Consider the following 109,406-nt stretch of genomic DNA (forward strand, 5'->3'; position numbering starts at 1 on the left):
TTAAATGTAGGCACAAGTACACTTTGTCGGGGGTCGAGCTATTATGGATTTCTCTTTCATTTTCTGGTTCATTCTACACACGACTGCTTGGCCAGTCCTTCTGCATCACACTGTGCTGTATCAGGTGGAATTACGGAAATCTTCCTTCCCTGGAAGATTTTTTTTTTCCTCATTTGTATTGCCACTGTATTTGTGTATTTTAAAATGTGTAAATAAATTAATAAGTACTTGTTAGTTGTCTTTTCCCTCTTTCTTTTTACCACATGAAAATCTAATGGTTTCCACTTCAAATGCCATTACAAATATTACAAACCATCAACTTTTAAAGGAGAAGTCCAATTTCAGAGCAACGATTTACAGATAATGAACATGTCTTTCTTTCTTTCTTTCTTTCTTCAGTTGTATTGAAATTGTTTTTTGAGGAAAACATTTCAGGATTTTTGTCCATACAGTGGACTGATATGGTGCTCCGAGTTTGAACTTCCAAATGTAGTTTTAAATGTGGCTTCAAACAATCCCAGATGCGGTTGTAAATTATCCCAGCTGAGCAAGAAGGGTCTTATCTAGCGAAACAAGTTATTTTCATTTAAAAATATATCATTTAAATACTTAATGTCAAATGCTTGTCTTGCTCTCCCTGAACTCTGGTTCAAGACAGTTAGGGTATGTCGTGTATATTGTATATTGTATTTTCTCACTCAACTTCAAAAATCATTTCAAAATCATCCTACATCGCTGCAGAAGTTCCGACCCAGTGTTTGCGAAGTGAACATACAAAGATCATCAAACACCCTTAACCAATAAGGTAAAACAGCGATGTAGGGTGATTTTGAAGTTGAGGGAGACCATGAGATGGGAGTTTTTCAACATACCTGAACTTCCATGAACCGGAACAAAAAGGTCGGGAAGCGCAAGACAAGAAGAGTGTTTGACATTAGAAAGTATATCAATTGTATTATTTTTATGAAAATAACTGATCATTCATTTAAACTGCATTTTGGAAGTTCAAACTCAGGGCACCATATCAGTCCATTATATGGAGAAAAATCCTGAAATATTTTCCTCAAAAAACATAATTACTTTACGACTGAAGAAAGACATGAACATCTTGGCAAGGGGGTGAGTACATTATCTGTAAATTGTTGTTCTGGAAGTGGACTTCTCCTTTAACCATTCAACCATTAAAAAATGGTTTCCTGTAGTATGTTTTGTGACATTCCATTAGGATTTAGCGGTTTTAACAAACCACCAATAGAAGTCAACCAATTACCAGTAGAGTGTTTGCACTTGCGTCACGCTTTGGTCGGTTACCCGGATGCGCAGCCATTCTGGCGATACTCTGATGTAAACGACAGCATGGATTGCATCATCAGTGTGCTACTGAATACATTGTTCTGCTATTTTATGCTGTCTAAACCACAGAAAGAAAAAAAAATATGTAGAAGCTGCTAAATCATATAGAGAACAACTTAGTAAGCAGGAAAGGGTGCAATATTTTGACAAACTAAAGTTAATAGGTGGTAATGATTACGTACAAGCAGTTTTAATTAAGATATTAGCCTAAATTTCACCTACCTGACTGGAAATGAGAACAAACATGAATGTTGTCAAGATTCTTGCCCTGGAAATCCTAGTTCAGTTTGGCCAACCACAAACGCCTTTTGTTCCTCAGACAGTTGTTTGCACTCTTCTCCTTGATTTGTTATAACTTTTGGCAGTTTATAGTACTCCAAATGTTTTTCCCGGTCCGACCAATTAGTAGGCCTACAGCCCAAAGCATGACAATAATTGACCATTTTCAGCAGCAATTATCAGCTAAATTGGAAAGCTCCATTCGGTTCAGTGGCCTTGTTTATGTTAAGTCCCGCCAATATGGCTGATTGATGATGTGTCGTGAAAACACTCTATAGGCACCATTACAGTTTCCATTAAAAACAGTACAATTCCCATTACAACCAGTAAAACAACTACAAATTCTGTGATGGTTTCTATTGTTTTTATTTGTTTTGTTTTTACAGCAGGGAGATATGGTTCATCCAAAAATTTAAATCCTATCAATTACTCATACTTAAACGTTCCAAACCCATAAGTTTGTTCTAGATCTTAATCCGGTTAGACGCCTAATGAATGAGGTTGTGAGGGAAGCCACACACATATAAAGCTCCTAAATTGCTTCTTTTTTTTTTTTTTGTACAACTCAGCTTTCAAAGCTGGTTTATGGAGTAGTTTTATCCTTATCCTCGTTTTCATTTGTCGAAAATTAAATAGGGCAATTCCTGAAACACAAATATATTTTAAATGAAACATACCATTTATTTTTGACGTAAGAGCAGGCCCGGCCATTTTTAAGTTTAATATACATAGCTTCCGGTGTCATTGGCTTCCAGGTTTTTAGCTGTACAAAACGGCTCGTTTTGCTGCTTGATATTACAAACTTGTGTTTCTTACCCTATTATTTTAATGTATTGTCTTAATAAAAAATAAACACATTGGGTTGTGGCACAAACTATTTCTTTTCTTTCCTTTTCTTCTCGTTCTTTCCTTACTGCGGCTAACGAACCGGAAGTCTCACACTTTTACACAAAACAACTTGAGCATTGAAAAATAAGAATGTCAACTTTGGCGCTTCAAAATGGTAATTATAATCTATATTAAGTAGTTATTATGAATGGAAACGGGTTAAGTATTCTGAAGAAAAACAATGGCTTTATATAATGAACATTTAATTCAGGTTTCTTTAACAAAAATATTGTTAAGCGCACAGAGCTCATCAAAACTGGAAGCTTTTAAAGGGGTCATAAACTGAGAAATCAAAATTCCCTTGAACATTTGACATATTAAGAGGTCATTGTATTACAAAAACATCCTGTAAGTTTCAAACTCAAAAAGTTTCTCGTTACTCTATAAACAACTTGTATTGAGGCCAATCTATCAAAATGAGGTTGTGGAATGTTCCACTTTGTCACATAATCTTGTGGATGAACGTCGAAAGCCTTATGAATTTGGAACGACATAAGGGTGAGTAAATGACAATTTCCATCTCTGGGTGAATGAGTGCAAGTGCACTTCATTTAATGACTGATAGATGGCACTATTTGAATACATTTTTGTCAAAATAAGACAATTGTGTTGTATATTCAACATTTATTGCGCAGTTTTGGTTTTGTTTTTTAGGTCATTATCACATTATACATTCAATGTTTAATGTAAGTAATTCAAAAAATTTCCCAGCCTGACTCAAGATAGGCACAATGGAAGGGCAGTGTGACTGATTCTGGGGTTACTGAGTTTAAATTTCTCATAGCTGCACTTATAATAGATATATTAATGCACAAATCTTTGACGTGGCGAGTAGTTTAACCAGAAGTACAGCTGTCTCCTCCTGATGCTGGTATAAAATTAAAACTAATGCCACCAGGCAGTGCTGTCAAATCTTATTTCTATCCCAGAGAAACAATGGGACATGCTGCATGCTTTTCTGTCATCATTGTTTCCTAAAAAAAACCCCAGCAGTTTCACCACAATATCAGTCAAGCTTAAGCACTTGTCATTTGGCCTCTAATTTGGTTTTACATTTGGTGCATTTAAATTATATGAATTATTTGTTAAGATAAAACTTGTTAAACATTCAGAGTAGAACAAAAATAGGTAAATGCAAAAATATTGCCGAAGGATTCTTCATATGAAGTCATAAATGCAGAGATACCGGCTCTCTACTTTACTATGCTATGACGATCTCAGCATAATGGTAAAAAGTTAAAAGTCTTAGTTGAGAAACACATGACAGTGACAAAAAAGTAATTCACAGTACAACTAATACTAATACAGTTATATTCCACTAACATAAAAAATTACTCGTCGCCTTAGAATTCTAAGGTTCTATCTGCATTCTGAGCACTTTTGAGATTTTGAGCTTTAAAGTTTTTCCATTCCATAGTCTTCTGTTGATAGAACCCTTTTGTTTTCTTAAAAAAAGGCCCAAGATGTACACATCTTACAGCTTAGAAACATCACGTCAATAAGTTGTCACCGAATAAGAACATGTGAATAACTCAATTATGACAAAAATGTCAGATAGAACCTTACAATTCTGTGACGACATACCGAAGAATATAAGTTAAAGTAGGGCAGTGGGTGGCAGGTGTCAATCCAGCAGGATTACAGTAGCTTTCTATGGGGAGTGTTCTACTGAAGAATATTAAAGTACTAATCTTTATGCAAGAAATCATGGCACTTTCAAAAGTCTACTAAAGCAATTGAACCACACTGCTCACAACACACAAAACAAAGCGTTTTACATACTGCATGAGGTCTATAAATATGGACACATACTACACAGAACAGAAAGTGCATTTTGTGTGAGAAGTGTAAACTTCAGATATCTGATGTCTCTGCTGATATCTATGAATATGATCTGACCATTTCAGTTCCTGTCTGCTTTACTTGTGTAATGTGATGTTTATTTTGCACTTCGTTACAGATGCTGTAACAACAATAAACTTTTCAGACTAGGCATGCCTTCCCTTTCTACATCTCTAGGCTTAACCCTGGTAAACAAAACCAAAATCAGCATCTGTATCTTTGAAGCTTCCTCCAGCGATAAAAAGCCATCTTATTTCCTTTTAAGGCGTTTGACTGTGTAAGTCAAAATCGAACACCTCTCCAAACCCATGAAAACCGCTCTTGCAAGTTTACCCAACATGCTCTCTTGTGGAATATATATTGCTGCTTTATACATTCAGTGTGATTGACAGGAGCAAAGTGCCTTGAATGCTTTGTGATTGGCTGAAAAAGTGTCTATATCAGAGCACGCTATGGGCCCACTGAACAGCATGTTAAATCGGGCCCCTGGAATCATTTTTATGGAAAGTACTGCATTATGTTACGTTGTGTTAGTTTTTGTCACGTGAGCTGGCCTATCTTATTTATTTTGTATTAACAAAAATGTAAAAGTTATATTTTTGGCAACAGTAAAGCCTCTGCCTCTGCACTTCACTCCCATTTTCTCATGCGTAGGATCATTTTCTGCATACAACTCCATGACATAAATCACTTACACCTAGGTAATGTTGGTTTAAGTCACAGAAATGTCTGTGGTTTTGAGCCACAGATGTATTAATGGCAACCCCAGATATTAAGGCTTGTATGGCTTAATATAACTTAATGATGTCTCTTACTGACATATGTAGTAAAAATTATTTTGATGATGTGAAATGGTTGCACTCTGTGAGCTACTGGTGCTACCTGATACAGAACTTGGAAAAACTCTGAAAAATGTGGCGTCATGACAAGCGTCAACATGTTTATATCCTGTCTGGATGGCATCTAGCATTTCTTGTCTCTGCCATTTGTAAGCTCATTCAATAGCTGTGGTCTACTAAAAGCCTCAAAGTCATCATTGCTTAACAAAGACTTGGGTCTTTAGGAAGTTTTATTCGTCCACAGGCATCTTCACATTCTTTTCTCCTCTTCTTATCGCTAGGAAAGCATTGAAGACTTGCTTCTCTTGTTGCCCTTTGACTGAAAATTACAACTAAAAGCCGCACAATGTGGCACTGTATCTTTATCTCATCATAATTGTGTTGTGGTAAAAATAGCAACAGGTACTGTCAGTAGCTCACAGAGTGCAACCATTTGACGGCATCAAAATAATGGCACCCACCCCATAATCTAAAATATGTATAAAATGATGTGGATTTTTTAAATAACAATTTTTTCATGGGTTTTCTACTGCATATTTCAGTAAGAGACATGATTTATGTTATATTAAGCCGTACAAGTCTTAATACCTGGGGTTCTCTTTAAGAGTGGCCTGTCTAAATCTCTCTTTGGCAGTGCAAATGTGATTTTTAACAGTGTGAGTGCAGTGTAGGTCTCTATTATTGATTAAATATTCATCTGTGAGAAGGTAGCACACACATTAGGACATCACGTCAGACTACACAGTGACACACATTAACACTGCAGATCTCCTTAGGCTTTGTGTCTTTCTGACCTCTTCTTAAGCAGAAACGTCCATCAGAGGTTGCTTTCTGGACTACTGGGGATACTCTTATTCTGCTCATCTTTATCTTTAAGAAATATATCCACTTCTTTTGGACCCTGCGTAACATTTTCATCTCTCAAGTCACCTGAATCCTTCAGCTTCTCTGAGTTTCCATTAGACTTGTGTGGCTCCTCTATGGGTGGCGTACTGGAGTGATTCTTTGCCTCCACTGGCTCTCCATTCTCTGTTGCAGTCTCTGGTGGCTCAGGCTTCTTCTTTATGAACAGTAAGTTGCATATGGCCAGCACTAATGCTGACAGCACGACTTCAGTCCCAGCCAGCAGGAAAACAAACATGTAATTCTTAGTGGAGTCCAAAAGGCGCCCTTGACAAAATGAGCACAAGTATTTCAGGAACATTCAAAGATTCTTAATAGATTACAGTAGAACGTTCATTTGCAGTAGAATTTTTTTTTGTAACATTATAAATGTCTTTACTGACACTTTACATCAATTTAAAGGGGTCATGACATGAGAAATCAAATTTGCCTTGATCTTTTGGCATATGCTATAAGAGGTCTTTGTACCATTAAAACATCCTTCAAGTTTCATAGCTTAAAACCTCCTCCTCATTATAAATAAGGCATTTATTTAATGAAGTTCCAAAAATGGCTTGTTTGGATCTGACATCACCCGAGCACAAACATTTGCATAAACACCGCCTCCAGAGCAAGACATCAACGAATAGTCATCTTCTTACCATAGGCCCCGCCCACTGGTGTTCAGTCACTTAATTGCTGACACACTGAATGCGAGTGTTGCGTCGCATCAAAAGCAAATAGAAGTTGCAATCACTGCCGCTATCTTGTCTACACTGGATACAGATGCGTGTTCATTTCTGACACAGTCCACAAGCTTGAGTCTGTTGTCATTAAGACAAATGGAGTTATGGAGTTAAGTCAATCATAACAGTGGCCAATTAATGACAAGCCTTAAAGGACCCGCCCCTTAAAACAGGTAGTTTTTTTGTGCAAAACACTTCATTAACATTAAAAAATCCATGTCATGACCCCTTTCATGCTTTGTTGCTGATTAAAAGTATTAATTTATTTCTAAATACAACATATTATCAACATTTTGGCTTTTGCTTTTAGTTTAAAACAGTATGTAAACACTCACCAGCAGATGGAGGCCCAACCAGCACAGCAATGGCTTCAAGCAGGAGAACTAAACCAATGGCGCTTGAGAACTTCTCTGTACCCACAACAGCCATGAGAACCTCGAACTGCAAGGCTCCCACCATGCCATAAGAGATGCCGAAGAAGATGCAGAACACCACCAGAGAGGTGTAGTCTTTAGACAGAGATCCCACCAGATCTGTGGTGCCATTGAATATGAGAGCGAAACTGAAGAGGTAGACGCAGCGAGGGCGAACCCACTGGAGTCCCGCGATGATGCCACACGTGGGCCGTGCGAAAATGTCAATGAAGCCCAGGATGCTAAGCAGGAGGGCGGATTTCGTGTCTTCGTTTCCCAACTCTTTGGCATAGCTCACCACAAACACTGGAGGCACAAACAAACCGAGCACCATAATGGAGGCAGCGACTGTATAAATGACAAAGCCCGGGTCTCTGAAAACGCTGAAGTCCAGCAGCTTGGACTTGGGCTTTGCTTTCTTGTTACCGTCATCCGGCGTGTTTTCAGTTGCAGGGGTCTCTGGCTTCTTTGGCGGGACCAAAGGCCTCATTAAAGCCCCACAGGCGCAGCAATTCAGAAGCATCCCTCCCAAGATGAGAAAGCCCCCTCTCCAGCCATAGTAATACTGAAGGACTTGCCCCAAAGGGGACAGACAGCACAGAGCCACTGGACTTCCAGCTGCGGCCAGGCCGTTAGCCAGCGGCCGCTTCTCACTGAAATATTGATTCAGCATAATAAGTGATGGCTGGAAGTTCAGAGCCAATCCAAGACCTGGAATCAGAAAATATAAATGTTTACACGTCCCTGGATAGACATCAATCCTTCGGTAAACAGTAAATGATGGCTAAAGTACCTGTAATGACTCCTGTAGACAAGTAAATATGGATGATGCTTGTGGAAAATGATGCCAAGACCATTCCCAATGATGCAAAGAGGCCACCCACCAACATCACTGGGCGACATCCAAATCGATTCACTAAAATGCTGCATAAAGGTCCTGCGAAGAGTAATTATACATATAACGAAACGATTTAAATCCAGTTTAAACTAATTAGAAGACATTAAAGATAGTTCTCCCAAAATTAAAATTCAGTCATTAATTACTCACCCTCCTGTCGTTACAAACCAGTTCATCTTCAGAACACAAATTAAGATATTTTTGATGAAATCCGAGACCTTTCTGGCCCTGAATAGACAGCAACGCAATTACCACGTTCAAGGCTCAGAAAGTTTTTTTGTGCACAAAAGTATTCTTATAGCTTCATAAAATTATGGTTGAACCACTCATGTCACATGGACTATTTGTCGATGTTCTTGATACCTTTCTGGACCTTGAACATGGAATGACCGTCAGAAAGCTCTTGAATTTCATCAAAAGTATCTTAATTTGTGTTCTGAAGATGAACGAAGGTCTTACACTCTTAAAAATAAAGGTTCTAAAAGGGTGTTTTTGTAGTGATGCCATATAAGAAGAACCATTTTTGGTTCCCCAAAGAACCTTTCAGTGAACAGTTCTTAAAAGAACAATTTTGAAGAACATTTGAAAAATCTAAAGAAACTTTTTTCAACTATAAAGAACCTTTTCTGCATTTTAAAGGTTCCATGGATGTTCAAGGTTCTTCATGGAACCATCGATGCCAATAAAGAACCTTTATTTTTAAGAGTGTACAGGTTTGGAACAGCATGAGGGTGAGTAATTAATGACAGAATTTTCATTTTTGGGTGAACTTACTATCCCTTGAAAGGGATTTTTACTCAAAAATGAAAATTCTGTCATCACCAGTGCTGATTGGGACCCCATTGACATTTGTTACAAGGACAAAAACAGTTCAGACATTCTGTTCCCATGAAGAAAGAATGTAATTCAAATTTGAAACATTGATGTCAGAATGTTCATTTTTGATTAGTGGTGAACATACCAGTGCCATAAAGCATAGCCAACAGGATGGAGGAGATCCAGGCTGTGTCACTGTACCCCACGTCAAACTCTCTAATCAGCTCCTTGAAGAAAACACTGACAGCCTTGGGAAAGGCGTAGGAGAAACCTGTGATGATGAAGCAACCGAAGAGCACAGCCCAACCCCAGCCACCATCAGGGGCCTTCACTCCACTACTGCCGTCATCCAGAGCCACTCCACCCATGATGCTCTACCTGTCTGTGGAGAGATGAGACACATACATCTTCTCAGTTGTAGTATGCAAGTCAATTATAATGCTTTTAGGACCTTAAAGAGATAGTCCACCCAAAAATAGAATTATGTAATTAATTATTCACCCTCATGTCGTTCCAAACCCGTAAGATCAACCTTCGTTCATCTTCAAAACACAAATGAAATTTTTGATGAAATCCGAGAGCTTTCTGACCCTGCATAGACAGTGACGCAACTACCACACTCGAGGCCCAGAAAGGTACATCAACATCAATAAAAACAGTCCATGTGACATCAGTGGTTCAACCTTAATTTTAGGATACTACAAGAATATTTTTTGTGCACAAAAAAAAACAGAAATAACAACTTTATTCAACAATTTCTTCTTTTCCGTTTCAGTCTTCGACACCCGTTCATGAAATTACAGTGCATGCGTGTGAAACTGCTGACGCAGGAAAGACAGATGACAGAATTTTCATTTTTGGGTGAACTAACCCTTTAATACCAGGCATCACATTTAGTCAAAGGCATTCAGTTGGAGGGCAACAATGGGAGCTTTGATAAAAAGTTGCGTGGGTCTCACGGCATGGTTAATAAAATAACCAGGTTATATTTGCACACCAAAATCATAATGATGTGCTTCACTGTAATAAAAAATCACCGATGCAAAAATCTTAATTTTGGCCCTAAAACAGGCTTTATTTTCTTCTGAGACTCAACCTACGACAGAAGGAGAATTTAAGAATTTAGAGAATGTTACTAAGCCTGTGACTTTTTATCACATTTTATAATTGTCTTAAATACAAATAATAAAAAATATAAAATATATAATTAAAAATGTTTTCTAGTTTGTATTCCTTTGATGAGTGGTACAAGTCTGAGAAACTTTGTATAATTGTATATTTACAGTTTGTTATCTATCGATCTATCTATCTATCAGTGTATCTGTCTGTCTATCCACCTATTATATAGCTAATGCCACATTTTCACAGCTTTATTGTTGACTAATAGTACAGTATTTAGTAACGGGATGGACGCTATGTTTACCATGGTACATTTTAAGAAGGAAATGGTCAATTTTGGGGAAATGCACAAGTCAGCACATATACTGTTCTTCCAAAATATACCCTATTCAGCTCATTTGAGCTCACATTAAATTGTACCTAACCGCCATTTCGTAACGCGTACAACTGTTTCGACGTCCTGTCAGACGCGCAATATCCGCACTTTTACGCATTTCGACGCGTTTTAAAACAAGCATCTAATAATTCAATCTGATTAATCTAGTATAACACTGTTATTCTTAATATTGGCTGCTTGTTCACAATGTCAGAGTGTTCCGTAGGCTCTTCCGTATTTCCGAGTCACCTGTTACATTAGTATGTGGGGAATACACGGTAAGGGATGCTGCAGGGATGCGGGACAGGCTCATGCGCAGTCAACATTTTTCAATGTGATGCAAGGTTATTTATTTAAGTTCACGAATAGCCACTTTATCATGTGTCATGCACGGTGTCTATATCTAAGAGCATTTTTGTGATTAGAGGCTTTTTGTGCAACTAATGTCAGTTATTAATAATCAACAATACTGTGCAGATTTAAATTCATAGCTAGTACAACTCAACTTTATTACATCAAATTGACATTTAGACTCGGTCCTACAAGATCTGTGCAAATATTTATCTTCTTCTGGAGAGGCTAATTAGCGGCAATTTGGCACTATAAGATGTGTATCCAAATCCCCTAATTGCCATAATATGTTTCCGCGATATAAACTAACTGTAAATGATACTTACTGAAAATATGATGCTCTGCAGAAATTTCAGTTCTGTTCACCGGAACAGGCTTCCAGCAGCACGTATGACATTATAGACGCAAGTAAGAAAGAGAAACCCGACTAGCTGACTCTGTGGACTGGGTCCTAAAGTCTGCTGCTCACATCGTGTTGTCACGTTCACCTGCCTGCATGTGACGTCAGCATTTCTTTCCGTCTCTGTGGGACTGGGTAAAAATAACCCGGCCAGTTCTAAGGTAAAGTGAGTTGTGAAATATTAAAGTTGCAGAACTGGAAACAGTCCTGTGGATGGGAACTGGTGATTTTTAAGTGGAATGTATTCCAAATACGCCAAATATGTGTGAAAAAGTGCATACTGGATTTTCTGGATGAGCTTAAACATGCATATCTGTCTCAAATAACTGAAGAGGTCATATGCCGAGTCAAATTCATATGAGTAGTAACGTGTAAACGATCAGGCATCGCTGTCTTGAAAAATCAGGCCTGGCTCGAAACGACTTTTCACACACGCACATGTTCTTCTTTAATTTTTATGTCAGAATAGAGCATTTATGGTCTCTAAATGCTCCATTGTATGTTTTCACTGCAGAATATTGCAATTTGTTTTGAGCTTTCTGCCAGGAACTAAACTGGCTAATAACCTGCAGGGCATCAGAGGATTGGTCAGTGCTATGGTGTAACACAATCATTTAATTACAGACACATGTGGGTCATGGATACATTAAGCCCAACACATCCATAGTGGCTGTCATGGCTTGACAGGCTTGAGTAAACCATGCAAAGCTGTTCAATGCATATTTGGCATATTCCACCAGAGTTTACATGGAAATATTTCCAGGATAAATATGTCTAAAATATATAATGGCTTTGAATCACGGTGTAAACAAGCTCAGTTACTTGTTATAGAAGCATAACAATGCAAAGGGAAAAAGGAAAAGAATGACAGGAAATGATGGGGATGACTTGACATGTTCAAGCCAAGTTCCTGTAAGTGAGGTAACCTACATGTTGGCAGTTTCTCTTTTTGAATGCTTGTAGAATGTTTGCGTAAGTTGGCTCAACTAAATCTATACATGTGAGTGCATATGCATTCAACATGTTGCTAAATCATTAGATTGGTGGTGAAATTGCTTTTACTATCATTGATTTATACATACTAGGATAAGTGAAAAACAATGTAAATGTTATCTGTGCTCATGAAGCACAGATGGGTTAGAACGGATGCTGACTGCATTAAAAGCTGCATCTCAGTCTCTGTTAATTGAAATAAAATCTTCCAGATTTCCACAGCATCCATAGTAGCGCTTCCACCTATTAAAAGCACCGATTCAGACTGCAAGCCCACATGACTACTGAAAGAAGAAAAAAACAGAAGAGAATCATTGTGCCAGAAACAAATGGATGATCATTCTACACAAAGACAATGGATATGAGAGGTGTTCTAGAGACATTATGAATGGGGACAAAAAAGACAAAGAGTGTGAATTATTTATAAATTCACATATTGTAGCTCCTCTCTAATTCAGATTTGGTTATTTGAATACTTTTTCTGGAAACTGGAGGCCTCATGTAACACTACCACAAATGATCCTGAAGAAAAACATTATGAATCCATTCCAGTCAACATGTGAGATCATGCATTGATCACAGCAACATCACATCGTTCTCATACTGTTATACTCATAGTGTGAGTAATATGTGAGCTCATTGTGAATTCAAAATGTTGAGCAGGTTGAGAGGACGCAGTTCAAATATCGGTCGCCGTTTCTCACGTGGATACTTAAGGATTTGTTAGCAAACTGTTTGTGTAATCACATTGGCTATAGGAAATTTAAAGTTAAAAGCAGTAGCTGTTAGCAATTGATTGCACTGACATTGCTCTCTGTATTTCAGTATGTGTCTTTTCTTCAGTCGCAAAGAAATAAAATTTTTAAGGACAACATTCCAGGATTTTTCTCATATAGTGGACTTTAAGGGGGATCAGCGGCTTGAAGGTCCAAATTGCAGTTTCAATGCAGCTTCGAAGGTCTCTACACAACCCCATCCAAGGAATAAGGGTATTATATAGTGAAACAATCTGTCATTTAAAAAAAAAAGTATATACTTTTTAACCACAAATTGTTATCTTGCACTAGTTCTGCGATGAGCATCTTTACGCATTATGTAATCATTGTTGGAAAGGTCACGAGCAGTTAGTTCTTCGAATTTTCTCCTCAATTTTCTCCTCCAACTTCAATATCATCCGACATCTTTATTTTACCCTTTTTTTTTTTTTTTTTTGTAAAGAGCGTTTGACTTTCTTTGGACATTCGCTTCCACCTGCGACATGTGTGACCTTTTCAATGTGATTATGTTGAAAAATTAGGTTAAAACGTATATACTTTTTTTATTTTTGTAAAAAATGGTTTCACTAGATAAGACCCTTATTCCTCAGCTGGGATCGTGTAGAGCCCTTTGAAGCTGCATTGAAACTGCAATTTGGACCTTCAACCCATTGATCCCCACTGAAGTCCACTATATGGAGAAAAATCCTGGAATGTTTTCCTCAAAAACCTTCATTTCTTTTCGCCTGAAGACAGAAATACATGAACATCTTTGATTACATAGGGGTGAGTATATTATCAGGAAATGTTCATTTTGGAAGTAAACTAATCCTTTAAGTCACCAAAACAACACCCGAATCCGAAAACATCCATCAAATAGAAATATCTGTGTGAAATGCCAACACCAGGCTTAAAATAATACAAAATAAACAAGGAAACTGAATTTTTGAAATGCTTAATGGAAATAAAATATGAATTCTACATGATTTTTTTGATATAACTGACCAATATTAAAGAAATTTTAGATCATAGTGAACTCACACTAAATTAACAGAATGAGAGTTAAACACAATGATATCACATTGTGACCATACGGTAAACTCATTGTCAGATCACTGTAAGATCAATTTTTTAGCTGGAATATGTAGTGACTGTTCACCAAGGCTCACGCCAGTATTCTCAGTCATGGCTGAATAATATGTAGGTAATTGGTTAATTATTTCTTACATTTTTTCCATGAATCACAGTTATGCTCATTGTCTTGTTCATTGTACTTTTGAGCCTCAAATGATTTTTCCAGGCTTTACTGGGTACAACATGTTCTGTGTATCTTTTCAATGGCAGTGCATGTCAGATGACTTTATGTCTTGCATTAATCAACTCATGAGTGCTTAAGATAAACATTAAATATGTTTATATATATTTTAAAACAGGTACTTCAATTAAAAAAATATATTCTAGCCTCTGTAGGCGTTCATTTTAAAGGTCTACTCTACTGCCCTCTAGTGAAGCTTTAGAGCAGAATCTTCACGCAGGATGACGTACTGCCACTCATTCAGCCAATCAGCGCACAGGCGGAAGCTGGCTGTTTTGTTTTCTTTCTTTTTTTAATAATGTTTTTTATTATTATTAACAAATTAGCAGGTTTAAAAACACACCCCATAGTATAAAAGGAAAACATAATCACATGGATCAAATAGCTGCTTATTCTTCCAGCTTCTCACTACTAACTAGAAATTTCGGTTTCATCTGGAAGCTGGTTATCCTTTGACCTTTTGCAAATGGGAAGTGTTTCTACAAAGGTGAAAGTTAACATGACATCCCGCAAACGAAAGAGGGACGGAACTGCAAACAAAATCCCTAAAAACGAGGGGATAAGGTAACTTTGCCATGACTGATATATTTTCATAATCATGTCTGCACATCATGTGAATCAAAGCAGCTTTTTTATTTCCAGTATAACTTAAATGTTCAATGTGATGGTTGTTTGTTCAGCTCGGAGTCTTGCCTCAATCAGCCGAGCGATCAAAGTGTTCATGAAGTCATATCTTACGAGGCATCTAAGTTGTCAGGTAACGTTACTGATCATATATGCTGCTTAATAATATTTTTAATATGAGGTTCCATTTGTGCCAAAATGAACCGACTGCTTTGTGTTACACATTTGTTCTCTACAGTCATTTTCTACTTGTTCAGATAAATTAGTATATGTTTAAATGTTTATGTCGTATTGTTCTGTCTTTATTACTGTCTTTACTGATGTTTTTTGTCTGTCGTCTTTACTGTTCTGTTCTGTCATCATTGCTGTCGTGGTTACTGAGAGCGCGATAAAATTCGTTTTAAGGGACCGTCTGCAAATTCCCAAACATAAACGAAATCAAATCGTTCATTCAAATGAATAGTTTATACAAGGTTATAGTGATATACAATACTCAGTTTTTTTATTGACAAATCAGTTAATTTACCTAGATATTATTTTCAAATTCCGGTTGCTATAGTAGGCTACATTATTAGTGATAGTTGCCAGTACTTAATAACTTAATAAATGTACAGTACAGTGTAATTTTAAGAAAAATGGTTTTTTTTTTACATTGTAAATGTTGTAGTACATTACTAGGGACCAGACTGACTTTCAGGTGAGATTTTGCCAGTATCTCAATTTTTAATTTTTACAAGTACAGTACACTATTATTTTTATAAAATTCACCAAAATGTACTATATCTATAGATAGATAGATATGTAGTCACGTTTTAAAAGTTGTGGTACATTACTTTTTAAAAAATAATTGTGCACTACATGTATGAAGAGAAGTACTGCCAAAATTTCACGTGTAATATAGGTCGGTCTGGTGACCAGTAATGTACTACAACCTTTGAAATGTGAAAAATAAAATAAAATAAAATAAAAATAAAATTAAAATAAATTTGGTTAAGTAAAGTAATCTTTCAAAAAAAAATAAAACTTTAGGTGATGCACAGATTTTTTTTTTTTCTTAAAAAAAAAAAAAAAAAAACTTTACTGTACACATATGAAGGGATGTATTGTCAAAATTTCACTTGTAGTAAGTCAGCCTGGTGAATAATAATGTACTGCAGTCTTTGACATAAAAAAAAAACACTTTTGGTGTAGTACAGTAATTTTTCTTAAAATGATACTGTACTGTACATTTATTAAGTGATCTATTGGCAAAATATCACTATGAATATAGCTTACTAGAACAACTGGAATTTGAAAATAACATCTGGGTGATTTACTGCTTTTCCCCTAAAATAATTGAGTACTGTACACATATAAAGTGAAATATTGGCAAAAATACGTATGTTAAGTCAGTCTGACAACTAGGCCATTTACTGTAACCTTGTAAAAATGATTTATTTGAATGAACAATTTGATTTTATGTTTTTGCACTGTGAGTAGAATTTGCAGACGGTCCCTTAAGCAAGGGTGAATATGAGTGAACATGGAACTTGAAACTAACTTTACTAACCTTTCAGTAAGTGCGTCAGAACAGGAAGACAGTAAGGGCGACATAGTATGAAATAAACGTCATCAACATATACTAATTTATCTGAACAAGTAGGCAATGACTGTAGACAGGACAAATGTGTAGTACAAAGCAAAAGCCGTCGGTTTATTTTTGGCACAAATGGAACCTCATATTTTTTTAGGATTATTGTCTCTTTTAAAAAAAAAATTTTGTTTATGTGATTTAACAGCAAACCATTATGATCCTGACACAACTGAGCCCATCAGCTGCAGTCTTAAGTCTCTTGAAGATTTGTTGTCATGGAAACGGATGGAAGCAAGTCCTTTTAATGTGGCCACGGTGCCTTTGGCTAGCAGGTATCCTCCACTGCACAGCTCCCCTGGACGGACATTGGTGTCCCATGACATGATGGGTGGCTACCTGGACGACAGGTACAACTCAGAGTTTAACTGATTTTCAACCATTTTAATAGTTGTTTGGCCAGTATCTTCAGTATCTTCATTTTCCTGTCTTTTCTGTTGAGGTTCATTCAAGGTGCAGAGGTGGAGACGCCATATGCCTTCTATCACTGGGAGTATATTGACATCTTCAACTACTTCAGTCATCATATGGTTACCATTCCTCCTGCGGTTTGGACGAATGCAGCACATAAGCATGGAGTGCTCTCTATCGGTGAGTCTCTTCTGCTTTTGTGCTGCACAGAAGAATATCTTGAGAGTGAATAAATAATGACAGAAGTTTCATGTTTGGTTAAGTATCCTTGTAGTTAACCACAGCACCTCTATACATAAGTGAAACGGAATGGCTGTATTAAAATAGTTGTGTTTCTCCTCTAAGGCACGTTCATCACTGAGTGGACAGATGGAGCGAAGACATGTGAGGCCTTCCTGAAGGATGAGGAGAGCTACCGCACAGCTGCTGATAAGTTGGTTCAGATTTCCCACTGCTATGGCTTTGACGGCTGGCTCATTAACATAGAAAATGCGCTGAGTGTGAGTAACCAAGGGCGTATCTGATTAGAAGGCTGCATATGTGGACACTATTTGTGTTACTTTACCCCAAATGTTACTCACTCCTCAGGAGACTGCGGTGAAGAACACTGGACCCTTTCTGCGCTACCTCACAGACCAGATGCATGAGCGCGTTCCAGGCAGTGTGGTGATCTGGTATGACAGCGTACTGAAAAACGGCAAGCTCAGTTGGCAGAACGAACTCAATGATGACAACAGGCAAGTGATTTTCTTGAGGGATTATGAAGAGGCGGATTCAGCTCTGTGAGATTTATATGACAGATTTTATGCAACTTATGCCATCAGCTTCCTTTTGTTATCCTATCAGAATGTTTTTTGATGCCTGTGATGGAATATTCACTAACTACAACTGGACAGAGCAGAGCCTGGAGTGGATGAAGTCCTACTCTGCTGCTAAGGACCGCTTTGTTGACATCTATGTTGGTGTCGATGTGTTTGCAAGGGGGAAGGTGGTTGGAGGGAAATTTGAGACCAACAAGGTTAGTGAAGTTTTAGTTAGAGAATATGTTAAATATTTATGTATATATGAGTGCTGACATTCAAAAGTCTGAATGTACAATAAAATAGTAATATTGTAGGGTTATCAAAAGGTACCGGGTTCGATACTTTTGGTACTGAAAATTTAAAAATGTCCATTTCGCGTTCACGTTTGAGCGCTGTTGAGCCGATTTTTAAACCTCGCTGATTGGCCATAGTGTTCACACTCTCAACAGACATGACTGTGATTGGCTCAACAGCGCTCAAATGTGAGCGGGAAATGGACGTTTTTAAAATCTCAGTAAAGTACAGAACCCGGTACCTTTTGACAACCGTATAATTATTGTAAATATTATTACAGTTTAAAAAACTGGTTTCTTTTGTAATACATTTCAAAATGGTTATTCATGTCATTGGCAAAGCTAAATTTTCAGCATCATTACTCCAATCTTCGGTGTCACATGATCTTTCAGAAATTATTTTTCTGAAAATGATTTCTAAATGATTTACTGCTCAAGAAACATTTGTTATTATCAATGATGAAAACAATATTTTTGTGGAAACTGCGATATACTTTTTCATTTTCATAAATGTGTCTTTACTGATATTTTGCTACATTTTTTTTGGTTTCCTTATTAGGCTCTGAAGCTGATTCGGAATTATGGATTTTCAACAGCCATCTTTGCTCCTGGTTGGGTGTATGAATGTCACGAAAAAGCAGATTTCCGCCAAAACCAGGACAAGTAAGCACTTTAGAACACTTTATTTAAAGGAGACCTGTTATGCCCCTTTGTGCAAGATGTAATATAAGTCTCAGGTGTCCCCTGAATGTGTCTGTAAAGTTTTAGCTCAAAATAATCCACAGATCACTTTTTTTTTTCACTTTTTTTTTCCATGCATGTCTCTTTAAATGCAAATGAGCTGCTGCTCCCCGCCCACTTTTCCAGAACAAGGCTGTGCCTTTACAGTTTGTACCTCAGATACTCTGCTAAAAAACATCTGTTTGGTTTTGATTATCACGTCTTTCGAACTGAAATAATGCATTTTAAAGCCATTTTATTTAAACTTGTGATATATGGTTTTTTGAGCGCACAAAGAAAGTGGCTGTCACACAGCATGTGAGTACCAAACTAAGTTGTGTTTCATGTCTTATTGCGCTTAAACTGTCAAATACACACAAGTTCATGTTAAAGACACACAGGAGTTACAAAAACAGTCGGTTATGTCTGTTAAGGTAAACAGCTGGAAAGAAATCGCATGTTTATATTCGATCTGTGTGGCAGCAGTGTAATATACAGTGAATAAATCAGAAAATCCACTGCTCTCTTGTCTCCTCTGAGGCTGGGACTCTAAATAGTGTTCTGTGCTCATCTGTACAGCCAAAGACTGAACAGTTAGCATGCTTTATTCGAACTTTCACCTTGGCATTATAACTGGTACAACGTTGTCACTTTTGAAAACACAATGGTGGCGGCCTGGATGAAAAAATGTGCAGATTAAGGGGAAGTGATATTACAGTAAGATCCCATTCCTGCATCACAAGGGGAGTGAAATCTAAGCAGCTCCCTTTTTACGTGCAGAAAAAGGTTTACCTAAACAAAGTTACTGGGTTGGTAGATGCACTGGGGACCCGATTATAGCACGGAAACATGGAAAAAGTCGGATTTTTATGATGTCATCTTTAAACTGATCATAGTTCGCTCACTGTTTTGCAGTAGGAAATATTTGGAAACACACACGCACAAGAAAACATCTTAGTCACCAATGTGTATTCTAACAACTCTTTTTAGGTTTTGGAGTTTGCTGTCTGATTTCCTTTATATCCACCGGCCCTCGTCCAGCCTTCCATTTATCTCCTCATTCTGTCAGGGCTTTGGGAAGAGCATTTACTGGAGGGGACAGGTACATTGCACACAATCACAGTCTCTCTAAGATTCACTTTAACCTTTCTGTGACTTATCATAAGACATCTGGCATACACAAATATTCATCTCAAGTTGGCAAAAAAGCCCAATAAAATAAAATGTTTTCTTGGATTCTTTTTGCATTATTTTTAGGCCCTACACCCTTAGCAGTCTTAGTTATCGCTTATTTTGTTTGTTGAATATTCATAAAAACTTAGATGCCAGAGTTACAGTTACAGGGATTTTTAATGTATCTGTATCATTCCACATTGGATATTTAATGGTTCATGCCTAATTTTACAATTCGATTACAGTTGCCTTGATCCAACAGTCAGTTACAGTTTAAAACTTAAAAATGTAATGTTAAATGAAATATTTAGAAAATGTTTAGTATTGTATTTCATAATGTTGTTATGCCTAAATTCACTTGTAGCATTTAAGACCATCAATTTTTAGTTCATTTATTTAGACAAACTAGTATAAAATCTGATGCATCCCTAGTAATTTCTTAGTTTTTATCTGATGTACTGTAGGTGGAGATGAAGAGAAGCTGGTTTAATCTGCATGCTCAGGAGATCCAGCCTCTGTACCTCTCTGAGAATTTGAACAATGACGGCTGGCTGAGAACCCGCGGCTGCTCAGAAGATGTTTGGAATGGAGGCAGCTCTCTGATAGTGGAGGGCATGATTCCATCTGGACTTTCTGAAGTCTGTGCAAGGTACTAGAGGTTTTGTTTTTCACTCGAGTACAAAAAAAAAACCTTCCATCACACATTTTCTTTCTACCCCTTTGTAGGATATTTTCTGTCCATGTTCCATTGGACACCAGGACTTTTTGTTTCTTTTGTCTACAAGCCGCCTGTGGGGGTGAAGATATCCTTGGAGCTCAAAACAATAGATGGACCTCTGTGCACATTTGAGGGGATGGAGGAAATAGAATGTGAGTGATCTTTCAGGCCTTGTTATTTAGATGTGTATCATTTAGAAGTCTCAGTCTGAAGCTGTCATGTTTAAAATGTGTATCTAATCTGCATAATCTGCTGTGTGTTTAGCTAAGAGTGTCTTTCCAGAAATGTTAGCAGAGGATAACCAGTTGGTGGAGCAGTTTGCAAGAAATTGTGGCCGGTGGACTTTGGATGGCTGGAATTCCAGGTAAGAGTCTAAAATGTAGCTAACCCCTGATTAAAAGTCTAAATATACTGTTGAAGTCAGAAGTTTACATACACCTTGCAGAATCTGCAAAATGTGAATTATTTGACCAAAAGAAGAGGGATCATACGAAATGCATGTTATTTGAGTCCCTTGTTTGTCCTTAACAGTTAAACTGCCTGCTGTTCTTCAGAAAAATCCTTCAGGTCCCACAAATGATCCCACAACTGTGGATCATTCAGGTAACAACACAGTATTAAGAATCAAATGTATGCAAACTTTTGAACTGAGTCATTTTTATAAATTCAACTATTATTTTCTCTTGTGGTGTATATATAAACGTCTTTTATGTGAAATATCTTATTCAGGTCAGTACTAAATAAAATCTAAAATGCATTTTGTATGATCCCTCTTATTTTGGTCAAATAATTCACATTTTGGAGATTCTACAAGGTGTATGTAAACTTTTGACCTCAACTGTATTTGGTCCTACCAAAGATCTGAAATCACTAATGAAACTCAATGTGGTTCTATGCATAGATGCTTCCTGTTGAAAATGACTGGCTGCTCATTGCGAGAAGTGTGTATTCGTGTTTCCCGTGAAAGTGGCGACGAAAACGTTTCCTTTAACTGCAGGATTGGTGAGATTATGGTGAGATACACATGTACATTGCAAATTTCTTTTGTGTGAATGTATGAAAAATTGATTTACTAAAGACCACTTTTAACAGTGCTATTAAATAAGTATTTTTAAAGATTGACTTTACAGTGAGCGTTATATGACAGCAAAGGTAGTCTGATATCAGTAAATTAAAAAACTAAAATATTATTATAACTTAAAATTTATGTACAATTTAGTTTGTACTTTTAATGTGGAATTGTCTTTACTGTTACTTTTGAGGAATGCAGCCTTGCTAAAAAAAGGATTGATTAATTGGTTGTGTACATATGAAGCTGGTAGTGGCTAAATAGTCTGTTTTTATGCACAGCTGTTGGATGCAGAGAGTCTTCAAGCACCCGTGCAGTCTGTTGAAGGCATCTGCGTGAATGATGTAGTGTGGCACACGGGTGCTTTGAACGGAGACGGACACACGCTCAAGGTACTTTTGAATGCCACCTTAAGCTGGCAATACCCCGGCCAGCAGGTTCGCCATTTCCTGATTCACTGGAGGCATCTCCGTGGCCCTGACCCTCGGATTCCCCCTGGACCTTTGACTTTGATCGGCCGGTCTTACTCCACCCTGTACCGTGTGGTGGAGCTGGAGGTGCCTGCTGCTCCGGCTCTCATAGAGCTGGTGGTGGAGCCTGTGAGCAGAGAGGGATTCAGAGTACCTGAGGCCCAGTGGGGCCGACGCACTCTTAGCTACAGCGCAAGTTAATGTGAAATGCTATTGATAAAATGCCTCGATACTCTATTGCTTACATGCTATTTTTATAGTATAAACAAATCTTTCTTCTATTTGATGCATGAGATATATATATATATATATATATATATATATTGATGGCAAGTTGGTGCTAAATCTGTATTTTGTATTTTGTAAACGACTGAATACTTAAAGAGAGAGTTCACCCAAAAATAAAGATTCTGACATAAATTACTCACCCTCATGTCGTTCCAAATCCGTAAGACCTTCATTCATCTTCAGAACACAAATTAAGATATTTTTGATGAAATCCGAGAGCTTTCTGACCCTGCATAGACAACAACACAACTGACACGTTCAAAGCCTAGAAAATTAGTAAGGCCCAACAGTTAAAATAGTCCATGTGACATCAGTGGTTCAACCGTAATTTTAACATGGAAGAGAAGAAATATAGTTGAATAGTCATTAGTTTAGTTTTCTTTACGCAGAAAAATTATTCTTGTAGCTTTCTAACATTACGGTTGAACCACTGATGTCACATGGACTGTTTTAACTGTTGGGCCTTGAACGTGGTAGTTGTGTTGCTGTCTATGGGTCAGAATGTTCTCTGAATTCATCAAAAATATCTTAATTTGTGTTCTGAAGATGAACAAAGGTCTTATGGGTTTGGATCAACGTGAGGGTGAGTAATTAATGACAGAATTTTCAGTGTTGGGTGAACTATCCCTTAAACCGAAGCAGCAGCAAGTGTGTAAAATTGAATTTGCACTATATCCGATATATATCCCTTATTATAATAAATGCAATTTTAAATACTACTGTGCATTTTAAACACTCGTGTGAGAGGAACAGAGTGCTTTAACATTTATTCAGAAATGGCATACAAACCTCATGAAAATAATCATGTAACTCTTTCAAAATTGCAATTTTATTTTAACCAAAGTCTTTTCATGATATACCCTTGTTTATGCATTTGTGTGAAAGCAAAAAAGAAAATCATACTAGTTTTGTTTCTTCTTGACTTGCAGATGCATTATTTGCATTGTAAATAAATGGGAATGTGACATGACTTTAAAGTCAGTTCTCTCTTAGCACATGTAGATTTCCGGCACCAGTTCATACTGTATAAAAAAAGTATGACTTTATTGCTTGCAGGCATTCAAATTTACAAATTTTACAAGACATTGGCATTAAAAAAAAAAAAAAAAGACATTAAGATTACATTAAGATCTTAACTAAACGATAAAAAAAGTGTCAGATTTTGGTAAAATTTGAGTGTTGATTGTCTAAAAGTTGTTAGGAAGCCATTCCAGTTTGTATCTGAATAAGATCCATCACTCCTGCCGAGTCACCATCTTCAACATCCGCAGGGCCATCGGCCCCTGGTCAGATGGGATCTGTGATGTAATGGATAGAGATGGTCACACACACTCGTGAAGACTAAAAATAAATACCTAAAAATGTATTTTCCCTTCAGTAAAAAATGAAGCTAAATTACCAGCTTCTGCAGTAATAAAACTCAATGCAACAAAACTGAATATTCGATTTTACAAACATTAAAATGACTTAAAAAAATATATATATTGTGTACCATATGTCCAGCTTTGAGGATCCAGTAAAAGGCAAAGTTCTTGTAGGTCTTATAGAAAGCACCAGTCAGGCTCTTGATTTGTGGGTCCTCCAGTGCTGTCCATTTCATTTTGTTGAAGTACTGTAATCCTTCCCATTTCAGCTGTTTCACCCACAACTCCTGACCTGCTCACAAACACAAATCAGTTATCACTGCAGTGCAGAAACACTATCCTGACAACACCCAATCATAATGGTCTTCCTAAATATCAAACTGATGGGTAAAATGGATCATAAAAAGCTTATTGACTTACAAACACCATCTATTAACATCCAACCCGTGTGATCTGATTGCAAGTGGTCAGCTGTGGCACATTACCAATCACATCTGGCATTAAAAGCCACTGCGTATGATCACTTGTGATTAGATTTAATGGACACAATGGTCTCTGGTTTCATGACTACATAAATCAGTGTATAGCAAATAAACAGTCTTTATTTAGTTGTATTAGTTCTGGCACAACAGATGATAAAGGGTGTGTGTATGTGTAAATGGTCCAAACGCTAGTCTAAAATGTATTGGTCAAAGATTAGTTCAATTCCAGAACAATAAAAAAAAAATTCCTGATAATTTACTCACCCCCATCTCATCCAAGATGTTCATGTCTTTCTTTCTTCAGTTGAAAAGAAATGAAGGTTTTTGAGGAAAACATTCCAGGATTTTTCTCCATATAGTGGACTTAAGTGGGGATCAACAGGTTAAAGGTCCAAATTGCAGTTTCAGTGCAGCTTCAAAGGGCTCTAGATGATCCCAGCAGAAGAATAAGGATCTTATCTAGTGAAACAAGTCATTCTCTAAAAACATACCAAAAAAAAAACTTCCGTCTACGTGACGCATGTATGATTATGTAATGCGTGAGATCAAGCTAGCACGAGACAGGCATTTGTGGTTAAAAAGTACATAAATTGTACTTTTTTTTTTTAAAAGAAAATTACCAATCGTTTTGCTAGATAAGACCCTTATTCCTCAGCTGGGATTGTGTAGAGCCCTTTGTAGCTGCACTAAAACTGCAATTTGAACCTTTAACCTGTTGGGTCCCTTTGAAGTCCACTATATGGAGAAAAATCCTGGAATGTTTTCCTCAAAAACCTTCATTTCTTTTAAACTACAGAAAGAAAGACATGAACATCTTGGATGACATAGGGGTGAGTAAATTGTCAATTGCCATTCTGAAATGTTTCCTAATCATTGACGTCCTCACCCACTGTATCCACAATGAGATCCAACTGGCCATTGTAGATGGTAACATTGACCCCTGCAGCCAAAAGCTGATCTACAATGTCCACCACAGGCTTCATGAAATCTCCTGCCATGCTGACAAACACTGACTCAGCTTGTCCTGAAGAAACAGGAGAACATCTGTAAGAACCATAATTTTTTACACAAATACCCTGTAAATCATAAAAAGAATAATTACCTCCCCATGTGACATTCTTTGGTATGACACCTAGCTTCTGTCTGATTGGCCCGTTCATCAACTCTGATAGGGACTGACGGTGCAAAGGGCGAATGTGGCGACGCTTCAGTGAGGCTGTAAAAAACAAGACAAAATGATGATCAAAACGTTTTATCTACGTAACAAAGAAAGTGAATTTGTGCATGTTGAGTTTCCTCACCGAGATATCCATTGGTTTGACCTGAAGTGCTCTTCACCATGTCATCAGAGTTTTGAGTGAGGATATTATAGAAGTTGACTCCATTTGTGTTCTGTAACAAATGAAACACACAATTTATTAGACCTAATTTCTTTAACTAAATAATGTATATAGAGCTCTACTTGAATTTATTCTTAAGCTACAGCTGCTTGACTCACCTGTTCCACCACATTCTCTGTGATGGACCACAAGTCAGTGGCTTTTTGGTACTGGCCCTGTTTCACTGCCTCCTGCACGTCATTTGCTGCTTTAGACACCTCATTCAGTCCATTGTCATCCAACAGAGACTATAAACCACAAGACAGACAATCATGCAATCATGACTTGATTGCATTATGAATATAATGCAATCATGCTTAATCTCTCTAAAAAGATGAAGGTGTTATGATGAATTACTCACTGTGCTGTAAAGATAAGGACCCCAAGTCATGACTGAGTCTGCATAAAAAAGAAAAAGCAATCAGATGTGTTGATAAAGTAGTGCATTACACCTGGTTTATGCAGTCATGTGAGTCAGGACTCACATGATGAATGTGCATAATGATCAGTAAGCCAAAATACAGTTGAGGTCAAAAATTTGCATACACCCTGCAGAATGTACAAAGATGTTTATCAAAATAGGAGGGATCATTCAAAATGCATGTTATTTTTTTTTTTATTTAGTACTGACCTGAATGAGATATAGCACATAAAAGATGTTTACTTACAGTCCACAAGAGAAAATAATAGAAGAATTTATAAAAATGACCCAGATTAAAAGTTTACACACGCTTGATTCTTAATACTCTGTTGTTACTTGAATGATCCACAGCTGTATTTTTTTTAGTGACAGTTGTTCATGAGTCCCTTGTTTGTCCTGAACAGTTAAAATGCCTGCTGTTCTTCAGAAAAAATCCTTCAGGTCCCACAAATTCTTTGGTTTTTAGCATTTTTGTGTATTTGAACCCTTTCCAACAATGACTGTATGATTTTGAGATCCATCTTTTTACACTGAGAACAACTGAGGGACTCACATGTAACTGTTACAGAAGGTTCAAACACTCACTGATGCTCCAGAAGGAAAATGATGCATTAAGAGCTGGGTGTGAAAACTTTTGAACACAATGAAGATTTGTACATTTTTCTTATTTTGCCTAAATAGTACTGCCCTTCAGAAGCTACAGAACATACTTACATGTTCCCCAGAGGACAAAATAAATCAAATTTACCCTGATCTTCAAATTCCAAAAGTTTTCACCCCTGACTCTTAATGCATCGTTTTTCCTTCTGGAGCATCAGTGAACCTTCTGTAATAGTTGCATATGAGTCCCTCAGTTGTCCTCAGTGTGAAAAGATGGATCTCAAAAATCATACAGTTAGTCTCAGTTTGAACAGGGTGCATGTAAACTTTTGACTTCAACTGTACATGGCTGTACACAACCAGACTAAATTTGACAGGCTTTTTACAGACCTATAGGAGAGATCCAGGAGTCTCCCAAAGCCACCCCAGCAAAGTTGCATTTGATTGAACCAGCTTGAACTGCCTAAAGAGAGAGGAAATAAACATTTAGTGCAGAATAAAACGAGTTTGAGGTGTGGTCTGTAAATTTAGTTAAAAAAAAAAAAAAAACGGCAAACTTGTGAAATTAGTAATCTAATCTGATGCTGGATTTACTTTTGCAGAAGTAGGCGCTATTGTGACTCTTCCTCTTTTAGATGAAATCAGCAAGCGCATGACTTTAAGTAATTTTATGACCGTCTTGTGTGTGGGTGTAGCTACAAAATTTCCTCAAATGAGGCCTAAAGTGAAAACAGTTATATCAATACCTTTGTGAGTTCGAGGGAAATAGCTGCTGCCATTTTGCCTCCGTAGGATTCAGAAAATATATAGAAGGGAATACTCTGTTGGGGAGAAATGTTAAGATACTATGACAAATGTGAAAAGTTTATTAAGTTCAGTATGGTGGGTATTTTTGTTTTGCATACTTGAAACTCTGTCTTTCGAGAGAAAAAGCTCTTGAGGAGGACCATCATGTCTGATGCCACCGTCGCAACGTCCTTGGCGAGGGCATCATCATTGTCTGTGTAACTGTATCCGGTGCCCACTGGGTTATCCACAAATAGCACACTGGCAGCACTCACCTGCATAGACACATATTTTTGGATGAATAATATATTATTTATAAATTCCATTTTTTTTTTTTTTTTTTTTTTGAAATTGTATACAAACAGAAACAATGAATCTAAAACAGCCAATAAAATACTCCAGATTTCCCAGAATAAACTTTTCAATCAATACTGCAGATGTGAAAGTCAAGAAAATATTGCTTTACATACCCAAGAGGTTTCTCTTGGCTTAAGGTCTCTATCAAGTGGTCCAATTTCCTCAAAATTGCCAAAACCACAGCTAGATCCCCCAGGACCTCCCTAAATAAACAGGAGCATGAGCAACCTTAGACTTGCTTCAAAAAATAAGAAGGAAAAACAGAAGAAGGTATAACAGCATGTGAATTCTTCCAGTGAAGACAAAAGCTTCCAGTGTGATCTAACCTGCAGCCACATAACCAGAGGTAGATTTTCATAACTGCCGCTGGAGCTATTGGCATAGTACAGCCACCAGAACATATGAGCTCCATCACGGACATCCACATATGCCCATGACTCTTTGGCTTGAACTGGCACACAACTACCTGTGATAATAAGAACAACAAAAGTTACATTACATTCATTCAAGTTTGAAGACTGCACATCTACTGTAAATATAAATGAAGCAGAGAAGCAGCCGAGAAATGTAAATAATTGAACAATTCTTGTTCTAAATCTTATCCTTTTAAAAGATTTATGATGTTTGAGGAAGAAATGTTTAGGGGAAAACAGGAATACAATTCATATTGCCATTTCTGGTACAATCTAGAGTATAACCGAACAAATTACAGTTCGTATTGCTCCAAGTTTTTACTTTCAGATACACTACCAGTCAAAACTTTTTGAACAGTAAGATTTTTAATGTTTTTTAAAGACGTCTCTTCTGCTCACCAAGCCTGCATTTATTTGATCCAAAGTACAACAAAAACAGTAAATATTTTATTTTATTTTTTACTATTTGTTATTTGAATATATTTTACTTTAATACTTTTACTTTATATATTTTTTACTTTTATAAATTTACTTTATTCCTGTGATTTCAAAGCTGAATTTTAGCATCACTACTCCAGTCACATGATCCTAATATTCTGATTTGATGCTCAAAAAACATTTTCATTATTATCATTATGAAAACAGCAGAGTATTTTTTCAGGTTTCTTTAATTAATAAAAAGTTAAGAAGAACAGCATTTATCTAAAATGTAAATCTTTTGTAACATTATGAAGTCTTTATCATCATTTTTGATTTAAAGCATCCTTGCTAAATAAAAGTATTAATTTCTTTTGCTATATATATATATATATATACACTGACTACAAGTTTTTGAATGGTATATAATGTTACAAAAGCTTATTTCAGATAAATGCTGATCTTTCTATTCATCAAAGAAGCCTGAAAAAATGTACTCAAATGTTTTAAATACTGATAATAATAATAATAATAATAAATGTTTCTTGAACAGCAAATCAGCATATCAGAATGATTTCTGAAGGATCATGTGACTGGAGTAATGATGCTGAAAATGTAGCTTTGAAATCACAGGAATAAATTACATTTTAAAATATTTTCAAATACAAATCAGTTATTTTAAACAGTAACAACATTTTAAAATTTTACTGTTTTTGCTGTACTTTGGGTCAAATAAATGCAGGCTTGGTCATTTCTTTAAAAACATTAAAAATCTTGATTGGCAGTGTAGTTTCCAAATACATTTTAATGTCAATGTTAAATTGTTCAAACATAGGCATTATTTAATTCCATTTGATTTTTTGAATATAATAACGCCCCACTGATATGTATTTATTTCATAAAAAAAAAAAAAAAAAAAAAACTAGGCTAACTCATACGAGTCATCGTTCTGTCACACAAAATATTTAAACAAGTGAATGCATGTTCGAAATCCCTCAAGATGAACCTAAATAGAGGAAAATCATTCGGTTTCTTCATTATTTGAACTCTTAAGCCTACGTATTTAATCTACGTATAACAATGCAAATGAAACAACGGACACTATCTTTCGCTTTCGCTTTGTAGTATCTAAAGTTACAAAACATTTCAGTATCTCCTCATGTTGCATTCACACTTCCTAAGACCAATAACTATAAGAAGTATGACTAAGCCTGAAAAGACACAAGTAATTCCTACAAATTTCCAAAGGGTAACATTCAGCACATAAATATTTCATACCTTTATAAAAGCTCACAGCAAACAGCAGCACAGCCAGCATGACAGTCCACGAGTGCGCCATTATCATCGATCTCAAGCTCTCAAACAGGCTGCCACATGGGCTGTGTTTGGACCCACCAGCGGCTATAAGTACTCAAACCCAATCCTCTGGACAATGTGATGTAAGGAACAGTATCATATGACTTCAGTCAGCTGACGAACAGGGAAATAAACTGCAGTTTCCCCCTCTTCCACACCAATAGAGAGCAGCAGAGTGTGTGACAGCGTGACTGAAGCCGCCGTTTAAAACAGTGAGCGCCTCCATCATCCTCATTGACAATACTGCTCAGGCATGGCCACCTCCAGTCTCAATTCAATCAGGGTTAGATTGTACTTTGATTACCCTCCTCCTGCGACACCTGAGTGTCGGATGTGTTGGTTGCTGGTGGACTTAAACAAATGCCGAGTTGTCGCAGATCTTTCCAGCATCATAAAGCAAAAGTTTGGCTACAGCCGTAAGACTATTTTAGACTTGTTTATTGAGGATTGCTACCTGCCTTCCACAGAGAGTATTTATATAGTACGCGATAATGACAGTATAAGGTAAGAACTATATTTGTAATAATATGGTGAACGTTTTTGCTAGTTTAAATGTGACCCTGAACCACAAAACCAGTCATAAGGGTCAATTTTTTAAAATTGAGATTTATACTTCTGAAAGGTATAACAGCTGAATAAATAAGCTTTCCATTAACGTATGGTTTGTTAGGATAGGACAATATTTGGCTGAGAGACAACTATTTGAAAATCTGAAATCTGATCAAAGTATTGAGAAAATCGCCTTTAAACTTGTTCAAATTAAGTTCTTAGAAATGCATATTACTAATCAAGTTTTGATATATTTACAGTAGGAAATTTACAAAATATCTTCATTAAACATGATCTTTACTAAATACCCTAATGATTTTTGTCATAAAAGAAAAATTGATCATTTTGACCCATGCAATGTATTTTTTGGCTATTGCTACAAATATACCCGTGCTACTTAAGACTGGTTTTGTGGTCCAGGGTCACAAATAACCTTTATTTATTTATCATGGCAGGGTGAAGGTGTCCAGTCCTGTTTATATCAATGGGGCAGAAGCTCAACAGAACTCTGAAACAAACTCAAAGACCAAAAAAAGAGAAAGAGAGGATGAGACGCAGATCTGTGAAGGTGTAAGTAAAAAAAATAAGCATGAAGATCAGATCAATGGCTCTGCACCTGCAGAAGATGCCAAAAAGAAGAAGAAAAAGAAGAAGAAAGAGGTGAAAGAGTCAGCCGCCAAACCTGCCACTCCTCAAAAGAACACTGAAACCCCCTCTTCTACTAAAAACAACAGAAAAAGCGTTTCTGCTGTTTCTTCTAGTGATAAAACGACTCGTGCAAAGACTCAGCAACCAGTGTCAAGTTCTTCAGACAGCAGTGAGGATGAGTCTCACAATAAGGCCCCTCTACCAAAACCCAAACCCAAGCAGAATGGCACTGCCAAAAAGCCACGGAGAGAAAGCACATCGTCAGATTCATCATCTTCGGATGACACCGAGAAACCTAAAAGGAACGTTCCTGTACAGCCACTTCCTGTTACACCTAAACTATCTAGCATAACCTCAAAACTACAGACACCGCAACGTAGAGACAGCTCCACGGATTCCTCTTCCTCCTCATCGTCGTCACCCAGCCAGGTCAAACCTACAGCTAAGAAATCACAAGTAGCGACTCAGCCCTCCTCAAGCACTCAAAGTTCAATTCAGTCTGTCTCATCTTCTGTGTCTAAAAAGCCCCAGGATAAGGAAGGGAGCTCAGACTCTGATGCCAGTGAAATTGAGCTTGTGATTAAGAAACCAAACCTGCAAGGAATGGGGTTGAAAATTGCTGGTGTTAGTGAGGCGGCAGGCAGGGACAGAGGAAACACAAGAGGTCAGGAGAGAGGCAGAGGTCGAGGTGCAAACCGAGGCAGTGGGAGAGGAGGTTTTGGTAGGGCTAAAGGAACACCGTGGAAACAAGACTTTCATTACAACTATGAAAATGGCGAAAGGCAGAAACAGAATGATTCCCTGACTAATGAAAGTTTTATTCTGCAGGTAAGTTGAATGTGAAGATCTGGTTTATAAGAAGAAGCTGCTGTTTCACAAATGGTGTTTAAAGATAGGGTTTTCAACCTGGTATGTGTAGATAAGATATATAAATCATAAACAATTTTATTTTAAAACTTTATTAATATTTGTTTGCTTATCAGGTCATTATAGAATGATAATCAGTGTTGTTTACATAAAAAGCTAGATTTTCTCAGTAAAAAGTTTTTGTAAATATACAGTTGAGGTCAAAAGTTTACATACACCTTGCAGAATCTGCAAAATGTTAATTATTTTACCATGTTATTTTTGTTTTTTAGTACTGACCTGTATAAGATATTTCACATAAAATATGTTTACATGTAGTCCACAAGAGAAAATAATAGTTGAGTTTATAAAAATGACCCCCATTCAAAAGTTTACATCCCGTTGATTCTTAATACTGTGTTGTTACCTGAATGATCCACAGCTGTTTTGTTTTTTTTTAGTGATGAGTCCCTTGTTTGTCCTGAACAGTTAAACTGCCTGCTGTTCTTCAGAAAAATCCTTTGGATTTTCAGCATTTTTGTGTATTTGAACCCTTTCCAACAATTACTATGATTTTGAGATCCATCTTTTCACACTGAGAAGAACTGAGGGACTCATGCAACTTAAGAAGGACATACGATGCATTAAGAGCCGGGGGTGAAAACTTTTTGAATTTGAAGATCAGGGTAAATTTCATTTATATTGTCTTCTGGGAACATGTAAGTAGAGTCTGAAGGGCAGTACTAAATGAAAAAATATGATATTTAGGCAAAATAAGAAAAATGTACACATCTTCATTCTGTTCAAAAGTTTTCACCCCCAGGCTCTTAATGCTTCGTTTTTCTTTCTGGAGCATCAGTGAGTGTTTGAAACTTCTATAATAGTTGCACATGAGTCCTTCAGTTGTCCTCAGTGTGAAAAGATGGATCTCAAAATCATACAGTCATTGTTGGAAAGGGTTCAAATACACAAAATTGCTGAAAAACCAAAGAATTTGTGGGACCTGAAGGATTTTTCTGAAGAACAGTGGGCAGTTTAACTGTTCAAGACAAACAAGGGACTCATAAACAACTATCACAAAACAAAACAAAACAAAAAAAAACCCACACAGCTGTGGATCATTCAGGTAACAACAGTTTTAAGAATCAAGTGTATGTAAACTTTTGAACTGAGTCATTTTTATAAATTCAACTATTATTTTCTCTTGTGGATTACATGTAAACGTCTTTTATATGAAACATCTTATTCAGGTCAGTAAAAATAACAAGCATTTTGTATGATCACTCTTATTTTAGTAAAATAAGTAACATTTAGCAGATTCTGCAAGGTGTATGTAAACTTTTGACCTCAACTGTACAGTATTTATTAATATAATAAACATTTCTATAAAAATGGTACATAAAGGTTGAAAACCCTTCCTCTTGATAAAGATTTCATGATTTCATTTTTTTTTTAAGTACTTTAATCACTAACCATACAGTTCATGTTGTGTGTTGTTGTAGAATCCACCTGAAATTGCTCCCAAACGGGACTACACAGCTTTACCCTTGCTTGCAGCTCCCCCTGCAGTGGGCCAAAAAATTGCATTCAAGGTACAATGTAATATTATGAATGCTAAAACTTCAGATTTAATATATTTTCCTAGGTTCAGTGACCACATTTAGGTTGTCTGTGATGAGTATTTCATAATTCTTTTCTGTCTTAAAGCTTTTGGAGCTGACTGAGAACTACACACCAGAGGTGTCTGATTATAAAGTAAGCCATTATGCTATTTGTTTTTATTTTTTTTATAATGTAAATTGTGTTGTGTGTGATGTAAATTAACAGTTTGCGGTTGTTATTTAGGAAGGGAAGATTATTGCATTCAATCCTCAAACAAAAATGATGGAGCTTGAAATGCTTTCTCGACCTCAAGGTATTGCCAAACCTTTTTTTTTTTTTTTAAATTACTGCCACTGTTTCAGTTATATAAATTTGACGCCTGGAGGTTCGCAGCTGCTTTATTACACACTAGATTGCACTCTACCTTCTGCAGCAATACTTTATTTTATGATGTGTCTTTTAGCTCCAGCTGAACCTGGCAAGTTTGACCTGGTATATCAGAACCCTGATGGATCAGAGAGAGTGGAGTATGCTGTCACACATGGATCACAGGTACTGAATGTTCTCTTAAAGACGTAGTCATCCATTAAATTAAATTTTTTTAAAAATCTAGTCACCCTCAGGTCATTCAAGATGTATTTTGTTTTGTTTGCGTTTGTTTCTTCATTCCATGGAGTAGATTTGGAGAACTTTTTTACTTGCTCACCAATGTATCCTCCGCAGTGAATGGGTGCTGTCAGAATGAGAGTCCAAACAGCTGATAAAATCATCACAATAATCAACACGATTCCAGTACATCAATTCATATTTTCCAAAGAAATAAGCTGTGTGTTTGCAAGAAACAAATCCATCATTAAGACATTTTAAACTTCAAACTGCTGCTTCAGGCTAAAATATGAGTTCTCCATTTATAATATTGTGTCTCCAGTGAAAACATTGTCTCTTCTGAATCAGGAGAGAAATATGCATAGATCAATTATGGTTTACAAGCGAAATTTGTTTTTTCAAAACAAATATGTTGATGGATTTGGATGTGAGAGGACAATAGGGGGTAGACGTTTTTTTTTTTCTTTTTTCTAGTGTCATTATAGTGATGGTTATAATGATGGTTTTGTTTAATACACACACATTTGTTTAAGACGGCACCCATTCACTGCAGAGGATCCATTGGTGAGCAAGTGATGTAAAGCTACATTTCTCCAAATCTCTTCCGATGAAGAAACAAACACATTTACATATTGGGTGAACTGGGAGTGAGTACATTTTCTGCACATTTTTTTTGTTCCTTTAAATGTTACATTATACAACACATCAAGTTTACACCTACATTACATGGATTTTAGAATGGTAGAATTCATAACCTGATTTATCTATTTCTTAAAACAGTTTTAATATGGATTGGAAATACAAATGAACTGCTCAGGGGTCCTACTAAAGAAATGCAAATGTACATGGTGTCAAGTGAATATTTGTTTATTATGAGTTATATAAAACATACACTTACAAAATTATATTTGGACATTACCTTTATTGGTGGGGAGATGTTTTAGATATCAGCAAGATGGGTATTTATATGGATAAAAACTGCTTAAGAAGAGTGTTTGTGACATCATTTGGATAAAAATTGTGAGTAATTAGTACCACAATGTATTATTTCTCAGACTCCTCTCTGTTTTAAAGATCGTTAGATTAAGGATCGTAATTACAACACTTGCTGGGGAAACACATTTGACACAAATTTTGAAGGGATGTAGAAGTGCGTAGTCCATGTTTAACACATGCAGTGTCCTGACACTGCTGTTGTGAGCACTGTTTGGCAACGTTCTAAACCCTCTTTTGTAGTTTGGATTGTAGCCCCATCCCCCAATCCCACACAAATGTTGCTTTCTGATTATCCCTTTTAATTGTTGAAGTGAATAAGGGCAGTTCTTTGTACAAGTGTATGCTGTGGTAGGCTAAAACAAGCCTTTCTTTGATGTCTTTCCTGCAGCTGACTGAGCGTTGGGATTCTCTTTTGGAGCCCCGGCTCATTGTGGAGAATGTTGGATGATGGTCATACAAAGCATGTTACCTGAGCCAGACCTATACGGACAAGCTTGTTATTTTAAAATGCTGTTTTGTTGAAACGGCTAATTTCAGTGAAATTGTTTTAATTTTTAATTTTATTCTCAATGTCAGTTAAATAAATAATTTTTCTTTTTTATATGGGAGTAGAGGTGATTTATTATCAGTGTCTGTTTGTTCATTTAGTGTAAATAGCCAACATTGTTGGCGTAGGGTGTTTTTACTTACTGTGGAGAGATGTTTAGGTTTTAGTACGAATCACGTAATTCTTTTTACACATTGTGTAATTATCACCTGTCACAATTTGCACTTGTAAACAATTTCATGGAACAGATTTGGGGAAATTTACCATTACATTACTGGGTCATTCTATGAAAATTTCCATTTTTCTGTCTGTAGCCTTTACAGAAATATTACACTTGAAAAACACATTAGGGTTGCAGTTTCTTTATGTTTTAAAATTAAACAATGTTATTTGAACAATTACACCTCCTTGAGTCATCAATATGGCAATATTTGTTTTTTAATTGATTATATCGAATTCTAAGCACCACAAAACTGCTTGTCCCTACAGCCATGTACAGATGGAAAGTGCTTTATTTTAAGGTCAAAAAGAGTTTTTTTTTTTTTTTTTTTTTTTTTTTTTTCTACCATTTAAAATATAATAAAGTATTAGTAACCATCAAATATACTCTATGATGTAAATGGCATAAAAAAAAGATGCTCAATAAATAAGGCAAAAAATATATATATAATGAAAGTAGTGGTCCCCTGGAGTTGTCACTGATGCTACAGTTTAACAAAAATTGTTTATTTTGAAATTAAAATCACACTGATGACATCATTTGACTTCCTTCATATTTCCTGAAGATCCATGAAGAAAGGCTCATGTTAAGTTCACTGGCTCTTTTCAGCTCTTTTCAAAAGTTTCTCATTTATCTCTTATTTCAAATGAAGCTTTTAGTTGAACTCCCTGGTGTGACTTGCGTTATTGTTAGGGAATTAAATTAAAGAATACAAAAGTATTAAACTACTTAATTTAGTGTACCATGATTGACAACATGTGGTTTGATACTTTGCAGCAGCCATTTTGTAAAATGCATTTTTTTTTAAAATTGTCACTGGTGTTACCTTCCTTATGGGTGAATAGATGCACAAAAAGAAAAATTAAAAATATTATTAATTAAGCTGTTATTTGTCTTTTCGGAAAGTCAAAATGTAATCTAATAATGTGGTCTAAGATTAGAAAAAGAAATAAATTATAAGACTTCCCATACCAAAAGTGGACATTTCTGTAGAATGACCCAACTAGCTTACCATTGGATCCTCTGCAGTGGATGGGTGCTGTCAGAATGAGCCTCTAAACAGCGGATGAAAACATTGCAATAATCCACACAATTCCAGTAGATCAATTAATATTTTCTTATTTTTGTCCTATCCACCTTATTCTTCAATGCGGGAAGTAGCCACTATAGTGAAATAACGAGAACATGCAGTAAATGGTAAAACGGTTTGCACTACAAACCAGTGTGTTCATAATTAAGAAAATACCTAAAATTATATGGTAAGGCACACCAGTTTGCAATATCAAGCAGTAAAACCATTTTGTACAGCTAAAAATAGCTAGACATGGATGAGACCAGAAGTCAGACACATAAAATTGACAAAAGTTGTACTGTTTGCACTATTGTTGTTTCTCTAGCACAGGGGTACCCAGATTCAGTCCTGGAAGGCTGGTGTCCTGCACATTTTAGCTCCAACTTGTTTAACTCCAAAAGTTTTTAGTATGCCTAGTAAGAACTTGATTAGCTGGTTCAAGTGCGTCTAATTGGGGTTGGAGCTAAACTCTGCAGGACACCAGCCCTCCAGGACCAAGTTTGTGCACCCCTGCTATAGCAAAGTAAAAAAGAGAATAAAGCATGTGCTTTTACCTTGTCAAAGAAGCATGTTGAAGTTGAGTACATAACTATCCACCTTTTTCTTCCTGTAAGAGTGGGTGCGGTCATTTGTAAATTTTATGGGTCTGACTTCCGGTCTCGTCCTCCAGCTATTTTTAGCTGTACAAAACAGCTTGTTTTGTTGCTTGATATTGCAAATTGGTGTGTCTTACCAAGTTATTTTAATGTATTATTTTAATTACGAACACACTGGTTTGTGAACAGTTTTACCGTTTGCTGCATGTTGTTATTCTTAACATTACCTATAGCCAGTCCCGACACCAGGATCTCACAAACATCAGTGTGTTTTTAACAAATGTTTTTTTTTTGCTAGTAATTAATTTAAATGTCTGAAACATTAGTTTTATGTGGCTGAAAACACTGAATCGTTGTGATATAGGCTAAAAGCACTGAGGACACAAAAGCACGTTAAAATTTAGCAGTTAAAATATAAGTACACCTGTGATTGTCTGCATCGAATGATTAAAATCAACAAGTTTTGGGGGGCTGGAGTGGGTCAAATAGAATCTGAGGTGGTACAAATCAGATCAGAGCGGTACCCCTCGGTTGAAATCGCATTCAATTTAGCTTTTCGCGTTTAAAATTGTATTCCAGAGGTGAAGGGGTCATTTCTTCAGATCATTGCAGGGGGCCTGGGGCCGGGCCTGCCTATAGCGACTATGAACCGGAAGTTTTGCCCATTGGCTTAGCCTATTTCTGCTTGGAAAAATAAGGTGGCTAGTAACAGGTGGATAGATGTCAACATCCTTGATAGGTAAGCAAGTTTTCATACACAGAAATGGAGGTCGAGTAATTATAATATAGGCTAATAAGAACAATATTCTGAACTGGTGTATGAACTGGTGTTCATTCAGCAGTTCTGACACCCTGAACAAGAGAACAGGGATCACATAGGTGATAATTTACTCACTGTATCTTTTGTTTTAAAACTGCGTTGATTCGGGATCAGCCCAAAATGATGTCAGTATAACTTAATTCAATCCAATTTGAGTTGCGTTGACACTTATGTCAGTTGCGTGAACCAATCAAAGCGAGCTAAAGGCACCCGCATCATCCGTGACGTCAAACTTAACCTAGCGCTCATTCCGGAGCGCGCAAAACCCCTCCGCAGGGGCCGATGGTTCCTTCCAGCCGAGCTGAAGTGATGCTGCTGATGTCAGAGCACTGAGTGCTGAGGCTGAGCTCCGCGCGAGCTGAGATGATGGCGAGTGCGCTCACGGCAGCCCAGTCTCTCTAAGACAGAGCATTTAACAGCGCCTCGTCATTACGATGGACGGCAATGTCTTCCCCGACCAAGAACAGCTTTTGGTGTTCCTGAAAAAGCTCAAAGAAGTGTTCGACGTGTGCGACGAGGATGCAGACGGATATATTCGGGTTGAGCACTTCGTGGACCTCGGTCTACAGTTCGGCCAAGGAGATGAAGTAAGAACCTCTCTTGATATAATCACCCACTCATTTCCTTAATTCTGGCATGTTTGTCTTTTAATTCTGCAGAGCACTTCTGTACCTTACACCTTACAGTCTCTAGGATTAATTACATAATACACTTTCTACAAATTTGTGCAAACAGGTTGGTTTAAAAACATATCTTATTTTTTGTTATTAGTGCCCGATGTTTATGCTGCTGGCTACTTAAGGGCTACTGGCAGTTTAATAATTGCACTTTCATCAAGTAACCAAGACAACTGTCTCCTCACTCTCCTTCATCAACTGTGATGTCATCAGGCATCACTTACAGATTCAACAATTCATGTTTTCTGCAGATTTAACAGAAAAATATTCCAGGAACCAGGAATGTATCACGTAGTTGGCTTAATGTTCATGAAACGCAAAACATATCCTTAACATAAAGGTAAAAGTCATGTAACATTGCATACTGGTATGTTGCAAAATTAATTCATGCACTTGTGTAAACAAGGCCAGGGCGAATTCATATAATTTCTGAATGCCATTCCAGCATTTCAGATAATATAGGAATGTTCTGTAGTAATATAGAAGGTTTTCATGATTTTCTTGTTTAAAAATAAGGATTACTAAAAGAAGGTTTTCACAGCTGTGCCGTAGAAGAACCATTTTTAGAACCTTTTTAGAATGTTTAAATAACCTGAAGAACTTTCAATGCTAATAAAGAACCTTGATTTTTATTATTATTTGTTCAGAGAAAACTTGATGGTCTAACCCAAATGTGTTAATGAAGACACTGTGATATTTGACTTCAAAGTCATACGGGATACGTGAAAAACTAGATTAAAATGCTAATTTATTTGATTTTGTTAATCAAAATAACCGTTGGTTGGATTTTTTTTTTTTTTTTTTTAACTGATCATGGCGTTAGGTATGCTCTATCTGGTTTTCTTGCATTTTTAGCTTTGGTGGTTCAGCTGTGTAGTTCAACGTGTGCTTCTTGATGGGCTGCCAATAAATGCTTTTGTCTGGAAATCTGTCTAATGAAGAGTCTCCTCAGAGTGACTAGTCAATATCCACTACCCTGTGTGAGTGTTGCTCCTTCTGGATATCTTTTTGGTTGAAAGTGCATTTTATTGCATTCACTCAGAAGCTGTCTTATAACAAAATGTAGCATGTTTCTGTGGACATTTTAATTAAAACAGTCATGAGCTGCTTTTTTAATTATTTTGTACTAGTCCACTTATAATGTTATCAAGATTTTTACATCAAAAACCATCATAAATTAGGAGTTATAAGCTATTTTCTGTCCTTGCTTTGACCCCCCTCATCAAAACGCTCTGTTTGAATAGGCGTGGTGGATTGTAGAATCGTAATCACCCATTACCATGTTTGGCTAACAGTTGTGTATGTTTGACAGCCTACATACTTCATAGATGGACACATAAATACTCAGTACATATCAAACGATCTGTAACAACAGACAAAGCAATAGTGACCACATAATAAAAACAGTTACTCGCACTTGTGTGGTGCGACATTACTGTCGGATCCAATATAGTCGGCGCAGCATTGTCTTTTAATTTCAGTCTTTCTGAAAATCCCGCACTGAATTGTGCCTTGCTTGTAAACGAATCCGTGGTAAAATGAAGAGAACAAAGGACCAAGTTCTTACAAATGCGGCCTGGAACTTCATTAAAAATAAACTTCATCCATTTCTAATGTTGGGATCAGAAGGAAGGCAATGCAAAGACTGTTTTTTCACAACTTTGCGTTGTACCGCATCTTCTTGTGTTCGGAGCCATGCTTATCAATTGATTTCTGCGTAGACCTGCATTCGTGTCTCGTTATTTACGCTACATGTGTGAATCAGTGGGTGGAGCTAAACAGGAGGCAGTGCTTATCCACAGTATTACGACATAAAGTGGCACATTCCACAACCTGTCGTTTTGGCACATTTGCTTCTATAGACCAATTATAGGTTTGTAAACATTCGGAATGCGCGTGCATCATGGTTGCAGTAAACCCCGGAGAGATAGCCTTTACAGCTAGAGAATTACATGAATACAGTACAAAAGAGTTACATTTAAAAAGATTATAGATTATATTGATTAGATGTAATTTTCAAAATGTTCTTTGCATGTTACGAGAGCTTGTCACCCAGCGATAAGCACTGTTCATCGAAATTGATGTTAGATAGTGGGATAGTCTTACAGATGTGAAACAGGATTTTTTTTGTGGGCGGAGCCTATCTTGCAATCTGACTGCAACATGGAACTTTTGCATTATTGGCACGCTATTGTCCTATTTAATACTGTGAAGTTGCTTTGACACAACCTGTTTTGTTAAAAAGCGCTGTATAAATAAACGTGATATCTAGTGACAGGAAATGAAAGTGGCAGTCTATTGAGCCTTGGAATAAAAGTTAAATAAATACGTAAACGGTAAATTTGATTTTATAGATCAAAATTCTGACTTTATTCTTGCAATTCTGAGATTATATCTCACAATTCTAATAAGGAAAAATAAGGAGTTTATATCCAACCCTTCTGGCTTTTTTCCCCTCAGAATTGACAAACTCATTATTTTTGAGTTAAATCGAGTTATAAAGTCAGAATTAGGACATATAAACTTGCATTTATTTATCTCAGAATTCTGAGATAAATAAATGTTATGTAAATATGTTAATAGTAATAGATTTAAATCAATTTTTATGCTTTAACTGTAGGGCTAATACTATACGTCCCCTGTGAACAGCATATGTGAATATTATGTAGACCTATTGTTTAAATCAAATTTATGCTTTAAAAGTAGAGTAATCATATTAGTTTTCATCCATAGTATGTACGTTTAAACGTCTGCGTTTGGCTTCAAATGGTGTCTTTGACGACAGGATTCTATAAATATTATTTGCATTCTGATTTTGACATCAAAAGGCACAAAAATAGTTTTTTTCTCTTATTCCATGGATTTTACCCGTTTACCTACACTTGTTACCAGTGTTTTTCTTCATCAGCTGTGTGCGCACAGCTGCAAGTGACATAACTGTGATGTCTACTCCAAATTGGACTATATAAGCTGTTTTTAGACTAACAAGAAAGTTTTAAGTTCTGAAACATACAGGATGTTTTTACAGTACAATGACCTCTTATATGTCAAAAGATCAAGGGAATTATGGTTTCTCAGTTCGTGACCCCTTTAAGCATAAATGTATTAAAAGGATTAGTTCACTTCCAGAACAAAATTTACAGATAATATATTCACCCTGTTGTCATCCAAGATGTTCATGCCTTTCTTTCTGCAGTCGTAAAGAAATTATGTTGTTGTTTTTTTTGAGGAAAGCATTTCAGGAATTATCTCCATATAGTGGACTTCAATGGTGCCCGAGAGTTTGAATGTCCAAAATGCAGTTTCATTGGAGCTTCAAAAGGCTTGTAAACGATCCCAGCTGAGGAAGAAAGGTCTTATCTAGTGAAATGATCTGTCACTTTCTAAAAAAATACAAAATAAAAATGTATATACTGCATTTTGGACATTCAAACTTGTGGGCACCATTGAAGTCCACTATATGGAGATAATTCCTGAAATGTTTTCTTCAAATAATTTCTGAAGAAAGAAATTCAATTCAAGTTTATTTGTATAGTGATTTTCACAATACATATCGTTGCAAAGCAGCTTTACAGAAGATTAAAGTTTCTACAATATATTTAGTAGCTTACTAGTGGTGACTATGTCAAGTTGACGTACATCAAACGGACAATGAACATTATTAACAGTAATGAATTATATGTTGCAATCGAACGCAGAAGGCAGGCATGAACATCTTGGATGACAACAGGGTGAGTACATTATCTGTAAATTTTTGTTCTGAAAGTGGACTTCTCCTTTAATGAAAGCAGTAGAACTATTAAATTGACAACATAATAACATGATTGACTCCCATAAAGACTTAAAAACGTGTCGTTGCTTTCCCTCTCTCATGGTGACCGTTGAGCTGATCTGTCAGTTCAGCTTATCTGCTCCGGAGAACTGCCTGTATTTAGAGCGTGACCAAAACAAACAACATAATGACAGGAATCACAGGTGCTTTGGCTAATCCTCATTATCTTTTTCTCATTTACAGAGACGCTTATTCTTCTGCCCAATTGGGCTAGACTGTGTTTATCAGTAGGCCTTTTTTAGTAGCTCATCATGTTTTCTTTTTAATACGAATCACGCAGGAGAAGCTGGACCCCTGAATGTGCTTTCTCATGTCATTAGGCTGGTATGAAGGCACAGTACAAACAGCAGAAATGACGGCTGTAAAAACGTTCGTTTCCTGTCACCATGGTAATCCACATTTAACAATCTGAGGATGCTGAAGAGGCCTTTCTTTTCAGTTAAAGCAGGGTGGTGTTTAAGATAAGGACGTAGTGCAGGTTGTAAAAAGATCTTTTTGAGATTGACTTGAGATTTTAGTGCTCTCGGTTGACTGTATCAGAAGTATTTTATCTCCATGACACAAATTATAGTCATTTTTTTCCGCATTGTGTGCTGCTCAACCATGTGCAGCTGTTCTAGCTTTCTGTTTTATGCAGCTGATTAGGATGTTTAATTGGCTTCCTTTACACATTCAATTTAATCCATAATGAATTGTGGTGCCTCAAGGCTCTTTGACATTTAAAATGAGTCTCTATAGTCTCAGTGGACGGAAGTAATGAAAACAAAATGAGCAACCTGCCTTAGTTTGCCTGCTTGTTTTTTAGGAAGTCTTGATGTTGTGCACGGCTTATTTGGCTATAGGTTCACATACTGTGCATTTGGATTATTAATGTGATTATTAAGAACACAGATTATCTATTGTTTGATTGCAGGAAATTAACCCCATGCCAACTCGCAGTGTGTTTTTACACTGCGTCGTGTGACTGTTTTGCTTGCTAAACATGGTGAGCAGTATGCAGGAGTCAGCAGTGGTGACAAATGGGTGATTTTATCTGATTGATAGTGGGCACAAAGGGGAAGGACTCAGTAAAACTTGTCCTTTTAAACCTTAGAGTTTTAAAACAAACCAAAATTTTCACTGCTGCAGAGGACAAACACACCATTTTTAGCTGTATGTAATCACCTCTTAATGACTTGTGCATTATAATATGAAAATGTGCCAACTGACCCTTCGCAAACAGCTTGATTGACAGGTGGTCTGACCAATCATAATGCAGAATTTGAAATTTTGTCTGACAAACAAATCAGACAGGAGACTAGATTAACTTCGGTGGACCTAAACTTGAAAAATTGTGTTTATTGATGTCTTTCCATGGTTCAAATAAAATACGTTATGATGTTTATTCATGTTTTTTTTCATGCTTTAAGTAAAGAAGAAAAGATGATTGGTTTACGTGTGGATTGATCTAATAAGGCAATACAGCGATCTATCATGACAGAAAATGGTATTTATTGTTTGAATGTCTTAAATTACAACTAGTGCTGTCAAACAATTAATCACAATTAATTGCATACAAAATAAAAGTTTGAGTTTGCCTAATATATATATGTGTGTGTACTGTGTGTAATTATTATGTATATATAAATACACACAAATTAATGTATATATTTAAGAGAAATATTATATTTATGTACAAAATATTTTTATTTAGATATAATATAAATTCTATAAAAAATATAATAAATACATATACTTGTAAAGATTTCATATGTACATGAATGTGCTTGTATTTATATATGCATAATAATTACACACATATATTAGGCAAACTCAAACTTTTATTTTGTATGCGATTAGTCATGATTAATCATTTGCCAGCCCTATTTACAACATTTCAAAGCTGAGACCTTGTTTCATACCTGAAGTAACGTGGCTTGTTGTCAGTTTCATCTTTGTTCCATGATGTATTTTTCACTGTGTGAGAACATGGTGTGTAGTGTGTGAGCGGCATTGTTTGTCGAATGTAGCAACAGTAACTAAGGAGGGTGGGTTTTTGCGAAGGGTCAGTTATATTATAATTATTGTTTTAAACATTAGTTTAAAACACTCTTCGACATTGTTTAATGTTTTGTAAAGGGTTTACTGTATTTGTTATGTACATGATGTTTTATAGTGGTTTTGTATGGTATTTTTTTGGTGTTGACCAATTATCGGCGCGATATTAAGAATTTTTATGGTTATTGGTCATTTTAAAAACCGATTTGCTAATAAAATAATTTAAAAGCATGTAAAGAAAGTTTTTGTCAGAGCCATTGTTATTCTTAATTTTGACATTAATTTTCACTTTTACACCAGACATATATATCGGTTCAAAATATCGGTTATCGGTCTACTTGATCTGTTATAATCAGTATCAGCATCAGCCCTGAAAAACACACATCAGTCGACCCCTAGTTATTTTTAATGTTATTTTTGTATGTTGCTGAATGATTTTGATAATTGATGTTTTTTCTGTTATTAATGTGCACTACTGTTTGGGGTTGGTAAGATGCACACCAAACGGCGTACACCAGAGATGGCAAATTATGGATTATAGATTAATTACTGATCAGGTGATTGGCTTTCAGTTTGGACTTATTTTTTGTTGTTTATATATATATGTGACCCTGTCTGTGAAATCCAGTTTAAAGTCTCAAAATCTAATTAAGAGATGACAAGCATCAAAATTTGATTTTAACCATTAATTTCACTATGATTTCAATCTCTGACACAGCCTTACTCAGTCAATAATAAAGATATCAAGGTTAGATTTTCACAGAATGTTTTTTATCTTATAAAGGATGATTTTATGTAGAGAACAGTAAATCACAAAACTCAGCCAGTTTTCACAGCCAGGGTCACATATTCACTTCTGTTCAAAAGTTTGGGGTTGGTAAGATTTTTGGAAAATATTTTGAATAAAGTCTCTTATGCTCACCAAGGCTGCATTTATTTGATCACAAATACAGTAATATTGTGAAATAATGTTACAATTCAAAATAACTGCTATCTATTTTAACATAATTTAGAAAGAAATGTATTCCTGTGATGCAAAGCTAAATTATCAGCATCATTTCTCCAGGTTTCAGTGTCACATGATCTTTCAGAAATCCTTCTAATATGCTGATTTGCTGTTCAAGAAACAGCTCTTATTTCTTTGTATTAACATTTTTGTGAAAATTCTATGTTTTTTTTTTAAATAGAAATCTTTATTTTAGCAGTTTAATCTTTAATAGAAGACCTTTCTAATTTCTTACTGTCTCTTTTTGTTAATTTAATGTGTCTTTGCTGTATAAAAATATTCCTGTAAAAATATCTTACTGGCCCCAAAATTTTGAACGGTAGTGTGCATTATTATTATTATTTTTAATATTATTAATTTTTTTTACACTTTACAACAAGGTGTCATTAGTTAACATTCGTTAATGTATTAACTAATATGAACAAACAATGAATACATTTATTACACTATTTATTAATATTTGTTAATGTTAGTTAATAAAAAATACAGTTTTACAGTTTATTTTTATTTCATGTTAGTTCACAGTGCATACTAATGTTAACAAACACAACTTGTGATTTTAATGATGCATTAGTTAATGCTGAAATTAACATTAAGATTAATAAATGCTGTAGAAGTATTGTTTGTTCTTGTACTCTAATGTAGTTAACTAATGAACCTTATTGCAAAGTGTCCCCCCGATTTTTTTTGTATGTATGTCTATTTAACTAGATTGATCACAATAGAAAACAACGGAATATTTCAAAGAAAAATAACCCTGAAAAAAGCGCAATGAACAAAATGGCTATAAAAGCAGTGTTTTTATCATTAGTCAGAAGCACATGTTTTTGTGCCAGGTTGTACCAGTTGCAGTGATACAGTTGAGTGCTTTGTGCAGAAGGAAGTGATGTAACAGCATGAGTGTGTGAGTGTGAGATACAGTCACAGATGACTGGTCTCCCTGCGTGGTGCTAGTCACAGATTCTGACTCACAGTCGAAAGGAACACTTCATGATATCAGAGTGTTTGTGAAGACCGTGTCTTCGTTTTGGCAGGACGTCTCGCCAATCCCTCCTCAATTTTTGATCTCTAATCCACTATTTACATTTGTGCCAGAGCCATCTCTAGATGTCATCACCTTCCATCCATCCCATCTTCCATTTTCATTCGCTATTATCTCATACCCTTTCCTTTTGCGGGTCACCTTCCTATCCATCCTCCATCTAGTCTTCATCTTCATTCCTTATTCCTCCCTCTTGTCTCTCTCCCCTCCCCTTCTCCATCTCCTCCTCCAGTCTGTTTCCTGATGCTGTATGAGGTTGCTGTGATTGGTATGCGTGAAGAGCACGAGGATGTTTTAGTGCAGAACGTGTGGTGAACATGTGTTCCTCTGCTCTCCATCCCCTCCCACAGGCTGCACTAGGGTGGCCTTGAAGAGCGGTTGCTAATATCGAGCCCTTGATGCAACACTCATTAACAACAGCACCGCTTCACAGGGACCCTGACACAACACACAGTGACAAGATGTGAGGGTCAACAGCATATGAGCTTTCATTTAATTTTTCACAAATGTTATATGAGCTTTCTAGGATGAAATGTAGCAGTGAAATGAATGCAGAATTGGAAACAAAAATGGTGGTTAATGCATTGTGTATGCAGACTGACTGTGAGTATGAAGATTGATGAAAGACTCTTGCTTGATAAGTGAGTTCAGAGATACAAAGAGTTAGTAATCAGCCTGCAGATATTCCGGACGTGGTGTGCATTTTTTATTTCTGCTGATGTAACCAGTTTTTGGCTATGTAAACTTAACGCATCTGCTCTAAGGGACTCATATGCAACTATAACAGAAGGTTCAAATGCTCATTGATGCTTCAAACATGATTCAAACATGATGCATTAAGAGCATTACATTTAAACATCAGGGTAAATTGAAATTATTTTGTCTTCTGGGAAACGTATAAGTATCTTCTGTAGCTTTTGAAGGGCAATACTAAATGAAAAAATATGATATTTAGGCAAAATAAGAAAAATGTACACACATTCATTCTGTTCAAAAGTTTTCACCCCCAGCTCTTAGTGCATTGTTTTTCCTTCTGGAGCATCAGTGAACATTTGAACCTTCTGTAATAGTTGAATATGAGTCCCTCAGTTGTTCTCAGTGTTAAAAGATGGATCTCAAAATCATACAGTCGTTGTTGGAAAGGGTTAAAATACACAAAAATGCTGAAAAACCAAAGAATTTGTGGGACCTGATCGATTTTTCTGAAGGACAGCAGGCAGTTTAACTATCACTAAACAAAAACACACAACTGTGGATCATTCAGGTAACAACACAGTATTAAGAACCAAGTGTATGCAAACCTTTGAACAGGGTCATTTTTATAAATTAAACTATTATTTTCTCTTGTGGACTATATGTAAATGTCTTTTATGTGAAATATCTTATTCAGGTCAGTACTAAATAAAAAATAACATGCATTTTGTATGCTCCGTCTTATTTTGGTCAAATAATTCAGATTTTGCAGATCCTGCAAGGTGTATGTAAACTTTTGACTTCAACTGTATATGTAAACTGTATTATTCTGTATGTTTCTCTGAATTTTTTCCTCTCTCTCTGCCTGAGCTGAGGTAGAGGCGACATTTGGGACAAGTGATTTATTTAGCTCACATGTGTTCTTCTTTTCCTGGTGTGTGCATGCACCATCACAGAGATGCATCACCTGATTTCATGGCTGCTGTGTTTCAGCTCTCTGTCCTACTGCTAATGCACTAAACGCCCCTGTTTCTGTGGCAGTGTGGTGAATCATTCCAGCAGGTTATGAGAGGAGAGCTGCAAGACGGAGCGGTTGTCAAGAACACTTCTTCTCTTCTTGGAAGAGAATATATTTAGAAAGGAGTGACGTTGTCAAGGAGCTGTGTGTGAAGTGGGAATCACAGTTATGATGATTTCTCTGTTACCATGGATTGTTTTCTCATAAACTCTTATAAACATGTCTGGCAGTCCTTAAGGCCAACCTTCCCACAGGAAAGAAAAATTACTAATGAGATCTCCTTAATAACTCCTTAAGTTGTTTCTTAGAGATGTGAGTGAGGTCCAAGGGAGGTGAAAAAGACTTAATAGGAATAGTTCACCCTCATACTCAGTTACTTCATTAAATAGACTATTTTAACAATGTCCTTGCTACCTTTCTGGGCCTTGAATGTGTCAGTTGCGTTACTGTCTATGCAGGGTCAGAAAGCTCTTGGATTTCATCAAAAATATCTTAATTTGTGTTCCAAAAATGAACGAAGGTCTTACAGGTTTGGAACAACATGAGGGTGAATAATTGATGACAGAATTTTAATTTTTGGGTGAACTGTCCCTTTAAATATCCTAAGCCTTGAAAAAGCAACCTCTGAGCAATACAGTATTCACTGTTATAAGAAAAACAGATACAGCTATGCTTGACCAAGGTGTTTGAAGGCAAATCTTTGAATCGAGTTAAGTAAGCGGGAATGTCAGGATCAATCTTTTTCATTTGGACCGCTGTCCATCACAAAGACTTGCTGACAGCGATGACACGTCCTGACAGCAGCTGTTCTAGTGCTTCACCTGTGGGAGGTGAAGCTGACCACTGATAATACACACATCCTCTCATTTATTTATAGTACCATACTGAACATGTGATCATCCTTCTCATCAAGGTGACTTTGTGATTGCTGTTCTCACAACTGTCCTTTTTTTTTCAGGTAAAGAAGTTTGCCAAGTACTTGGATCCCAACGCTCATGGCAGAATTAACTTCAAAGATTTCTGTCATGGAGTGTTTGCAATCAAAGGTAAGAGGACCAGCGTTGCCAAGTCTGCATTTTTCCCGCGGAAATAGGCTTCTTTAACACTGTTGCCGCGGGTTGATGTGACCCCAAAAACGTGTATTTTACCCCCAGAAATGTGATTTTACCAGGGACTAACCTCCCAACCCCTTGAAATGCTTGAAACACATTTGGGCTAGTTTGGAGAAGCAATTGGGCGGGCTTTGTTGTGAAAACCTGGCAAACCCTGAAGAGGACGTTTCCCCTCCAAGCAATATTTTATGCCCATAAATACCATTGATGAATCTGTTTGCATTAGATGAAAGGGATTCTAAATTCAAATTTGCTCATTTTAGCAGCACAATAATACTGATTATGAAAATTATTTTTGTATATACTATACCTTCCTTTTGAAGGGCACCTATTTTCCCCCTTTTTACAAGATGTAATATGTGACCCTGGACCACAAGACCAGTCATAAGTAGCACGGATATATTTGTAACAATAGCCAACAATACATTGTATGTATTAAATACATTGTATACATTTATGCCAAAAATCATTAGGATATTAAGTAAAGATCATGTTCCATGAAGATATTTTGTAAGTTACCTATCGTAAATATATCAAAACTTAATTTTTGATTAGTAATATGCGTTGCTAAGAACTTCATTTGGACAACTTTACAGGTGATTTTCTCAATATTTCGATTTTTTTTTGCACCCTCAGATTCCTGATTTTCAAATAGTTGTATCTCGGCCAAATATTGTCCTATCCTAACAAACCATACATCAATGGAAAGCTTATTTACTCAATAAAAAAAGATCCTTATAACTGGTTTTGTGGACCAGAGTTCCATATAAGCCTCAGATGTCCCCAGAATGTGTCCATTTATACCATTTATTATATAATTTTGAAATTGCCTATTTTGAGTGAAAGCATAAACACGCTGTTTTCGTGCATGTCTCTTTAAATGCAAATTAACTGCTGCTTCCCGTCACTTTTCCAAAACAGGACTGGCTTTACAGCTGATACCTCAAATACTCTGCCAAAAACATCTGTTTATTTTTGATTATCAAGTCTATCATGCTGAAATCATGTGTTTTAAAGTCATATTAGTTTCAACCTCATATGTACGGTTTTCTGAGCGTACACATTTGAAGCACGCACACAGAAAGTGGCTGCAAGTACTAATCTAAACTCTCTTTCATGTCTTATTGGGCTTAAACAAATCGTGGGCGGGGTCTGTAAAATGTGACATCACATTTTACGGATTCTGCGAACGGCTTGTTCTGAGACGCTGCTTATGATTTATGGGGATTAAAAAAAAGGAGTAGGTGGATTTTAATCATTATAGGGTGGTTGCGTACACACACTGCCAATAAACATTGATGCTCAAACAACATATAAAATTGAATTTTGCATAATAGGTGCCCTTTAAGCCCTAAGTGTTCATATTTGTGGCATTACATACAGAGCACATCTCATCTGTTCTGTCACAAACAGCTGTTAAGTTCAGCACAAAGTGTGCCTAACTGAAAGGTTCTCAAGAGATAAAAGCTTAGTTGCTAGACACCATGTTCCTTCAGACAGAAACTTCCCGTGATGTCCCTGAATTAAAAAGAGCATGCAATTTTATCTCCAGACTTGCGTTATTGCTTTATTTTATTAAACAATTCATCAGACGAACCCAAAGGCAGATAATGGCACACAGCTCTGTCTTTTTAGCATTCTGCATTGACTCTGGTGTCTGGTGAAAATCTAGAAATGTAAGGGATAATGAATAGTGTGAGTGAGCAGAATCTGATTAGAGATCTCTGCTTCGCCTCTGAACACTCTTGATCTGCCTAATTGAAAATAACCACATTTGAATAGCAAATTACGAGCATCTCTGGGTGTGCCTTTAATTAACCGTTTATCAGATTGAAACATTTTCCCATATAACGACAGCATAGTAATTCACTTGTTAGCGTGGGTTGTGCTTCTCAGCTAAAAGACAGGGCGATGTTATTCCTTATTACAGTGTCAAGCATCACTATGGGTTTTTTAGGGATTCGCAGACAAAAAGTACTGTGTAATCATGGTTCAGCAGTCTAATTTCACATTATTTATAGCTGTTTTAAAACACTTATTGCCTTGTCTAGCTCTTCCCTATTTCGCTGTCATTAAGAGCACAGTAAACAGGGTTACATTTGTCAGCCAGGGACACTCACGCTGCTTGGCAGACTTATGAAGCAGAGATCTGCCAGCTGAATAGGCAGGACACCAGCAGGCACGGGGATCCGGGGTAGGACGTCTCTGTGCCAGCACGCTATGGAAGAGGCTGAAGAGTGAGACGCGGGCAGGCCAAATGGGCTCTGGGCCCAGAGACTTTGTCCCCCAGTGTCCTGTGTTTAATGAGCCCCAGTGGTCTTCCCACTCACTCTTTCCCTAATGAATCCCCCAATCCCTGATCCCCAGCACGCACTGCAAGCCTACAAAGCCAAAGCCTATGTTTGTCCTTGTGAGGTCCCAAAGGAGAGTGCGCTGCGCTGTTATGTGCGGTGCATGATGGTTACCACTGTTTCTCCACTGGTCTGTCTTTGCTCTGCTAAAACAGGCGTATTGTGCACGGCTTTATATATTTATGTATTGCCCACAATATGTTCCCATTTGGGACATTCCCGAAGCCAAGGCGAGCTGTGGCCCACTTGAGATGTCACACAGAGCACTGAGCCTTCACTACACTTCATGTTATGTGACTATAAATGGATCTGAGGCCTGGGCTGCCCTTCGCTGCGCCTCTCAGTGCGTTATTTATTCATGACATTTTACTTAGCTTGTTGTATTTCTACAGATGGGTTTGTGTTTGAGCAACAATATAGCCATATATTTAAGAGTTCCCCTTTCCATTTTCCCTTTTCTAAGAATTCCCCTTTTCAACATGATTTCTAGTGTTGAACTTTAGTTTTTATCAAAATATGGATCTTGACAAGTTTTCCGGCTCTTATAAGTGGAGCAAAGAGTGTCTAAATTTTACACAGGGTGGAGTTCAATAATTCAAGCCTGGTTTAAGAAAACACAAGATGTTGTCAAACAGATAAATAAAATTTAAAGTGACAGAAGCTTATTTATACATACAGTACAATAGCCTTAGTGTCTAAATGAGAAAGATGTGTTTCTTGAATTAGTCAGTGTATATCTGAGAAGCATCTTTTCTCTAATAAAAAATACATTAAAAATACATCAAAATCCTTGTAATGTAGTAGTGGTAATGCAAACTTAGTCAATAGTCTTGTTATAGGTCTATCAAGTAATTTTATATAATACACAGATCATTTTTATAACATTCAGGTGACTGGAATCGATATTTCATGTCCACGTATTTATTCATAAAGTTTTCATGTAATTTGTGATAATAACTAGATTAATCTCTCTTTTTTGTTTGTGCTTTATGAGACATGTTTCTTGACGGGACTAATATTTTCTTTTTGTGATTTAGGCTGTGAGGAGATCCTGAAAACTGCACTTGGGACCCCCAACATCAGTGCGCAGCCGTACCAGACGGACAATGGCTACTACTATCAGGTAGGCAGATTTCAGGTTTGGCTAGTTGATGCTGTTGTCTTTTCTTTCCCACATTAGATGTATACTGTTAATTGGGGTGTGCGATTATGACAAAAAAAAAGGATATCTTAATATTTTCTATAACGATAATTAGACAATATTTTGCTGAGCATGGTTTTGTGCTGGTGGGTTCAGGACCGCTGTGGACAGCTGACTCCCAAAGCTTTTGATATTCTTCATATTCTGTGTGGTGATTAGTTTGCAGGAGTAACAGAAATGAGCTTTTCTAATAAGTTTATATTGATTTTTACCTTTTATGGCCATTTTTCCTTTATAGAACTGAACCTTATTCAGTTAAATGCATGCATCATCTTTTGTGTCAAATTCTTAAATTCGATCAAGTTTAAATAGTAAGACACTATAGGTCTGTTACCAATCAAATGTAATCAGTATCAATAAAATTTGTGTTTGCAATGCAGAGGTGGCACAGAATCTGCATCTGAATGACCATTTAGATGTATTTACACAGACTGTGTAATGCAGGACATGAATGCCGTTAACCCACAGTTACGTTTACATAAATAATGTTCTGATGTTTTTAAAAACAAAATGTTCAATAGTGATATTTGAAATGATTTGGGAGAAAAAAGGGAAAATATACTTAAAATTTAATCCTAAAATTGCCAGTAGGTGGCGACAAATCACTACATGAGGGAGTCAGTGAGTCATTCTTTCAACCTATTTGTTCAAATGGCTGATTCATTTAGTAACGAAATACCACCCTGTGTTACTCAGAGACGCAGAACTATGGAAGCCTGTTTCCGCCACTGAATCAAAAATGTGATGCGATCTAGTAAAACTCAACACATGGTGAAATTTTTTAGGTTTTAATACCAAAATGAAAATGAAAGTTGGGTTCACCTTTTCAAAACGATTTTTATTTTGTCCATAACTTGAACATAACAAAAGTTCTTTTTGTCTTAAGTCGGCTGTTAGCTATGATTTTCAAGAATGGAATTTTGAGAAAAATGGGTTTAAAGTGAGTCTGGTTTAATTAAATCATGCAATTCAGACTTTTTTTCTCAGAATGGTGAGATATAAACTCGCAGTTCCGAGTTATAATGTCAGAACTGCAATAAACTTGCAATTCTGAGAAATTAAGTCAGAATTATGAGATAATTAGTTGCAATTGCAAGAAAAAGTCAAAATTGTGAGATAAAAAGCCGCAACTGCAAGTTAGAAAGTTAGAATTGTGAGATATAAACGCAATTGTAAATTTAAATCTTGCAATTCTGACTTTATAACTTGCAATTGCAAGAAAAAAAGTCAGAATTGTGAGACAAAAAGTTGCAGTTACCTCTATAATTTTTTTTAAAACAACTCTGCAGTGGCTTTGTTTGAAACTGTTTTTATTGATAAACTAGAGAAAAAACAGGAACTTGTGTCTAAAATGAAAGTCACTTAATATTGACTTCTTGGTTATTGGACTGTTTTATAAAATCAATATCACATTTGCAGTTGTACTGATATTTATTGAAAAAAAACCCCAACTCTCTCTGTGATATTAACTATATCAGAAAATCTAAATATAAAAGACATATAAAAGATAGAGGCAGTTAAAACTTAACAGCAAGCCAGAAAGTGTAATCACTGTTTTTGGCAGTGTGTTTAGACGCATTAGGACACATAACGGGGAGACGCATCTATTGTTCTCCGAAATAACAAGGAACGACCTTCTCTTCGTCCGCCTCGGTAGTACGGATTCAGTGCTTGGCTTGTGTGAAATTGATAGATGAGAGTAAGTGGAGCCAAAATGCATCCCCAGCATGTCAGCTCTCACTCACATATACACAGCAATCCATACTGCCACTGTTTCACAGGCTGCTGCTTGAGTTACAGTTTAAGCCCTGTAAAACATAACCTGACACCGGACGTTTTAATAGTTGCTGTCAACATGCTGTATATGACTCAATGGAGCTGTCAGTCAAACAGACTGAGTGAAGAGTGTTCTTGACATCCACAGACACTTGCTGTACACAAAGCCATTTATATGTATTATTATGCAGTTAATCACACATTTTGTTTTTGTTAGAGCTTTTAAAGACCACTTGATATCAAAATACAAACATGGAAAGTTCTTTCATTAATTACAAAGAGACCTCGTTCATCTTCAGAACACAAATTAAAATATTTTTTATGAAATCCAAGAGCTTCCTGACCCTGTATAGACAGCAACGCAACTGACACATTTAAAAGGTAATAAGGACATTGTTAAAATAGTCCATGTGACATCAGTGGCACTGTAATGTTATGATCAGCAGCACCACACTCATGCATGGTACTGGATTTTATCAAAAATATCTTAATTTGTGTTCTGAAGATGAACAAAGGTCTTACCGGTTTGGAGCGACACGAGGGTGAGTAATTAAGGACAGAATTTTCATTTTTGGATGAACTAACCCTTTAGGTTCCTCTGAGGGGAATATATTTAAAATATTGTGCATTAAAAAAGACTGAGACTGTCTCACCTGACTTAATTATTAATACCAGAATTTATTGCTTAAGTAGACAACAAACTAAACTTTAACTATGCAAGTGTCTTCATTTTTTTCCATCCATGGTACAAGCTTTTTTGCTGATAAAAATTCATGTAGTAACATCTAGTATTGAAAACGTTTTCACTGTTCTTATTCAATTGATAGATTTCCTCATTACAATTATTATCACATACTAACCAGAAAAGCTGTTTCTAATATTGGAATGAAACAGGTTATTGTAACAGTGTTTCATCATCACTAGGTGGCAGTGTTTGCAAAGAAAACATGACTTTAGCTCAAAACAGACATAGAAAGGCTTTTATGAATAATACAGCAACACTTTGGAGATAATATTTTATATAAATGTTACAAGCAAGGATTATAATTTTGCTTAAAAATGGCATTATGCAGATCTACTGTATTGCTTAACATATGGCATACTGATCTAATATTATTCATATTATCCATCACCATTTGTAATCTAAAATAGCTCATTAATCATTACAGTGATGCATGGAAAATTGTTTTATCAGTTAGACAAAACATTTCAGAATGAAGATGGATCATAGTGTCCATGTGGATATTAAGCGCTGTAGAAGCAGCAGTAGGGAACAGACCTCCTCTACAGACACATTTGCTAACGCTAAAAATGTAATTATGAGGTTTATAACCATATTGTCATTTATTTTAATGCATACTGCTTACATAGTAACACGAATATGATAACCTGGAAGATAAAAAATAGTGGGAAAGGTGCTAAATATGAACAAATCAAGAAGTTTATAGCCAAATGTGACCCTGGACCACAAAACCAGACATAAGAGTCAATTTTTTGAAATTGAGATTTTCACCATTATCTGAAAGCTGAAAAAGTAAGCATTCCATTGATGCATTGATGTTTGTTAGGACAATATTTGGCCTAGATACAACTATTTGAAAATCTATTAAGTAATATGAGGGTGCAAAAAAAAATCAAAATATTGAGAAAATCAACTTCAAATTTGTCCAAATGAAGTTCTTAGCAATGCATATTACTAATTAAAAAATAAAGTTTTGATATATTTAGAGTAGGTAGTTTACAAAATATCTTCATGGAACAGGATCTTAATATTCTAATGATTTTTGGCAGAAAAGAAAAATCGATTATTTCGACCCATACAATGTATTTTTGGCTATTGCTAAATATACAAATATACCCGTGCTACTTAAGACTGGTTTTGTGGTCCAGGGTCACAAATGTGCTGCTAAAACAAGGCATGTTTGATCAGTTCACAGTCTGAGCAGCATGCTTTAGTAAATTATTAATTTCAGCATCATTACCTGATCATTTGCTTTCTTCAAAAGCCAACTGTAGTTTTCCAACAGTTACAGGAAATGTTATGTGTTTCCATTCAAAGTGAAAAAGGGTGGTGCAGGTATTAGGAACATTTCCTGGGTACCTCCTGCAGTACAGCTTTTTTGTTATTTTGTTTTAGATCGTGGGCCTGCTGTCATGTGAGGATGTGCAAATGAACTCAGTGCCGTCTACTGCATTGCTCTTTGCTCTTTCTGTGCTCTGCTGCAAATGGTTCTATTAGCACTTCAAATGAACACTGGACCGGAGCTCTACATTGATCTTCTGCAGGGCACCTTTCTTTCTCTCCCTCTCCTTCCTTCCCTCCCTCTCTCTTTCCAAAAACAAAAAGCATTGAAATGTTAATTTTCTCTGGCGGTTAGCACGACACCTTAAGATAGAATGTCTGTGGATGGCACTGATATTTTCATCACAGAACTTCACGTTTTTCATCATGGACATATTTTCGAACTGAACCAGAAACTGCCATTTGCTAATACTGTGACATTAAAAAAGTGATCAAACAGGATTTAAATGCTGAATTTTAAATCAGTTTCTTCTTGTAAATCTGTAAAATGTGGATTCGGATGCAATTAAATTACCACACAACTTTGGTGTTTGACAAAAACAGTAGGTAATTTGGCTGGGGATTTTTATGTGGGTGGTGGGAGAAAAACACAGACGTTCTGGATTCGGACGGCAATAAAATCTCTGATTAACCATTGTAAGTGATGAAAATAGTTTGCGTCCCCATGAGAAATAATTACCGTCCAAATAGGGCTTTTGTATGTATAATCTTAGCCTTAAAATGAATTAAATTTTCAAAATGTATTTTAATATTTTAAAAAGACCAAAAGAAATAAGCGTTATGCTGTTAATCACAGTCTAAAGCAAAAAAGTTTTTATTGTTAAAGAAACTTTTGATCTCATTCAGTATGGAGCCGTGATCGGTACAGATCACTCGTGGTTGAAGTTTGAATTCAGAGATGTTTCTTCTGAGTGACTGCTGCTGAATGATAGTTGAGTCAGAGCACTAATGAGCCTGTCACATTGATTACACTGATGGATAACCACAGAGAGAGAGCGACTAGAAGAGCATGTGTTGAGGTGGTTGTCCCTCGTGAGCTCATTTTACTAGAGATATTATTAAACTCTTTTGTTGTTGACTTCTAAGGAACACAAAGTTCATTTTTTATTTTCTATTCTTATGGTCTTGTAGTCTCAGCTTTAAACCTGTAATATCATTGTCTATACACAATGTCATTTACTGGTCGTTTCACAATGTACTTGTCATTTTATATTACTGTAAAGGAGGATGGATCTTTGGTTGGACTAAGCTGAATCTGTAGAAAACAGACTTCACTGCTGGTAACTGAGAAAGAATGTCCTTGGCTGTCATTGAGACAGAGAGATTGTAGGGTTCAGTGTTGGAGAGAGCTGAAAAATGCTCCAGACACACATCTGTCTCTGTGCAGTGTTCATCAGTTCTGCTCTTGTCTGTACTTTAGGTCACACCAATCCTAGTATACATCAAGAGATTTTAATTAATGGATTATGCAGCAGATACTGAAGATTCAATGATGGGACTTTTGTTTTTGTGATTTATAACTGTTCAAAAGGTAGAGGTTGGAAAGATTTTTAAATGTTTTTTATGCTCACAGAGGCAGTAAAAATAATAATATTGTGAAATATTATTACAATTTAAAATCACTGTTTTCTATTTTCTTGCTGTCAATGCCTTTTTAATTTGATGAATGGAAAGTTAAAAAGAACAGTATTTATTTGAAATAGAAATCTATTACAAATGTCTTTTTTGACACTTTTGTGCATCCTTGCTGAATACAAGATTAACGCTTTAAAGGGGACATTGAATGCCCATTTTCCACAAAGTGGTATACTTTTTTTAGGGTTTTAATGAAATGTCTGTAACATACTTTGGTTAAAATACCTCAGTGGTCATGTAAAACGACATCCTTTTTACCTTGTCAAAATAGGGTGCGCGATATATATCGTCTACGATAATATTGTAATTGTTGTTTTTACATGCATGGTTCAGTCTATTAAAATACATTTAAAATTATCACAAATTCAAGACATTGGGACAGAAAATGTATAGATTTATCCCACTTCATACAGTTAATCAATATCACACGACGAGTGCCGTTTTCTTCTACAAAAAGTGCCATGATTACAAATGTGACTTACATTTTAGACAGCAATTCCAAACACAGACACTGGACTGTTTTCCGTCTCTAAGAAACATGACGGTGTTTCATTCCTGAATGATTCAACCGTTAAATGATTCGGTTCAATCACAATGACTCACTTATTAACTGTGACTTACTGACACCTACTGGCGGTTTTAATTCCACAATTAAAGTATCTATCTGAACAGTGTGTAAATATATCTAAATGCCACTTCAGATGCAGCTTCTGTGTTTCCTTTGCATTGCAAAGATGAATTTTGTTGATACTGACTTCATTTGCTTGGTAACAGCCCAAATGTAAGAATTTGACTCAAATTATAATGCACACTTTTAGAAAAAACGGCTTTTTAAAAGTTAAAATGCCCATAAAAGGTAAAAATCTATATAAACCTATTGGAAGACTATTTTCTATCAGTGTAAACTGACCTGACAAAAAAATAAAAAATAAATAAATTAGGAGTCAGCTGTCCATGGTAGTCCTTAAGATACCAGCACAATAACACACTCAACAAAATATTGTCTAATTATCGTTATCGATAAAATCCCAGAAAATATCAAGATATATTTTTTTTGTCAATAGCGCACACCCCTATGTCAAAAACAGCTCTGTTCTCTGCGACTTGTTTTGGTGCATGTCTCTTTAAATGATAATGAGCTACTGCTCACTCCACCCCTCTCTTCCGTTTTTTGTGTATTTGGTTGCGCATTATCATCAAAAACAAAACAAAACTAATCCACTGCATTCCCCTTTTGGGGAAAAAAATAAAGACTCTTATGTTCACTTTTACATTTAAATATAAAACACCTACATTGCTTATGAGACATTGTTGTCACTACAGCTGCTCGAGCATGGTGAAAATGGTGGACAGCGTACAACTGGCTGAGGGTGGAAATATCCTAATGCAGGACAGTCAGTCAGTGATCGTGGGCGGGGCCTGAGCAATATGATGTCATACTGCTCAGATTGAGACTGTTTTTTGTAGATTAAAAATAGAGAAGTGAATGGATTTTTATCATTGTATGGAGGAATTTTGCATCTGATTAATAAGAAAACCTTACTAACACCATATATGGGGTCTATAGCTGCGTTTCTATTACAGATTTGCACAAAACTTTTGCGATATTTTATAAATGTGGATAACAACTATTGCAAAATGTTTTTATTTACTGATATTATGCAACTAAAAAAGGGGTTATCAAAGCATTAATGGCAAGAAAAGCCCCTTACACTTGGCCACATACGAGGTGCTTCTAGGAAGTTATAGAACATTAAAGAATGATCATGTGACTTAAATACACCAGGTGACCTGAAATGCGAAAAAAAAAATAAAAAAAAAAAACAGTTTCCATAGCAGTTTTGGGAAATATTCCTTCTTTGCATTGCCTGAAATACCACCTCATGTAAGCCTTAAAACTTTTTTTTGTAATGTATGGGAGTTTCAGAGAAATTGACACATTTCCATTTCTTTTTAGTATCATCTGTTTATCAGAAGTGTCATCATAAATGTGCTCATCTGCGCTGCACCACAACAAACATCATCATAAAGTGTCTGTATCTGCTCAGAGTAGAATGAATACAGATGATGCTATGAAGCAGATCTGTGCTTTAGCAGGTGGAGATTCAAGCTGTTGGTATTTCAAGCACAGACGCATGTTCAAATGAGATGCACAGTGACAGTGTGTGATGAAGATGTCTCGGTGTGAGTAAAGCCCCCGGCTTTCATGCACCACAGCGCTCCCTTCATCAGCAGCACCGCAACACTGCTCTATGTGACACTGAATTTCACAGGCCAACGCCTGCTACCTCTGAGCCTAAAGGAGAGAAGAGGGATGAGAAGAGTTATATATGGAAGAACAGATTTTTTTTGTAGCCATAATTGATTGTTAGTTGGTTTTGATAAATATGTTTGTCATAATGATCTTGCATTTATCAGTGTATTAAGTGGACTTCTCCTTTAAGATATTTTTGATGAAATGCATGAGCTTTCTGACTTTGCACAGAGAAGAAATTTTTAGAACAACTTAATTAAACTAGTTTGATATTAAAAATGCAAAAAGAGGTTGGCGCCGATGGCCTTGTGGGCAATGCACTGACATATAGCGCTGTTGTGCTCCGGGCGTCCCGTGTTTGAATCTTGACTCGAGGACCTTTCCTGATCCCGCCCCCCATCTCTCTCCTGCTTAACTTCCTGTCCTTTCTGATTTGTCCTGTCTGTAATAAAGGCAAAATGCCAAAAAATAAATCTTAAAAAAAAAAAAAATTCCAAAAAGAGATGATGTAGTCTGTCAGCACTGCCTGTGCAGAGAGAGATTGCATGTCGTGTGTGTGCAAAATGAAAGGAAATCAAAAAGTTATTGGCGGAACTGCCACTACATTTGACATTGTCATTTGGTCCAGGGTCAGACTATAAAGGGAACCCATTTTTGGGTGATGCTGTGCAGTACTACTACCCACTGTGTCCAATCACTGCCATCATGGTTTCAACATGCCACTGGGCCGTGTTTATCACGTTGTCTCCTCTCCTCTCCTCTCTCTGTCTGGGTTGGTGTGAGCTTCCAGGTTTTGAGTGTATGCACTGTCACAACTGAATGAATACAAAATGACATCACACGTTAAGTATTAGCTTTCTCACCAAGAAGCCAACTGTCACACCCAGCGTGAGTTTGAGGTTGCTTGACATCGCTACCATTAGATAAAATGTCAGCATGTTGCTTAGAACCATGTGCACAGCAGGAATTGGTTAGTTTTTGCAGTATTTTATACTTGAGTATGACCTCTGTGCACTTTGTCGCCTTGCAGCAGATTTAAAAGGTTAATGTTATGGCCATTTTGTCATTGTGTTGGCCACTTACGTTTTGCATTCACAGTGGTGCACTGTTGCCAGATAAAGACATAGCCAACCGCACAATTTAATAAAAAAGAAACGAGCACCAAGGGGATTGAGCTTTGTCGGTTGCTGTTACATTGTTTTTGTACGTCTTTAGTTGTCTGAAGAGTCTTGTTATGATTTAACCAGTGGCTCAAAAACTATGTTTTCTTCTGGACCAGGATTTTGCATTACAGGCCAAATGCGCAACCAAATTTCGTTCAGGAAAACAGTTAATAATAATGTTCTTACAGTGTTATCTTAGTGTTATTCAGAAACTACAGTAGTATTTATTATTATTTGGAATTAGCTTTTAATTTTATGTTTTTAAGTACACTTCCAATCAAAAGTGTTTAAACAGTAAGATTTTAATTTTTGCTCACCAAGCCTGCATTTATTTGATCCAAAATACAGCAAAAACAGTAATATTTTGAAATATTTGTACTATGTAAAATAACTGCTTTCTATTTGAATTTAAAATGTAATTTATTCCTGTGATTTCAAAGCTGAATTTTTAGCATTATTACTCCAGTCACATGATCCTTCAGAAATGTGTTGAAAACAGCTGATTACATTTTTTTTTCAGGTTTCTTTGATAAATAGAAAGTTCAGAAGAACAGCATTTATCTAAAATATAAATATTTTGTAACATTATAAATGTCTTTATCATCACTTTTGATTTAAAGCATCCTTGCTGAATAAAAGCATTAGCTTATATTATTTTTTAAAAAAAGACAAGAAATAAGCTTTTGAATGTTATTGTGTATAATGTTACAAAAGCTTTTTATTTCAGATATATGCTGATCTTTGGATCCTGAAAAAATGTACTCAACTGTTTTAAATATTGATAATAATAATAATAAAAAATGATTATGATATTTGAAGGATCATGTGACACTGAAGACTGGAGTAATGATGCTGAAAATGTAGTTTGATCACGGGAATAAATTACATTTTAAAATATATTCTAATAGAAAACAGTTATTTTAAATAGTAAAAATATTTTATAATTTTACTGTTTGTGCTGTACAAATAAATGCAGGCTTGTTGAGCACAAAAACATTAAAAATCTTACTGTTCAAAAACTTTTGACTGTTAGTGTATTTTTTATTTTTTTTTATATTTAGTTTTAGTAACTTTAGTACTTAAACTTATTTTAGTTAGCTGCAAAGGCAAAATTACCCAAAATTACATTTCCATGTAATATTTAGATTTTATTTTATTCCAGCTTTATTTCAATGACCAAAATAGATTTTTAATAGTTTTATTATTAGATAACAATGAAATCGGTAATTAAACATAAAAACATTCATATTACCTTGACTGAATATGCAACATTATTAAGAATTGTTAGCATCATTGCTGGGAAAAAAATTAGACCACCCTGAGCTTGTATAAACTGGTCTTAATAGGTTTAGGATCATCTCCTAGCTCTGCTAAGTAGGGCTGGGCGATAATTCGATATCGATAATTTTCTCAATATAATTTTCCTCGATAAAACGATTCAAACTAGTTTAAAACTGTGTGCAACGAGACAGGCAGAAAGCTTTTCAATCTACACATCGCCATCATTTACCATGGATTTACTGTAGTAACACTCACTGCACCATGGTATTGTGGCAGCAATGTGGGATATTCACATTGAATTTTATTACAGGGGTAATGGTATATAATTGTATTATGTATGTATTTGTGATTAAGCTATAGCATGTGTGCATTTATACTGAATGTTTTTAGACTATAGTTTTTCATACAAATAGGCTACCTATAAAAACATGTAGTTATATTTTTACCATGGTATTGAGGTACCATTATGTGTGGTTTTAACGGTGTTTATCATGATTTAAATGTATGCTTGCTACTATGGGAGACCAATGCTTAGTTAAAACAAAAAAAAACTGGGTCAGTATAAATTTAAACATATGTGACCCTGGACCACAAAACCAGTCTTAAGTCGCTGGGGTATATTTGTAGCAATAGCCAAAAATACATTGTATGGGGCAAAATTATTGATTTTTATTTTATGCCAAAAATCATTAGGAAATTAAGTAAAGATCATGTTCCATGAAGATATTTTGTAAATTTCCTACTGTAAATATATCAAAACTTAATTTTTGATTAGTAATATGCATTGTTATGAACTTCATTTGGACAACTTTAAAGGCAATTTTCTCAATATTTAGATTTTTTTTAAGATAAAAATCCTCAGATTCCAGATATTCAAATAGTTGTATCTCGGGCGAATATTTTCCTATCATTACAAACCATGCATCAATGGAAAGCTTATTTACTCAGCTTTCAGATGATGTATTAATCTCAATTTTGAAAAATTGACCCTTATGACTGGTTTTGTGATCCAGGGTCACATATAAAACTGAGGTTGCTACAATTTTTACAGATGTTGCTGATTGATAATGAACAAAAATTTACCTCTGCATCCTCAAGCTACTATCAAATGTGCATTTCTAAGAGACAAAAAAGTGAGATTATTATTACTATTATTATCATTATTATTATCATTATCAGACAACCCAAACCTGTAACTCTTTAGAACATGCAGAAATTAATTTTTCTATTTTTCTATTTATTTTAAGGAAAATTAATGGTCTGGTTTCTACAACTTTCACTTTGGAGCAAAAATCTGACTTTAAACTGGAAAGAAATAAAGATTCGACGTTTATCGTGATAATTATCGATATCGACTGATATGAAAAAAATTATCATGATAATTTTTTTGCCCATATCGCCCAGCCCTACTGCTAAGCATTGTCTTGTGTCCAAAACTCCTTTAAAACCATCCTGACTAGGCTTGAAGCCAAATTAAGACCAGCAAAACAGCTTTGGCTGATTTAAAAAAAAAAGTCAAACATGAATGACAAGCTAACAAAAGAAATTAACTCGTATTTAATGTGGGTTGTGTTTTCTCATACAATGTGTAGTTTTAATGCACAACTACATGGTTAGTTGCATTTCTTTGTATTTAGTATTGTTTTGCTGACTGTAAGCAGACCTGTGACCCATTTATACGTTGCAATCCCCCAGTTCAGACCTCTGGTTTTAGATTATAGAGGAATACAGTCATTTGTATGCACACTGTGCCCAAACTGCCAAGCCTGTGTTCACTGTGTTCCCTCCTGCTCCTCTGCCTGCTTCTTACTCTTGCTGTCTCTCACTTCATCCTCTATTCGTTTTCTAATCCACTCTGTGTTACACTAGTAGCTGCTTCAACATTTGAAGCTTCGATTGAGCATGTGCTGTTGACATTTATTTTGGATTTTTATGTGTGTTGTCTGAATCCTTCTGCCTTTTGGCTCATCTGGTCTGATTAGAGAATGGACTGTTTGTGGCCCCCTCTCTTATTCTCATTTTCTCTTTTCTCCTTGTCTTTCCTCACATTCCAGAAGTCCTCCTAATCTACAAGCTGTCAATCACAATAAGGGGGAAAGAGTAAAGAGAAGGTTAGCAGAGATAAAAGTCGTGCTCATATGCACACAGAGAAGGAGACTTGACTCTCTAAATTAAAGCCCGAAGCAATCACTCACACATTACACTGTTTTAATACAAAATAGCAGTTTTAGTTAACAGCCTAAATTTTTTCTGCCTTATATCAATTTTAGGCTTTACTACTGACTGTTACAAGTTTGCAAGCTTTACTATTGCTATTGAAGGAATAGTTCACCCAAAAATTCAAATTCTGTCTTTAATTACTCATGTCGTTTCAAACCGTAAGACCTTTGTTTATCTTCAGAACACAAATTAAGATATTTTTGAATCATTCAGGAACGAAACACCGTCGTGTTGCTCAGAGACGCAAAACAGTGTGGTTGGAGTGATTTTACTGAGCGAAATTGAGCAAAAACAGGAAATATCCTGTCTCAAACGTAAGTCTCTTTATGTTACCTTCTTGTTTATTGAACTGTTGTATAAAATCAATCCATGTAGAGACAGATATGACATGCCGTCGTGTAAATAAGATAAATCCCTGGTGAAAAAAAACAGCATATGCATATGTTTTGATGCTGGGATGCTGGTTAGGTAGGTTTTGATGCTGGTTTAAGCTGGTCATGTTGCTGGTCAAGGACCAGCATAAACCAGCAAAGGACCAGTTAAACCAGCATCAAAACCTACCTAACCAGCATTTCAGCATCAAAACATACCTGCCAGCATATGCTGTTTTTTCACCAGGGATGACATAAGGCTATTTAGTTTGTTTGATTAAAAAAAAAGGTATGGACCTGTTTTATAGGAAAGGCGATCTTAAATGACATCTGTTGTGATCAGGCGCTATATAGAAAATAAAATAAAATAAAATTAACTTGACCGGGGCGCAACACTGAAGGACATTGTTAAAATAGTCCATGTGACATCAGTGGTTCAACTGTAATGTTATAAAGCTACGAGAATATTTTTGTGAACAAAGGAAACAAAACAAAAAAAAAAATAATGATTTTATATTCAAATTTCTTCCGTGTCAGTTTTCGGCTTGCGTTTGCAAGAGTATCATGACGCAAACTCTGTAATATAACTGTTTGTAATAATGGTAAAAATTATGCATTCGTTTATATTCCTTTGAGACACAACACCAGGAAGCAGGTGGAGATCAACCACACCTGACTGAAATAACAACTGTCTCTTGGTACACTGTATTTTTTAAAACCTGCAGTCTGGGTAAAACAGTACAAACATGTCTGAAATAGAATGGCTTTGGCTGCGTAAACAGCATCAGGAGTCGAGTAGCAGTTGGTGATAGAGCTGTGTGAACATATATTCATCTGCAGCCAACACCCTTCTGATCTAACAGCATCCTCTCTGGCGTTCCACCCTCCCTCTTCCTCTCTCTTATGCTTTCTTTCTTCCATCTTCTCAACTACAGCTCAGACTGTATCTGTTTCCCTGCAGCATCACAGAGATAATGTGTAATGTATTTTAAGATGTTTTGAAGAGGTGTTCATAGCTCTGACAGAGAGAGAAGAGCATGTGTGAGGAATAAGGGTTTGGTTCAAGCTGCTGGACTGAAACTAACCGCCAGTGCCGCTGCTGCTGCTGCACTGAGCTCATGGGAATCATGGGAAAGTGGGGCATCACTGATACACAGTGGAGAGGAGGAACGGAGGAGGATTGCTCTTTCTTTCGTTCTCTCTCTCCCTCACACACCTGCATTAACATACATCTCAAAGCTCACACATATGCAGAGCACAGCATATGGGAGACTTCTCACTTGCAGCTGCGGAAGTGCGAATGTACATGTGTAAATGTTCACCATTGATTAGATTTTTATTTCATACGTCTTTGCCTCTAGCAAGAGCTCATTGCTGCTGTGAATTTATGAGAAGTGTTAATTAAGGAAGCTCTTAAGATATTCCATAAATCAGTCACAAGACCACTCTAGTTATTAAAGTGAATTCTAGTTAATTTTTCAATTTTATCGTTAAATTATTTGCAGACTTGTTAACGTTAAATAATGCTACACTATGCTTAAAGGGATAGTTAACCCAAAAATGAAAATTACCCCATGATTTACTCACCCTCAAACCATGCTATGTTTATGTGACCTTCTTTCAGACGAATACAATCAAAGTTACATAAAAAAAATCCTGGCTGTTCTAAGCTTTATAATGGCATGAATGGCTGTTGAGATTTTGAAGCAAAATAAAAGTATGTCCATCCATCATAAAAAGTGCTCCACATGGCTCCGGAGAGTTAATAAAAGCCTTTTGAAGTGAATAGAAAAATATCCATATTTAAAACTTTACTGTCTATTGTCTTTTTAACGCTAGCTGCCGTATGCACATTCACGCAGATGACATGGGACGTAGATGACGCGTAAGTGTAAGCTTGTGCTATGCCTATGTCCCACATCATACGCTGGAATGCCACTCTCTCTTAAATGTGCATACCTCAGTTAGTGGAAGCTAGAGATTATGGTTTATAAAGTTTTAATTATGGATATTATATATTTATTTTCTTACACAAACACATCGATTAACTTCAGAAGGCCTTTATTAACCTCTAGAGCTGTGTGAAGCACTTTTTATGGTGCAGAGATGCACTTTATTTTGCTTCAAAATCTCAACACCCATTTACTACCATTCTAAAGCTTGGAAGAATTTTTTTGTGTTCTATCTCTTAAATTGGTAGTATAATGCAATGTCTTATGCAGTTTAATGTTAAAAAAAAAACATTTTTCAATTTTTACAAAGCTCATCATTCTGAAAAGTGTGGTGTGCTCTGATTAGCCAGCTATCCAGTCCGTTGTGATTGGCCGAATACGTTGTGACAGAAATGTTATGCCCCTTACCATGTTGTGATACCTTGTCCTGCTGTGACGAGACAAAAACAATTATAAATGAGGCACTTGTTGCATCCAGTGGGGACATAATTATGACTCATACTGTAATTTTTTTTTGCGTTGCATCGTGTTGCGTCACGTTACGTTGCATCAACATAACACCATGTGTGCATTTGTGATCGTACAAACAAGGAGCTTTACTCTACACTGCTCAAAACTTGTGTTTGAATAGCCATTAGCAAATTCTTTAAATATGAAAATGTACTTACAGGCTGCGAGTCAGAAGTGCCAGACTGTCCTTGCAAATTTGTAAGTGCCCCACTTTGTAGTGTGCACAGCTGGCAGCAGGTTCAGGAAACAGTCTTCTGTAAAATGCACTGCACACACTCAAATATTTGCGTTATACTGTTCGGAAACAGTGTTGTAAGTATGACTTAATCACTGATTTCTGGCTGTGTACTCATTTGGAACACCAAAGTATTTTTGCTTTCACAACGAAACACACAGCGTCTCCTCAACATGGCGGCGACCTCAACAGTACTGCGTAGCGGATTATAGTTACGCCTTCTTTCTTTGTGTATACATTTGAGTGGTGTTATGCAAATAACACATCTCGCACCATGACATAGATTTATTGCGTGTTTGAATGAGCCGTTTTAGGAAGGCGTGTCTGAGTCTTAACTTTTATAAAGAATATCTCTTTTGGTTTGAGACTTTAATTTTTGCAACTTTACAGATCTTATATATGCATTAACAGCTTGTAACACTCTAAAGACAAAGGAAAACATGAAATTGCAAAATAACCCCTTTAACCATTTTAAGTGGTTGGTTAGTGGTTTTATGTATTTGCACATTGCACAAGTCTGTATGAAGGATTTTGGAGGAGAAAAGCCAACATAGGCTCATTGGAACAATAGTGGCACTAAAACACCAACAACTTTTCATAATAGTTATGATTACAGGGGCAGATTATTCATAAATAAAGACTTATTTTCAGCCAATTCCTTTCACAATACTGTGATAAAACCTCAAAACACTTTTACCATATTTTATGATTTGTAAGCTAATATATTTTAACGTTTACATCACATAACCAGCTCCACATACACAGCTTTTCCAAAATAATAAGCTTGATCAGTAGCTCTCCTGGTACAGCACTGCACTTAGGAGTCCTGTGTTACAATAAAATAGCTAATAAAGTAGATGAAATGCCATAGTTGCTACAGCAAATACGTTTTAACACTGTTGGTTTAGTGTAGGTGGTACAATATTTTCAAAAGCAATAGAGCATTAACCATTTCTGAACTGCCGGAATATAACAACCAACATAAAATGTTGCCAGACTCATGCATGTTTGTTTCAGACAACATTTGTTATGTGCTGTTTTCCATTTGTAGTAAATTAATGTTTTATACAGTAGTATTTTTGTTGGTATAATAAACATTTTGGCATCTCTATAAGGGATTTTCAAAGAAAAAGCTTGGCTTCTGGTTTAATAAGAACAGAATATAAGAATGTTGTTTGCTTTGTGATCATAAGAACGTTGCCTGATCTTTTTTTCAGGTACTGACTGATCAACCCCCCTCTTGATACTCAGATTTCTCTGTATCTTATTTATCTATTTGCGTTATTTATCATAGTACTTAAACGAGGAGAAGGTTAATTATCCGTAATTGTGCATATTATCCAGCACAGCTGAGGTTGGGCTTAAGATAGCTGTGTGTGTTGCGAGGGAGCACACTCACGCTCCGCTCGATGTCACGGCTGTGGGACGGCTCAGCTGAATAGTTTCCTAGCAACAACCTAGAGAACGAGGCAGAGAGAGGGAGGGAATGTGACAGGCCAGAGTAGGGGAGGTGATTTGCTGGGAGGAGTGGCCAAAAGCCCAACAACTGTTGCCAGATCGGTAGCGTCTCTGTCCGTGTGTGTTCGTGTGTGGCCGCATGATCGGTTGGTGCAGGTCGGAGCGCGCGCGTGTGTATGTGTCAGGAGGACTGAGTCAGTTCAGAGCAGCGGTGGCTAGAGGTAGAAATCTCTGAAGCCACGCGTCCACAGGAGCGCTGAAATCTGACAGGACTGGACGCTCATATTTCACCTGTTGGACTGTGGTGAGGGTGGGGATCCTGGAGGGAGACGGGGACACCAAGTCTTGGGCGTCCTCAGCCGATGAGGGCTTAACCGGCACGGAGGATGGAGGAGATGGATCTTCATTATTGAGTGGCGGGGTAAGAGGATGAAATGAGAAAACTCGCATGTGTGAACATTTGCTGCAGCCAAGTCCATTGTTCCTGCTCTTCATCTCATGTTCTTCTCTCAAGTATCAGTGTAGACGTGCTATAATAATCTCTCAGGGCGTACATGATCATCTTCTCCCAACACTGAAGCTCTTCTAGACGCCCAGTGGCACTTTAGAGAGTTAAATGACTGCATTTATGATTTTTTTGCATTTTAGTGTAAGATATGAAGGCTGTGAGTGTGGAGGAATTCAGAACCAGCCTGTGTGTTTCCCAAAAGCTACACCTGCCCTTGAACGACAAGTTAAATGAATGACTGGAGAGCCGGGCTGGATTGTGTGGTAATCTGTTGGAGGGGAAAGGGGTCATGCTATTGAAATGCTAATCAGACAGTGTGTGTTTGGACTGCCTGTGTGTGTGTGTTCATGTCTGCATTCGTCTACTGAACAACCGTTGGTGACCCCATTGTTTCTGCTTTCCTCTTCGTTTCTTAAATGCCAGACTGGTGAAAATATCTGTTCTTGGAGATAGAAAAGCCACCTTAATTGAGACTAATGGTGTAGAAAAACTAAGACTGATTGATTGTGGTTGTAAGTGCACATGCTCGTAAACTTAAACAGTTAATTCTGTGTCTCTCGGGAACAGGGCTAATGGTGTGCGCTGGGAGTTGTTGTGGGGTTGGGGGTTGTTGAAGGGGAGGAACTGTGGAGTTTTGTATACGGTTGATAGTTGGAAGGGACTGTGTGAACATGAAAGGGGAGGTTGAGTGTGCTGTGGTGGTTTGGGAAGACTCTTGGATGGTTAATGACCACCTGCTGGTAGCACCGCATCCATATTGTGTTTGTATGAATGTGTGTGTTTCTTAATGTTGCAGTAATGTTTTTGCTCTGGTGAGGGACAGTTTAGAAAGGTCAAGGAACAATAGGTTTAGACATCCATTAAAATTCCTTCCCTGGTGCTTGCCTTTACCCCTCTCGTGGTTTGTTTTGCCAAGGAGGCTCGTTCAAAGTGTTATTGGCTTCTTAAACTTCTACCGCTGAGAGCTTGTCAGCTGTATGGTGATAAATGTTTATTGTCGCTAAAGTTTAGTCAATACAAAGCCCTCACTGCAGAGGACATTTAGTCATAAGCCTGCTCTATAAACGCAGCATATGGGTGGTTGACATAACATTGTATTTATGTGTCAAAACTGTTATACATATTTAAAATAAATTTGTTTCAAATTAAGCAAAATTGTATCATCTAATGCATGTCAGCACATGCCCTGTCCAGGATTTTAATAACTTTCAGTAATATTCTGAAATATTATTACAATTTAAAATAACTATTTTCTGATTATATGTATTTTCAAATGTAATTTATTCCTGTGATGACAAAGCTGATTTTTCTAGCAGCCTCCAGTGTTTAGTGTCACATGATCCTTTAGAAATCATCGTAACATGAATTTGAAGTTCAAGAAATGTTTCTTATTACTATCAATGTTAAAAACAGTTGTGGTGCTTAATATTTTTGTGGAAACCGTGACACTTATCAATATTCTTTAAGAAATAGAAATCTGAAAAAAGAAACATCATTTATTTGACATGTAAATATTTTGTAAAATAATATAAATATCTCTTTTGATCAACTGAATGTGTCCTTGAATAAACAGTATAAAACATTCTTTCAAAAAAACAAAAAGAAAACCGAATGCTTATGCGTGTGTTATATATAGCTTAGGGATGGGTGATATGACCAGAATCTTATATCATGATATGAGTCATTTTATTTCACGGTGATTATATAATATATCTTAATATATTTATTTTTGCTTTCAGTAAGGTTTTTATGATATTGCATTTTTTGATACCATATAAATTTCATAATTCTTGTTACCACTGTCAATATTACAAAAAAGATATATATAGTAGCTAAATAAAAAAAAAACGGTTTACTTGAAAACAAATAAGAATAAGACACTAATTACAAGCAATAGGGTAAAAAACTACAGTAAAACAAATAAGAAATGCTACATACATGTGTTTTATTTCTCAACTATTTGCTTTTACTCAAAGGGGTCATCGAATGCTCATTTTCCACAAGTTGATATGAATTTTACGGTCTTAATGAAAAGTCTGTAACATGCTTTGGTTAAAATTTCTCAGTAGTAGTGTAAAAAACACCCTTTTTATCTTGTCAAAATCAGCTCTGTTCACAGCAACCTGTTTTGTTGCATGTCTCTTTAAATGCTAATGAGCTCTGCTCACCCCGCCCCTCTCTTCTGTGGGCTGATGAGCCGTACTGTTTATTTAGCTGCATTTGGCCGCATTTAGCCATGGAACTTGCTAACTAGCACATTATGAAGAAAGGCGATTTGCAAAAATTCGTAAAAGAACCTTATAGTCTGTAGGTGAAGCTGGATAACGAATAATTTGCGTGAACACAGGCGCATTTAGGTAGATCGGGGGGCGCATTCCCTTCAAAAATGAAATGAATCCTCTGTGTCTTCAGCGGCTCAGATGTCAAGAGTAAATAACGATGCTATTATCATTATTGCTTCCAGCAACAGAACACCTCAGTCACTTAGGAGACACACTTGTCTTTCCCTGCTCAGGCGTCAAAACAATGTCGGACTGTTTACAGTTCATTCGGGGCGGGTCTAAGGTAAGGTGGCCATGTCAGTCAACTATTGTGGGAGCGGCCTTGGTCTGTGTGACGTCATACACCCAAGAAGCTGAAAATAGCCTGATTTGAAAAAGGGGATATTATTTATAGAGACTAAAAAATACAACTGGGTGGATTTTTTTATCGTTACAGGGTGGTTGTGTACACACACTGCCAACACACATTTATGTTCAAACATGTAAAAGTGAATTTTGCATCCGATGACCCCTTTAAGACCTAAATTACTGTGTTTACAAGGATACTTGCAAAAACAGGCATTTTGACACATACAAGTGTGTGTATTTAACCACTGAAGTCCTATAGCTCGGCCCAGTACTTTATGAACACCATCTTCACATGCGTACGCCTCTTTGACAGCGCTCAGAAACAATCCCGCAGACAGCACACACATATAGAGAAATGAGTTCTCTTTTGCTGCTGATTGCATCTGAACTGCTTAAAATCACTTGTTTTTAAACCGCAATGCTTAAAAATGTGTGCGAACTATACGTTTTTGTGACCATGTAGCACAGCAAGGTCACGTGAGCAATTAACCGCGATAGAGATGATAGTCGAAAATCTCTACTGATTGACTCATTTCTACTGGTGAACCGCGTCTATTGGTATATCGGCCACCCCTAATATAGCTGCTTAGCATTTTTTATAGAATTTTAGAACTTTTATTCTAACATTTGCTTGCTTTAATATTATCCACCCTCATACAGTATAAGATAATCCTGTATAAGCAGGTACTGAACATAAGTCAATCCTGTTCTCCTGTCTACTGCGTTTAAGATTAGTCATTTAGCAGCTGGTCTGACAACTTTAGATATCGACCCGTTATGAAATGCTGTATCAGGCCTGGTTGTTATTGCGTGGGCAGCAGAGAATCTGTGCATGACTATCTGCACTACCATTTCATGGACGTCATAATGCAAAGCCCAGCAAAAGATATAATTCAGTGTTATAGTTGGGACAAGAGGTTAATTGCAGTTTGGACACTCTAAAACCCAATAATCAGGTGCATCCAGACTATTGCTCTGAGATCTCTGCCAAGGCAGAGGGTTGGATGAACATTTAGTGACTGACCTTCTGAAGTCAGTGGTACACTTTTATGATTGTGCTCGGATTTTAGAGCAGCTAAATTGAGAGCCATATTTCCACTCGTCTCGACATGTCTTGCTTTTAAAGGGACGCCTACACATGCTGTGGAATAATACGGTAATTTGCTTATCCAAGTTCCCCTGCAGTATTGATTGTGTAACTGCAGTTGAGGTTGGCCTTTCTGTGTGTTTGTTGGGTTACCATTTTCAAGGTCAATAAAGGGTTCAAAGGTGTTTTGCTTTGATACCATCCAAAGAAGGGCGACAGACAGTTTTAGAGCCCCGAGAGCTGGATTATGACTCATGGCTCCCGGTAAATCCACGCTGTCTTTTGTCTGCTGACTGTGTAGGCAGCGAGATGGCCAGCTATCCAGCTGCATTTCCACTGAGATCTCAAACAAAACCAGCCAAGCGCAGTTGATAGAGAAAATGAGCAGCAAGCTTGCATGTCCCCCGCTAGCATGTTTCTGTTGTCACTTCAGTAACATAATTGACAGTTATACTTCAGTGTACTAATATATTTGAGCTTAGCTAGCTTGCAGGTTCGTTAGGATCACTAGCCACAAACAGTAATGCTAAAGGTAAAGCTATTACAATATATAGGGTTTAAATAGATAGTTTGTACATGTTGTTTTGAGGTTGTTGCTGTATTTTCTATAGATTTGGGTTGGTCTGAAATGTCCAAAAATCTAAAAAAAACAACAGTTAGTACTGTGTGTGGTAGTGAATCGCTGTTGTCATGAGAAATTTTGAGAGGTTTTTCTGTCATGTTTGTGTGCGCACTTGACATTTCTTGTGAGCTGCACTTGAAAAGGCTCTGAATATGATGGTGCACTTTGGCCGCTAGCCAGAATTGAGTGTTGTGTTTGTTTGTTTGTGTGGGTTGCTGTCATCTTAAAATGGCAAATCTGTAAAGAAGTGCTGTTCTTCTTCAGATTTAAAGAGAAGAATCAAACCACATCTAAACATTACAAAAAAAAAAATGCTTGCTCGGCTTTCACTGAGGAAAATAATCGAATAATGTGTGTGACTGAGATATTGAGGTGCATTTCTGCATGCATATTCTCACAGACAAAAACTTCTCTATTATTAATAGATCAGAGAGCTTGGGATATGTTTTGCATTTGAATGTTTTCGGGCTCTGAGACAAAGAAATTGTCGCATCGAACGTGTTTAATCCACTACCATTCAAAAATTTAGGGTTAGATTTTTTTTTGTTTTTGAAAAATGTCTCTTCTGCTCACCATGGCTGGATTTATTGGATTTATTGGTACAGCAAAAACAGTAAAATTTTGAAATATTGTTACTATTTTAAAAAAATGTTTTCTATTTGAATATATTATAAAATGTAATTTATTTCTGTGATCAAAGCTACATTTTCATTTAACATCACTACTCCAGTCTTCATTCTATTATGCTGATTTGCTGTTCAAGAAACATTTATTACTGTTATTATTATTATTGTCATCAATATTTAAAACGGTTGAGTACACTTTTTTTCAGGATTCTTTGATGAATAGAAAGATCCAAATATCAGAATAAAGCTTTTGTAACATTACACACTATACCATTCAAAAGCTTGGATAATAATATTTTTTGGGAAAGAAATTTTAGAAATAATACTTTTATTTAGCAGTGATGATAAAGACATTTATAATGTTACAAAAGTTTTCTATTTCAGATAAATGCTGTTCTTCTGATCTTTCTATTCATCAAAGAAACTTGAAAAAATTCTGCTCAGCTGTTTTCAACATAATAATAAAAATAATAATAGTAAGTGTTTTTTGAGCAGCAAATCATAATATTAAAATGATTTCTGAAGAATCATGTGACTGGAGTAATGATGCTAAAAATTCAGCTTTGAAATCACAGGAATAAATTACATTTTAAAATATATTCAAATAGAAAACAGTTATTTTAAATAGCAAAATATTTCAAAATGTTACTGTTTTTGCCGTACTTTGGATCAAATAAATGCAGGCTTGGTGAGCAGAAGAGACGTCTTTAAAAAACATTAAAAATCTTTTTAAAAACTTTTCATTTGGTAGTGTATGTTAATGGATTTGAAGTATGCTTAGTATAAAATAAATTTATTTTAAATAAATTATGGCATAGGATTCTTTTTGCAATGTTTCTAATCGGTGTAATACATCCTTGCTGAAGAAAAGTAATTATTATTACGATAGTGTACTTTCTGGCAATTTCATTCAATTTATTCACTCTCTTGATGACAGAACTTTAATTACTGTACTGTCCCTTTAAGCCAAGTAATAAAAGGATATTGCTGTTGCTCGGTAATGACACATAAAAGCGTGTTTGATTACACAATAACCATCGACAGAATCCCACTTACACTCTGCAAAAATACAGCAGCAATGACTCGGCATGGACATCACCGTGTTTTTGAATCAATATCTGGCTGCATAGTCCAGAGCGGAGTCACTGGCTTTTTAATGATGATCATCTGTCCAACTCAGCCCACTGTAAGCAATGTGGACACATTAGTGGGTGTATTTGAGCTCTTCCCATGTTTGAATTTTAAATGTTAGCTGTATTTAAGCTTTGATGCAACTTAGTCCATACTCAGCAATAATGCATAAAACGCTGGGATACGGGTGGATCAGCAGTACTGCAGCATGACAGTATTAGTCCATCATGTTAACCTTAAAAATCAGCAAAAAGCAAAGTCTGCAAACTGGCCCTGCTTTGATTTTCAACAGTAAGCTGAAACGTTAAAATACAATTCTGATACTTGTAATTTTGTAAAGTCAAACTAAATTTTAAAACAACTGCGTTAAAGTGAAGCTGCCTTCATTGGTATTTATTGTAAGTTACATAAAATCAACACCATTGAAAATAAAGGTTCTTTATTGTCCTCAGTGGTTCCATGAAGAACCTAAACATTCATGGAACCTTTCAAATGCGAAAAAGGTTCTTTATAGTGGAAAAAGATTCTGTAGATTTTTAAAATTTTTCAAAATGGTTCTTTTAAGAACTGTTCACTGACACTTTCTTTGGGGAACTAAAAATTGTTCTTCTATGGCATCACCGCAAAAACACCCCATTTTTAAGTGTGAATATAATGGTGAGTTAGAAGATAATAGCAATTTCTTACCTGCTTTTATCAGTCAAATACATATAACTATATGTGATGTGTGTGTAGGATTTTTGGGTTTATAGAATGATGTGAAGTAGGTTTGTGTATGAATGCCTAACATTAAAAAGAGTCTGTCAGTAGTAGAGTGTAAATAATGAATGCAAAGTCTAGGCATTCCAGACGGTGCTGTCTAAGGGGGGCTGGCAGATTCAGGTCGGGTTGGACCAAAAAGGGTCTTAGTTTATAGCTCATTTATCTGGGCTCTCACTGCAGGAGACCCCGGCATCTCCTCTTACATTACTGCAGTCAGAGTGTATCTGATAGGGCTGCATTCATCACAGTCGCTGCTCAGCAGGGAGAACCTCTATTATGCTGTCAAAGCTTCACATTAAGACTATGCAGATATCAGTCATCAGTAATCTGCTCCTCCGCTCTTATCTCCAAAGATCCAGCCATGTGGGAAGAATCAAAGTTTTACTCATATTCGCGACTAGACCTGTGATGTTTACTCCTGCGGCCGGCCGTTATGTTTTCTTTCTGTAGGCATAATCTAGAGGCTTTTTCTTCAAAGCCTTTTTAATAAATGCACAAGACTAGTTTAAGGACTGGATATATATGCTTGTTATACTGCAGGTTGCTGCAGATTTTCATAATCAGTACATGGTGTAAGATTATTGGAGTATGTTTCAGTCATTCAAGTATATCCTACACCAGATTTTTTTTCAGTATAGATCTGACTTCTTAGATCTGCCATGTGGTGTGAGTGGAGAGGTGAGCGAATATCGTGTGTGACCTACAAAAGAAGGTAACGGGCTCACTGAGGTGTGAATGTGAGAGGGGTCACTTCAGATACACGCTAGCACACCGTCACACTCACCGAGATACACTCTGATGTGAATGAAATGCTGTCAGGTAAATGCTGAATTTGCGGTTGAAGGAAATGCATTGTCTATTACTGAGTAAAGAAAAGGAGAAGCCTAAAATAAGGAAGAGGGGAAATATGGTTTAGCATAAAGGCTTAGCATAAAGAGCGAGGGATCAAAGGAGAGTAGAGCAGCTGACTATTACATTCCTGTGCTAATCAAGCAGTAGTAATATAGAGAGTGTAGTAGAGATCCCTAGTAGAATTAGATGTATGTCTAAATCCATTTAATTTTTTAACAAAATACAAATTCTGTTTTTGTTTTGTTCCAAAATTCCATTTTCCATGTTAATTTTTCTGGATTTGTTTTTTTTTCTGTTTCCATTTTTCTAGACTCTGATTTAATGGTTAAAATAAAAAATATGAGCATCAAAATAAAAAAGCATGTATAATGAATTGAAATCATGAAACTTACACAATTTAACAGCAATTTATTAAAATTGAAAAAAACAAACAAACAAAAAAAAAAAACACTACATTTTAAGGCTTTATGAAATGCGTTTTATTTTTTTCTTGAATTCATTTTTGTTTTTTTGTTTTTTTTAACCAATTCCTTTTCTGGATTTTAATGGTTTCAACAAACTATAATAATCAAAAGCCTCTTTAGTTAACTAATTTTATATTTTAAAAAATATATATTTTATTTGTAGTGCCCCCTGCCGTACAAATGTATTTATTTATTTACTTCTTCAGAAATGCTTTGTGTTGTGTATTTACATTTTTCTAGTAAATAAATTCCGGTAGGTAATTTTTCTTTTGGTAAATACATTTTAATAATACTTTTATTATTAGTAGTAAAACTACAGTTACATCAAGTAATATATTTTTGTCACATTTTAAAAATAACATGTCTTGGTGAACGATATGTTCGGATAATGTGTTCTTCTGGCATTCCAAATAAATTAATACATGTGGAAAAAATCTTCTTCCTCCTAGCAACAATATTTGCAGCCATTTTAAGCGCAAAATAGTTTAAGACATGCTTTTTTGGGTGTTAAATAATGGCCCAAATGCCAGTAATTTGACAAGCGCAAACGTTAGTAAATCGCATTGTGTCTGCTCCCATAAATTTTGCGTCTGAAAGTGAAACACCTACATATGCTTATTCAATAAGGTTAGGCGCAAAAATATCTGTGTCCATGCCTTTTCTGTGCTAATTCTTCACTGGGTGTGTTTTGTAAAACCTGACAGGAGAATTTTAACGCCAAAAGATGGTTTGCGCTTGCAGGATGGGAACAGATGGGAACCGATGGTCATTTAAATTGTTTGATATTTTATCTGTGCATTAAAATTGCAGAAAAAAAAATAAACTTAATTTAAAAGTGGTCATATACATTTGGGGTCACTGTATGACTAGTCTTGCGAACCTTGGCTGCTTTGAATGACAAAGGACCGCCCAAGAGGCCATTTGACTGACAGGTAAAGCAACCAATCACGTGTCGTTTTCTGCTGCGTCATGTTTAGGGGCATGAAATGTCCTCACAATAACAGACCGCTGTGTAAAACGCTTGGACATATTTTAAAGAGTCTATGCTGCAAACTTTACATATTTCACATACTTTTGAAAATCCAGGTTGAAGTTGATACTTATAAGCACTCATTGTCACAGCTGTAAACGTGACAGCTTTCCTCCTCCATGAGGGGTTTGGCGACATGGCATCTTTGTTTCCAGGCGGAACGTTAAAGAACGTGAAATTTGGTAGAATTCAACCAATCAGATTATGACTTCTCATCTGAAACTCTTGAAGAGTTTCCAATTTTGTGTGCCATATGCATGAGACGTTTAGACGTGGACGTAAGGCTGAGACTACTGTATGACAAACTAGCAATTTATGGCTATTTATTTTAAAATGAGTGATTTTTCATGTCATCTTAAAGTATCGGAGATGGTTTTATTGCAGCATTGCATTATGATCATTTGCAGTATGAGGGATGAGCTAAGATGTGAAATCATTTTAAATCACATTGGTGTATGCTGTAGATCCCCAGAATGCAATAAAGACTTAATGACTCACCATAACTCTCAGCTTTAATAATACAGTATCTCTCAAGACACGTAGATGCAAATATAAATAAACTTTCATATTAGACAGACAGAATGTGTCAGATATGTATGTACTTAAAATTATATAAACATTTAGCATTTATTTAACAATCTTCCACAGTGTGATAGTTATTCTGCTCTGTCTGTGCAAATAAAAATGAGCCACTGGGCAACATCAGCTGATTCCCATTGTCCTCCTGCCATTGAGATGTGACATGAATTTTAATAAGTAACTTGCTATTTTGAACTGCACTTGTTGTAGGACAGAATAGATTAAACAAAAATTAAACCTTATAAGAGTGAATACTGAGAAATGTTCACTGTGCTATGAATTAAATGAAGAATAGTTGACCATTTCTGTCAGTCTAAATCCTCATCCTTTTCTTCTTTGTTAGACTCACTATTCGCTAGTCAATAGAAATGTCTCACACCAGTTCACCACGATGACCTTTGTCCTTTCTGGGCGTCATTTGTGTCTTCTAGGGTTAATGAGCAAAGTTTCCATAACCTTTGACCCAACTTTTGTGTGTCTCTGAGAAAGGTCGTCTTAAGTTCTTATTTCACCTCAGTAAGTTCTGTGTATGAAGAGACCACATAGTGAGTCAGAGTAATCCAGCCTAGTTTTGCTTTTGCATTTGATTTTTGAGCAGTATGACTTTATTCAACAGGTTTTCTGTTATATCTCTTTGCAGCACGGGGAGGGGAGTCTGGGACCCCCGATCATTGTGTGCACGCGGCCGTACCCAGAGTGCCAGCTGTATTCTGATGAGGAAGGAATGGGCGGACGGGACGTGCAGGAATCAGACATGGACAGTGCAGGAGACAGCGGGGCTGGGTCTGAATCTTCGGAAGGAGGGCGTCATGATAAAGAAGAAGGACTGGGTGGACTCTTTCTACATGGAAACAAGTCAGCATCATGGATCATTATGTTTTGTTGTTGTTGTTGTTGTTGTTTTAACATTATTTAAGCTTAAGAAACAAAATACATGTTGCCAAAATTTTAGTTAAAATGTAGCAATAATTATTGTAAGTAATTACATTAACCCCAATTTCACAGACAAGGCTTAAAGTCCACTTCCAAAACACAGGTTAACATATAATGTACTCACCCCTTGTCATCCAAGATGTTCATGTCTTTCTTTCTTCAGTCGTAAAGAAATTAAGTTTTCTGAGGAAAACATTTGAGGATTTTTCTCCATATAATGGACTGATATGGTGCCCCAATTTTGAACTTCCAAAATGCAGTTTAAATGCGGCTTCAAACGATCCCAAAGAAGAGAAAGAGAAAGAAGGGTCTTACCTAGCATAACGGATCAGTTATTTTAATAAAAATAATACAGTTTATGTACTTTTTAATGTCAAATGCTTATCTTGTCTTATTCTGCCTGGACTGTTTTTTTCCAGTTCATGACAGGTATGGCGAAAAACTCCCATCTCATGTTTTCCTTCAACTTCAAAATCGTCCTATATCACTGTTTTACCTTTTTTGTTAAAGATGTTTGATCTTCTTTGCATGTTTACTTTGCAAAGACTGGGTCGGTACTTCTGCAGTGATGTAGGATGATTTTGAAATGACTTTTGAAGTTGAGGGAGAAAATACGATTGGAGTTTTTCGACATACCCTAACTGTCTTGAGCCAGAATACACAGAGTTCAGGGAGAGAAAGGCAAGACGTGCGTTTGAGATTAAAAAGTATTTAAATTGTTTTTTTTTAATAAAAAATAACCGATGACTGACTGATCTTAAAGTGCTCCTATTATGCAATTTTAAAGGTTGCTAATATTGTTTTATGAGTCTCCTAAAACAGGTTTTCATGTATGCAAGGTCAAAAAACACTTTAGTTTTCTCCAAAAATAGATTTAATTTTACCTCATTTCTAAATGATTTGTAAACGACTCGTGCGAAGCAGTTCGAAGAATCAGTCTCTCTAAACCCCTCCTTTCCGTGAGCCCTCACTGCTGTGATTGGTCAGATGAGGCAGTCCTTCATGATCGGTCTACCGCGTACAGCGTGTGTCGAAAACTAAACGCATATCGCCTTAACTAAATGACAGCCCTGGAGACTTGTCAATACTTAGAAAAGATGGCATCGATTTTACCATAACAATTCGAAACAAAGTCTTACACTAAAACAGTTGAAGTGGCTGATCGGTTAGCATGGTCTACCGTGGAAAGTGCTCGCAATTTGCTTATGTAAGCGAACCGGGCACACCCCTATGTTGTAAAATGCATTAAGGCGGCTTTCACATCAAACACGAAAAGTCCGCTGGGCTCAGTGCAGCCCTTCAGAGGGCAGCGGCTAAAGTTCAACTAATTTGAACACGGCGTGTGCGTCTTGCGTGAGCTTTGGTCAACACAGAAACAAGCCGTCTTCGCACAGCGCAAGCAATTGAAATGAATGGGTATATTATAGCGGAGCGTTCTCCGCATTTGGTGTGAAAGCAGCTTCTTGCGCCATCATCTGTCATTACTCCAACTAATGAGACAGACAGACAGTCAGGCTGCATCAATCATTCATCTTTAGACTACAGTGGGCCCACAGCTGAACAACAGAACTACAGAAGCGTGATTTAGCCGGTTAGCAAGGCATGTGCAGGTTTATTACACAACACAACATACACAACTACGTATTTTGAACGATCGCTAGAAAATATGCCGCTAGAAAAAATTAATCTTTGTAGATTCATCTTTTGGAAGTGAATATAAAACAAATTTAAAGATACAGCGTCTTCTCGACATGACGTAAACCACATAGAAATTTTACTGTGTTTGTGGGCGGGCAAGTTGTTTGCGACGTAGAACATGGGCATTATGCAAATGTGTTTCTCAAAAAGATTCAAATTCCTGACGACTCGTTGAGGTGATTGTGAGCCGATTGTTTTCTTTTGATAGACAATAACTTTATTTATCATTGCACTGTCGGCTTTGCAGATCACAACTTTGCAGATAGTTTATGTTCACATGACACACTGCATGAAAGGTCATATTTGAAAAGACATAATAGGAGCACTTTAAAATATATTAGTGCCTATGTTTTGTCTCAGGATGCACACCAGTAATGTTTTTTTTTTTCCTAAGGCATGATTATAAAAATTACTTAAATGTCCTAAATGAACTATGGCCTAATCCTGGCTTAAGCTAAGCCCTGTCTTTGAAACCGGTCCCAAATAAAATAAAAACTAAGTAACTAATAATTAGTACATAAAGTGACACCTGCAACCTGTCTGTTTGGTTTTAGCTGTGGTCAGATGGTGTCGTCAGCAGCGGCTTCAGTAATCTCAGTGGAGGAGCAGTTTGAGGACTATGGAGAGGGAGAAGATGTGGACTTCACTCCCAGCAGCCCCATCCCTGATGATGACACACGTACCAATGGTTTCTCTGACTTGGGCTCTTCTCTGCCCTCCAGGTTAACTAGCTCCCTTCACTGCACACCTCTCACCAAAAAATTCTGACATACACTGCCATTCAAATGTTTTTTTTTTTAAGAATTTTCTTCTGCTCATCAAGCCTGCATTTATTTAATCAAAAATCCAGAAAAAAACAGTAATATTGTGAAATATTATTTCAATGTAAAAGAAATGTTTTCTATGTGAATATATTTTAAAATGTAATTTATTCCTGTGTTCAAAGCTGAATTTTCAGCATCGTTACTCCAGTCTTCAGTGTCACATGATCCTTCAGAAATCATTTTAATATGCTGATTTATTAACAGTGTTGAAAACAGTTGTGCTGCTTAATATTTTATTGGAACCTGTGATACAGGATTCTTTAATAAATAAAAAGTTAAAAAGAACAGCATTTATTTGAATAGAAATATTTTGTAACAATATAAACTACCATTTAAAGTTTGTGGTCAGTACATTTTTATTCTTTCTTTTTTGAAAGCAAATTAATATTTTTATATTTAGCAAGGATGTGGTCAGTTGATAAAAAGTGTTAGTAAAGACTTGTATTGTTAGAAAAGATTTCTATATTAAATAAATGCTGTTCTTTTTGACTTTTTATTCATCAAAGAATCCTGAAAAGAATCGCAGGTTCCAAAAAAATATTAAGCAGCACAACTGTTTTCAACATTGATAATAAAAGTAATAAATCTGCCTATTAGAATAATTTCTGAAGGATCACGTGACACTGGAAACTGGAGTAATGACTAATGAAAATTCAGCTTTGCATCACAGAAATAAATTATATTTTAAAATATATTAAACTAGAAAACCATTATTTTATACAGTAAAAATATTTCAATGTTTATTTTCTGTATTTTTGATCAAGTAAATGCAGGTTTGTTTAGCATAAGAGTATTCTTTAAAAAAAAGATTAAAAACCCTAACTTTTGACTGGCAGTGTATGATGTTATTCACTGTCATTTACGGTATTCTGTTTAATTTACATGTATGTAAAGGTATGAAACCAGATATGAATAAGTCTAAGCCAAAACAAAACAAAATAAAGAAATAAGAAATGATATTTGGCTTAATTATAATTTTTTGCCCCAAGAAAGAAAGACAGAAAGAAGAAAGTGCACTATGATAGTGATAATTGGGTGTACTTAAAATGTTCTTCTAAAATGCAAAAAAAAAAATGTTTCCACATTTTCACAATTTAATTGAATATTTTTTGAGGTTGAAATATGACCTGGATATATTTTCATGAGAGTCACTAAGAATATTACTAATACATAGTAGTTATTTATAATTCTGACTCTCTTGCATAAATGCTTTTGACAGCCATTAATCATCTCATTGTTAAACATAAAATCATAACAGCCAATAATTATGAAACAGATTTGGCATGGGAGTGGGAGCTTTGTATCGTTAGCTGTTCTCATTTGTGCTGCATGTGATTCTGGTTGAATCAAAAATAATTACCTCATCATGAAATCAATAACATATCATTAGACGTCTTTTTCCAACTATGCAAAGTTTGAAATATCTCACCATATTATTTTATTAAATATAGTGAGCAAGTAAAATCTGAAGTCTTCTACTGCCAGTATTGATTATGAGTTGATGGTGTTTCCAGTGCTGGCCAGACCCCTCAGAAGATCAGGCACCTGTACAACAGTGAGCTTCTGGATGTTTACTGCTCTCAGTGCTGCAAGAAAGTCAACCTGCTCAATGACCTAGAGGCAAGACTCAAGAACCTCAAAGCTAACAGGTAAGAGATGACAGACTTTGAAATGTAAGATTATGGCATGTTACTTGTAGTCCAACTTGTAGTACTTGTAGCGTAAAACTCAACAAAAAGCCAGTAGGAGTTTCTTACACGTTTTTTTCTTTTCATTAAGACAAAAACTTTTTTGAAGCCCAAATACTGTCGCCAGAAGTAAAAATGTTTTTCTTTCTGGAGCCATTTTATGCTGAAGGATGTCTTTCCTAAATCAGTGATTGCATGTCCATGTCTCAGTCTGAATGCTTTCTTTAGTGCCCTTAACTTTGCAGCATCTATAGTTCATATTAAATGGCATAGCACTGCACTTCTGAGAGGATCCTTTATGTCTCGGTTCACTCTAGGTAAAGCTAGATATATTTTTATGAGTCTCTTTAATCACCCCGGTCTGTCAGAAGCTTTATCGGGAGATGGGTTTCATCAGAGGAGCTGTTACCATAGCAACAGTGTTCCAGTCAAGGGTTTACTAATCTTTGTGAATGTTATCAGACAGTGAGGGAAAACTGAGCCCCTCAAGAAAAGCCTGGGGTGTTTAAGTGGGTGTGTGTGTGGTGGAATTTGATGAAAACTGCTGAAATAATCCTTTTGTTATTATGTGGACACCCAACAAATTTGGCACTTCAGGAGAGTGACACTGCAATCTTTCATCTGTAACAAGATTTAAAGCATCATGGGATTATGAGGTTTCCACCTCTGCTGCTGACACACAGAGATATTATACTACAGACACAGATCCTCTATCTCCAAACCTAGTGGGCTGCCTCACTACATCCTACAGCTGCCTTCTTAACCATCATGGGACTACATGAGTTATTTTAGAAGTATAGAGACAGCACACCAATAGGCAATAGACACAATAGAGGTTTTGCACAATTTGGTCAGTTACCTGCATGCACAGCCATAATTGGAACAACAGCATTGATTGCACAGTTAATGTACTACTGAATATGTTGTTCTGTTCATTTTGTCTAAACCACTGAAAAAAAAATGTGTGGAAGTTGCTTAAACATATAGAGAACAATTTAGCACGCAGGAAAGGGCGCAATAGTTTGACAAACTAAAGTTAATAGGTGGTAAAGACATGTACGAGCAGTATTAATTAAGATATTAGCCTAATATTTCACCTACCTGACTGGAAATGATGAGAACAAACACAAATGTCGAGATTTTTGCTCTGGAAATCCTGGTTCAGTTTGGCCAACCACAAACGCCTTTTGTTCCTCAGACAGTTTTTTGCACTCTTCTCCTTGATTTGTTATAACTTTCAGCAGTCTGTAGTACTCCAAATGTTTTTCCTTGTCCGACCAATTAGTACAGCCCAAAACATTACAATAATTGACCATTTTCAGCAGCAATAATCAGCTAAATATGCAAGTTTCATTCAGTTCAGTGGCTTTGTTTACGTTCGGTATGGCCAAAATGGCCGATTGATGGCACATCGTGAAAACACTCTATTGACTTTAATAGAGTGCAACAGCACCTGCCCAATTTTGATAGCGCTTTCACACTCACACACTGAAAAATACATTGCGTAGCACAGAGGAAGTTGAAAACGCGCTACTAAGAAGACAAAGCAGGCTACTTTTCATATGAAATAAAGTATAAGCTTTTTGAACCGATCTTTTTTCCTCTTTACTAGTTATTATAGCACAAAATAAACATGAATGAACATCAAAAGGAGTTGTTTCAACCATAAAAATACATAAAAACACATCATTTTTCAAGTTCTAATCGACCAACATTAATGGTTTGTTGGACAAAATGGCAGATTCTGCGTTATGATTGGTCAGATCGCCTATCAATCAAATAGCAGAGGAAGGGTCAATTGTTTAAAGGGGAAGTCCACTTCCAAAACAAAGATTCACAAATAATTTACTCACCCCCTTGTCATCCAAGATGTTCATGTCTTTCTTCAGTCGTGAAGAAATTATGTTTTTTGAGGAAAACATTTAAGCATTTTTTCTCCATATAATGGACTGATATGGTGCCCTGAGTTTGAACTTCCAAAATGCAGTTTAAATGCAGCTTCAAACGATCCCATATGCGGTTGTAAATGATCCCAGCCGAGGATGAAGGGTCTTATCTAGCAAAACGATCGGTTATTTTCATTAAAAAAATAAAATTTAAATACTTTTTAATCTCAAACGCTCGTCTTGCCTTTCTCTCACTGAACTCTGTGTATTCTGGTTCAAGACAGTTAGGGTATGTCGAAAATCTCAAACCGTATTTTCTCCCTCAACTTCAAAAATCATTTGAAAATCATCCTACATCGCTTCAAAAGTTCCGACCCAGTCTTTGCAAAGTGAACATGCAAAGGAGATCAAACACCCTTAACAAAAAAGGTAAAACAGCGATATAGGACGATTTTGAAGTTGAGGGAGAACATGAGATGGGAGTTTTTCGACATACCCTAACTGTCATGAACCAGAAAATACAGTCCAAGCATAGTAAGACAAGACGAGCATTTGGCATTAAAAAGTATATAAATTGTATTATTTTTATTAAAATAACTGATCGTTACGCTAGATAAGACTTCTGTCTCGGCTGGGATTGTTTACAACTGCATTTGGGATCATTTGAAGTCGCATTTAAACCGCACTTTGGAAGTTCAAATTCGGGGCAACATATCAGTCCATTATATGGAGAAAAATGCTAAAATGTTTTCTCAAAAAACATAATTTCTTTATGACTGAAAAAAGAAAGACATGGACATCTTGGATGACAAGGGGGTGAGTAAATTATTTGTAAATTGTTGTTCTGGAAGTGGACTTCTCCTTTAAAAGATATGTTGATGTAATACGGGCCGATAGCTTAAAGTAGGTCTGTTTAAAGGTTTATAAATGTTTATAAGTTGTAATTCTTAATCAGTTCTGTTATACAAAAGGGGATTAATGGGTGTTTGAGGTTAGCGTGATGCTAATGATATTGAACATTTTTATTTATACTTTTCAGTATTAAATGAAATATATGTATATTTAGCTACATCACATCTACTACAATTGATTCTTTTTTTTTTCACCAAGATTGATGCAGTGCATTCTGGGTTTGCCTTTTCATTTTTATTATTATTAACCAAAATAAAACAAGGTGGCAGCATAAGCAAGTGGCTACCTTTTGGAACTGAGCAAGAGAGGCTGTTCAGTAAAAGCTGTGTGATTTCCTTTTCTCTGTCTGAATAGGTGTGATGGGGAAGTGAGATCATGTGGCATTCTGTGGCCTTTGGCTATTAATCCTCTGGCATTTTTGTCCAAATCCTCCACTGCATACTCTGCTGAAGTTGAAATGCATTCATGCAAAACATGATTGGCACCAATATGACCTGCTCTGTAATGATCAGCAAACATTTGGATTATTGTATTAATAAGTATTGGGTTTAAAAAAACATTAGGCAGACTTGAATAAAGATCTGCTGTTGACTGTTCAGAGTAAAAGCCATCAGAATTTTTTTTTTTTCATAGCTGTTTTTGTAACAGATGTCCAGCTACTTTAACAGGTCATGACAGGTCACGAAGCACTACGTGCAACTGCCCTTTTGAGGGGATGTGCGTGAACGCTGAAAGCGTATTTGTCCTCATCTCCCTTGGTTTGCAGATTGTCTGGCTTTGTCATCGTTGTTGTGGTGCAATGTGTTTTGTCAGGGCTGTGATAGCTTGGCAGGATATGAGGACAGGAGAGCGGACTTGTATTTCGGCAAGCTGTTTGAGTTCAGACCTGTGTGATGTAATGAGAGGAGGGCTTTAAAGAGTGACGTGGGTCACACAGTTATATAAACACAGGCAGAGGTTTATAATTAGAGTGCAGGTATTCTATTTTTACTGAGGTCCTCCAGAGCTGTCTGATTATATGTGTAATCTCATGACCTCATGACAAACTGACTGCAGTTCATGATCTTGACCACTTGGGGCAATAGTGAATCTATCTATCTATCTATCTATCTATCTATCTATCTATGTATCTATGTATCTATCTATTTTTATATTTTTTATTCTAATACAAGCATCTTTTCCATTTCTTTTTATAGCCCAAACCGGAAAATTTCCAGTACAGCATTTGGTCGGTAAGTCTCTCATCTTTGCTATTTTCACAAGAAAGTGGAATATGAGATAAAAAACTGCTGGCTTAAAGGAGAAGTCCACTTCCAGAACAAACATTTATAGGTAATGTACTCACGCTAATGTACTTCACCCCCTTGTCATCCAAGATGTTCATGTCTTTCTTTCTTAAGTCGTAAAGAAATTATGTTTTTTGAGGAAAACATTTCAGGATTTTTCTCCATATAATGGACTGATATGGTGCCCCGATTTTGAACTTCCAAAATGCAGTTTAAATGCGGCTTCAAACGATCTCAAATGCAGTTGTAAACGATCCCAGCCGAGGAAGAAGGGTCTTATCTAGCGAAACAATCATTTTCATCTAAAAAAAACCCCAAAACAATTTAAATACTTTTTAATCTCAAACGCTCATCTTGTCTTGCTTTGCCTGAACTTTGTGTATTCTGGTTCAAGACAGTTGGGGTATGTCAAAAAACTATTTTCGTATTTTCAAAATCATCCTACATCGCTGCAGAAGTTCCGACCCAATCTTTGCAAAGTGAACATGCAAAGAAGATTAAACACCCTTAACAAAAAAGGTAAAACAGCGATATAGGACGATTTTGAAGTTAAGGGAGAACATGAGATGAACCGCAACAAAAACAGAGGTCGGGGGGGAGCAAAACAAGACGAGCGTTTGACATTAAAAAGTATAGAAATTGTATCATTTTTATGAAAATAACCAATCGTTTCACTAGAAAAGACCCGGATCATTTACAGTCGCATTTGGGATCGTTTAAAGCTGCATTTAAACTGCATTTTGGAAATTCAAACTCAGGGCACCATAGGAATCCATTATATGGAGAAAAATGCTGAAATGTTTTCCTCAAAAAACATAATTTCTGTACGACTGAAGAAAGAAAGACATCTTGGATGACAAGGGTGTGAGAACATTACCTGTAAAATTTTGTTCTGGAAGTGGACTTCTCATTTAATACCCATTGCCTTAATACCCACTGTGTTTCCGAAATCGCATACTGAGTAGGTGCTACATTTGAATTTGAACTTACTTTTTGACTGGTATAGTATGAATATGGGTAGTGTGAATGGAATTTGGATGTACTGCATCCACCATGTTGATACTGTCACATGACCTTGCTTCACTGCCATTCATAAATCCTCTCCCATGACCTCATGGGATAGTAAAGTGTCTATTTTAGTTCCATTTTCTGATTATATGTTTCTCTGTGTGTCCCACAGTCAGCTCTTCCACCACAGTAACTTCAGCAGCAGTCAGGGCAGCACAGAAGACCTGTTCAGAGACAGCATCGACTCCTGTGACATTGATATCACTGAGAAGGTCCTGGAAGCATAATAATGTGGTCACTGAAGACATTGTTTATTGTTTAAGCCTAATACATAAAATTCAAATAATGCTTTAATGAACTCTTCTGTATTTCTATTGCAGGTGAGTTATTTGGAAAAGAAGATAACAGAGCTTGAGAACGACAGTCTGGCAAATGGAGATCTGAAATCCAAACTTAAACAGGAAAACACACAACTAGTTCACAGGTAAAGATGAGAGAGATCTGAATATTAGTTACAGACACAGTACAGTATAAAGAGAATGCTGATAAATCTATTGTTGTTATGTATATGGGTCATCTGTTATTTATTACTTTATTTGTAATAATACTTCTGTTCAAAAGTTTGGGGTCAGTAAGAAGTTTTTGGAGACAAATTCATATTTTTATTCATCAAGAATCAACATAATTGAGCTAGAATTACAGTAAAGACATTTATAATGTCACAAAAGTAATGCTGTTCTTCTGAATTTTCTGTTCATCTGTCCTGATTTATCGGTCCTAATAACGCAGCACGGTTTTCACAAAAAATATGAAGCAATACGACTGTTTTGAACATTAATAATAATAATAATAAATGTTTCTTGAGTGTCAAATCAGCATATTCTAATGATTTCTGAAGGATCATGTGACACGGAAGACTGGAGTAATGACACTGAAAATTCAGCTTTGCCAATACAGGAATAAATTACATTTTAAAATATATTTAATTACAAAACAGTTACATTAAATTGTAATGATATTTCACTATATTAATGTTTTTACTCTATTACGATTCTGCTCACATAAATGCAGCCTTGGTAACATAACGTATACATCTGTAGTATATGTTTTCTTATGCCTAAATGTGTTTGTACATGTAACCCATCAGGGTACATGAGCTGGAGGAGCAGATCAAAGATCAGGAGACACGTGCAGAGCAATGTTTAGAGGAGGAGCTGAAGAGACACAGAGAGGCCTACAGTAAGATGGAGAGAGACAAGAGCACTGAGATTGAACTTCTTAGTAACAGGTACCTAGTCTCCTATCAGAAAACTCACAGTAATATGTATATGAAGCATGTGGAGGTTTCAAGACTTTAAAACATGTTACTTTATAATGGATGATTTCTCCCCACAGGGTCCAGCAGCTGGAAGAGGAGAACGCAGAGATGAAAGTGAATGTGTGCAGACTCAAGTCTCAAACTGAGAAACTGGACCAGGTCAGATATGCATCAAATCCCTTGACCGTCACCACAACCACAGGAACCACATCATACATCAGCATAACAATTAAAAGATTTGCTCTCTTGCACCTAAACGCTCACTGACACATGTTCACACACCCATTTTCACACCATCACTTCTGACCTCACTGAAGCATCTTTTGACACATTTCAGCAGGCAGTGAAAAATCCCTGGTGCTTGTCAGTGTTAACAGCACACTCTTTCATGCTGCTTGCATTAGCTAGTGTAATGAGTGTGAAAGCTCCTGCCTGCATGACATTAGCAGCCCTGTATTTAGACACAGAGCCTGTGAGGCTTTGATCTCTGAGATGGAATCAAACATTGTCGAGCAACTGCACGACTTGATGCTGTAGCTTTTCCATACAGCTAAAAACTAGGTCACTGTCTGATATAGCTAAAAAATTAAAGGTCCTCTTGTGGACTAGACTGAAAAATGCATTTAAAAAAAAAAAAAAAAAAAAATGTTTTCACAAAAAAAAAAAAAAAAAAAGCTTCATGAGGTCCAAAATAATCACTATGTATATTTGTATGTATATTTGTGCACAGGAGAAGCAACGTATGACAGATAAACTGGAAGACACAAGCTTGCGTTTGAAGGATGAGATGGATCTGTATAGGAAAATGATGGATAAACTTTGGCAAAACAGACATGAGTTCCAGAAGGAGCGAGAGGCCATGCAAGAGGTAGTGCAGTGTCATATTTATTGCGGGTTACAATTATACACATACAAAAATATAAATCTCCAGACCTCTCACACAATTCACATGTGCATGTAGCTGATTGAGGACCTCCGGCGTGAACTGGAGCACCTACAACTCTTTAAACTGGAGACCGAGAAGCCCGGCCGTGGCCGTAGCGCCGCGGGACTGTCCGAGTACAATGCTAAGACTCGAGAGATTGAACTGGAGCATGAAGTAAAACGACTTAAGCAGGTACAGTGGAAAGATATGGCCATGCACTATATTTTTGCAAATCAGGTTCGATTGTTTATATGATACATACTATAGCATATGGTTTCTGTGTATACTTTACATCAGCTGTCAAGCTACAAAAAGCACATACAAATGGCTTATTCACTATTAAGGAAGTGAATTAGTGAATTAAAATTGCTGTAAATAATAATATAATAATAATTTAACAGTGGTTTTCAGACTTATTGACTCCAAGGCCTTCCACGCTCCAAGAATATATTCATGTAATCTAAAATATATTCACTGTAACCACAAAGCTGCTTGCTTTCAATTTTTAAATCGGAGTTTCTATTTACACTAAGTGCGAATATCCTGCCTTGTTGGCAGAGGCTATTTACACTAACTCCACCCACCAACTTGTGATTGGAGTAGTCAACATTACAAAAGACAACTGTCAAACATCAGGTCCAGTGGCGTAAATGGTAAAGCACATGCTGTAGTCTTTTTGATGCGATCAACCTGAGTTTGAACCCGCTTTTTGCCAAACTTTTTTTTCCTTCCTTTTCAAATCATATATCACATTGGAAAGGCATTTATTTTCAATAAAAATGAAGGAGATAATCAAAAAGCTGAAAATAAAGTACTGGGTAGGTGTAGGGAAGGATTTATTGTCCCAATAAGGCAGCATCCATTTAATAATTTGAATTAAAATTATAATTTACACTCAATACATTATTACTGCATGCTGTTTTATGATGTACTACAATACTGAGGTGCAGATAATTGCCACTATTTGCAATAAGTAGTATAAATAGCAGAAAATCCTGCTGTTTTAACATAATGTACCTAGAATCTATAGCTATTTGCACTTAGTGCAAATAGCCGCTGCCTTTATTAATTAATTTACATTCATTAGAGAATTTTCTGTGACTTTTCTAGGTCTGGAAGTCACACTTTTAAAATTCTCGGTGCCATGGGAATCCTGGTTCTTAAGAAAAAAGAGAGTTGAATTAAAATAGGAAATATGCCTTGATTTTAGCTGATTTAACTTATTTTAAGACTTCTTTTGTCTTATTTGAAATTATACTAAGCCATTTTGTGGCTCCCTTGGAAGTGTGCTGAGGCCCCCTAGTGAGAACCACTGCGCTTTATTATACATACAGTTGAGGTCAAAAGTTTTACGTACACCTTGCAGAATCTGCAAAATGTTGATTCTACCAAAATAAGAGGGATCATACAAAATGCATGTTATTTTTTATTTAGTACTGTCCTGAATAAGATATTTCACATAAAAGACATTTACAAATAGTCCACAAGAAAAAATATGACCCTGGACCTCAAAAACAGTCTTAAGTAGCACGGGCATATTTGTAGCAATAGCCAAAAATACATTGTATGTGTCAAAATGATCGATTTATGCCAAGAATCACTAGGATATTAAGTAAAGATCATGTTCCATGAAGATATTTTGTACATTTCCTACCGTAAATATATCAAAACTGGTCCCACTTTATATTAAGTGGCCTTAACTACTGTGTACTTGCATAAAAAAATAAGTACAATGCACTTAATGTGTTCATATTGTATTGCAAAACACTTTTGCTGCTATTTAGGTAGGATATCGGTAAGGTTAGGGAGAGGTTTGGTGGTATGGGTAGGTTTAAGGGTGGGTTAAGGTGTAAGGGATGGGTCAACAGTGTAATTACAAATGTGTTTACATAAATTAATTACAGATGTAATTACATGCAGGTTTTTTTTTAAATCTAAGTACAATGTAAATACATGTAAGTACACAACAAGTACATTGTATTAAATGATTAATTTCAATTTAAGTACATAGTAGTTAAGGCCACTTAAAATAAAGTAGGGCCAAAACTTAATTTTTCATTAGAAACATGCATTGCTAAGAACTTCATTTGGACAATTTTAACGGTGATTTTCTCAATATTTAGATTTTTTTGTACCCTCACATTCCAGAATTTCAAATAGTTGCATATTGTACCAAATATTGTCCTATCATAACAATCCGTACATCAATAGAAAGCTTATCAGCTTTCGGATGATGTATAAATCTCAGTTTCAAAAAAATTTACCCTCATGACTGGTTTTGTGGTCAGGGGCCCAAATAATAGTTGAATTTATAAAAATTACCCCATTCAAATGTTTACATACGCTTGATTCTTAATACTGTGTTGTTACCTGAATGATCCACAGCTGTGGTTTTTTTTTGTTTAGTGATAGTTGTTCATGAGTCCCTTGTTTTTCCTGAACAGTTAAAGAAAAATCCTTCAGGTCCCACAAATTCTTTGGTTTTTCAGCATTTTTGTGTATTTTAATCCTTTCCAGTAATGACTGTATGATTTTGAGATCCATCGTTTCACACTGAGCACCACTGAGGGACTCATATGCAACTATTACAGAAGATTCAAATGCTCACTGATGCTCCAGAAGGGGTGTAAACTTTTGAACAGAATGAAGATGTGTACATTTGTCTTATTTTGCCTAAATATCATATTTTTTCATTTAGTACTGTAATTCAGAAACTACAGAAGATACTGACATGTTTCCCAGAAGACAAAATAAGTTAATTTACCCTGAACTTCAAATTCAAAAAGTTTTCACCCCCCAGCTCTTAATGCATGGTTTTCCTTCTGGAGCATCAGTGGGTGTTTGAATCTTCTGTAATAGTTGCATATGAGTCCCTCAGTTGTCCTCAGTTTGAAAAGATGGATCTCAAAATCATACAGTCATTATTTGAAAGGGTTCAAATACACAAAAATGCTGAAAAACCAAAGAATTTGTGGGACCTGAAAGATTTTTTTTTCTGAAGAACAGCGGGCAGTTTAACTGTTCAGGACAAACAAGGGACTTATGAACAGCTATCACTAAACAAAAAAATACAGCCATGGTTCATTCAGGTAACAACACAGTATTAAGAATCAAGCATATATGTTTTGCATGATCCCTTTTATTTTGGTCAAATAATTAACATTTTGCAGATTCTTCAAGGTGTATGTAAACTTTTGACCTCAACTGTATGTATACGGTATACCTCCTTGCATTCAGTATGATTTGCAAACTGATGTGTTTAATCATCTAACAGGAAAACCATAAACTCAGAGACCAGAACGATGATCTGAATGGACAGATTCTCAGCCTCAGCCTTTACGAGGCCAAAAACCTGTTTGCATGTCACACCAAGGCCCAGTCGCTGGCAGCAGAGATAGACAATGCCTCCAGAGATGAGGTGAGAACAACATTCACAGTGTACAGACACCTACACAATACTGAACCTCACTAACTAGCTATACCTGGTCCCGTTGAGGGATTGCATATTAGTTCCCACCCCCAGTGTATTATGGGTGTTGACATTTTTCTACCACTTGTGTGGATTTCAATAACCTACAACTGACCACTGAATGTTACCTAAATATATAGTGAAGTTTTTATATCATTAGTTGGCATTTTGCATTTACATTAAGAACATAAGCAGATGTTCTTATCTAGAGGAACCTACAAAATGTACAAAATGACTGCCATATCATTTTTGACATTCATTCGGTCAATCTCTCAATCCTTCCAGCTTGTCGAAGCTTTGAAAGAACAAGAGGAGATCAACTTCCGTTTAAGGCAGTACATGGACAAGATCATCCTGGCTATCCTCGACCACAACCCCTCCATTTTAGAGATCAAGCATTAGGCTCCTGAGCTGAGATCGGATAGAGGACTCACACATGGCAGAGAGGAGAGCTCCCCCTTCAGGTTGGGGGTGTAAAATGCACCGCCTCTGGCCCCTCACACCAAGTCATCATGTATTTACAGAGCAAGTTGCTGTCGAAATGATCGTGTCTCTCATGTGCTCTGTCTCACACACGTGGGTCACGGTTTTCATCACTGCTCATGTCATCACGCTGTGCGTTTAGGCTGTAGAAATGACAAAAACAAGTGATGAAACTGACATCTAGAGTAGAAGTGTACTTTTCACTCTCAGTTATATATATATACACACTACCTCTGAGTATGTACAACTCAGTGTTGTATTCTACACAAGAGTAGAATTATATCACACGATCACACATTATAGGAGAGCTTTACATGCACCCAATGGCATGTGGGGTTTATTATTATTATTTGAACATTAAACAGCCCTCAAGAAGTTCTTTATAAAGTGCTGTTTGCCTATGAAGTCTTAACAATCCAGCACTGAATCAACAGACAGCAATAGAAAGACATGACTGTATAACTATAATAATAAGCAGATTAGGAAACTTCTTTTAAATGTTCTCGTTGAGGTCTGCTGTGAAAATAATAATAAAATCATGCCAGTCCATCCCACGATAAAATACGCTGCTGTTAATGACTGAAATGATCATACAGCTTCTAACTAACAGGTCTGTGCTGACCAACAGCATCTTTTGACTGAGGGGTCACATGTAGAGAAGCACAAGTGAACAATGTGAGTACAGACGACACAGTTGTACAATATAGTATATACGCATAGAAAGAAAAGTATTTAGAAAATGTGAAAAAGAAAGGTTTATTTTTCTTAGAAGTCTGTTTGGATTAAATAGTCCACTGAAGTTTCAAAAAAGAGGTGGATGTTATACATAATGAGTGAGAGGTAAATGATTATGATATAATAAAGTCTTCTTCAAAAACCTTAAAATTATGGCCATAATACAGTTTGGTTAAAACTTTAAAGGGATAGTTCACCCAAAAATTTAAATTCTGTCATTAATTACTCACCCTTATATCATTTCAAACACGTCAAAAAAGCTCTCGGATTTCATCTGAAATATCTTAATTTGTGTTCTGAAGATGAACAAAGGTTTTTTATGGGTTTGGAAATCTGGGTGAGTAATTAATGACAGAATTTAAATTTTTGAGTGAACTGTCCCTTTAAGATCATGGTCAATGTCTATATTGGAACAATTCATTGTCTAAATATATGCATATCCAAATACACACACACACTATTCCAAAGGTTGAAGTCAATAAGATTTTTTATAAAGGAGAAGTCCACTTCCAGAGCAACAATTTACAAATAATTTACTCACCCCCTTGTCATCGACAGTGTTCATGTCTTTCTTTCTTCAGTCGTAAAGAAATAATTTTTTTGAGGGAAACATTTCAGGATTTTTCTCCATATAATGGACTGATACGGTGCCCCGATTTTGAACTTCCAAAAGGCAGTTTAAATGCGGCTTCAAACGATCCCAAATGTGGTTGTAAATGATCCCAGCCGAGGAAGAAGGGTCTTATCTAGTGAAACGATCGTTTATTTTAATAAAAATAATACAATTTCTATACTTTTTAATGTCAAACGTTTGTCTTGACTTACTCTGCCTGAACTGTTGTTTTTTTCCGGCTCATGACAGTTAGGGTATGTCGAAAAACTCCCATCTCATGTTCTCCCTCAACTTCAAAATCGACCTATATCACTGTTTTAGCTGTTTTTTTGCATGTTCACTTTGCAAAGACTGGGTCGGTACTTCTGCAGCGATGTAGGATGATTTTGAAATGACTTTTGAACTTGAGGGAGAAAATACGATCAGAGTTTTTCGACATATCCTAACTGTCTTGAGTCAGAATACACAGAGTTCAACAAGAGCAAGGTAAGACGAGCGTTTGAGAATAAAAAGTATTTAAATTGTTTTTTTTTAATGTAAATAACCAATCATTTCGCTAGATAAGACCCTTCTTCCTCAGCTGGGATCGTTTACAACCGCATTTGGGATCGTTTGAAGCTGCATTTAAACTGCATTTTGGAAGTTCAAAATCGGGGCACCATATCAGTCCATTATATGGAGAAAAATGCTGAAATATTTTCCTCAAAGAACATAATTTCTTTACGGCTGAAGAAAGAAAGGCATGAACATTGTGGATGACAAGGGACTGAGTAAATTATTTGTAAATTGTTGTTCTGGAAGTGGACTTCTCCTTTAACAAAAGAAAGGTTGCTTTAAATTGATCAAAAAAGACAGTAAAGATATTCATGTTAAATTATGTTACAAAAGATTTCTATTTCAAATAAATGCTGCTCTTTTGAACTTTCTGTTCATCAATCCTAAAGAAATGTATAACAATTTCCACAAAAATATTTGTTTCTCGAGCAGCAAATCAGCATACTAAAATGATTTCTGAAAGATCATGTCACAGCGAAGCCTGAAGTGATGGTGCTGAAAATGCAGCTTTACCATCACAGGAATACATTTTTACTGTATTTTTGATCAAATAACCGCAGCCTTAGTGAGGAAAAGAGACTTCTTTCAAAAACATACTTAAATCTTAAACCTTTGGTCTTGGTCACTTAAGACAATAATATGTTGCTATTGTACATCAGTGTCATGGGTATAGGAAGCTGCACATTGAACTGTACATCCCATGAATGTATCACCATGCCACTCACAGTATTCTGTATCCCCATATTTCCATTTTCCAGATTTAGCTGGTTAAATACTATGTGATTCAGTATTTTAAATTCTTGTGTAGTTTGGGAAAGGAGCCAATACCGCTACATGCTCGATTGTCACAAACTAGTTTTGCTTTGTTGCACAAATTGTACTGAATCTGTTTCTTTGCATGGTCTTAACCTCTTTCCGTTTGTGCCCTTTATTTGGAATGTAACAATTAATGTTTCGGTTGTTTCAATAACTATTAATCCGGTTATAGAGGAGCTTTTATATCTTTCTGTTCTATTTGTGTTGTAGCATTTTTCACTCATTGTAAATGTTGTACAGAAACTAGTTAATATTTGTATTGATGTGCCACTCATCAACCTTAACGAATAAAGGAAAGGCTGTCTTTTATACAGTTTTATGAGAAATGATAAGTTAGACATGCAACTATGTAATGTATAAATCATTTGTAACTGTTGAAATGAAGTGACATCACACTTTACTCATCAGTGCTGATGTCACAGACAAGACTCGTTCTTCATTATCAGTTTAAAGAAAGGAAATTTGATTTCAAGCAATCTCCTGAACAAAACACCTATATTGAAAAGTTCATGTTTCATATTATTTCTGTTTAACATTTGGATGACCCATTCCCAGCAACAATGTAATTTCTGCACATTTTGAGGAGTTGTGCTGTGTCTGTGTCCACTGTAACAGGTTAGACGTAACACAGGTTAGACATTTTTCTGTGGGTCATGGTTTACGCAACCTCTTTTGTTGTTGTTTACACCTTTTTTGTTGTTATAGAAAAAGATAGACCTTTCTTTTGTCCAGTGTGTGGGTATGTAACTAGATTACTATTACTCATTTATAATGTACACAAGTAGGAAAGGACAAATGAAAACAGCTTTCAGAAAATTCAATAATAGTTTAAAAGCCTCAAGAGTTATGACAAATTTGAAATGTACAATAAATGACTTGTTTTGGCATGACTTGAAATGACTGGAGTATTGACTTTTTTGTCTTCAAGGCCAGTTTTTAACACGTGAACAGATCGATTTTAATTTGGAAACAACTTTGCCTGCTTCAGTAAGCACAAAATGTAACTTTGTCTTCATCTAGTGGACAAAGCCTGCAACATCATAAGAGGAAAGGATTAGTGGCCAAGACAGTAATGGGCCCCAAGCTATGGGAGCCCGTTTCCACCACTGAATAAAAAATAAAGAAGGTAATTGCGACTTTTTTTTTAACAATTCAAACTTTTTTTTCCCCTTAGGATTGTGAGATATAAACTCGTAATTGTGACTTATAAAGTCCAATTTTGAGGGAAAAAAAAAAGACTTGCAAGTTTATATCTCACAGTTCTGACTTAATAACTCATAGTTGCATGTTATAAAGTCAGAATTGTGAGATATAAGTCAGAACAGAGTTTGTCCCACAATTCTGACTTCATAACTCACAATTGCAAGTTTTTGTTACATAATTCTCAGAAAAAAAAGTCAGAATTGCAGGTTTATATCTCAGTTTTGAGGGAAAAGTCAGAATTGTGAGTTTATATCAATCTTGAGGGAAAAAGTCAGCATTACGAGTTCGTATCTCAGTTTTGAGGGAAAAAGTCAGAATTGCCATTTATATCACAATTTTAAGGAAAAAGGTCAGAATTTGCAAGTTTGTATCTCAGTTTTGAAGGAGAAAGATCAGAATTGTGAGTTTGTATCAAGCAATTATGAGAAAAAAATCTGAATTGCGAGTTTATATCGCACAGTTTTGAGGAAAAAAGTCAGAATTGCGAGTTTGTATCTCACAGTTTTGAGGGAAAAAGTCAGAATTGTGAGTTTATATCATAGTTTTGAGAAAAAAAGGTCAGAATTGCAAGTTCGTATCAGTTTTGAAGGAAAAAGATCAGAATTGCAAGTTTGTATCACAATTCTGAAAAAAGTCAGAATTGTGAGTTCATATCTCACAGTTTTGAGGGAAAAAGTCAGAACTGCGAGTTTATGTCACAATTTTGAGGAAAAAGGTCAGAATTGTGAGTTTGTATCATGCAATTCTGAGAAAAAAAGTCAGAATTGCGAGTTTGTATCTCAGTTTTGAGGGAAAAAGTCAGAATTGCAAGTTTATGTCTCAGTTCTGAGAAAAAAGTCAGAATTGTGAGTTTGTATCATGCAATTCTGAGAAAAAAATCAGAATTATGAGTTCATATTGCACAATTTTGAGAAAAAAAGTCAGAATTGCAAGTTCATATCTCAGTTTTGAGGGAAAAAGTCAGAATTGCAAGTTTATATCTCAGTTCTGAGAAAAAAGTCAGAATTGTGAGTTTGTATCATGCAATTCTGAGAAAAAAAATCAGAATTATGAGTTTATATTGCACAATTTTGAGGAAAAAAGTCAGAATTGTGAGTTTGAATCATGCAATTCGGAGAAAAAAGTCAGAATTACGATACAAACTCAAATTAAACAATTGTAAAAATCTTCAAATCTATAATTTTTTTGAGGATGATGAATCTAGGAGCAGTTAATAAAATATAAAAATTGCTTTACTAATTTATAATAGGACGTATTTGTGTCTAAAGTACTCTTCTCTCTTAAAAATAAAGCTTCTTTTTGGCATTGCTAGCTCTGTGAAGAACCTTTAACATCCATGGAAGTTTCCTTAAAGTGGAAGAAGTTTTAGATTTTTAAAATGTTCATTACACTAAAAAAAACAGTTCTTTAAGTTTACTGTTCACTAAAAGGCTCTTTGTAAAACCAAAAACAGGTTTTCTATCACATCACTACAAAAATTATATTTTAAACATTTTTGACAATGCAACTGAATCCTATTTGAAAAGGAAGAATTTTGTCTCAGTATCCCTCAAAATCTTTATTGCAACTTGCAAGTTTGCGACAAAGTATCAAACTAAAACCACCCCAAATTTGGATTCCTCAAAACGTGTTGTGAGGTCTGAGAGGGCTATAAAAAATACAAGTTTACAACTGACCATAATATCACGTTTATTTTGGCAGAAATGGCACCGACACTGTGTTTACAGGTGATTTAAATATAACTTCCCTAAAATAACTAAATATGTAGTTCATTCAGGTGGGAAAGTTACACACTAGTCTGGAAATTCTGGGAATGACAAAGATGTCTGGTTGTTTTTATATGCAGACCTTACAGCTTTCATTCATAACATAGTATTTTTCAATAGGAGATTACATGAAATGTAAAAAAAAAAAAAAAAAAAACTGTATTGCTAAAATTTGTTATGACGTAAAGTAATTTACAGCATGTCACATTTATTGAATCTAGTTTACACGAACATTCTTCGACTTCCTCTTGAATGATCCACCAGGGGGTGCTACGGAGTTTCCTAAACATTTTAACCTACTACTGAATTAAAACCCAATGAACTGACGTGCTTTTTTATATTTTTTATGACTGAAACAGAGAAATATTCACAACATCACAACTAATAAGTCCATCAGCAAGCAAAGATTACCTTCAAGTACCATTTAGTATTTTTTTCAGACTTTCTTGCGTGTAATTAGTTAAAGGGCAATGCTAGTTTTCCAACAGCTCGATGTGTTTTCATGCCACAGACCCTCAGAGCCATATCATGGGCCTTTAATTGGAACAGATAATAGTCACATGACAAACTCACATGTAGCCTATGTGTGCTAAGTCGCCTAAGTCTCATGATATCTGCACTTCACTTGACATTCCCAGCGTAAAGTATTTGTATTCAAGCAATATCCTCATTCTTAACATTGCTGAGGCTCTGATAAGCCAGTCACCTCCCGCACAATTCTCATTAGACACATCCAACAGGAATGTGCTCTTCAAGAATGACTTACATGTGTTTTATCACAGCTGTCCAAACAAAAAGCCTCCAGATCCTCTCCTGAACGGACTAAACGCCTCTTTTGTCTCAGGTTTTGGGGTTCTTAGAGGGATATATTTAGAAAGAGAGAACTGAGGCGGTTGCATAGCTAAAAGACGATCTGTTATTGTCGTGAGAGGGGTAAAACGACATAATTTCTTGTTATTATCAGTGTTAAAAACAGTTGCGCTCATTAATATCATTGTGGAAGCCGTGATCATTTTTTACAGGATTCTTTGATGAATATAAAGTTCAAAAGAACAGCATTTATTTGATATAGGAATGAGAATTGATTGCATCTTAGGCGTTACTTCCAGGACTGAGCCAAGCTGAGTGGTAGTTTGTGGAAATAGCTTGTTGACTATTGTTTAACATTAGCCTGTGTGGTCTAATGATCTCAGCAGATTTTTATTAAAGACCATGACATAATTTTTTCTTTGCAAGAGCATGCAACAATGAGAGCATGAGCATGCTTTAAGGAAGTAAACAGGGTCAGTTTTGAAGTTGACTTCAAGCTATCAGCCCTATACGTTTTAAATGACCTGTCAATGTTGCTGTAGCCCACAGCTGTTTCACTCCCACACCAGACCTCAGAGTCTCTCCTCGCCCGTCATGGTGTGTGCTACATTACCTCTCTGCTAGGGGGAATGTAGCGCTTTATTTGGGCCAGGCGCGGCTGCTCCTCATGATTGAGCACTGCAAGGTGTGAATGACCTCCTTCTCACAAGAGCAGGGAGGACGTAAGTGAGGAGCCCAAAGTACAGGGGTCTGTCCCACTTTCACGCTTTGCTCGGATCTCCTTTTAGGATGGGCCGTCTTGGACTCCAGCCATAGACTTCGAATCACAGCTGAGAGTTACTTTATAGTCTGCTGGGATAGATAAACAGCACTGACCTGATCCAACACTCATAAAGCACGTTAGCATGGAACGTTAATCAGGTCCGTAAGATCAGATAAGATCTGTTTAGACTCTTAAAATTATCCAAGATCAGATTTAGTCTGATTTTTTTTTCAGTTTTGTCAGCAACAAGCCATTCGTCTCCTACTTTTCTGTACAGCCAATACAAGTTTATGACTTGTTAGATGAACGTAATAAAGCGGTTTCAGTTCTAACAGTGATAAATCACCCAAAAAGACAGTTCTGTCATCATTTACTCACCCTCTTGTCAATCCAAACCAGTGTTATTTTAGTATAATTGAGATGCTATGATAGTTTCTGTTTTCATTTTCAGTTTTAGTTTTTTTTTAAAGTGTTTGTTAATTTCTATTTTACTTTAATTTTAAGTTTAAAAAAAAAAAAGGTCGGTTTGGAACGACAAAAGCGGTGAACTATCCCTTTAAGTTCCTGTTGTCCATACTGAGTGCTTTTCTCACATGGTGCTGTTAAGGGGGCTCACAAACCTCCCTACCAGAAAATTGATTACCTGCGTGTTAATTGCTGTTCTCTTCGTGATGTCTGCCCTCTGGCCATAAAAAGATCACGTTCTCCCACGCATCCAGCGGGTCATCTTCACTCGGGTCTTTTGAGGGAAATTATCTTTAGTGCGGTTTCACTCTGTGTTTCTTCAGGGAAAAATCAATCTGAAGGTCTCCCACGTAGTCAAACTTGTAAAAGGAGGACAGAGGATTCACTGTAGGATAATTCTCACATATGTAAAGACCTATTGAATTTAATGAAAGAGAAAATAATTACTGGCCATGCTGCTTAAAAAGTCAGTAAGAATAGTTTTGGATTGGCCATGTGGATTTCATGCAGCTTTCATTTAGTTTGCTGCTGTGTAAAACACTGTGCATTCTCTCTCTCTCTGGTTTTTAAAGAGACAGTTTATTCAGAAATGAAAATTCTTGGCAAATTCATCATTTGTAATTAGGTGTAAGTTGTAATTTAGGTGAACTTAAAACAATCTTCACATAAACCCATTGTAATAACTGTGCCCTTCAGCAAGAAAATATAGCCACATTTAATTAAGTTATCAAACACTAAAATCTAAATAAAAGATAAAGCTTACAACTACAGAAGTTATTGATTTCCTCTTTTTAATTTTGTTCTTTGATTAACAGACATCAAAGCAGCTGGTTATTAGGATATTTTGGCTGCTGTTACTTTAAAAGCTGCCGTTGCTGAACATAAAGCGGATGTGACAAAGGTTTAAATGTGACTCTTAAATAATAAATACTTACATGCACAGATTTAAGGCTTTAGTCGCTAATAATTAACGTTAATTACGTTAAATAAATAAATAAATAAAAATTAATCGCCTGCGTTAACACGTTAATTTTGACACCACTAAAAAAAATTAATTCACTTTTTTTTAAATCCCCCAAAACCCTGAACAGTTTCAATTATCAAGCCATTTTAAATTTCAAAATGACATCATACTGCTCAGGCTCCGCCCACAAGCGCTGACAAACTGTCCTGTTTTAGCATATTTCCACCTTTAGTCAGTTGTAGGCTGTCTACCATTTTCTCTGTGCTCGAGCAGCTGTAGCAACAATGTTTCGTAAGTAATGCAGATGTTTTGTAGTTGGATGTAAAAGTGAACATAAGAGACATCAGAGCAACTGAGGATGTAGTGGATTAGTTTTGTTTTTGATAGTAATGCCAGAGATTGTCTTACTATAGGGAGATGAGAGGGTCTGTATTACTTACTATTGGAGACAGCGTAACAGCTAACTTGGATCGCATGTTCCTTTATAACAAATCACATTACAGCCCTGACACCAGTGTTGCCAAGTCTGCGGTTTTCCTGTGGAATTGGGCTACTTTAACACTGTTGCCGCGGGTTGTTATTTTACGTCCGCGGGTTGAAGTGACCCCAATTACATAAAATTTATCACCTGGAATGCAAATTTTTCCAGGGGAATCCCTCCAAAAACCTGTATTTTACGCCCCAGAATGCGGTGTCCACTGGGGGACCACCCCTCGAAATACAATTGGGTTACTTTTGGGCTAGTTTTGAGTAGCAATTGGGCAGGTTTTGTTGTGAAAACCTGGCAACCCTGGTTTCTGACGTCACTGAATTTCACTCAGAGTTGTGCGATACTCATTTGCTGTTTACAGATACCATAGGAACGAATGAGAAATCACTTTTGTCACAAAAAAAACTGTGACTTTTCTTATAAAACAGCGTGGTAAAAAAATCCAGAAGTATTGATTAGTGTAAAACATGTTGAAGATTAGCAGATAGGCTGTTGATTCATTAAATGATATTCCGTTTCCTCTAAAAAGCTGTTTATTCAGTGTAGTAAAGCCTCTCCTCCATTGGCATCCATTAAAAAAAAACGGCCTTCGGTCTCCTTTCCCACAAACGCATTAGCCATTACGTTTTTTTGGTTAATGGTTGTAGGCTTGCCTTCTAGTGGCTTTAGTAACGCCCAACCGAGTACACAAAAAACACAGAAGAAAGGGGTGGGTTTATCATTTAAAGAGACATGCACCAAAATGTGCCGCTGTGAACAGAACTGTTTTTTGACAAGGTAAAAACAGTGTTGTTTTACACGACCACTGAGGAATTTTACATATAGTATGTTGCAGACATTTCATAAAGACCCTAAAGAACCATACCAACTTGTGGAAAATAGGCATGGGCAATGTCCTCTTTAATATCAATAATCTAACAGAGTTGTTTATACCTTCATTTTTTAAAAATGTAATGTACATTTATAACACAATACTTTGTGTTTTCTTAACTTGGCATTAAATTACAATAAACTAGTTAATGCTACTGCATGAGTGTAATACAAAGTCTGAGAAAGTGATTGCGAATTTGACGTATTTCTCTCTTTTGACCAACATAATCAATCTTTTGAAATTGTTTGGCCTAAAAAGGTCATAAATATCATTAATATCATAGTGAAGTCATAGAAACACTATCATGGACAAATACAAATCACTACTGGGGCAAATGAATATATATATATATTTCTATCATGATAACTGTCTGAAGGTTTTAGCATGGTAATAGATATGACAATGTTAATGTATTTGGTCTTGGCAGAATAGATCTGCTATACACTGCTGAATTGCTGCTGCTGTTGGTTATTGCTGTTGTTGTCGATTATTGCTGCTGCTGCTGCAAAGCAAGTACATGAACTTGCTATTGCCAATACATACGCTGATACACTGCTGCAACAAATAGCAATATAATAACCTTTAGCAAATCTGTACAGGTGGAGCTGGGGAGGTGGAGGGTTTCAGAGGAAGTCTGAAAGCATCCTGCAAACTTCTCTAGTGAATGCTTACCAGCCATTTAAATGTAACGCAGCATGCTCATTGGCTGCATACGCAACATGAACATCAGCTTGTGCCGCTGTTAATATCATCAGTTTGCGGTAAGGGCCTATCAGCCGGTGCCGTCTAGAGTTTCATGACAGAACTTTGTATTTGTTGTAGTTTCTATTCACAACTGTTATGACAACTTCTGCTTCTGAGAACCCCAGAAATGTAGAAAAAAAGGGGTCCATGTAGTGATAGCCAATGTGGTCCAATGTTGTTTAGGTCCCAAAAGATCTTCTTTCAAATTCTGCAGAAAAAAAGAAATGCATTTGTGTTCGGAACAACATGAGGCTAAGTAAATGAAGAGAGAAAGTTTATTTTTGGGGTGAACTGTCCCTTTAAGTAGACAGGCTTTTCTTGGCCTGCAATGCAGTATGAATGACACAGCATCAAGAGACTATATGTACAGTAGTCTCTTTAAAACTCAACATATGGAAGCTTTACGGCCATATGGTGTTAATTACATTATTACTTAGCAGAAGTCACTGAGGACTGCATTAAGAACAGCATGGGCTGCAGAAGAGATAAAGACAAATCTAGTGCGACTTTGGATCCCAAATGACACTTTGTAAAAAAAAAGAAAAAACTTTTGGAGAGCATGGAGTGTGTGACTCAGAGTGTGTATGTGTGTGCGCTATAAAGGGGAACTCCGATCTGTCCAGGCATGTCTCCAGCACTCTCTCTTTCCCATATAATGACTCATAGAAACGTGCTGTTTAAAGTAGGGGAATTCTGCCCTGGTCTGGCTGCCTGGCGCATCGGGGGCTAATGCGAGACAATGGCTTATGGAAAGCTCATGCTAAAAAGCACTAGCCATTGAGAGCCTAAACCAGTCCCGCTGCAGTGTTTTTGGCGTATCGCACTGGAATGTCATTTGGCAATAATCTGTTTGTCAGTCTAAACGCAGAGCAGAAACAGATTCCAGCTTGGCATTTCAGGTTCTGTGTAACTGATGGAAAAACAGATTGCAGTGTTGAGAAATTTTCTAGGTTCTGGCTTTGCCAAACCCACCAATGGGGAGCAGACTTAAACTGTTGCCGGGCAACTGTGCCGGTCCTGCCTGGAGAGGGTGCCAAGCTGTGCGTGGAGCCATGTGGGTCGTGTTATAGTCCTGGCATTCCTCTTCTTCTAGCTCATCTAGCGCCACCAAGCCTAAGAAGATCACAAGGTTCTGGACGTCTCCTGAGATGGCACTGATGCTTGGGCGATGACATACCAGCGTGTCTTCGCGTCTAAGTGACTCTTGAATGTCTTTTGACACATGTAATGTCTCCAATTCAATCTAAAGTATTTAATCGGATTAATATGCATAGCAAATTCAGTCATGCTTACTAGACAGTGTGCCTGGAGCAAACTTATGTGGGCGCAGGTGGAAACTCTGAGAGGATTATGATACTTTGAGAGCACTATCTGTTAGCACTCCCATTCATCAAAATGGCATTTGCACAACTTTCACAGAGAAAACGGTTCCCCCATTTAAA

General features: G+C 36.3%; 5 protein-coding genes across 7 annotated transcripts; 3 read left to right on the forward strand and 2 right to left on the reverse strand.

Moving 5' to 3' along the window:
* Window positions 1-3,434: 3,434 nt before the first annotated feature.
* slc16a3a (solute carrier family 16 member 3a) lies at window positions 3,435-11,244 on the reverse strand. 2 transcript variants are annotated; one of them, XM_051106406.1, is made up of 6 exons: window positions 9,828-10,297; window positions 9,458-9,498; window positions 9,102-9,338; window positions 8,036-8,179; window positions 7,165-7,953; window positions 3,435-6,371 (listed from the first exon to the last, which is right to left on the reverse strand). In XM_051106406.1, the coding sequence occupies exons 3-6, from the start codon at window positions 9,322-9,324 to the stop codon at window positions 6,019-6,021; spliced, it is 1,509 nt and encodes a 502-aa protein (XP_050962363.1). In that variant the 5' UTR covers window positions 9,325-9,338; window positions 9,458-9,498; window positions 9,828-10,297; the 3' UTR covers window positions 3,435-6,018. The 2 variants fall into 2 exon arrangements, with proteins under 2 accessions (XP_050962363.1, XP_050962362.1); XM_051106405.1 differs by lacking the exons at window positions 9,458-9,498; window positions 9,828-10,297 and adding an exon at window positions 11,129-11,244.
* A 3,404-nt stretch (window positions 11,245-14,648) lies between these two features.
* On the forward strand, window positions 14,649-22,977 carry engase (endo-beta-N-acetylglucosaminidase). Its single transcript, XM_051105888.1, is given in 15 exon segments — window positions 14,649-14,829; window positions 14,946-15,022; window positions 16,668-16,869; window positions 16,962-17,110; window positions 17,276-17,430; window positions 17,519-17,667; window positions 17,777-17,948; window positions 18,586-18,689; window positions 19,737-19,848; window positions 20,384-20,568; window positions 20,646-20,679; window positions 20,681-20,789; window positions 20,902-21,001; window positions 21,539-21,650; window positions 21,988-22,977. Coding segments are annotated over 15 exon segments (2,148 nt in total). The 5' UTR covers window positions 14,649-14,731; the 3' UTR covers window positions 22,378-22,977.
* A 297-nt stretch (window positions 22,978-23,274) lies between these two features.
* Window positions 23,275-30,143, reverse strand: scpep1 (serine carboxypeptidase 1). Its single transcript, XM_051105890.1, has 13 exons — window positions 29,962-30,143; window positions 28,180-28,319; window positions 27,967-28,056; window positions 27,616-27,771; window positions 27,457-27,531; window positions 27,101-27,173; window positions 26,051-26,088; window positions 25,809-25,937; window positions 25,612-25,702; window positions 25,413-25,526; window positions 25,197-25,334; window positions 23,957-24,120; window positions 23,275-23,762 (listed from the first exon to the last, which is right to left on the reverse strand). The coding sequence occupies exons 1-13, from the start codon at window positions 30,026-30,028 to the stop codon at window positions 23,700-23,702; spliced, it is 1,338 nt and encodes a 445-aa protein (XP_050961847.1). The 5' UTR covers window positions 30,029-30,143; the 3' UTR covers window positions 23,275-23,699.
* Window positions 30,144-30,149: 6 nt separating this feature from the next.
* On the forward strand, window positions 30,150-35,887 carry coil (coilin p80). Its single transcript, XM_051105889.1, has 7 exons — window positions 30,150-30,543; window positions 31,044-32,064; window positions 33,585-33,674; window positions 33,790-33,837; window positions 33,928-33,997; window positions 34,148-34,236; window positions 35,675-35,887. The coding sequence occupies exons 1-7, from the start codon at window positions 30,293-30,295 to the stop codon at window positions 35,732-35,734; spliced, it is 1,629 nt and encodes a 542-aa protein (XP_050961846.1). The 5' UTR covers window positions 30,150-30,292; the 3' UTR covers window positions 35,735-35,887.
* A 2,937-nt stretch (window positions 35,888-38,824) lies between these two features.
* rab11fip4a (RAB11 family interacting protein 4 (class II) a) lies at window positions 38,825-98,414 on the forward strand. Of its 2 annotated transcripts, XM_051106065.1 has the most exons (15): window positions 38,825-39,128; window positions 49,805-49,892; window positions 53,347-53,432; window positions 81,380-81,594; window positions 83,925-84,092; window positions 85,709-85,843; window positions 89,877-89,912; window positions 91,147-91,246; window positions 91,355-91,458; window positions 92,122-92,262; window positions 92,370-92,451; window positions 93,023-93,160; window positions 93,254-93,409; window positions 96,492-96,635; window positions 96,972-98,414. In XM_051106065.1, the coding sequence occupies exons 1-15, from the start codon at window positions 38,976-38,978 to the stop codon at window positions 97,086-97,088; spliced, it is 1,863 nt and encodes a 620-aa protein (XP_050962022.1). In that variant the 5' UTR covers window positions 38,825-38,975; the 3' UTR covers window positions 97,089-98,414. The 2 variants fall into 2 exon arrangements, with proteins under 2 accessions (XP_050962022.1, XP_050962023.1); XM_051106066.1 differs by lacking the exons at window positions 38,825-39,128; window positions 49,805-49,892; window positions 53,347-53,432 and adding an exon at window positions 70,525-70,869.
* Window positions 98,415-109,406: the final 10,992 nt, after the last annotated feature.

The sequence above is a fragment of the Labeo rohita genome, chromosome 3 (genome assembly GCF_022985175.1).
Source record: "Labeo rohita strain BAU-BD-2019 chromosome 3, IGBB_LRoh.1.0, whole genome shotgun sequence".
NCBI lineage: Eukaryota > Metazoa > Chordata > Actinopteri > Cypriniformes > Cyprinidae > Labeo > Labeo rohita.

What these genes read in the sequence shown, in the direction of transcription:
- slc16a3a (XM_051106405.1), bottom strand. Translation starts at nt 9,324, where the DNA reads ATGGGTGGAGTGGCTCTGGATGACGGCAGTAGTGGAGTGAAGGCCCCT. An exon ending in GGCTATGCTTTATGGCACTG is followed by an intron (nt 8,180 to 9,101) that starts GTATGTTCACCA and finishes TACTCTTCGCAG; the next exon opens with GACCTTTATGCAGCATTTTA. An exon ending in GGTTGGGCCTCCATCTGCTG is followed by an intron (nt 6,372 to 7,164) that starts GTGAGTGTTTAC and finishes CATTTTGTCAAG; the next exon opens with GGCGCCTTTTGGACTCCACT.
- scpep1 (XM_051105890.1), bottom strand. Translation starts at nt 30,028, where the DNA reads ATGATAATGGCGCACTCGTGGACTGTCATGCTGGCTGTGCTGCTGTTT. An exon ending in TGCTGTGAGCTTTTATAAAG is followed by an intron (nt 28,320 to 29,961) that starts GTATGAAATATT and finishes TTATTATCACAG; the next exon opens with GTAGTTGTGTGCCAGTTCAA. An exon ending in AGCCAAGAGAAACCTCTTGG is followed by an intron (nt 27,772 to 27,966) that starts GTATGTAAAGCA and finishes GTGTCTATGCAG; the next exon opens with GTGAGTGCTGCCAGTGTGCT.
- coil (XM_051105889.1), top strand. Translation starts at nt 30,293, where the DNA reads ATGGCCACCTCCAGTCTCAATTCAATCAGGGTTAGATTGTACTTTGAT. An exon ending in GCCAAAAAATTGCATTCAAG is followed by an intron (nt 33,675 to 33,789) that starts GTACAATGTAAT and finishes TCTGTCTTAAAG; the next exon opens with CTTTTGGAGCTGACTGAGAA. An exon ending in AATGCTTTCTCGACCTCAAG is followed by an intron (nt 33,998 to 34,147) that starts GTATTGCCAAAC and finishes TGTGTCTTTTAG; the next exon opens with CTCCAGCTGAACCTGGCAAG.
- rab11fip4a (XM_051106065.1), top strand. Translation starts at nt 38,976, where the DNA reads ATGGACGGCAATGTCTTCCCCGACCAAGAACAGCTTTTGGTGTTCCTG. An exon ending in TGGAGTGTTTGCAATCAAAG is followed by an intron (nt 49,893 to 53,346) that starts GTAAGAGGACCA and finishes TTTGTGATTTAG; the next exon opens with GCTGTGAGGAGATCCTGAAA. An exon ending in ACAATGCCTCCAGAGATGAG is followed by an intron (nt 96,636 to 96,971) that starts GTGAGAACAACA and finishes CAATCCTTCCAG; the next exon opens with CTTGTCGAAGCTTTGAAAGA.